We start from the raw sequence: 144,179 nt of genomic DNA, 5'->3' as shown, positions 1-144,179 counted from the left end.
AGACAGGCCAGTACATCAGGAGACGTGGAGGAGGCCGTAGGAGGGCAACAACCCAGCAGCAGGACCGCTACCTCCGCCTTTGTGCAAGGAGGAGCACTGCCAGAGCCCTGCAAAATGACCTCCAGCAGGCCACAAATCTGCATGTGTCTGCTCAAACGGTCAGAAACAGACTCCATGAGGGTGGTATGAGGGCCCGACGTCCACAGGTGGGGGTTGTGCTTACAGCCCAACACCGTGCAGGACGTTTGGCATTTGCCAGAGAACACCAAGATTGGCAAATTCGCCACTGGCGCCCTGTGCTCTTCACAGATGAAAGCAGGTTCACACTGAGCACGTGACAGATGTGACAGAGTCTGGAGACGCCGTGGAAAACGTTCTGCTGCCTGCAACATCCTCCAGCATGACCGATTTGGCGGTGGGTCAGTCATGGTGTGGGGTGGCATTTCTTTGGGGGCCGCACAGCCGCACAGCCGCACACCTCCATGTGCTCGCCAGAGGTAGCCTGACTGCCATTAGGTACCGAGATGAGATCCTCAGACCCCTTGTGAGACCATATGCTGGTGCGGTTGGCCCTGGGTTCCTCCTAATGCAAGACAATGCTAGACCTCATGTGGCTGGAGTGTGTCAGCAGTTCCTGCAAGAGGAAGGCATTGATGCTATGGACTGGCCCGCCCGTTCCCCAGACCTGAATCCAATTGAGCACATCTGGGACATCATGTCTCGCTCCATCCACCAACGCCACGTTGCACCACAGACTGTCCAGGAGTTGGCGGATGCTTTAGTCCAGGTCTGGGAGGAGATCCCTCAGGAGACCATCCGCCACCTCATCAGGAGCATGCCCAGGCGTTGTAGGGAGGTTATACAGGCATGTGGAGTCCACACACACTACTGAGCCTCATTTTGACTTGTTTTAAGGACATTACATCGAAGTTGGATCAGCCTGTAGTGTGGTTTTCCACTTTAATTTTGAGTGTGACTCCAAATCCAGACCTCCATGTGTTGATAAATTTGATTTCCATTGATAATTTTTGTGTGATTTTGTTGTCAGCACATTCAACTATGTAAAGAAAAAAGTATTTAATAAGAATATTTAATTCATTCAGATCTAGGATGTGTTATTTTAGTGTTCCCTTTATTTTTTTGAGCAGTGTAATTTGTATCTAATGGCAGGTTGTGAGCATGTTGAGAAATACAGTGCGTTCGGAAAGTATTCAGACCCCTCCCCTTTGTCCACTTTTTGTTACGTTACAGCCATATTCTAAAATGGTTTCAATAAAATTTGAATTTAAATGATCACCAAACTACACACAATACCCCATAATGACAAAGTGAAAACAGGTTTTTAGAAATGTTTTCTAAATGTATTAAAATAAAAGACAGAAATACCTTATTTACATAAATATTCAGACCCTTTGCTATGAGACTCGAAATTGATCCATTGATCATCCTTGAGATGTTTCTACAACTTTATTGGAGTCCACCTGTGGTAAATTAAATTGATCCGAATGCACTGTATGTCAGTCTTACAGTTTCATTATCCTTTTACAGTACATATGTAGGAGAAATCATCAGAAATAGGTGTATTGTAAAACAGTTGGCAACTGTAAAAATGTGGCACAGTGTTGTTTCCATTTCTGCCCATCCAACATCGTACAAGATCACCTTTTCAGCTTACAGTCTATCACTGAAATTCAGATAATGAGTGGAATATATTGTTATTTATAAACTGGGTGGTTCGAGTCCTGAATGCTGATTGGCTGACAGCTGTGGTATATCAGACCGTATATCACGTGTATGACAAAACTTGTATTTTTACTGCTCTAATTACGTCAGTATAGTCAGTTTATAATAGCATAAGGCACCTCAGGGGTTTGTGGTACATGGCCAATATACCACGGCTAAGGGCTATATCTAGGAACCCCTCGTTGCGACGTGCGTAAGAAGAGTCCCTAGGGCCTTATTGCTTAAATGTCCTATTATGATTTTACGTCAAAGTAAGTTTTGAAAAACCTGATATTGACAAGATCAGAGATGTACTGTATGTAACAAATGCATCCCTAATATAGAGTAAACATGTATCCAAAATGAATTTGCTGCGGTCTTTTTGATGGGGGGTTTCACACTACTTTACTAAAATGTTATTTGTCAGCACTGTAACGATTGTCGTCTGGAGAAAGAGAAGAGGACCAAAGTGCAGCGTGGTACGTATCCATAATACTTTTAATCAAGATGAATACACGAACAAAAACAACAAAACGACCAAACGAATAGTTCTGACAGCTGCAACACTAACCAGAAAATAACCACCCACAAACAAAAGTGGGAAAACAGGCTACCTAAGTATGGCTTACCAGGCCAAACCATACCAGGCCAAACACATAGAAATAGAAAACCTAGACCTACAACATAGAATACCCACCCACATCACACCCTGACCAAACTAAAAATAGAAACATACAAAGCAATCTACGGTCAGGGCGTGACAGTACCCCCCCCCCCCCCCCCCCCCCCCCCCCCCCAAAGGTGCGAACTCCGGCCGCAAAACCTGAATCAATAGGGGAGGGTCTGGGTGGGCATTTCACCGCGGTGGCGGCTCTGGTGCGGGACGTGGACCCCACTCCACCTTAGTCTTGGCCCACTTAGGTGGCGCCTCTTGCCCCCCCCCAAAAACCCAGTCAGTTGTTTTCCCAAACACACACACTTTCTCTCTCTCTCTCTCTCTCTCTCTCTCTCTCTCTCTCTCTCTCTCTCTCTCTCTCTCTCTCACTCTCTCTCTCTTTCTCTCTGTATGTTACCCTGTGAGTATGTATTGTTGTGGTGTATGACTGTTTGTTTGTTGGTGGTAAAAGGGGGTACAAAGCCAAGTCGCCCATGGGCATACATTACCCGTAGGAAAACATTGTCTAAGTACCCTAGTTAGAACTGGGCGGACCGCCCACTGTATTTTATTGGTTAGTTAGCTAGCTGTTCGTGAAGCAGGCTAGACTAGCTTAGGGGGTTTTGGATATTTATTATTTCTTTCCTTGGGTCCAGCTCAGACCCTTTTTCCCACACCCCATTACGGTGTGTTTAAAATAAACCCGAAGTGTTTAACGATAGGTTTAAGTTGTGGATTTCTTTTAGTTCTCACTGTTCCTTTTCACTGTTATGATTTGCATGAGATATGTTACGGGTCTCGTTTCCATCACCCCTAGACTGCAGGGCCAAAGGAGTTCGTAACATAAGTGGGGGCTCATCCGGGATCTGTCTTTACTGACACCCGTGCAAATTACTGTGGTGGTCTAGTTCAGTGTTGAGCGTCACAGCTGGGAATAGCTGATGTAGCATTGGTGTTTGCTATTTGTTGGCTCTTGTGTTTTAGTGGTAGTTCAAAATGGCTACTTTTGATTTGAAATCCTTTTTGGATAACCCTACGTAAGAGGGTTTTGACAAATGTCGTAGAGTTGATTTACTGACCTTGGCTGACCATTATTCTGTATCTATTCCGCAGAGTTTAGTTAAAGCAGAGGTTAAACAACTGGTGTTAAATGTTTTGTTGGAAGAGCAAGTGCTTGTGTTACCGCTGCCTGAGCCTACTACCCATGTAGGGGATGTTGCTGCTCCTGTAAGGCCGTTGGTGTCTGAGAACGAGGGCGAGGCTAAAGCTCCAGCTACATGGCCCCGTTTTGATCCACTAAGCGTTACAACGCCCGGTTAAAATCCTTAGCGATACTGCGGCGCAGTCGTTTATATTGTTTGATGTGTTGCCCTTCTCCGACAATACCTACTGTGGTTCCAGTGTGTTAGTACAGGGTATTGAAATGGGTTTTGTCCCAGTGCCATTGCACTTTGTGAATGTGCACTCTGAGTTAATCAGTGGAATATTCAGAGTGGGGGTACGTCCTATGTTGCCAGTAAAGGGTGTGACCTTTATAATGGGTAACGATATTGCCTTAGGAAAGGTGGTACCCGTATTGGAAGTATTGAATAAAAGTGACCACTCTCTCTCCAATGAGCTGGCACAGAGTTATCCACATGTGTTCCCTGCTTGTGCTGTCACTCGTGCTCAGGCACGACAAGAGAGTGACGTGATAGATTTGTCGAACACTGTTCTGTTCAAAGAGTTTGATCCAGAGGATGGGTTGTGTGCTACCTCTAGGAAGCTGATCCCCCCTCTGACAAAAAGCCCAGAGAAGAATTGAAGGATATTGAACTTATTGCTGATGCAATACAGTTACCAGTCACTCGTGAGCAGCTGATTGCTAACCAAAAGGTTGACAACCGGCTTGCTAAATGTTTTTCTAGGGTTGTCTCATTGGAAGAGGTAAAGAAGAAGAACGTGGCTTACTTCATTGATGGTGATCTCCTCATGTGTAAATGGACATCCCATGTTGAAGTGGGCGGAGATTGGAATGCTGTTTACCAAATAGTGATTCTTACAGCCTTTCGACAAAATGTGTTATCCCTTGCTCATGATCACCAGTGGTCCGGTCATTTAGGAATCACCAAGACTTATGATCGGGTCCTCGACATTTCTTTTGGCCAGGTTTAAAACAAGATGTGGCTCAGTTCTGTCGGACATGCCACACGTCAGATAACAGGAAAACCAAATCAGGTTATTCCTCCCGCTCTTCTTTGTCCAATACCTGTCATAGGTGAACCATTCGAACATGTGGTGGTTGATTGTGTTGGACCATTACCGAAGACAAAATCGGGTAACCAGTTTCGGTTAACGGTTATGTGTATGGCAACAAGATACCCCGAGGCCATTCCTCTGCGAAGGATTACAGCTCCGGTAGTGAGTAAAGCCTTAATTAAATTCTTCACGACATTCGGGTTACCTAAGGTGGTACACACTGATTAGGGTACCAATTTCCTATCAAAGCTCTTCAAGCAGGTGTTACAATCCTTGCCAATTACGCACCATGTGGCAAGCGCATATCACCCAGAGTCTCACGGGGCGCTTGAACGTTGGCATCAGACACTGAAGTCTATGCAACGTAAATATTGTTTGGAATCTGAGAAAGATTGGGATGAGGGAGTTCCTCTGGCTTTGTTTGCTGCTTGTGAAACTGTACAGGAGTCCCTAGGGTTCAGCCCGGCTGAATTAGTGATTGGTCACACAGTGAGAGGACCAATGAAAGTCCTTAAAGAACAGTTTTTGTCCCAAGAGTTGTGTGTGGGAGATGAGAATGTGTTGGACTACGTTAGTCGCTTTCGTGAGCGCCTACACCAATCCTGTGCTCTCGCAAAGGAAGCTCTGTCTTCCTCGCAGAGGAGTATGAAAAGACACTATGATAAACAGGCTGTTTCTCGTCCACTACAGCCGGGTTACCAAGTGCTGGTGTTATTGCCTGTTCCAGGATCTTCACTGTCAGCTCGTTTCTCTGGTCTTTATTTAATTGAAAAGAAATTAAGTGAAACTGATTATGTGCTTCAAACTCCTGATAGAAAACGCCAATCTAGTGTGTGCCACATTAACATGTTGAAAGCATACCACACCCGACCCATCACCCAGTTAGATAGTTCAAAAACAGCGGCAGGTACTACTGTCTCCTCTGCTTCTGCTGCTATGATAGTGGGCTGTCATATTAATGATGTTGATGGAGATGGATTAGAGTTGCGCAATACTCAGCAGCAGTGCGTTAGATTGCCCAACTCAGAAATGCTGCTTTCGCTCCAGTCAGGTCTGGTTCATTTAACGGACGGACAGGCCGACGATATTGTGAGGCTACTACACAGTTTTCCATGTCTCTTTAATGACGTTCCTACTCGCACAAACATGTTGGAACATGACATTAATGTTGGAAATGCTGCCCCTATCAAGCAACACCCATATCGTGTCAACACTTCTAAGAGGAAGATAATGAGGGATGAGGTAAGATATTTGTTGGAGAATGACCTGGCTACGCCAAGTTCAAGCCCTTGGAGTTCTCCTTGCATTCTGGTTCCTAAACCTGATGGTACGTCCAGGTTATGTACGGATTATCGAAAGGTAAATTCTGTCACAATGCCAGATTCGTTCCCGTTACCCAGACTGGACGACACTATCGACACTGTTGGTGCTGCTAAGTATGTAACTAAGTTAGATCTTTTAAAAGTTTACTGGCAGGTTCCGTTAACCTCACGTGCTTCTGAGATTTCTGCCTTTGTGACCCCAGACAACTTCCTACAATACTCTGTCATGGCTTTTGGGATGCAGAATGCACCAGCCACTTAACAAACGACTGGTTAACTCCGTATTAGCTGGCGTTCCCAATTGTAGTGCCTATCTTGATGATCTAGTGATTTATTTGTCTGAGTGGTCAGATCATGTTAACTCTCTAAGGGTAGTATGTGAACATTTGGCAGCTGCTTCTCTAACCCTGAACTTGGCAAAGTACGAGTTTGGGAAGGCCACTGTTACCTATCTCGGCAAAGAGGTCGGCCATGGACAGGTGCGCCCTGTTGATGCCAAGGTCTTGACGCTTTTTAGGGATGGTTGGCTACTACCGTAGTTTCTGTAAAAATTTCTCTGCGGTAGTTGCTCCATTGACCGATTTGTTCAGTCCGGCTAGATCGTTTGAGTGGTCCCCTGATTGTCAGGTAGCTTTTGATACTACTAAAGCACGCTTATGTAATACCCCGAAGTGGGGTTTCCCTGAGATCCCAAGTTTGAGGGATCCCTCGTGCACGATTTGCCCAGATCGTCGGGGGCGGTCACCGAGTGAAGATTCACGTCCCATCCCTGTCGCCAAATGTGGTGGCATTTTTCTGCTTTACCAAATGAGGAGAGTTACAAACTTCACACACCAGTCAGAGTTATACTTAAACTACATATTTAATAAGAGCTTTGCAATAGCCTTTTTGACTTTCAATGATGCGCTATCTCTAATGAACCATTGAAAAGTACCAACAGAGAAGTACAAAGATCTTTTATAGCCAAGATACACCCCTCTCAACTTACATGACGAATCACATATCTTAGGAACAGTTCACAAAGGTTAAGATTTGTATGAAAGATATCTATAAAACATAGCAGACAGTTACTGCTGTGTCAACAGTTCTCATTGTAAAGACCAGTGTCTGGCCCCCTCACTCCAAAAGGGAACCGTCTCTCCCTGATATGGCATAGAACAGAACCATTAGCTCATGTAATCTGGAATGCTCTTTAGGCTTTATTACCCAAAGACATCGTAAATCTCCTCTGTCAGTGTTATCTCATAGAGGCCCATCCTCAGTGGAACACACACACACAATACTCTATTCTGTCGAATGTAACAACTATTATAATGTAATACAAACATAACCTTACAATTTTCCATGACATCTCCCCCATTTTGAGAATATTCTCAATTTAAAAGAAAATTACAAGATTTAAGAGAACATAATTTACATAGAAAATACATATATTCTACATAAACCAAAAATCACAAAACAATAACTCATTGCATGGGATTCCTGCACATTACCAGCTTCATTCCAAGAAACTCAGCACTGTCTTTTATTTCAATCCCCAACACATTTTCTAAGTACTCTAGCATGTTATCTGGGAAGGTTATGATACACAGTCACCTGCACGAACACACGAAGAAAAACAAAAAAATGCATACAGTTTATGAGATACAAAGCTATATTTTCCATAGACAGTGAAAAGCACATGTTTAATGCATAATGCAGTGCATGCAACAATGTGTAACGGAATTCGTCCTCCTCATCTGACAAGGAGTAAGAAATGTCAGACCAATGCGCAGCATGGTAAGTGTCCATATTATTTAATAATCTTGAACACGACAACAATACAAAAATGAATGAATAGAATAGAAAACCGAAACAGTCCCGTAACGTGAACAAACAGACATGTAAGACAACCACCCACAAAACACAACAGAAAACAGGCTACCTAAATATGGTTCCCAATCAGAGACAATGACTAACACCTGCCTCTGATTGAGAACCATATCAGGCCAAACGAAAAACCGAACATAGAAACACAAAACATAGATAACCCACCCAACTCACGCCCTGACCATACTTAAACAAAGAAAATACAAAAGAACTAAGGTCAGAATGTGACACAATGGCGTTTAATAAAATAATCTTTAGTTATCTATCACACTCCAACGGATCAGCATAGTATGTTGGAAATGACTATTTCCATTCCAGAAACTAAAATTAGCATATCTTGTTGTACAAATCCAGGTAATGACTCCTAGTTAAAATAAAATGTATCTCTTTGGTGCCTAATGAACATGACCCATGACAAGCATCATGATTCCACTATTTATAAGGCAATGCCTATAGATCAAATAGATTAGGATCATTTTCACTCTCCAGATCAGAGTTCACCCATCTCCATTCACCATGGCATGCTTATAAAAGTTTCAACATCTTTAGTTCATAACAACAATCATTCAATTTCCAAATAAAATCATAATTAGAACCCAGTTAATTATCCAACCAAAATTTAGAATGACATTGCTCAGTGATTCAAATTGGTCCTATCACTCAAAGTAAAAAACTCAATTTAACACACATCAACATTGGCAGAATGTACATTTATATTAACATCCAGTATAAATATCCCATAATTCTACTATTAACTTTTTTATCACGATTATAATACAGATCAGTATCTCAATGCATTCTTAATCTAAATTACTATAATTTTACGTGGTGTAGACCTCTAAAATCAACCTGATACCACAAAAGTCTAAAACAATTTTTGGGCAGAGTTGACCAACCCCCTCCTTCAGGCACTGATTCTTCTGGCATCCTTTTCGTTCTTCTTCAGATAGCTTTACAGTTCAAAGTGGATGTCCCATGATAATGTCCCAATTTCAATGTCTCACCTTGTCACGTTCTTGACCTTATTTCCTTTGTTTAGTATGTGTTTAGTTGGTCAGGACGTGAGCTGGTTGGGCATTCTATGTTATGTGTTTCTATGTTGGGTTGTCAACTAGCCTGATATGGTTCTCAATCAGGGGCAGGTGTTTTACGTTTCCTCTGATTGAGAACCATATTAAGGGTAGGCTGTTCTCACTGTTTGTTTGTGGGTGATTGTTGCTGTGTCTGTGTTTGTTCGCCACACGGTACCGGTTCGTTTCCTTCCTTCCTGTTCGTGCGTTCATTTTTATATGTTCTCAAGTTCAGGTCTGTTCACGTCGTTTATTGTTTTGTAGTTTGTTTAAGTGTTTTTCTGTCTTCGTTTACATAATAAATAAGTATGTATTCAAACCACACTGCATATTGGTCCGATCCTTGCTCCTCCTCAGATGAGGAGGAAGACGAGCGTTACACACCTTTACCACCCATTATGTCTTGTCCATTCGTCAACCAGTATACCAGCAACATAAGAGAAGTTTAGAACAGATTTCTCTCCATGCTCACTCCACGTGGACTCCTCTCACACTGCTGAGAGAAACATGAAAGAAAAGCAGTTGATTGCTTAGATCGGATACTGTACACCGATTTCTGGCTCGGCTCCTTTCTCTCGGTAGAAGTGGTTCGGACAGGGCCTTATTCAACGCCTTTGTCACTCTTCTTCAGCCAGTTAGAGGGGGTTTTGAGGTACACACACTGTTCGGTCCAATTATCTCTTCCATGCATTAAGATACCGTCTGATGTCACTTTTCATGATAACCTCGAAAGAACAGATCAGAACAACAGTTTATTTCAGTTCATTAACTACATGATAAATTATTACTTTTACCAATTATTCTTAATACAAATGTCTAAACATGTTTCAAAGAGAATAACAACACATTCTATTGAAACTATTCTTTCAAATTGGCTTATAGTCTGCATCACACTGTCAACTCCATCGTAGAGCCAAAGGATCAGGAAGTTAGACCTATAACCCATCGGGAATAGAACAGAACAAACAACACAACAATACACTCCTTCACATATCACTCAAGGTGTGTAAACTTCAATCCAAAACCTCAAAGAACTGAATCCTCTCCCATTTTTAACACATAACTCTTCATGAGAGTAATGTATAAAACAACACTACTACTGGTCAAAAGATAAAAACAACATTTCAAATAACCTAATCAAATTAAAATCACTACTCTGAAAAACTCCACAAAGAAAAATGATTTTACCCATATGGTCATAGGAAAATAGACTTAAAGCAGCCTACCCTTAGTTAAAGGCAATGCCCTCTCCTTCTTCACATTGGTCCAAATTACAAATATGGCTAAGAACTATAAACTCCATCATATTTATCAATTACACAAATTACCTTGAAACCAGTATTTACAAATGACCTTAAATTCATTATCCAAATGGCTTTCCCATGAGGGTGATGAAGCCACAACGGAAAGTCATGATATAGGTCATAAAAACACTTCAAATAAGGGTTTCTTACTATATTAGACAAATTAAAAATAAAAATAAATTGTCAAACATTTCCTACATGTTGTATCCCAGGTTCCCAGAACATTCCTTTATCAAAAGAATTCACATGTTTAATTAAAACTTCCATATTCCATGTGCGTGTGTGCCCCTTTAAGATACCTTGGCACTAAAACAAATGGAAAACTCACCAAACCCAAAGGAAATTTAAAAAAACAAATCAAACATAGTATTTTAAAAACACCAACAAATAGTCATAACAAATGTGTTGTGTGTATGTATTTGCAAACCTTAAGGTAAAAACACACAAAAACTTCCAGGCCCTTTTCAATTTGGTAGTTTACGGCCTCAATCTCACTCACTCTCCCCAAGATTATAGTCCCAGGAAACATTTCAAAGAGAGACAATGACACCCCCATTTTCCCAGAAAAAAACACAAAACACTTCGTTAGCATTCATTATACTACACTGATTCAGAAACTCAAAAGTTAACTATAGACAAAACCTAATAATAATGATAATTCCACTGTACCTCAAATCATTAATCATAAATTTTTATCTACATCAATGTATATGTATGCTCAATTGAACATGCGCTACCCTTAGATACAATTATCCTGGTATCATTACTATCTAAATGTAATAATTTTTTCCTCTGTCGCAAATGTAGTACATTTCTCAGCGTAAGGAATCAGTGATATTTAATCCCAGGCATTTAATAAAATGTTGTTTGAGACGTGTTCTCCCATGGCTCTTTTAACATACATACTTTAGGTAACTTCCATCCGTCCCGGGAAGAAAGAATCCTACTCAAACACATCAGATGTTTAATTAAGTAACATCAACACCTAAAATAAACAATAAACAGTAAACAAATAAACAAACCCATAACCCCTTTCCACCAATCTAATCATTTCAACTTGTTGCATAAATTTAACACAATTTAATTAAGTAACACATCAATGTTTAATTAAGTAAAATCAACACCTAAAATAAACAATAAACAGTAAACAAATAAACAAACCCATAACCCCTTTCCACCAATCTAATCATTTCAACTTGTTGCATAAATTTAGTAAAAACTATCCTGATTTTTAACAAATCTAAAATCTTTCAAAAGTTGGCGCTGTCTCATCAGCATAAAAATCAAAACTAACTTTTTTCCACTCATATCTACAATGTTTGCATTCCCCAAAGGTCAATACTGTTCAGCTCGTACATTAATGATCTTCCTTCTGTCTGTACAGGGTCTGAAGTTCCAATGTATGTAGATGATACAGTGATAAATGCATGCAAATAACAAACAACAAGCTACACAAGAACTCACTACTGTAATGGTTCAGATGACAAAGTTGCTCAGAGACTCATGTTTGCATCTCAAAAAAATAAAAATAAACAGTCTGCATGTCTCTCACAAAGAAAACAACTGATGCCCCTGAGACAGATGTCTATGTATCAGGGGAAAAGCTCCAGGTGGTATCTGATGCCCTGAGACAGATGTCTATGTATCAGGGGAAAAGCTCCAGGTGGTATCTGATGCCCTGAGACAGATGTCTATGTGTCAGGGGAAAAGCTCCAGGTGGTATCTGATGCCCCTGAGACAGAGGTCTATGTATCAGGGGAAAAGCTCCAGGTGGTATCTGATGCCCTGAGACAGATGTCTATGTGTCAGGGGAAAAGCTCCAGGTGGTATCTGATGCCCCTGAGACAGAGGTCTATGTATCAGGGGAAAAGCTCCAGGTGGTATCTGATGCCCTGAGACAGATGTCTATGTATCAGGGGAAAAGCTCCCGGTGGTATCTGATGCCCTGAGACAGAGGTCTATGTATCAGGGGAAAAGCTCCAGGTTGTATCTGATTTTAAGTACCACGGCATCATACTTGATTCCAACCTCTCTTTTAAAAAGCAAATAAAAAAGGTAACTCAAATAACCAAATTCAACCTAGCTAATTTCCAAAACATATGAAATTGTTTTGACTACAGAGGTAACAAAACTATACTTAAAATCTATGATACTCCCCCACTTAACATACTACCTGACTAGTTTGGCCCAAGCTTGCTTTACAACATTAAAACCCATTCAGTCTGTCTGCAAACAGGCTCTCAAAGTACTTGATAGGAAACCCAATAGCTATAGAAAGCATAAGCTCCTGAGTTGGAAAAAATCTTATGCAATACACTGACGCCTATCTTGTATTCAAGATTATAAATGTTCAGGCTCCCCCTCCACTCAGTACTTTTGTTAAGCAGAAAACCCAAACCTTATGGCAGCAGATCCACAAGATCCGCCATGAGAGATGACTGTATAGTTCCCTTAAGGAAAAGCACCTTTAGTCAATCTGCTTTCAGTGTGAGAGCTTCCCATGTCTGGAATACCCTGCCATTAGACACACACAACTATGATTAATATGCACTGTCCCTGTAAAAATAAAACTTAACTTAAACTGCAATCCACTTTAATGACCTGACATTGTTCCACGTAATGGCAACAGATTATAATGTCAGAATACATGAACTTCCTGCTCAAATTCACTGGTGTTACCTAAACAATCAAACCAAGAAACAATCATCATCAGAATACATTATCACAATGTTTCCTTATTCACACCTGAATCACTTTCAGCTCAACATATCCCAACGCACACAACTCCTATTTTTATTTTTTTTACCAGTGGGTAAAAATATAACCCCTACTCAAACAACGTTCTGCCTTACCTCTATCGTAAGATTAAAAACAAACTTTACAACTTTCTCTTCTCTTTCGGCTTCACACTTATGAAATGTCCAAGACTGTAAAAATAACATGTAAAGCGCCAAATTTATTCATTAGATTTAGGTAACTGTGTCTTCCTTGATTCAGTTATTTAAATACGACTCCTATTTTTAATATGTTATTTCAGCAGACCATTTAGGCAACAGACAACGTATCACATCAAACTCGCCTCGTTATTTAAGTTAAATGAATTCGTCTTTCAATTTGAACCAAACAAGCTATTAAAACGTTCAGTTTATATCTTAAAAAAACACTAGCGACCGTATCTTTCCAGGCTAAACATACCAATAGTTGAATTACAATCAGAAACTCAGATTTTAGTCAGTGCATTGGCTGGGAAATTAACTCGGGTTTAGCAGGCGAAAATTCTACCACTGCACCAGCAATGCTATTTGAATGACTAAGACTCCCCGCAAATAAACCCACTTTACAATTGTCTGTAGTCGTAAAATCAGGCACGTACTGCAGAGACAATTCCCAGAAAATAGCCCTAATTTAAAGGTCCAAGCGTTACTCCGGCGATGTTTCTCACATGGCAAATGAATAGATTAGCAGTCAAAGAGTAAAATCGACATTCATAGACTAGGAAACAGATTTTGCGCCTTTTAATAAAAGTAGATTATGTTTTCTCATGCAACGTATTTCAATTACTTTACTACATCACATTAATCACGCAATGATAATTAATTTTATGGATACCCTAGGCTTTGTACGACATTATAAATTACGTCGAGATTCCATCTTAATTCGCTCTAATTTTATGGAAAACGTTTTATTCAATAAATCCCGCAACTCCACTCATACTGGGAAGAAAAATAAAACAGTTTCAGACCTTAAGGGCAGTTTTATTTCAAATGTTGTACCCAGACGGAGATAATCCAATAAGCATTTATAGTTACATCATTAGTGTAAGATAACCAAAAGTGGACACACTCTAATCAGTTTCTAGAGCACAATTTCCCAGATTTTGTAGACAGTTTAATAGTGCTTAAAAGCTCATCTTTATCAAATTATCCATTAAAGATACCAACTCAAAACCTACGTAAGTCTACGAATGGGTGGTTTAAATTGTATCTAATTATATTCTCAGCATTACTTTCATCGTTATCACTTGTAATCGATTATACACACATACAATTTATCATGTTTTCATATTTTCACAGAATCCATATAAAACGTAAGAAATTCTTAGGTACTCACACAGAACTTTAAGGATCACCCACACAGGATTGGTCAGATGTTCACACAGAACTGGTCAGATGTCCACACAGAACATCAGAACATAATTAAAAGGTTACCCACACAGAGTCAACCTACCGCGCTCACACAGAACGCTCCTACAAAGATTACCCACACAGGATTTCACACCCTGTCTATATGTACAGGGAAACCCATAATGTAATCAAAATATTATCTAGTGGTCCCAAAACAAAATACTCACACAGAGTAACCCAGGGCACACCTGGCTAGCACATTTAAAATAATTGGAATTCACCACCTCTGAGGGTCACTTAGACAGTCACACAGACACTTTCAGAACGAGGTCCTTCTTCCAATAGGGCATATCAAGTACCGTGTTTCACACAGAACGCACAGTCACCCTGGCCCCTCACCCCCACAGACCGCACCAATCCCCACTGTGATCAATTCAGTGTCAGGACGGCTCTAGGTCGCCAGTAACCGACCAGTGATAGGTGTCTTTGAGTCGACTGACTCTCAGATCATCCTCCACTGACTCGGCCCTGCTTACGCCTCCATGGTGCCCCCCTCACAAAGGAATACACACTCAGAGCCTACGTAACAGAGGCTTTTCTAAAAACTCGACTTCAAGTGTGGTTCGCTCACCTCTTTCTTTAAAAAAAATAAGTTTGAGATGTGGTATCCACTCGGCTCGCTGCCTCTCAGATCAAAGGTGGGTCCATCTGCTTCGTTCCCGAAGTGTGGTTTCCCTGAGATCCCAAGTTTGAGGGATCCCTCGTGCACGATTTGCCCAGATCGTCGGGAGCGGTCACCGAGTGAAGATTCATGTCCCATCCCTGTCGCCAAATGTGGTGGCATTTTTCTGCTTTACCAAATGAGGTGAGTTACAAACTTCACACACCAGTCAGAGTTATACATAAACGACATATTTTTTAATAAGAGCTTTGCAATAGCCTTTTTGACTTTCAATGATGCGCTATCTCTAATGAACCATTGAAAAGTACCAACAGAAAAGTGCAAAGATCTTTTATAGCCAAGATACACCCCTCTCAATTTACATGACGAATGACAGATCTTAGGAACAGTTCACAAAGGTTAAGATTTGTATGAAAGATATCTATAAAACATAGCAGACAGTTACTGCTGTGTCAACAGTTCTCATTGTAAAGACCAGTGTCTGGCCCCCTCACTCCAAAAGGGAACCGTCTCTCCCTGATACGGCATAGAACAGAACCATTAGCTCATGTTATCTGGAATGCTCTTTAGGCTTTATTACCCAAAGACATCGTAAATCTCCTCTGTCAGTGTTATCTCATAGAGGCCCATCCTCAGTGGAACACACACACAATACTCTATTATGTCGAATGTAACAACTATTATAATGTAATACAAACATAACATAATCTTACAATTTTCCACGACACCGTTTAAACTTGAGGTAGATGCTACTGCCAGAGGTGCTGGTGCTGTTCTACTGCAGCAGGACAAGAGTGGAGTGGATCATCCTGTTTGTTATTTTTCTCGAAAGTTTAACAAATGTCAGGCTAACTATGCAACCATCGAACAAGAAGCTCTAGCTTTTTTGTTAGCTCTGCAATACTTTGAAGTATATATTGGTTCCAGTGCCCTACCAGTGATAGTATATACTGATCATAACCCCTTAGTGTTTCTCCACCGTATGTACAACCAGAACCAGCGCCTTATGCGTTGGGCACTTATTGTGCAAAATTATAATTTGGAGATCCGCCACAAAGAGGGTTCTGGAAATGTATTGGCAGATGCTATTTTGTATGTTTCGTAAGGTTGTCTTTGTTTGTTAATCTTGTTGGGATTCGTTGTAAATACTCTGTAAATACTTTGGTCGCAATCCTTATAGGGTTGCTCTTTTAAGGGGGGAGTGTTACAGATACAGGTATCCTGTGTTTATTTGTTTTCTCTCCTTCTGCCCTAGTCACAGGTGGCAGTCATCAGTCGCCAATCAGAAGACACACCTGCTCCTTTTCCCTTACCCAATCACATCCCCTTTCCCTTGGTTTAAAAACCCAGTCAGTTGTTTTCCCAAACTCTCTCTCTCTCTCTCTTGATACATCTCTCTCTCTGGATTGATACATCTCTCTCGTGTTTTTGGTGCCTACATCTCACTTTGTCCGTTATCCTGTGAGTATGTATTGTTGTGGTGTATGACTGTTTGTTTGTTGGTGGGAAAAGGGGGTACAAAGCCAAGTCGCCCATTGGCATACATTACCCATAGGAAAACTGTCTAAGTACCCTAGTTAGAACTGGGCGGACCACCCACTGTATTTTATTGGTTAGTTAGTTAGCTGTTCGTGAAGCAGGCTAGACTAGTTTAGTTTAAAAAAAATATTTATTATTTATTTCCTTGGGTCCAGCTCAGCCCCTTTTTCCCACACCCCATTACCGTGTGTCTAAAATAAACCCGAAGTGTTTGACGATAGGTTTAAGTTGTCTGTGGATTTCTTTTAGTTCTCACTGTTCCTTTTCACTGTTATGATTTGCATGAGATTTGTTACGGGTCTCGTTTCCATCCCCCCTAGACTGCAGGGCCAAAGGGGTTCGTAACAAGTTGTTTGGTGAAAGATGTCTCCAAACAAAATGAATGCACAATAAAAGGTTTTGAACGTAAGACTTGCTGTGTTACAAGTGGTACCAGTTTCGAATTTTGTACTAAATTCACCATAGCACCAAAGCGATTGAAAAATACTAACACTCAGTGGGGGTGGAAGGTAGCCTAGTGGTTAAAGCATTGGGCCAGCAACCAAAAGGTTGCTGGATTGTATCCCCGAGCTGACAAGGTGAAAATCTGTTCTTCCCCTGAACAAGGCAGATAATCTCCAGTAGACTGTCATTGTAAATAAGAATTTGTTCTTAATTGACTTAAAGATTTTTTTACAAGATCCCCAGTGTTGGTGTTATTAATATCCAGAGTTGAATGTGATTGTGTCATTTTTACTCTTGAGTAAAAACACTCAAAACCACATCCATAATTTCTCATTGCTCTAATTTGACTTATTAGACGACGCCAATAGCTAGTCTCCCGGGGTCCGACACATAATGAAAAATACTTTACTTTACAACTTTACAAATGACAAATTTAAATGTGTGTGTGCATCTATCAGTTTCACATACATGTCAATACATACACACAAAAAGTAGGTCACATGGGGAAGACGCCATGAGGTGTTGCTTTATTTCTTTTTGGAATCAGATTTGCTGAATGAGATGAAAGGTAGTTCCATGCAATCATGTCCCTGTATAGTATTGTACATTTCCTTTAATTTGTTCTCGAACCTGGGAACTGTGAAAAGACCCCTGGTGGAATGTCTGTTGGAGTAAGTGTGTGTGTCACTGATGTAAGTTGACTATGCAAACAATTTGAAATTTCAAACACAATGTTTCTTATAAAAACAAGAAGCGGCCTCCCGGGTGGCGCAGTGGTCTAGGGCACTGCATCGCAGTGCTAGCTGCGCCACCAGAGTCTCTGGGTTCGCGCCCAGGCTCTGTCGCAGCCGGCCGCGACCGGGGGGTCCGTGGGGCGACGCACAATTGGCCTAGCGTCACCTGGGTTAGGGAGGGTTTGGCCGGTAGGGATATCCTTGTCTCATCGCGCTCCAGCGACTCCTGTGGCGGGCCGGGCGCAGTGCGTGCAAACCAAGGGGGCCAGGTGCACGGTGTTTCCTCCGACACATTGGTGCGGCTGGCTTCCGGGTTGGAGGCGCGCTGTGTTAAGAAGCAGTGCGGCTTGGTTGGGTTGTGCTTCGGAGGACGCACGGCTTTCGACCTTCGTCTCTCCCGAGCCCGTACGGGAGTTGTAGCGATGAGACAAGATTGTAATTACTAGCGATTGGATACCACGAAAATTGGGGAGAAAAGAGGATAAAATATAAAAATAAAACAAGAAGCGAGGCAGTCTCTTAGCCAAGAGACTGGGATGCATAGTACTGATGTTAGCACTCTGATTACGATGAAGAGCAAAATGTGCCACTGTTTGGGCCAGCTGCAGCTTAACTAGGTCCTTTGCAGCACTTGACCATATAACTGGACAATAATCAAGATGGGTAGGTATGCTTTCACTTTTCCAAATTAGGCGTGCGTGTGGGCACGGGATGAATATTGTAAATAAAGAATTAAAAAAATGGATATCTGCCCAAATGGGATTAGAAGTCACAACCATTGAACTATGACTTATTGGTGGCAGACACGCCACCAATAAATCAGTGGTAGGGAAAAAAATATAACAAGTTGACAGGACCACCATTGTCATCTATTTCTTGTTACGATGCATATATAAACATATGATCCTCATAGCCTTCATGTTTTATTTTTTCTCGTAAAAGCACATGTGTATGAAATGATAAGCAAAAACGTTGAATTTGGTCATAGCCGGAAATGTGCCTCACTGGCTTTTGAATTTTGTGTAACGTCAGTAGTCTAGTCAAGGAAGCATTATGCAAAATACACTACATGAACAAAAGTATGCGGACACCTGCTCTTCGAACATCTCATTCCAGAATCATGGGCATTATTATGGAGTTGGTCCCCCATTTGCTGCTATAACAGCCTGCACTCTTCTGGGAAAGCTTTTCATTAGATGTTGGAACATTGCTGAAGGGATTTGGTTCCATGCAGCCACAAGAGCATTAGTGAGGTCAGGCACTGATGTTGGGCGATTAGGCCTGGCTCGCAGTCGGCGTTCCAATTCATCCCAATGGTGTTTGATGGGGTTGAGGTCAGGGCTCTGTGCAGGCCAGTCAAGTTCTTCCACACCGACTTCAACAAGCCATTTCTGTATGGACCTCACTTTGTGCACAGGGGCATTGTCATGCTGAAACAGGAAAGAGCGTTCCCCAAACTGTTGGCAGAAAGTTTGAAGCACAAAATTGTCTAGAATGTCATTGTATGCTGTAAAGATTTCTCATCCACCAAATGTTACAGTTGACACTATGCATTCGGGCAGGTAGCATTGTCCTGGCCTCCGCCAAACCCAAATTAGTCCGTTGGACTGCCAGATGGCGAAGTGTGATTCATCACTCCAGAGAACGCGTGTCCACTGCTCCAGAGTCTAATGGCGGCGAGCTTTGCATTGCTCTACCGGACGCTTGGCATTGTGCATGGTGCTCTTAGGCTTGTGTGTGGCTGCTCAGCCATGAGAACCCATTTCATGAAGCTCCCTGCGAACAGCTCTTGTACTGAAGTAGCTTCCAGAGGCAGTTTGGAACTCCGTAGTGAGTGTTTCAACCGAAGACAGACGTTTTTTTTTACGCACTACGCGCTTCAGCACTCTGTGGTCCCATTCTGTGAGCTTGTGTGGCCTACCACAGTTGTTGCTCCTAGACATTTCCACTTCACAATAACAGCACTTGACTGGGGCAGCTCTAGCAGGGTAGAAATGTGATGAACTGACTTGTTGGAAAGGTGGCATCCTATGACGGTGCAACGTTCAAAGTCACTGAGCTCTTCAGTAAGGCCATTCTACTGCCAATGTTTGTCTATGGAGATTGCATGGCTGTGTGCTTGATTTTATACACCGGTAGCAACGGGTGTGGCTGAAATAGCTGAATCCACTCATTTGAAGGGGTGTCCACATACTTTTGCATATTTTTTTTTTCTTACCCGTGACGTGCTAGTATCAGTTTTAAATTCTCTTTGCTAGTATTGTCATTCCGCGTCATCACTGGTTACGCGCCCAAAAACAACTAAGGAAATGGCAAAAGGTAGCTAGGCGTGGCCAAGTTTTGGCAAACGTAAGGTATCATATCATGCCACGTTCACGTTCTAGTCAGAACTAGTTAGGAAACTCTGACATTTCTGACTTACTGACTGGTTGTAGTTATACACGTGCCGCATTCTACCAGTTAGCAAGTTGGACATTTCTGAGTTTCCTAGTTCTGACTAGCATTTGAACGCAGCATCATACCAAAGATTTGTATAACTAACACAAGAGCCTGTAGTTTACAACAGAGCAAATGAATTGTGGTGGGCAGAACAAGCAAGGAGGTAGGCAGAGCCAAGCGCGAGCTAGTGTGATCAGTGTTGCCAACTAATTTTCAGGGTAAATTGCTAGAGGCAGGTTGATTTGTTGCTAAAAGTTGCTAAATGACGTTGTGATGTCATTGCGTGATAACGTAAAACTGCGTCATTACGTAGAATACACAATAACGTTACTCAAATTGACTGGCCATCTCGGCAAAAAATATGATTTGACATTTGTTCAGGTATAGACTCCCACTCTTTTCTGTACTTCTGATTGAGACATGTTGATTGATGTAGTAAGTTCGGTTCAAGATCAAACATTCATGACCAACTATATTCATTGGGTTTGGCTCGTCGAAACAGTTCTAGTGCTGCTGCAGTCAGCCAACAATGATTTGCAATTTGCTGAAATTTCTGCTGGCCTACTGCTGCCTGCTGCTGACGTCACTCACAATGCACTTTGCACAGGCACGTGTGTTGTGACTGAGTGTGTGACAGAGAAAATCGTTTTTGTGTCATTTAGAGGGAAAATGCGTGCATTTTAGCGTTTGAATCACTTTTCAAATGTTGCTAAAAGTTCCAAATACATTTTTAAAAGTAGCTACATTTGTTGCTAGGTGCTGTTTGAAAAAAAAGTTGCTAAATCTAGCAACAAAATTGCTAAATTGGCATCACTGAGTGAAATGCTTTTGGCGGTTCTAGCATTTATTTGCATTTTCCCGATAGGGAACGCCTACTTTGAAGTGCGCATGTGCAATAACTAAATTCGCCCTTGCTCTCCTTCTAAACAACGCAATTTTCTAAAACTTTATAGAGATCAAATGTTTCATCGATTAGAAAATGTGCTAAATCGAACTCGCTTAATCTTCTCCAACTGGGCTTCCTCTCATCACCATATTTGGTAATGAGTGGAAACGCCAACTGGATGCTTCACATTTATACATCCAGTGAAATATCTGATCTATGATCATACTAAATTTGGGTTGCACAATTTACGTACAGAATAATAAGTTTAATGATAGGCAGGTTTTAGTGTCAGGCCGCCCTTACAAAAACAGATTGCAGTTTTGAAACTGCAGTAATTGCATTCGACTGTTATTTTGGACGCAGTAATTGTGGTAATTGCAGTAACTGTGGTTACACTGCAAAGTTACTGCAGTAAAAAAAACGGTGTTCTTTTGGACGCAGAATTTGCAACATACTGCAGTTATACAGAGATGTTTATATAATTGATGAGATGTTCATGTCTCCGCCCTAACAATGGGAGTCGTCCCAAATGCGGGAAAGCAGGCGACAAGTTTAGGTTTAGAATAATCTAATTGAAACGCATTGGGCTTATTTTGGACAGATTTCGGCCACAGTGAAACCTGACCATTACCCTAACTAATCACAATAATGATTTTTGCGACAATTCTGACTTCGTGGCTGTGCTAACTAGTGGAAACCATTTGGATCTTGTCATAAAGGAAGTGAGCGTAGAATGAATACGGAAGCCGATAGTAATCATTACATAGAAAAAAGAAAAGAAAATGGCAGCCGCTGAAAGCACTAGCTTGTCACCAAGTCAGGCAGAAGAACCGCCTAAACTATCTGATTTATTAGATCGGGGATGGAAACTATATGAGGAGGTGGACACCACAAATGATCCCATCGCAGCTACCCATATCCAGGTTAAAATCAAGCGTGGGATAATGCAACTGGAAGAGGCAACGCGGATGGTTGCCCAGCTTGACTTGTTCAGGTAGCTAACGTTAGCTAGCACCTAGCTAGCTAACTATAGATCGCTATCTACTCAAGATTTGATGACTAGCCAGATACCCAGGTAGCTAGTTACTATCATGTATTGGGCATGATTATATATCAAAGAGTATAGCCAACTAGGTAACGAACAGATTCCACCTTAGAGTTGCTTGACAGTTTTGCCAGCTAGATACTTTTGATGGGCTAGGATAAGTCGTAAACAATCTAGTTAGCTAGCTAACGTTCGCTAAGGCAATGAAAGTGATGCTGCATGTTCATTCTTCATGTTTGTTTTTTAGCCGAAATGAAGAATTGGAGGAGGTAGCAACCACAGATCTGAAGTATCTGATGTTGCCTGTCCTCTTGGGGGCTCTTACTATGAAGCAAGTGAACCTGGCAAAACGACTAGAGCAAGTTCAGATGGCAAGATGTTACTTTTTGGACTTCTTGAAAAGATGTAAGGAGTATAACATATCAAAGTTTGAACTACCCAAAACCAATGAAAACTCTGCTGGCACACTGGAAGAAGAATCTGCAAATGGGCCCCCCAAACCTCCGGACTTGATTGCAATGGCGACAGTAAGAGCGGCAAAGATAGAAAGGTATCAGAAACATCTGCTTTTCAATTACAATGATTTTGACAATCGAAACACACATTGTTTTGATTCAGCACTGCACAAGTAATATTTAGGCCTATGCTTTAAGGTCTAGTACCTGTCACGAGCCTCTTAAAATATGTTATGTCCCTCAGCTATTTAACAACTTAAACATCTCTTGTTTATTTTATAATGGCAATTCATCTGCACCCACATTGGTCTGATGACTCTTATTTATTGTGCTATACTCTGCAGATACACCCAGAGGAAGAACACTGAGGCCAAGCTATCAGAGATCAAGGCAGCAGTGGACAGTGGGCAGGCAGATGACGAGATAGTTAGAGACTTCTACCTCCTCAACTTGAGGAAATGGATTGCTGTATCCCTGGAGGAGATAGAGAGCATTGATCAGGAAATTGAGATTTTGACCAGGATGGATGTTCTAAAACAGGTACATGGATTTGAAGATGTAACTAATCTCATTCACCAATGACTAATTGAAAGGGTGACTTTCTGATGCTCTTTATATTTTCCATGTGCAGAGTTCAGCAGAGCCATCACAGTCTAAAAGGCCTCCCATGAAACCCTTCATTCTCACCAAAGATGCTGTTCAGGCCAGGTAGACACCTGCTCAAACTTATCATTTATTTTCTTATTCTGCACATTTTTATTTAAAATGTTTTTCTGTTTTCCTACTCACAAAATAAGTACTCTGTCCAACCTCCCTTATGAAAATTACATAGCTACTTGCTTATTATATGACATGAAGTAAATAGTTGACTAATGTATAATAAATGTGTAATTTTCATTTCAGAGTGTTTGGGGCTGGCTATCCCAGCCTGCCTACTATGTCCGTGGATGACTGGTATGAGCAGCACAGGAAGAAAAATGCCCTGCCGGACCAGGGGATCCCTCGCAGCACTGGTAGGGTTAAAAGAGATGTTCATAATTATTTTCTATTTACAGTTAACGGTATGTACATAAATTGTTTTGGGGAAAAGTCAGTCATGGTCCATGTTTTTTTTTTTACACCTTTTCTCATTCACCAAATACAATTTGTCCCCCATTCAGAGGACGTCGATGCAGAAGAGCGAGAGCAAGAAGAGAAAGAGAAGCGGGTTGAAAATGATGACGAGGAGGCCTTGCAGAAAGCTAGAGACTGGGACAACTGGAAGGATACACATCAGAGAGGCTATGGGAACCGTAAAAACATGGGCTGACAACCATCAAACACAGCAATAGTCCCAACCTGGTCTGCAGTATTCATCTGCTCTTATTCCCTCTTAAATACATTTTAACAGATTGCCAGTGTATATGGAAAGATGGCCTTGAAGAAAAGGGAGGTTTATACAATCCCAGACAGAAACTGTTCATAAGTGTCTGTTTATGGTCTCTTTTTCTTCTGATGCTGCAAATCACAGTTTTCATTGTGGCCATATCAGAGGAACATTATTTAGTGGCAGCCATTAATATGATCTGCAGGCTCTATGCAGATACACAACTAAGCGTTGACACCAAGGCCCAGTCTCTGTCGAGACAGCGCAGTGCTGTGCTCAAGAAGATTAGTAAGTGAATTTGATGATATTGTCTAACAGCTGCTCCCAAATAGAGTAATATTTCCTTAGAGTATCCAGCTAAACTGTTGACTTGTGAAATGCCCTAAAAGGTGGTGGTACCACTCTACAGGTACAACAAATTGATTGAATTTTGTCATCCATACTTCATCTGATTGGTTATGTTAGCTCATGTGCTTATACCTAGAAGATGTGCATCGCAAGAAACCCCAATATTGAAAGATGCTTCCTCTGATCGATGTCCATTGTGAAACTGAATAATGGTTTGCTATGCAGGTATGATGTTATGTAGCTACTCCCTTTTCGTCTTGTTTTGCTTTTTGTTAAAGAACTGTTTGTGAAAGCCAATTTGCTCTTCTCAAAAGTATGGCTGACTTATTTATTTTCCACCTCTTACAAATGTACAGTTTGAACAGGCACTGGTTCTGACAGACTTGGTGGATTCTTTTGTCAGAGTTGATAACTCTTGGTCTATTTTTTCCACAATAGCAGGAATTCTGTATGGTTCCCACTGTAACAAGAAATTATTTGAGTGTTTTGTACTTACTTTTCCCCCGTTGTTTCTTAAAGAAGTTGCTAGTGCATTGAAAATATGGATACGGTCCAGAATAAATATGATACAGAAGGCTGCTATGGTCAAGCAAATTGTTATTGGCACATCGATATACACAATGTGCATTAATCAAAATCATATATTGGACACGATTACTATTGCTCCCATCTAACTTGATGTTGTTTGGTGAAAGCATACATTGTGATCTCAAAATGTATTTGTTTCCCAGCCAATTAAATGTATTGCACATCCTCATTGAATGTTTATTTTATTTTATACCCATTGGACAACTGTGAAAAGGATGCCCAGTAGACCACCTCAATTGTGGGTCACCTAGTTCTCGCTTCATGATGTGTCTTTGTGATACTTGGCCTCAGTCAGTGGGCCTAGCTCCCTCTAGAGATGAGATGTTGATCTGTCTGAGGCTTGTTTAAAATTATTTAAAATGATCTCTCCAAAGTATCCCTCAGAACTTTACTAGAATTGTCAGTTACATTTTTGACAGCAGGTGGGTATACAAGGAAAGGTTAGAATGTCTTTGAAAATACCACACACTGAGGCACACACACACCAAATAAATTATGAATAAACAAGCATTTATTTCTCTACTGTTATCTATAAGACTTACTCCCTCTGCATGTGGTTAGACTTTCTTTGTTTGGGTTTTGTAATTTTTACTCCATATTGTGTCAAAACCAGCCTTCACTTCCCTTGCAGTACAGTGCACAATAGATAGGGCAGGCTTCTTTGTGTCCACACAGATTCTTTCCTTTGCTGAGGGTAGGCGGAAACTGAGGCGCTTGATCTGAATTCTAAAGGGGCTTGTTGTATCTAATAAAAGCAGCTATTGTATGTAAATTATTCACACGAGCATATGACTCCGACTGTGCAGGGCAGTGGCTAGTGTGAGAGAAATCATTAGCAATGCAAACTCATGGTGTTCTGGTTCACAGATTCACTAATGGGAAGAAATCCATCTATACTGATGGTAACTCAATTGTTTCTGGGTGTGTTTGTGCACTACTTCTACTGAAGGTAATTTCATGAATTTAATAATTTGTTACAGCTATGAAATCTAAATTAGGTATAGACATTATTTTTTTGTCATGATTTACATGTTTGTGATTAAGTTTCATGTTAAAGGGGATGAGATCTCTCCCTGGTCATCTTTCTGCCTAGTCAAACAAACATTTGTACTGATGATCTGGAAATGTTTATTTAGGATTAATACTAATAAACTTAAAGTATCCTTATAAAAGTGTAATTGATGTATTAATATTTAAAAGCACCAGTTGTGTTGTATTTCATTCTTCACTCATTCCTCTACATAGATAGCCTATTGTATGTGGCTTAGATAACCATAGATGTGCTTTCCAGTGACAGCCATAATAGGTTGCTTGTGAAATATCTAAGAAAATCAGGGGTGCACACTGTAAGAATAAAGAAAACATGCTAATCTTAAATAATAACTATACTTAAAGGATTTATTGTGGAAATCTTAATTTAGCCATTCAATTTGCGATCTCATGTTCAAGAATCCTATTCCTTTAATCTTCTCTTACCATATCACCTCTAATTTCTCGTTTTATCAGGAAAAATCTGTCATTAATGTTTTTTAAATCCTGAAATATGTTTTTTCATTTATATCTTGATTTGACTGAGTTAAAGTGAAATAGACCTGAACCATGTTGTCTGTAGACTCTTTTGGTATTGGCTTATCATAGTCTTTGTTGTGACTTTACATATTATAGAACATTTCATAAAGGGAGGGGCATAGATATACCATGCAGGCTGGTGCCAGTGTCAACATGGCACACTGGTCACATTGGGGCAGATACTCCCTTGCCAGTGACTTCGGGAAAATGGTCACCTGATGTGTAGTGCCAAACCAAAAGCTTGCGCTCTTAAGCCGCCCACCAACGTCAGTGCATGTAGATAGGTTTGGTTCTCTACTGGCCGCACATCAATGTCCACGCTACACCAGCGGGTCAACGTTGTCCTCCACCCTGGGTGCTGCCTATGCCTCTTACACCTCCTGATGAGCTTGGTAACTTCCACCTCTCCAAGTCTCTTCTACTGCCATGGCAGGAATGACTCAAACAATGGAATTCAATAGATCTGAATTATAACAAGATGGAGAGAGCTCAGTTGCCGTTGGCTTTGACAGATATGGAATTAGTCTTGGGGGATTCTGCTTTTTGAGAATTGATGGCTTTATGGAGATTTCCCAATATCTCAGTCGCTGACCAGTGCTGGTCAGACAGTGGTGTTGACTGGTGAAGCAGGTTATGTGAAATCTGTGTTTTTAGTAACAAGCCGTGCAATTAGTGTTTGTATACAGAAATCTTGTGGAAATATCTTACATATATAGGGCTATTTTTCTATGCAAAATGATCAACAATTTATCAACATTATTGACCTCAAAGCTTTCTACAATTAAATCATTTTAATGGCGTCCTTGTTTTTCAGACCTGGAATCGAAAATGAACTGGGCGTCCTTTTATGCCGTCATCAGCGGTGTAAACAGACACTCCACGGGCATTGGTCGCATCTGGCTCTCTGTCCTTTTCATCTTCCGTATCCTGGTCCTGGTGGTTGCAGCAGAGAGTGTGTGGGGTGACGAGAAGTCCGGCTTCACCTGTAATACCCAGCAGCCCGGCTGCAACAGCGTCTGTTATGACCACTTCTTCCCCATCTCACATATCCGTTTGTGGGCCCTGCAGCTCATTCTGGTGTCCACCCCAGCCCTGCTGGTGGCCATGCATGTGGCCCACCGCCGACACATCGACAAAAAACTCTACAAGCTGTCTGGCCGGGCCAACCCCAAGGAACTGGAGCAAATCAAGACCCAGAAGATGAAGATCGCAGGTGCCCTTTGGTGGACATACATCATCAGCCTCTTCTTCCGCATCATCTTTGAGGTGACCTTCATGTATCTCTTCTACATGATCTACCCTGGCTATAAGATGATCCGGCTGGTCAAGTGTGACTCGTACCCCTGCCCCAACACAGTGGACTGCTTTGTGTCCAGGCCCACAGAGAAGACCGTCTTCACTGTGTTCATGCTGGCTGTGTCAGGGATCTGCATCCTGCTCAACATCGCAGAGGTGGTCTTCCTAGTGGGAAAGGCCTGTAGTAGGCACTTAAGCAATGCTGGAGACTCAACCATGGGAGCATGGATCACCCAAAAGCTCTGCTCCTACTAGAACAAGCTAAATGGACCAACACTGTGTAACTGTAATTGGGCACATATGTTCAAAGCTCAAAGTAATGGCCATAACAACATTAATTAATGAGGTGTTCACACTTTTTCTATACTTGTTGAAATGACGCTTCAGATAGATATGACTCAAAGGACAATTTCAGTTTGGATATAGAACAAGCTCCAGAAAAGGAGACTGAAGAAAAGTATGGTAACTGATTTATTAACAGTCCCTTACCTTGTAACGTCTCAAATTTAGCTGAATTCAATATGCAGTCACCTTCGATATGCTCTGCAAGATACAAGCAACTAAACCGACTCATCATCCATTCTGTATTATGATTCATAAATAGTTTTCAATTCCTGATAGACATTTTAATCACTGATAATGTGGTATCATTAGGACAAAGCATTGGTACCCCTTGTTTATTATAAATAGTAACCCAAGAAAACTGTCCAAGTGATGAATTTAACCAACATTTGGTGGTTGTGGTGGAGTATTACTAATAACTATGAGGCTATTCCAAAGCACTACTAATAACTACCTCACTTTCATAGTGAAATATCAAGTGCTTCAAAACATCCACATAGTGTTTTGAATGCTATGAATGAGACTGATTATGCAAGTGTATAGAGTAAAATAGAATAGTGAATGAGAAAATGTGCTTAGTTGAAGTTACAATGAAAGAACCAAATGATTAATCTTCATGTCTATCTCATTATTCTTCTTACTAGATACTGCATTGCTGCTTTAAAACTATTGTGTGTGTGAGAGAAATAATAATATATGTTTAGAATTTGTGGTACTGTAAAGTTTTTACTTCACATGTAAGGGATTACAAAAACGGTAACTGTAATCCGTTACATTACCAGCAAAAATATTGTAATCAGATTACAGATACTTTTGAAAAACTAGATGATTCAATTAAATTAAATTCAGAAAGGAGATTTGAGAAGAAAAAAAATCTTTGACACTTCTCTGTTTTCTCAATGACATTCAAATCAACATTGATAAAAGGCGCAAATGTAAGTTTGTTCCACATGAGCGAGTCTGACCAGAAGTCAGATACCACTATGATGACAAACCAAATGGGTTTGATGGATCGCTGGAAAAGAGCAGGAATAGGCTTTTGTAGGCTACAGTCCCAGCTATGTCTTCCAATGGTGCAACTGCTGTCGGCATCCAAAGATTATCTAACTTGAATAAACGCTTGGAGGTAAGGATGACAGCAGTGGTGTAGTCTACTGCGATACGGATATCACAAATTATTGTTATCTGCATAGCGCATTGATGTGAATCACACTGCTGCTCTCTTATTTAGCTATTTGCGTTTTACGGATTGTGGTTGTTGTGGATGGCTGTTCGCAAATCTAAATGTGTATTTGAACCCAATAATGGTTGAATTCAAGAAGTTTAAGCTGCCTATCAATCATTGTTTTTGAAAACAGTGGACAGCCAGTGAAAAATGCGCTCTTGCAATAGCTGCAGTGCGGATCCCAGCCTATGGAATAAAAACTGGGCTTTATATTTTAACCTTCAATTAACTAGGCAAGTTCAAAGACTGTCCAGGAACAGTGGGTTAACTAACTGCCTTGTTCAGGGGCAGAAGGACACATTTTTAACTTCTCATCTCGGGGATTCGATCTTGCAATCTTTCGGTTACTAGTCCAACGCTCTAACCACTAGGCTACGTTGCTCAGAGAAATTTATGCTGATAAAAAAAATAATCCATAGACCTAATGGACACGTTCAAACTCGCAAACTTTTGATTGATTTAAAGGGGCAATCTGTACTTGGATTTATAAATTATATATATCCATTGATTCTTGAAGAATATAATATATAAATGCCTCATGAGTTTAGTTCAACGGTCACACTCCATGTGAACCCAAAATATAACCTTGTTTTTCTCCAATGTTTGTAAACATTGTAAATGTAAACAAATACTTTATAGCCTCATAACATGGTTAAAACAATAATTTTATATCATGGATGGTCAGTCCTTGCATCCATAGCTCTGTCTATTAATCTGAGCATGGTTACATTTCTCCAGGCCCATCCCTCATCTTTTTACCAAAACTGAGGCGGGATGTCCATTTGGTTATTGTTTCATCTGTGGATTTGCACTTTGAACAGCTGCATATTATCAAGATATCAAAGTGTCACCAACAAAAAATTAAACAACAGAGTAGGGCTGGCTAATAAATCCTTAGTTTTAGGGTTATGCTCAGGTAAAACTATTTGGCTAAACTATACTTCCATATTTCCAAGTCCTATTCTTGAAGATCAAGGGGTATAACATTTATTGGAATGACTGGAATTCTGATAGACTTTCGTTTTTAATGTAAAGATATAATTTAATTGTATTATTATATGTAGTAGAAAGTGATGGGTTAGAAGAAGCCTACATAACCAACCCATAAAGTAAAATGTAACATCCACATATGGACAGCTATGTAAACTTTAACATAGATTTATCCTGCAATAGATGTGGTTCAATTGGTAACATACATTTTTGTCTTCTTCTAATGCCTCTTAAGGGGAAACTAATCTAAAAGTAACTGAATGTAATCAGATTACATTACTGAGTTTGGGTAATCCAAAAGTTACGTTACTGTTTACAATTTTGGACAGGGAACTAGTAACTGTAACAGATTACATTTAGAAAGTAACCTACCCAACCCTGATAGTATTTGAGTTCCTGTTTTGTTGTATACCATGCCTTGTTATGTTGAATGTCTTGCACATATTTGTATTACTGTAGCTAATATAATTAGACATTCCTAATAAAACACTTGAGTTATATTATGTGCAATAGCCACATGGAAATATTAACGAGCTAGTAGTACACGCAGCTATTATGAGTGTATTCTGAATGCTTTATGTGTGTTGTCTTGAGTTACAAGGTGACGTCGCTACAAAGTCTTTATGTGATACTTCAGAAAGCCACTGGAGAGCAGCACAAACATATAAAACTAACCAAAACAACAGGTACTAAAGGCGTTTAGATTATCTGCTGTTATGATCATTTGACAGTGCCATTGAGTAACAATTGGAAAGAGCAAAATCCAATCCATAGATTTTATTGATTGAAACACAATCAAAGAATGAAGTCTCGTGAAGCCTTTTAAAGTCAGAGGTACTGTATGCTGCAGTTCTTGTGAGCTGTCAGACCACCTGTGAGGAAATGTCTGAGGAAGCTTCAGCAATTAAAACCTTAGACTGGCCGGGTAGAGGGCATGGTCCCAGGTTATCAATAGCGTAGCCTTGTGAGGGGTCAGTCTCTGAGGCTAAGAAATATTCACCCTGGGGACAGCTGGACCTAGCAGGGGCAAGTGTGAGGGCATTTCTCTTTTTCAGGAGCACATCAATAGAGACCATATATAGAGAGTCTATCAGATGTGAGGTCTGACTGAGAAGAGAGACATCTAATCACAATGATTTTCACTGCCCAATCTGAATGTAGATGTTATCTGGCATTATTTTTACCTGACACTTTGCTGTTAACAAGCTGTTAATGGATAAATACAGCAATTTTTTTTCACGGAAGTCATATGGTAAGCATTCATACTGTGCCTTTCAAAGTGCAGATTTGCAATGTACCATATGTTCTATGTTTTCTCTGTTGATTTATCTTACCATGCAATTTGATGCTTAAGGGGTTATGATTTCATCCATAAAATGAACAGAGGTCAGTTTAACCAAACAAAGTTTTTTCTGTTTTAGGTAAAGTAAATATAACTGCTTCTGTTTGGAAGGATGTCCTCTGTTGAATTTACAACCACCACAGACTATGAGATTCCTGTCAGCAATGACACTGGAGTATGTGCCAGTCAATTACAACCATAACAATGAAGGGAGGGCCCACCTTTATCGTTTTGTGATGCGCTCCTGCTCCACATAGCCACAGGCCTTGGAACACTACCTTTCAACTCCAATTCACCAACCCCCCCAAACCCCCTGAGTGTGATAGCAAAGCCACTCCCTTCACAGTGAATTATATTTAGAGCCATGCCACGCAAGACTTAAACCAACCCCCCCATTGGACTACTTAGATGCCACTCAGTCATAAAGAAACATCACTTTAACAGTGGGCCTTATAATTCTCAACAGAGAGTGAGTGTTCTCATCCTAGCTAACTGACACAGTGAAAGAGGGTGCTTACAGAGGTCCTATTGGTTACTTTTACAGGACACATTTATTGGGCGTTAGTAAGGAGATTCAACAAGAGCTGAAAACTCGTTGAAACCATTTGGAGACAAGAGCGCTTAACATTAGCAGTGTAGTGTCATCACTATCAAAGGACATGGCCTTGTCGAGGACAGGAGTACCACAGTGTAGACTGTGATAGCAACCTAAGTGGAGACGCCACTACTGGATCTACAATTTCACTGGAGATGAGCATTATGGGAAGGTGGGTCTTTACGCACTGTGTCTATAGAAGTTTAAACTGAAGAAACATACATTAGAAATCATTAATATGGTCAGTAATACGGTCAATACCCAGCTAGCACATAATGTTCTGAAAGCCATATGTTTCTTAGAAATTGGTGACAGTGTGGGTGTTCTATGGTTATTTTGCATAACCGGTACTTCAGCATAACATTTCCTACCATACATGTTTCCTCATAAACATGAAACATATACATGTATATATTTTTTTGTTATTGCATACAACCTTCCCAAAACTTCTGGGAATGATGCAGGATAGTTGCTTGGCTTTTGAACATTCTCAGCACATTTAAGGAACTTACCAAGAAAATAATGTTTTTTTGTCATTTCATTACTTTAACAGAACGTTTCGTAAAAGTTCAAAGATAGATTGCTTTTCAATTTTGGTAATGTTCTAGGAATGTTCTCCAACTGGTTTGACATTGGGAATGTTCTCAAATTAGTTCAGAGAATCAATATTCTTCTGTGGGAATTACAGTACTTCAGCATAACGTTTGTTACAGGTTTCCTCATGGTTCTATTAAAGTCATGTTCTCACTTTGTTCTGAGAACGTTAAGAAACAACGTTTTTCTGTGTGAATTTCAGTACTTCAGCATAACGTTTCCTACTGTACAGGTTTCCTCTTGGTTGTATTTAAAGTAATGTTTTCAAATTGTTCCGAGGAACATTAAGAAAACTTTGCATAAAAACCACAAGAAAACTTGAATAAAGTTGATAGAACGTTCTATGAATGTTATTTAAAAACATATACATTCAGTTCTTCTCAGTATAAAAAAAATAATCTTCTTCTTCAAGTTTTATTGGCAAATCACAACCAACTGACAGGTGCATACACCGCCACCTACTGTACTGGAGTGTAAGGCCAGTCACAACCTATCTATACCACTATATTCTCTTAACTAACCCTGAATTTCTAGTAAAATAAAATAATAACCTCACTAGCCCCATCACCCCCACCCAAAATACGACCCACTCATTCCCTTCCAACCTCTCTGACCCTGTCAAACAACCTCTCCCTTTCTACATCATACATTTCACAAAATAATAATACATTCAACCATTTCCTCTATATTTAACTAGGCAAGTTAGTTAAGAACAATTTCTTATTTACAAAGACTGCCTACCCCGGCCAAACACGGATGACGCTGGGCCAATTGTGGCGCCGCCCTATGGGACTCCCAATCACAGCCAGATGTGAAACAGCCTGGATTCTAACCAGGGTCTGTAGTGACACCTCTTGCACTGAGATGCAGTGCCTTAGACCACTGTGCCACTCAGGAGCCTGTACACCCATTACACATTCCAGTAATGCCTAAGATTAATGCCTAAGCAAAAGTGTTCTATCTATGCTTGGAGTTACAAACAGTTAAACTAAGCTATTTGTTTTATTAAAAGTCTTATTGAAACATGTTCTCAGGACGTTAATAAAACCTCCCAGGAAAAATTTCAGGGAACCATAGTTCTCAGAACCAAAGAATGTACGTTCCCAGAATAGGTAAAAATGTCACTTCCGTTCAAAAAACGTATGGCTTCATTTCCAGAACCAATGCGAAACCAGAAATGTACTTTCCCACAACTTCCAAGGAACCAAATGTGCTAGCTGGGATATTAGTCTCTGAATTTCTGAAATGGTTCAACTTCAAACTGTAATGAGGGAAGTCAACCATTACATTGAGTGTAGTTGCAGTGCAATGATTAAACCATGGACTATGAGGAATGTAGAGAAATCCTAGATTGATACAAGTTCTTGGCCATCCACATGTACAGTACACTGTCATGGAAGGCCCTTAGGTAACAGCATCATAGTTTTTAATAACTTTAAAATCCCTGTATGGAAAGTGAAACTCATCTGGGAACCTGACTGCCACTTCCATAGGCAAGTCTAAATGGCATCAATCAAAATGTTTACTAAAGTGACAACTCAACCCCTGGAAACCTATATCTAGGGAGAAGAGAGCTACACCCTGTCGAGGCCATGTGTGTCAGTGTGTTTGTCTTGGAGCTCCTGCCTGGCAGTAGGATACAGTTGCCAGGCCACTACCTGCTCCAATGCATACTATGGGTACAGTCAGTACTTAGTATGCATTCAATTAGTACATAGTCGCGCTAGTGAAAGTCTACACACCCCTTGCACATTCTTCACATTTTTATGCTTTAAAAGGAAATCTAAAAAGGTAATATTTTCAAATATTGTGGTGGCAGCATCTTGTATGCTTGTCACCAGCATGGACTGGGGACTTTATCAGAACAAAAATAAATATGAAAGGAGCAAAGCACAGATAAAAAGTTAGAGGAAACCCTGCCTCAGTCTTCTGAATTCTGAACCCTGGGATAGGGTTTTATTTTTCAATGGGAAATTACACAAATGTTAATGCCAAAGACACACCAGAATGGCTTTCCAATAGATGTTGAGTGTTCCTGATGGTCCAGTTTCAGTCCTACTTAAATCTGCTTGAAAATCAGAGACAAGGTTGAAATATTGCTGTCCATCAATGACTTCCAACCAAATTTACTAAGAGTTGTGCAAAGTTAGTAGAATCTTATTCAAAGTAGGTTGTATACTTCAGTAGGATTTTTGTCAAATGTAATTTTAAAGCAGCAAAATGTTAAGACTGTTGTGTAGACCAAGGTTATTATAGTTTTGTGTTTTTATATTCAGGTTTTTTTCGATTTTTATTTTGAATTCAGTTTAGTTTGTTAGTTTTCAAACCTGATTTGCTAGTTTTTATTTAGTTTGAGTTGTATAAAATATTTCTATTTCGTTTTTATATTATTTAGTTTCAGTTTTAGGGTTAGGGACCGAAAGCATACATGGGAGGCTAGGAGCCATTTGGGTTGTATCGTTTTTTATGTTTTTGGGGATGCCACTTCTTGCAACTGGGGGCCATTAATACATAAGGTGATGGGTCAGGTCATACAGTAGGTTAGGTAAGCCCTTCGCATTGGAGTCATTCCACATCCCTTTTGATTAGCTGAGGAGATTTAGCCAAGTGTGAAAAGCTCTATCTAGAAACAATTGATTCCTGTTTATGATAAGGTTTGGAAAACCTTGAACACTCAACTTAATTAACATTCAAAAACAACTTTACATATACGAAAGATAAATTTACTGTTAGCTGTTTTACCACAGATTTACACAGAGGTTTTTTGTGTAATACCGCTTCGAGCCTACATTCTTTCCCCATTAGCTCAGGAAGTGCAATGCAAAACACCTCTGTGGGAATCTGTGTTAAAACGGCACACAGTAAATGTATCTTTTGTCTTTGTACAATCATTTTGAGTTGATATGAAAGTAGAATTTCTGAGGTTTCCAAAATCGTATTGCACACAGTGATTATTAACGGTTAGACAGAGCGTCGGGACAGTTGTAAACGTTTGCCCTGCTCTGATCAATTGTTCAAATGAGACCCCTATGGCTGTATGGTCTTGGGTTCTCAAGAGCTATGGTTAGGTTAGGTTTAAATTATAAAAGAAGGCCATCTCGTTGCCGCATTTACCAGCCAGATTCAGTAGCTTGAAAATCCCCCCAAAAGCTTGAATGCCCAAAATTGAGAATTTTAATTTTAATTTATTGTATTTAGTTTTGGAGTCAAACATAACAGTTTCAGTATAGTTTTTGTTTTTCAAACAGGTTTGTTAATTTAATTTGACAAAATAATTTTTTCAAGATTAGTTTTAGTTTACTATAATAACCTTGGTGTAGACTTTCACTAGGCACTGTACCTATAATTATAAGATGACAGGCAGGGTCTTCTGGGACTACTAACAGGTTCAGTATGAGATACATACAGTATACTGTAGAACCTTTCAAATGGGTGTCAGTCTATTGGTATGATCTATTCCGGATATATTGCATACTGAATACACAAACAACATTTCAATTAGCCTAAAACTAACTACAATGACAGTGATTAATATTCATCATCCATTCTACAATGTGCTCACATCTCACTTACAACGAATAACATGATAGTGGTCTACTTAGGGTTGCAAAATTCCGGGAACTTTCAAGAAATTCCCTGGTTTTCCCGACATCTCGGTTGAAAGATTCCTGGAATTAGGAGGGAATAAGCAGGAAACCCGGACCCTCCAACCAGGATTTCTAGAAAACCAGGGAATTTATTGAAAGTTAGTTCCTGGTATTTGCAACCCTAGGTCTACTTGATGGGCGGTTTCTCCTCAGGGAAACAGGTGTTATATCCTTCTGTAGTGTGTCCATTAAAGGAAGGATCCGCAGCCACTCTGTTAAATGAAACATGCTAATAAAAACAGAGGAACTTTGAGGAAATTATTTCTTTCAGAATAATTAAGGTAAAACCAAAAAAGATGCATACTGCACCCTGAGCTTTTCTACAAGACGTTTCACAAGCATATGGCAACACTCTAGGTACATGACCAACATTATACTCTTCTTCATGTTCTTCAGAACCTCTCACATTTTTGGGATTAGGACTCCAGTTTATGAAAAATAAACTGTGTGGAAAGGACAAGGCCATAGATTGCCAACTTGTTAAAGCATGGGCGTTAATTTCTCTGTAGAGAAATTATGGCAAATTATTGCCAGGAAGCACCAATCTCACTTAGTTGGCCTCTGCAGGGAACAGATTAATGTATTGAACAAATGTTTTCATGCTAAAAGAAACAGAACCACAGAAACTTGGAGCAAAACCTAATATATAAAAGTGACTCTGGTTAATTTACAGAAACACTCAAAAACAAATAAAAAAACTAAACTACAAACACATTATTGAGCTGTAGAGGTCTGTTTAGCCACAGTAAAAATACTTGGCTCTTATCTTTAAATGCAAGCTTTTACAACCAAATAGATCATAAATGAAAATGCATCAGCATAGGTTAACTTATTATGCCACCCTGGGTGTAATAATATAGTACGGGTGAGGCATTTTCCTTAAGCTATCCAAGTTATTATGCAACGGTTTTCAATCCAATTGTGATGTTTGTCTGATGCAGTACATTCATTTATATTGTTTTTATTCTGATTGCAGGTTCCTGTTTCAGATCTCTCTGTAAGACTGAGCCTATGAGTGAGCCACTATGGCGGACTGGAACTTGTTGGGCAAGCTTCTGGAGAGTGCCCAGGAGCACTCCACTGTAGTGGGCAAGGTCTGGTTGACCGTGCTCTTCATCTTCAGGATCCTGGTGCTCGGAGCTGCAGCTGAGAAAGTGTGGGGTGATGAGCAGTCTGGCTTCACCTGTGACACCAAGCAGCCTGGTTGTCAGAATGTCTGCTATGACAAGACTTTCCCCATCTCTCATATCCGCTTCTGGGTGCTGCAGATCATCTTCGTGTCCACGCCCACTCTCATCTACCTGGGCCACATCCTGCACCTGGTGCGGATGGAGGAGAAACAGAAGCAGAAGGAGAAAGACTTGGCTGAGCAACTGGCCATTCACAATGATAAGCAGCAGCTGCTGCCTGACGCCAAACCCAAGAAGCCCCCCGTCCGGGACGACCTGGGCCGCATCCGCCTGCAGGGGGTCCTGCTGCGCACATACGTCTTCAACATCATCTTCAAAACCCTGTTCGAGGTGGGATTTATCATAGCTCAGTACCTGCTCTATGGGTTTGAGCTGAAACCTCTGTACACCTGTAACCGCTCACCCTGTCCCAATGTGGTGAACTGCTACATCTCCAGGCCCACAGAGAAGACGATCTTCATCCTCTTCATGTTGGCAGTGGCATGCATATCACTGGTGCTGAACATAGTGGAGATGTATCACCTGGGGTTCACCAAGTGCCGCCGGTACAGACACGTCCAGTCCACATGTGAGACAGGGTCCAAGGCCCCCAGCAAGGCAGTGGTGCCTCCTGTCCCAAACTATAACTACTTCCCTAGGCACCACCCAGCCCCTGAGCCCTACCATGCAGACCAGTACATCATGAATGAGCCTGACTCTGCCTACCACCCCTACAACAGCAAAGTGGCTTACAAGCAGAACAGAGACAACCTGGTCGTAGAGATGAACAGTAAACCAGAAGGGGGTGACACCACAGAAAGGAAAGGCTCCAGTTCTGCTCCAGAGTCGCCTTCAGAGAAACAACGGCGACCCAGTCGATCCAGCAAGCACAGCAATAGTAAGACCAGACTAGATGATCTGAAGATCTGAGGGACAGTTATGGCGCATTTCCACCACCGGGTTTTATACAGGTGCTTGGCCTAAAGATTCAAACTTTTGTGTTTCCACCTTTGAGGTGGGGGGGGGGAAAGTATTGGGCCATGGACCTACTGACTTGTGTCCATAGTGGGACTTCTGGAGAAGCATTAACATAATGGTTAACAGTTAACGTAATAATTGAGCCGTTTGCTTCTCAAAAGCAAATTAGTTTTCAGAGGTTGTTGATTCTGCTCTTCACAAGTCCTCATTGTAGCTTTGGAAACAATTTCCGTAGTATAATACCAGGGTGTATACACAAGCGTAACACCTGGTCAGTCAAAAAGTGTCACAGTCAAATTTGTACAATATACATTTCACCCTGTACCAGAGTAGACAATGTGCCTTTGACGGAAAGCATTCTATCAGGAGAGCAAGGTTAGGGAAGGAACAATATGGAAGATAACATTATTTCCTCTTATGACATTCTTGATCAGAATGGACAATGTCTGTCTTATCTTAAACAATATATACCAGATTTTACTTGAATAAGAAACTTTCTAAAGTGGGAATTTGAGGGGTGAAAACAGACTTAAAAAGCAGGATAGATCACCTCATTTGTCAGGGGCCAGTAACAAAAACCTTCTGTAGAGGCTTATGATCGGTTTGTTTAATTGTTCAAGTTAGTTAATTCTCATGAAACATTTCACTCCTCATAATGTAACTTCTCCAACTGAAAAGGATGTCAGATGCTATGTGTAGTGCTAGAAATAGAGGTGGGCTCCTGTTCTTCAGTTATGTTACTGTACAGAACAATCACTTGGTCAACCGACGAGACCCAAGTCTGACTTGCACAACTCCCAGAGGTAAAGGACGAGTGCCATATTGCGAACTGGAGGGTTGCCAGTCTGTATGCAAAGAGAGAGGCCAATCGAATTCCAAATCTTCATAAATGAGTTAGTTTGGGTATGCAAACAGTAATTGTTGGAGGTTCTCTCTCATCAGCCAAACATTTGCCATGCACAGTATAATATTTCAAAGTGTTCCAAAACAAGTTGTTCCCTTATGAACCCATAATATGCTGATTATTCTGACGGGAAATAATGCCAAAGCAATTGCTCGTCTGTGTAATGCTTTTGGCACAGACTACCCACTAGAAAGTTTACTTTTGTCTGTTAAGATACAGCATGCATTTGATTTTACAACCATGAATAGTGAACTGTTGTTTATGAAGAATTTGTACAAGACATTCATTCTTGATTCCTTCAATTAGAAAAAGACAGAAAATAAACTTTATAGTACATAATCAACTTTTCTCAAGACATTCAGGACATAAAATGCATTAAACCGTAAGTTTGTAAATGAAAGACAATCTAAGCAGGATCAAAAAGTTTAAAATAAAAGATTTCTATCATGAAGTTAGGCTTCTTTTGTGTGGTTTAATGACCGGTTGGTTATATGATTGTAACAATAAGAAATTATGAGGGGAAATATATATACACATTAGCTATGAAGTAAAAGGTCTGCCATGACTATGAGTTTCTTGATACTGTACATGTGAACATCTACGGCAGCAATAAATGGTTTCCACCTCACTGGCCACAGGGTTAAACACAGATTTAAAGTGTTTAAATTGAACATTACTGTTTATGTTATCAGTGTATGAACATTAAGCTTTTGTATGAAACAAAATTCAGTGAGGCTGGCATAGGGAGTTAAATGCAGTGTCAATTAAATAGTTTTATGAACTAAAGTAAAGTACTTTTATACAGCTGTTCTGCACACTTCATAACAAACAAATATATGGGTTTCCAATACAAACCAGACCTTTCAACTAGTTGTCTTTGACAGTGCCCAAAGTACCTAAGCGTTCCAAATACATTATCTGAACTGAGGGTGGTATACGGCAGTGCTAATATAGTTTCTATACAGATCTAGCTACAATGGTAATTCTATGGGGGCAATGCTGACTGAACTATTTGTGTAGGGGTGATATAACAACCATGGAACAACTAAAGGCATTGTAGTTAGTACAATGCCAGGGTTGTGGGTCCTGTGTGGCTCAGTTGGTAGAGCATGGTGCATACAACGCCAGGGTTGTGGGTTCGATTCCCACGGGGGACCAGTACGAAAAGGTATGCACTCACTACTGTATGTCGCTCTGGATAAGAGCGTCTAAATTACTAAATTAAAAAAATGGAAAAAGTAACTTGTGCTAGCGGCTTCCACATCAGCAATGTACACTATATAAACTTGTTGCGTGGCTGTCAGTCCATGTCTCCCTGTCCCGGGTGCTCATCATAGACATCCTTGACAGCCAGGATCCTGTTGAGCATAATTCCCAGCCTGCCCTTGTCCATGGGGATGTCAGAATACCAGCGAGGACTCTCGGCCATACATGTGCTCTCTGGCTGCAGGTAGAACGCACTGCAGCTGCTCCGCACACCATCGGAGCTGTAGGAACACAAAGACAGACACCATATGTGAATCTAACAAAGGAAACTATACAGTTTCATTTATTCATTCCAATGTATCAAACCAATTCAGAATCTATGACACCCAGGGATAGTCCACTGCCTTCAACTGGTGTTTCAAACGCTGCTGTGCGTACCTGGCCAGTCTACATTGCTTACCATTTGGAGAGGTAGAACTCAAAGAATTTGACGGGGCATCTGAGAGGGTTCAACCGGTTCTCTTGTTGCTCCAGCTCAGAAGGCTCATCCCGTTTCCTCTTTCCCAAGCCGCCCTCTGTGTGTAAACAGAACAGAGTACAGGCTCACTTCACTGTTTGACCCCTTGGTGTTTATTTTAACACTTGGCTACAGTTAGGGCCAAGCTAAACTGATTAAGCTGACCGCCAGACAGTTATGGGGAACAGTTTAGTTTTTCATGTCACTGTCTGTCATACTATAAAAAGGTTATTAAAATTAATATTATTTTGCAAAGGACAGGGTCTTTCCTACATAAAAAGGTACTTTTTGATGTCATGAAGGTCACAAGCCCACATGTTTTATCCAACGTTGATTTACATCTAAAACACTTTGACATTCAGTCAGATTCTCTACTAGTATATCATGTTGCACAACTCAAGAGTGGCTCCTTTTAGCTTCCTGGTTTTCCCAAACAGTGGCAGGCCAGGGGTTGGCGTTTGTAGTGTGTATGGCCAGGGCTAGTTCTAAGACACATACCATGGTACACCTCCAATACTTAGCAGCTCTTCAAAGAACTCCACTTTGCGGTATAAATAGCTGTCCGACACACTGCGAATAGCAGTATGGACCAACCGGGGGGGGCAACAACTTCCTTCTCCTACATCAACAGCTCTCTCACTGTTATTTGTAATATTTAAGACAAGCACTCATAGAACACCAACTGTCAACAGGTGACAATGTCACACTAAAATCCTCTTTTTAATTTTATACGTCAGCATAAAACCACCAAAGGAGTACCAAACTGATCCATTTCAAACTGACCTACAAAGCCAGAGGAATCTAGCTAGTGACACTGATATCCAGAGAATGGTCAGGCCGAGTTGAAAATAGACCTACGTTAAAACACGTGATTAAGTTTCAGTCAGAACATGCCAGTAATCAGAAAAAGTAGGATGGAGATGTGGGTCTAGGCTAGCCTATTTGTTTTAAATAAACAACTGGCACAAGGACATTTTCACAGGAGTTGGACTCCAAGCAGTACAACTCATTAGCACCATGTTATTTGATCGCTGGAAGACAGTTGAACTGTTTTTAATAATTTATCTTCAATGGAAGCTCTTTGGGGTCAGCAGGACCATGTTTAGGAGTGGTGGTCCTGCCTAAGAGAATTACCCATCACCATCTAATTGCATTTTAAAAAACTGTAGTGATAAGGGGAGTTAATAATAAGAAAAAGCCAGTCTTATAACCTGGGTTTAAGAAATGTCAACCATCATTCCTCAGCAGATAAAGGCAAAGATCCTACAATGCTTTGGTCAAGTATACATCCAAATTATATAAATTACTGAAGTTGAAAATATGTTTTGTTGGAAATAGTGTATTATATCTACAAGCACAGTATTTTTAGGATGTTTTGGAAAATACATTCTTACCACTAAACTGGACCTCATAACACTATACTAGACTTTCAAACATTCTAAATATGAACTCAAAGATTTAATTTCACCTAGTTGTAGATATTCATGTAAAATGACTCCATACCCTAGCCCTGGTCAGCCCCCGTCATTCAGCTGAAATGTGGTACAACTCAAGATAGGCGACCTGCTTCCCCCACCCCAAGCTGGGGTCATGACCCTTGACCCAAAGCAACACAATCTCTCATTGGTTACCGGGAATGACAACTAGCCAATCATCCATTGGGCTAAGGAGCATATTAACACTTCTCATTCACTGGGCTTTCTTATACTAAATCAAATCTCAGACATGAAAAATACATAAACGCTAATGTTGTGTCTGGTACCATAAAAAATACAAAAATTCACAACAGCTGTGATGGAGACATGTAGTTTCGGTACAATTTTATAAATGCTGACAGATAATTTGTCCGTTCGACATGGTGGGATCTTTTTAATGTCGGTATAATTAATTATGCGAGAAATGGCCGTGGAAACGCATTCATGCATGAATATTGACATAATAACCATCATATCGAAGTAAACTTAAGAGTCACGCAATGATATGGTGTGTGGTCCTTTCACTACAACTTGGGAAAGCATGCAGTTTATTAGGCTACAGATGAAATAAGTTATGATGAACTTCACAGGGTGGTTAAAGTGCACGGTGATCTTAATGCCCCTTTCTAATAAATATCAAGGGTCTTATTCTCGTGACATGATGATCAATGCTTTACTGCCGTTTGACAAATATTCTCACTCTTATCCATAGTAATCTCATCAGATTTTAGATTTTTATTCGGTACATGAAAACTGAAGTGAAAAAGTATGTTGTGTCCACTACGCCATCACACACACTGACTAATCTGCAACAAGTCTGTTTGGTGGAAACACCACTGGTGGGGAAAAGCACATTTTCTTGATGCAGATTTTATAATATTCGTATGAAAATCTGTCGTCAATTAGATAGAAACCTCACCTTTACTTGTTCTCTTGTGTTGTGATTTGGGGTGGTAGCAGACACTAGACGACTTGACCATGCCATGTGGTGTAGACCTCCTCTTGGCCTGGCGCGTGACTGTAGAGAAGGAGAGCTGGAGGTGCTGCTCCACGGTGGTCAGACCAAAGTATTTGGTGTTGAAGAACATGAGAGTGTTGAGCAGGACAAAGGGAGAGTACACACCCAGCTGTTTACACTCCCACAGGTGCTCCTCCAGGACACGAGAACCGAGACCACCTGCACCCAAACACATTACTTACACCCCAAATACGACACATAGACAAAATGTGTGAAAATAAAATAGAAATATGAACTCACCATTAGGTGACATGGAAGGCAGCCATTGGCTGACAATCTTATTCAGCTCCTCAGCGAAGGTGACATATAACTGGTCTGTGAATATATTCACCATCCGGTTGTTTTCAAGGAGATACTGGAAAATATACAAGACAAGACCACTGTGCTCAAATGTTTTAGTTGAACACTGTATAAAAAAAAAAAGGACCTTTCCTAAAAATAAAATCATGTAAGATTTGAATAAGCCACTCTTCCACAAATTGCAAATATTAACTACAAGACCTGTTGAATCCCCAGACAGAGGTAAAATACACTGTCAGGCTTGTAGCACGGCCCTCTAGGATGAACAATGTCTTGGACAAACTGCGACAGGCCATGGTTCAGTTCCTCAGGACTACACAAGAGAAGGTCTAATGGTTTCTCTATAAGGGAGAAAATTACAGGCACTTTATTATCAGGATTACATTGAAACATTACAGCCCATTTTACTCACAGGAGATCTATCAAACTCAAAGCAGAGCTATCAAAGACGGGTACATTTAAAGTTCCAGTCAAGAGATATCCTACGTTTTCTGTAGTCAGTGTCCGAGTGCTTGCTTTGGGCCCATGACCTCCAGGCTTTAACCCCAAGGGAGCTGTTCAAACCGGCACCGAGAGGCTGACTGTCCAGGGGATCGTGTAGGGTCATCTCTGACATGGCCTGACGCTTGGGTCCCTGTGACACAAAGCCTATATTAGACATCACACTGCTATGACCTGTTAAGGGGTAGCTACTGTAGTTGGTTAGTTAGTTACTCATATTCTCTTCCGAGTTCACCCATTACATAAATTCTACACGTGCATTGATCATTAAGAATTTGTCTGGTCCAAGAGACCACCAAAGCGCAAAAGTAAACATTTCAGTATATATGTCAAATACTCTCTGGTTTTAAGGACACTGTTCATTGGTAAGCAGTCCATCTTGTAGGTTTTGTGACTGTTGCCTTATGTTACATGAGCCGCATGTTGGGGACCATGCCTGCCTTCCGCCAGGGATATATTTGATATTCAGCCATTTCACCTTTGGGACCCTGTTGCAGCTGTCTATAAGTATGCAGAACATGAGCACTGGTCTCCGGTAAGTCTGACACCAAGACATCTCATGTTGGTGCCAGCTTTTTCCTGATGTCCAGCATCCTATGTGATTCCACTGCGTCTCTCATATAAGTTGAACGTTTATGACACTATTTCATTCAACACAAAATTAAAGTCATAGTAAGGTCTAGAAAAAAACAGACAGAATACACTTGTATTATAGGCTGTGTTTATTTATACCTTCTGAACAGTGATGTCGGCGCTCTGCTCTGCTGAAGTAGCATGAGGCGGCATCCCACAGTCAAAGAGGAAATCAACATTGGGGTTCAGGTCCAGGGAAGCTAAAGAACACAAATGAGAATGGACACAAAATATATATATCATAGACTGTTGACAGAGTGTGTGCAATTATAGTGTACCTTTACACATCTCAGGCAGCAAAGCAAACTAATCAGACCAGGGGTCTCCAACCTTTTACCGCATTAGAACAACTTTTTAAAAAACGAAACCTGTCGCGAGCTACTACTTTTTTTCTCTTTTTTTTTTTTTATAGCTTTCAAATAGGCACATGGTTCTTCTCTTCTCCCCTGCAACTCTTCCCCGGGTCCTGTAAGTCGTTGGGGGCATTTCTACTAAGCTAACATATGGAATATGGATCATTTAGCTATTTGATTTGGAATTTTGAGACCCCTTTAGGGATGAAAAAACATTGATAAAATATAGAATTTGGCCTTTACTACTATAGCCCACAGAAATGCACTGAATAACACATTCAAAAATAGCAACAACAAAAAAAAGTCTAAAAATAAATCATAATGATGAAGGTTTTGAAGTGTCTGTCCTATATCTAGGAGATAAGAAACCTCAGGAAATATGTGGTTTTTGGACACATAACTAACCCCTTATTTTTGTTGGCACAAAACTACCCCCAAACTTCCTTTAAATTTGTATGGGTTACCTTCAGCCACCATTGTGTTCATGAGTCTCCCCTTTCCACAGAAGGATCATATTAGTTTTTAGACAAAATGGTTGACGCTACAGACAGAAGTTGGCACATCAGCATTACCGACTTCAAGCAAAATGGAGAAGACCATCGTGTTTGTGAGTCTCATCTTTCCATAGAGTGGTCATATTAGTTTTCTAGGCCAAACCGTTTGGACATTACAGACGTTTTCGTGAGAAGACCGATTTTCAGGATGTCTCATGGTTTGACAAACACCGCTGTAGCTTGGCCACCTTCCACCGCAGATGCGGAAAGGCCGACATAGGCGACTGCAGTGGATTAAGATGCAACCCATGTAAAAAAAAAAAAACATATCTAGCTTAATCTGACGGATTTTTATGTTTTTGTTGTTGTTGTGTTACTTAGATTGACGCACGGGTGCGCCAATAGACTTAAGGATTTAATAAACCACTAAGTGGGGCCCTATCAAATCTGTGACCCCCACCCCAAATTCTGTTTTATATTTTCCCAAATTATTTTCTCGGTTGGATTTTTCCTGGTTTTATATATTTTTTATTCTCAAAATTACAATTGGTCATAGAAAACAATGACATTGGATGTTCGGAGTCCATGTCAATGCTTATATCAAACCAGAAGAAAATGTTTAGGTCTGGAAGAAAAGTAATACATTGGATTGAGTGCAATGGCCCTTTAATTGAGCATCTGGGCCTTTAATTGCGAGTGAGGAATGTGCCGTCTAGGATGGTTCTGTACCGCTACTGCTCATTTCATGGCAAAGTTGGCAAATAACAAATGGTGTACTTACTCATGAAATACTTCTGCCAGGTAAGCCTGCTTTGCAGTTAACATTTAATTGAGAAGGTTTTGGGGAAAGTATTTATTTCAAACCAGAAGACGGTATCACATCAACTGGCAACACAGAGTGATAGACAAGCTCGCGCACCACACAGACAGGGGCAATATTACTGGAAATTAATTGGCAGATATTGTGTTAAGTTTGTCTTTTTAAGCCAATAGTTACTAACAAGGGGTGGGATAATGTCAATGTTGCATTGATTAGATAGTAGCAAGGAGCTTGCAGCGTCTGATACTTGGGAGATTTGTTTATGACAGTTCGCGGTGGAACGTGCATGTAAAAATGCATGTACTTTCAAAATTGTTTGGCGAGCTACTCATAGGTGGGCTGGTAGCTCGCGATCAACCTGTTGGAGACCCCTGCATTAGACATTACATATTATAAAGCTTGAACCTGCCTTTGGTGAGCTCATCTACTGGGTCTTGACCTGGCTCAGTCAGTACATCAGCCATATTGACAGCCATGGAGAGGATGTCATCTTGGGATGAAGAATCAAATAAGGTGCAGTCCCTCAGCAACGGGCCTGCTTTCTGATCACTGTCCAGATCTAAATAAACACATATAACCACCATATAGTTACAATAATTATATCTAGAATATCAAATGGCAAGTTGACTAAGTAGAGAGAGATCCGTAGGAGCCCTTGCCTTTATTTTCCTCTGCTATCATGTCTGCCATGGCCAGAATGTCAGCCTCCAGTGGATCAGACGGGATCTGGAGTTTCAGGTCATTTATGTATTCCACAAGTTTATCGATATGATCCAGTGTGACGGGTAGGAACATGGGGACAGGGATCTAACAGAGAATAAAGAGAAAAACAATAAGCAGACAAATAGGACACAGTCACTCTAGAGAACCACAGATTGCAGCAGTGTGTAGGCACCCATAAGGAACACGTTTGGCTGGAAACAAAGAGTTACTCTAGACTCTAAATTAATGACGATAAGCCTAGAGTAATATTTGCACAATACTCAAAAGGACCTAGACAAAACCAACTCACCGGCAGAGGCAGGGCCATAGGTATGGGAGTGTACTGAGAGTACATATTCAAAGGTACAGGAACAAACACAGGCACAGGGACTGGCAACACCACAGCTGGGGACTGCAAGAAATCATCTGAAACCAACAGACAACATTTATTAAAACCATGAAGGCGCTTTTTTTGCAATTGCTAATATAATATATAATTGTTGGCCTGATTTAACATAAAGCTCTTAGCATATGAATAGGGATGTTTTGTTTAAAGCTAGAATCCTTAGCTGCGACATCCATTTTGGACTTATAAATTAATGATATATACACCTATTGATTCTTAAAGAATTCATCTTAAATATTAAATAAATATTAAATACAGTGTTAGTGAGTCCCATAGATGGGTTGGTTGTTGTGTGAGCAACTAAGGGGCAAAACAGATGGGGTTGGCTTAGAATGTTGACTATGTAAACTATATTTAGTCTCCAAATGTTTATAGAAAACATACATTAATTGAAAACATACAATGAGCAGTCTCAACTACATTGTTACAGTTGTTGGTTAGCTAGCTAGAATTTTTTTGCCATATTAAATTAGATACGACAGTCAAAACAAGACATGGTATCAATAAGATACACGATATATACACAAAAGTATGTGGACACCCCTTTAAATTAGTGGATTTGGCTATTTCAGCCACACCTGTTGCTGACAAGTGTATAAAATCGAGCACCCAGCCATGCAAACTCCATAGACAAACATTGGAAGTAGAATAGCCTCACTGAAGAGCTCAGTGACTTTCACCATGGCACCATCATAGGATGCCACCTTTCTAATAAGTCAGTTTGTCAAATTTCTGCCCTGCTAGAGCTTCCCCGGTCAACTATAAAAGTGCTGTTATTGTGAAGTGGAAACGTCTAGGAGAAAAAATGGCTCAGCCGCCAAGTGGTAGGCCACACAAGCTCACAGAACGAGACTGCCGAGTGCTGAAGCACGTAAAAATCGTCTGCAACCGACCCCCATTTCCTGTTTCAGCATGACAACGCCCCCATGTACAAAGCGAGGTCCATACAGAAATGGTGTCGAGATCAGTGTGGAAGAACTTGACTGGCCTGCACAGAGCCCTGACCTCAATCCCATCGAACACCTTTGGGATGAATTGAAATGCCGACTGCGAACCAGGCCTAATCGCTCAACATCACTGCCCGGCCTCACCAATGCTCTTGTGGCTGAATGGAAGCAACTCCCCGCAGCAATGTTCCAACATCTAGTGAAAAGCTTTCCCAGAAGAGTGGAGGCTGTTATAGCAGCAAATAGGGGACCAACTCCATATTAATTCACATCATTTTGGAATGACATGTTCGACGAGGAAGTGTCCACATACTTTTGGTCATATAGTCTACAATGGGCTGAAACGAACCACCTATGATTCCCCACTTAGCTAGCAACAATGACAAGAAGCTGCCATCTGACCATTCAGAATCATAACGCACGCCTTCCGGCCACATTGATGCACACGCATCATTTTCGTTATGTTGTCAGCCAACCAGTCTACAGAAAGGGACATGGGATTACATTCGGGATTACCTGTCTGGCAACTCTGGGACTTCATCTCAGGTTTACATGCAACACCAGTAGTGGCCATCATGGGTTTACACATGGAGGATTTGTTCCTTTGGGAGAGAGGTAGAGTGAAGGGAGGAGCAGGCTTGGCTACAGTCTTCTTCAGGCCTCTTCCTGTGGCCTGAAATAATAGAAACATTGACATAAATAAATGTTTGGATGTTCACTCAGCAGAAATTTTAGAGAGAAAAGTAGCTCTTCACTTTATTTCAAAATCCAATCACGTTTTTTTTTCAAGCAGAGAATACATTTGTATGCGTGGTAAAAGCCAAGCTCAAATGCATTTTTGTGTCCTTTCGGTGGCATCCCCCCCAACTTTTGGAGCACCAAGTCAAAAAGCAGACTTACTTCACTTGTCTTTATAGCTGCAGGGGGAGGTGTAGACTCTGGGGAATGACCTGTAAGTCCAGTAAACATATACAAGTTTAACAGTGAATTACTGAGATGAACATGTGTTTACATTTGACAGATTTGAGGGAAATCACAAAAACAATAGCAGTAACTTTGTAACATTTTGTCAAACAGTGAAAACCAAACAAACAATTATATTACAACACAGCGTACTTAGAAAAAACAATTCCCATGTATGGATTGGGTTTATGATAAATACAGTGTGGGTGTTGTGTTTGCATGTGTTGGCGTATGTTAAGCTAACGCACTGCTGAGCAGGCTCGCAGGGCCCTGCTTGGTGTCTAGGTTGGGCTGGTTCTGTTGGCTGTAGAAGCGCAGGAGGCACGGCTGGTCACAGTAGTGTTTGATCTCTCCCCTCCAGTGGATGGTCTCCAGGAGCTCCCCCTGACGCTTGCAGGCATGGCACTGTGCTTCCTAGGAGAACACACACAGCTCAAAACACACATAGCAACCATACATACAGTACATACATTGTAGCCTGGTAATAGAGGACACTGCTAATACAATTTGATCGCAAATCATGCACATCCTGGATTCATTCTGTCATGATGACAATATTGTGCCAGTTTAGCCCATACATTCTGAAGCTACCATTCCTCAAACAAAAAGAGTCTATATTACCACATACAACAGACTATGCAGTGAAAAGATGGTGAACTGAATGAAGCCTGTGTACCGGCAGCCACCTAAAACTTCAGGGTCAGTCATATGGTCATGGTGTAAATATGGCATTGTTATTGTTCGGACATACTTTCAGGTACCACAGGAGGTATTTGCTTTTACAATCTTCACTGCAGAAGTCCCATGTGTTGCCATCCTGTTCCTCTGTGACCGCCCGTGAGCAGGTCTGAGAACAGTATGTACAGGTTATACAGCACAGGCCCAGTTGTTGAGCAAAGTCTTGCTTGTACAGTAGAATGCAACCTTGGTAAAAAAGAGACAAAAAAAAAAAACATAAGTCTCTGCCTAGAGACACAGTAAAGTGTTTTCATGTAAATCGACAATATATTGCATATAAAAATGTGCACAGAAATGCATGCATCATGCTAACCGTCACTGCAGAAGGTTTTCTCCACCCCAGAGAACTTTATCTTCTTATGCAGCAGTTTCTCTTGGTTGCAGTGCTCACACACGGAAACCACACCATTCAGACGCTTGTAGTCCTCACAGCACTCCTTACAGCAGAACTGATATATTGAGTCCTGAAAGCAAACAAAAGAATAATATATTCAAGCCTGGTGTAACAAGCGCCATTATCTACCAACTGAACCATACAGGACCACACAGAATCGTGGATGTACTTCTTGAGGTAGTCTTGAAAAAAATAACAGTTTTCACTAAACCACTTTTTTGGCACAATGTATGTAAAATGCACATTTTGATTACCTGCCAGTCTAGGATTTCTGGTACCCCACTGAACATGTTATGACAAGAGAGACAGTTGAAGTAGAGGTCTCCATTGGGACTGTTGCTCTGTGAAGAAAAGTATATTTCTTAATTGGAGATTTAACAAGAAGAGAATGAGCAGCAAACATTAAGCCAAGGCAAAAAAAACAACAAGCAACCTCACAGAAATAGTATCAAAGAGGGACTCAAGAATGTCTCAGCCCATTCTCAGACATTTTTTTGCAAGGGTTTTGCAGAAACAGACCAAGCCCTAATTCATAGGTTCTTCGGTAGAATAAAGGCAAAAGCTTTCAAAGGGTGACCCTCTCCACACTAAAAAGCTTTATGATGAGTTATTATTTTAACGGGCTCCAGAAGTGAGGCTGAGCTCCCCACTGCAGCTGCTTGGTCTGCATTTTAACTAGCATTTTCTGCTTAACGGGCACCTACGGCCAAGCCTGTACATCACACTGCAAATATTAACGGTTCTTTTTTTTCACTTTCAGAATCCATCACCAATTGTTTTTGTTGAACAACTGAGGTACTCAAAATTTACATTTAAAACAAATGCACATAAAATAAAGTGTTGTATAAACATCTGGCAGACCATGTTGTGACTAAATACTGGACAATGCATCTGTAGGTTGTAGTGTTGTCCAAACTCTATTAAGGGTATGGATTTATCCAACCTGAAATTTGCTCCAACAGCTAGGGCTACAGAAGACGTACACGGCCTCATTTGTTTTACAGTAGTAAGGTTCAGAGGGGCTTCTTTTGCAGGAACTGCAGGCTTCACTGGGTACTGGAAAAGAAGCAGATGTAATAGTGAAGAGCCATTCACAGTCAGACATCACGTCAATACATTCAGATTAAGCAAAGGTGAATTAATACAGTAGTAAACAAGCCAAGGAGAGTAGAATGTACCTGTGTCCCCAGAAGTTTTAACTTTATGTGAGGCGATACAGCACAAAGAACAGAAGTGTCTTGTCTTGCCATACTGATCCACTTTAGACAGCATGTCAAAATTCTTACACAGAGTCCTACACCACTGGCACGAGAGCACCTTAGTGTTTTTCTGAAATCAAAGACAACACTTTGATTAAACACTAAGCAGACAAGTCACTCTCATATCACTCAATACTACAAGACTGTACATTCAAGAAGAGAGAAGCACCCACCATCTTATACAGCCTGAGACAGGAGGAGTTGCAGAACCTCCTCTGTTGGCCCTCATGCAGTAGGTACTCAGCCCGGGAGGTGAATGTGTTGATGTAGGTGCCACACGCGTCACAGCAGCTGGTCTTCAGGCCCTTGGTGGCGCGGAAACGGTTGAAGCAGGCATCGCTGCACATCAGGTGAATCATGTTGCCCATGGTTACCTCATGGTTGATCTGAGGCAGAAGAGGGAAGGAAGGTAAAAAAAACTCAGGTCTGAATTCTATCAATCCTAACTTCAAATAATGCCATCCTTTTTCATTTCCCATTAGTCGGCCAAAATCTTGTAGTTGGTTATAATTTATTCTGCTGCCTGCTCATAGCATACAAACAGACTCAATAGCAGCATAAACTTGTCGATATTGATTTCAAAGTTTGACAGAATTCCTGCCTCATGCAGACTCCATAATCACAGCATAGATCCAGTTACACACATAAAATCTTTTCAATTATGAAATATCAACATGAGGTGACAGTGAAATGTGTGTCACCAGGGTTTAGGCATTCTTTGTCACTACTTCTGGGAAAAGTCCATGACGTGACAAACACTTCACATACACTACATTGACTGAGCTCAAATTGAAGCGTGCTGATCAGATCTCTAACCAACATTTCCAACACAAAGGCAACATTAAAGAAGGTATACCATAATCACATTATTGTGTGGTTTTGCAGTGCTTGGCATTAAAAAGTGCCTACTTATTTTTAATAGATTTTATTGTACAAATTGACAAATGACTAACAGATGGTGGGGGAAACTCAAATCAGAACAAGTAAGGCTTGTGCCAGCTTTTCGAGGTAAGCATAAAATGTTGACTTGTTGCTGGAGTAGACGCGGCAGTCTTTAAAATAGCTTCAATATAATGTATGACTAACAAAAATGCCTACAGCATTTTAAACCATAAGCAAAGCATTGTGGAAGTGTAGTCATACTGTGTTAAAGGTCCAATGCCGCCATTTCTATCTCAATATCAAATCATTTCCATGTAACAATTAAGTACCTTACTGATTGTTTGCAATTAAAATAGTCAAGCAAAAATGATGATAGGACTGTCTGGGAGTGGTCTGAGTGGGACGGGAAAACTAGCTGGTTTCGGCAGAGAGGTTTGGAACTCTTGTTGGTCTATTTAAGTGGAACTGACAGCGTTTTAGCAACATCAAATCATATTAAAATCTGTTCATACACACACCCAGACAGAATACGAAGCTAATATAATATATACAGTGGGGAGAACAAGTACTTGATGCACTGCCGATGTTGCAGGTTTTCCTACCTACAAAGCATGTAGAGGTCTGTAATTTTTATCATAGTACACTTCAACTTACTGGTTGGTAGGTGATCAAATACTTATGTCATGCAATAAAATGCAAATTAATTACTTAAAAATCATACAATGTGATTTTATGGATTTTTGTTTTAGATTCCGTCTCTCACAGTTGAAGTGTACCTATGATAAAAATTACAGACCTCTACATGCTTTGTAAGTAGGAAAACCTGCAAAATCGGCAGTGTATCAAATACTTGTTCTCCCCACTGTATATACACACACATACACCTTCCGCATGGCAAGCGGTACCGGAGAGCCAAGTCTAGGACAAAAAGGCTTCAACAGTTTTTACCCACAAGCCATAAGACTCCTGAACAGGTAATCAAATGGCTACCACATCTATTTGCATTGTGCGCCCCACACCAACCCCTCTTTTACACTGCTGCTACTCTCTATCATATATGCATAGTCACTTTAATTATACATTCATATACATACTACCTCAATTGGCCCGACCAACCAGTGCCCCCGCACATCGGCTGACCGAGCTATCTGCATTGTGTCCCGCCAACCCCTCTTTTACGCTACTGTTACTCTCTGTTCATCACATATGCAGTCACTTTAACCATATGTACATACTACCTCAATCAACCCAACTAATCGGTGCCTGTACGTAGCCTCGCTACTGTATGTAACCTCGCTACTGTTATTTTTACTGTTGTTTTTATTTCTTTACTTACCTATTGTTCACGTAATACCTTTTTTTGCACTGTTGGTTAGAGCCTGTAAGTAAGCATTTCACTGTAAGGTCAACACCTGGTGTATTCTGCGCACGTGACAAATAAACTTTGGTTTGACTACTTAGATATGGTCATTTTCACATTTTAAAACATTGTGTTTGGTAATGACGGAGAGTAAGGCATTTGTGAATATTCTATAGTAATATGGGCTCCCGAGTGGCGCAGCGGTCTAAGGCACTGCATCTCAGTGCAAGAGGCGTCACTACAGTCCCTGGTTCGAATCCTATCCGGACGTGATTGGGAGTTCCATAGGGTGGCGCACAATTGGCCCAGCATCGTCAAGGATTGGCCATTGTTGTAAATAAGATTTTGTCCTTAAGTAACTTGCCTCGTAAATAAAAGGTTAAATAAATAAAAAATTACATAAAAAAGCAGCCGTGCGTTTGGACAATTAATAGACATTGCAGTAAATAAAACCTAATAGAAATATATATATATGTATTGTCCAGGACTGAACTCTACACAGACTGGTGCACCATAGCCAATGAGAGCTACAGTAGGATTATATGCAAATAAGCCATTTGCCACACAGGCCTGCCATCATTCACTTTGAACTGGACTGTGTGTTTACAGGCAGTAGCAACAGTGCGACTTTAGATTAGAAAGCTTTCGTCAAAAGCCACCTGAATGGATTTCTGCAAATATGTAAACACGACGGGAGTCCTCTTACATTTGGGAACTTTACAACTCTATTGATCAAACAACCATGAAATGGTAGGCCCTCCTCAGGTGCCTATGTACATCAAAAACAACAAGATCAACAACTAATGTTAGCCAGAGCGAGATTAGCTAAAATCTAATGAGGGAACAGTAGATAAACCCTCAAACTTTTTCAGCTTGTAGTTTGCCGTCAAAATTGCACTGATAAACGATGGGGGAAAATAACCTGCTCACCCTTCTGCAGCTTGCCTGCCAATGCATGCTTGTCCCAACCCACATTTTGACAACTGAATGGGAACTTACCTGCCCGCCCATTTGACTGACGCCAAATACATTTGATCGACAACTAAGAGATATGCTATGGCTGGGAGCACATCATCTAAAATGTTATGGCCAAAGCTTTGGTACCTCACGCATGTGGTTGCACACACTGCATCTTTGGGCAGGGGCACTTGGTTTGGGGGGCTGTGTCGGGCCCTTCTCCAGCCGGGCCTCATACAGGGAAAGACAAGTGCTGTTGCAGAATTCTTGGAAGGACTGTGATTGGCCAACCTGTGCAAGCATGGTGTCCTTTCTATTCCCCATGTCCCTAAAATCAAAGAGACAAACCTTGAGGTAAATTTCACAAATATTGTTGAGATCAAAACGATGCACAACGTTAACACTTACTTTACTATGAAATAGCATGAGGAATTTGTTATAAAATCCACTGTCCTTACTGAAAGGAATAGCAGAAACTAAGAACACATTCATTGAATATCTATTGAGAGGATTACCTTTTACAGAAAGCACAGGGCTTTTTCTTGGGGGCTTTCTTGCCAAAGGAGTTAAGGCAGGTGGAGCTGCAGAAGAGCTGAGGTTGACCCCTGCGCTGGTAGGCTGTCTGCCCGCTCTGCAGAATCCCACTGCAGTTGGCACAGAGGACCCTGGTAGGCTGGCGAGGGGGTGGCGGCCGGGGTGGAGGGGGTCCTCCAGACCTCTGAGTGTACGCAGGGGTAGAGGCAGGACCAGACAACTTCGGGGAAGTGAGGCGGGGGGGCGGAGTGCTCTGGCTCCTTTGGGAGACCCTGGTGGAGCGTCGGAGGCCAAACCGTGCAGGGTCAAAGTCTGTGTCCCTCGGATCATCAACTGCATCGTCAGAACCGCTGTCTGTTAGCTGGTCTGCAGCAGAAGACAACGCATTTAGAGTAGCGTGATAATCATATAATTGGAAAAATAGTCCTACATAATGATAGTTGAGACCGAGGTAAAATTAATTAGCTAAACACAAGCAGATTTACGAAAGATGTTTTACCTCCATCAGACATGTTTTGCGTATTTTTCCTCACTTCTCCACGATTAGAACGACCTCTCTTTCTCCCCTACAATAAATGAGAAGAGTAACTAACAGTAATTAACTTACTTTTAAAGAAAATGTCTAGAATTCATGGAAAGTTTTTTTTTTTACCGTAGTCTTTTGACCATTTGGATCTTCGCCGGCGACGTCAGTTTCAGGTTGTTCCTCAGCTGAAACACAATCGATCATCAGTAACTAAAGGCTAATCATGACATAGTAGATGCAGACTATATGTAAACTGACATGGCTATTTGAAGACGTGATTGCTAATCGTTTCTCAAAGATGTATAATTAAGCCTAAATCAAGTTTTGCATTTCCCTTAATTCTTCTCAAACTATTTATGTGGCACTGAGACTTCTATATGTGACATAAGTTAATAAACTTATGAACCTAAAAACCAAGTTCCTTACTACACACCTTCACCTGGTGTCAATGGCTGGGCCCAGGATGATAGTGGGGACATACTGCCCCCCACAGGCTGTTCTTTCTCACTCTTTTTCTCTGCTGTGCCCTCTACCTTTGGCACCAATCCATAGAATGATAAGGCTTCCTCTTTGCCTGGACCATCCTCAGAGTGTGAGCTCTCTACGCTGACTATAGAAGGCATACTTGGATCAACTTCATCTTGAGCAGATGCAGTGGGATCTTCATGCACTATGTCCATTTGCTCCTCTCCTGTCTCTGGCATCTGTGTCCCAGTTACAGTCGGAGTTCCCTCGGTGACCTCCAGCCTGTCCGTCCCAGGCTCAGTTCCCATTTCTGACCAGGCTTCTGTGTGACCCTGCCTGCCCCACTCATCCTGACTGAGGCCTGTGGCTGAACCGGAGGGCTCTTGGAAGTCTGAGTGTTCTGGCAGGCCTGACGGCTCTGAAAAGCCTGAGGGTTTTGAAAGGTATGAGGGTTCTGGATAGACTGAGGACTCTGAGAAACCTGAAGGTTCTTGAAGGTATGAGGATTCTGGAAGGACGGAGGGTTCTGGAAGGACAGAGGGCATTGGAAAGACTGAGGGTTCCTGAAAGTCTGATGGTTCTGGAAGGACTGTGCGGCTGTAAAAGTCCTCCACCTGGACTTTGGACAGTTCCAATGAGTCTGGGTCCCCCAGGATGCTCAGACTGTCCTGGGTTTTCAGCCTCTCTCTTTCAGATTGGGTGAGAAAGGTTGTCAACTCGTCAAGGGCCTGCTGCTCCCCACTGTGTCTCTCTGTTCCCAGTGAGCCAGAGTAGGCCACCTCCATATCAGTCTGTGCAGGCTGCAGGTCCATATCATTCTGTGCAGACAGTAGGTCTACATCAGTCTGAGCAGGCATCAGGTCCATATCACTCGGTGCAGACAGTAGGCCTTCATCAGTCTGAGCAGGCAGAAGGCCCATATCAGTGTGCCCAGAAAACAGGTCCATATCAGTCTGTGTGGATAGCAGGTCTAGATGTACATTCTCATTGGCCATTTGAAAAGTGGCAGAGGTTTCTGGATGCTCTGAGGGTTCCATACTGCACCTAACGTCACAATTTAAGAAAAACGAAACAAAAACAATGGTTTACTTCAGTCTCACATGTACTCATGTCAAATCAAATGTGGTGGTAGGTTTGAGAAATTACAGCCACAAGTTGCTAGTTTATTGTGGATCCGCTTTTCTAGACCATGAGCTCACACAAGTGAAGGCATATATCTAGTTAGCTAGCTAGGTCAATTTATCTAAAGTTTGGTACTCGTTAGCTAGCAGTTGTCAGTAGTTACCACAGTCACAATGTCATAATTACAATTATGGCTAAACCCCGCCTATTTATACAATTTCTCGTAAAATCTGATTTTAAACCTAATCATAACCACACTGCTAACCTTATGCCAAACCTTAATTTAGGCCCCAAAAGCTAATTTTTGTTTATATTATTTTTTACGATATAGCCATTTTGACTCTGTGGCTGTGGTAACTAGTAATAACCACTAGCTAGTTTGGCTATGACAACGTTGCTGCCTTTTGGCGCGCCTCACCTGGCGTCTCCATTTTTGCAAGTTAGAATGCTAGCTAGCTAACGCTAGCTATTTAGCTAACTACCTGGAAAGCTAGATAGGTACATGTTAGCCCATTATTATATATAGAATCTCAATACTATCTAAACAATAGACATAACTCGCTACTTGCATGGTAAGCGTATAATGTTTTATGACTCTGCAAAGAGACCACTAAAAACGTTACTGGCTAACGTTAGCTAATAGCTAGCTAGCTTCCAATAGGCTATCTGCTAGCTAACGTTACGAAGCTAACGTTGCCTTATGCAAACTAGCAGTCAAACTAAATCACTAGCTAACTAATTATAATATAGTAACTTTATTAAAATATAATATTAATGATTCAAACATAAATTATGATAGACTTCTACAAAGTATGGTGCATTTACCTGCAAATATGAAATGTTGCTGGAGCTAGCTAAAATGTTGCATGCAACCACCAGCAAACTGCGGTGTGTGGCTAGTTTCAAGCTACAACTTCTTCTTCTTCTATGGCGGTCTGCAAACAGACGTTAGAAGTGCATACCGCCACCTACTGTACTGGAGTGTATTGTCAAAAACAATGGTCAATGATCAAAACAAACAAAAACACGAAACCCTCCTACCTAATCATGTACTACTAAGAATATGAAAAAAAGAGCCCTTGTAACAAACCCCCGTCCCCGTCCCGCCTTTTGAATCTTGTTCCACTGACCTTTCTTTGTGGGGCATATAAATGCCGACCGTAGTGCTCGGGAGTCCCACCTCTTCTACACGTCTATAAAAATGATCTTAGCCTCTACCCAATATAGCACAAGTATCAATTATATCTAGTTTAAAGCCCATTTGGCTACTTGGTCTACAAGTCCGTTCCCTCCCACACCTGAATGGGCTGGGACCCAGCAGAAACACACTACTACAACCACTCTCTCAAGTCTCCTTAATAGAGTCAATGCCTCCAATAGTAGATCACTCATATTAAAGTTACCAGAGGATAAACACAGTACAGACAAAGAATCTGCGCATAATACAATTCTAATAGGTTGAGCGTCCTCCACCCACTGGAGAGCAACTACCATTGCCAACTGTTCAGCATACAGACAGAGTATACAGACAGTCCACCTGTTAGTCTTCTACATATCTGCACATCAAATTCAGGAATGTAAACTCCCGCTCCCGTGTATCCACTATCAGGATCCTTGGAACCATCTGTAAACACCTTTTAAATAAGCATGAAAGCTACTACTAATGTTATTTTCAACCAATCTTTTCTCTTTTCCACCAATGTTAAATCAACAACAGGTGTCGAAAGTGACCATGGAGGGAAATCCACAAGCTACAGCTTTCTCGTGAGCTCTCTACGCCACAACAAATGAGCCAATCACGATTAGCAAAGGCCCTATTTGACTATGGTCATTTGGTCCTGCACCTAGGGTCATCTTTATGTCAGTGAGATTTTAGAAGAGTTTTGTAGACCTATTAGCTTTTCTCACGCACTTTCAATATTCTATGACTTATGGAGGCTAAGTAGGCATATGTCATGGGTGTTGGTAGCGGAGGCTGACAACCACCCTGTCAATTTTTTTTGCAGCAGTCTCGACATGGGAATAGGGGATAATACGGGTATCTAGAATCAAATCAAAAAAATATATAATTGGTCACATACACATGGTTTGCAGATGTTAACGCGAGTGTAGCAAAATGCTTGTGCTTCTAGTTCCGACAGTGCAGTAATATCTAACAAGTAATCTAACAATTCCCCAACTACCTAATACACACAAATCTGAAGGGATGGAATAAGAATACGTACATATTGATATATGGATGAGCGTCATAGGCAAGACGCAATAAAGAGGGAAACACGGTAGGTGTATCTCTCTACGTAAGCATAGCAAATTATGACCTGAAGAAGTGGTTCAAACCCATCCTGGCTGTTCCATTCATTAACTTGGCCTATTTGTAAAACAACTCTTTCATTCAAATAAACACATTTGATGTCTAAGATTATTTTATTACATTGTAACATTTTATTTAATTTCAAGATGTTTGACATTCACATAAAGTGCCACTTGTGGTAGGCACAGGCAGATAAAAAACTACATAACATTCCAAAGGATACATTTTCCTCCAGAACCCCCCCCAACAAAAACAGTCAGTACAGCCTTAAATTATAATATTTACGTTAGCTGTGATTATTGTAATTAAGACCATTAATTGGCAACCAAGCAATTACATTTACAATAAGTAGGCCCAAATACATTTGTGCTATGAGAGTCATCTTAAAGCGTAAATAGCTTAAAGGTGAAATAAAAGGTAACAAAATATAGTTTCACTGGTAATACGCAATTATCCTATGTATTGCATCAAGTTGATAAAGATCTGACTACAGATCTAGAGCCTAACTAATAAAGCCTATACACAATCTCTTTATTTCTAAATGTGAGTGTAGTCCACAACAATATATCATGACAAATTGAGAATTGTGGCATTTCAAATGGCAATTGCCCTGCAAATATTTTAATAGACTTTCATTTAGTTAACTTGTTCACAGGTGAATTTAACTTCCCACTCAAGTCACCACTAATGCAATGTAAAGAGTAAACTGCTAATTTCCAACACTTACACTTGTTCTCCAATGAATATGGGCTCTTATAACTTTACTATATTGATTTAAAAAAAAAAATGCAGAGTAGCTACCTATCTATATTTTACAATATTGTGCTGTCAAGTAAAGGCTTTAAAGTGACAAATACGTATATTCATCTTAGCAGCTATTGTAACAAGGAACAGCATTTTATAAATATTTACTAAGCCAAGTGATTATTGGTCTGGGATAAGGGGTCTATTTATGAGACTATAATATAACAGCAAGGTTTGATTTTGCACGCAGATGGCACTGAGGAAGAACGCTCAAATACAGAAAATACAAACCATGTAAAAGTTGCTCAGCTGTCCTTTTCCTGACAGACTAATTTTGAAAATAATAAACATTTATAACTGCTTATGTAAAATATAAATATCCATAATACAGAGGACATTGAAGCAGGTTTTTTCAATAAACAATTTGACTAAAATTCTGCATTTTACAGTCCACCACATCAAACCAAGAAATAAAGTAAGTCATTCAGAACCAACTGTGTTGCATTTGGAATGATTAGTTATCATCATAAGGTATCCATGCCCATGCACAATTTCATGCTTTAAAGGACTTCAAAAAAGGAAAACAATATACAAAGGAATGTGAAACAGGCCACACTACCAGTTACACCTATCAAATCATTTTATCTTCAGTCTCAAATATAATCAAACAAGAATTTCCTTTTACAAGACATGATTAAAAAAATATGAATATAACATTTACTCTGAAAAATATTTAGTAATCCCTTTGGAAATCAATTAAACTATACAACATCAATCAAAGGAAAACAATCATAAGACATGTTTATTGTCCACTCCTCTGTATATCAAATGATATATACATTACTTAATTTCCCTTAAAGACTCAGACAGTAGTTAAATAAAAAATTATTGCACAACATCCTCATTTGACAACAGTGGTTGCCTCAACTGCAACTATTCAATTTGTTTTTAGTTTGTGTCCTGAAAATGATTTGAAATGGCAATGACAACATGCTCTTCTTCCCTCACTCATGATACTTCAACAAAACAAATGGAATTTGAAGTCAAAAGCATAATATAGGTTGTAAAAAAAACTGAAATGTAGAATTCCGAATATCAGCCTTGGGCCTTTAGCAAGTATTGGTCCCATCGTTTTCAAAAGCCCCTCTCCACAAAATGACCAGAAATAAATTGGCCATATCCCGTCATTACAAAGTAAACCCAGAAATACAATAACATAGTGGTGTCTCTCATCTCTCCATTCTAGGTTTCATTCATTGCATAATTATGGATGAGCAACAGTAAAGATCTCATATACAATTATCTATCCCATCTACATGTGCTGGTTTCATGCAATGATTGACTTCCATTGTTGACTTCAAGTGATTACCCTGGAGTGTGTTGCTGCTCCCTACATATTCCACACAGGTCAACTGATCACGCTCACCCCAATTTGAAAGCCTGGTGTTTCTAAAAATTAGCTAAGCGATTTAAGGCTGCATGAGAAAAAACTTTGGCACATAGAAGCAAGATGCTTGAGCAGGTTTTCTGGTGTGCAGATGACAGGAATAAAACAATGAATCTACAAGATACAACTGGAATCTATAGGCGTTAAAAGGTGTGAATGTATTCTCTACGAGTGTATTCCTTGCGTTTGGTTACAGTGAACAGGGTTGGCTTAGAATCCACTCCTGTTACCTACCCAGGCCGAGAAAGAACAGTAGAGAATAGTGAACATAGAGACTTATTGGCTTTGAGAAGTTCAGAACCACAGTGTATCCTTCAGTTCACTTGTTTGTCTTTGCTTTCAACTGAGCACCCTTGGCATGGTCCAGTCGGGCCTGAATGTCCAAAGGCCTCTCAAAGAAGCACACAAGGACAGGCTCGTTGAGCAGCGATGCCAAGATCTGCTCAAAGGCGAATGACCACTCCACCTCCTGTGGGATGGAGCCTGCCTCCAGGGTGATGGTAGCGCTAGGGGTGTCTGAGCTTCTCTCAGGGGTGCTGCAGGCTTCCCTGTCGAGTAGAGCCCCCTCTGGGGCAGCCTGGGTGGGGCTAGTGGGCTCCTGGAGCCTGCGCCCTACTTCTTCCATCCTCAGCAGAAGACTGGTGACTCGAGCCACAGCACGGTACAGAGACTCCTCTTCTGGGTCACCATGGAACAGATTATAGAGCGTTTTGGAGAACTGGATGAACTGAGCCTGACAACATAAAAAAAGGGATGAATACAATTTAAGATTTTGTCATTGTGTTTCTTTTTGCATAAAGTAATGACATAACATGTGGATTAAATTGTTCAAAGTTGATCTGTTGGAAAGACATCTGCATTGCATATTCACGTGATTGACTAAATGTTAACCTAGATATGGGTGTATTTACCTGATTAATTCTGGGTAAATCCTTGATGCTCTCCTCTTTCTTTAGTATCTCATCTTGCCATTGTTTCAGGTAGGCCTGCAGATCCACTTTCCCTTTGCCTGTGGAAAGTGCAGTTTTCAGACACAAATGGGTCATGTGTACAACGATCATCTGTTTAAATGAGCAATATTGTGAAGAGCTTGGTAAAAGAGAAAAAGAGACAGGCCAAATAAATTACCTCTTTCAGGGCTTTTCCTGATCACGCCATCTTCTGGGAGATCAGATACTACATAGTGTAAAGTACATTCATATAAGTCATACAGTAACTGTAAAGTACATTCTGCTATTCTAAACCATAACCAGTTAGAACTTATATCATATATAAACCTTGTCTACAAGAACACATATCTAGATCGTAGTAAAACAAATTGTACATGACAAAAGAGACCAACTTAAGAAATTGTTAAAGACAAATAGACAGATGAGCATTTACCAAAGAGAAAAGCACAGAGAAGCCAATAGTGAAATGGTTATAGCAGAGAAAGAAAAGAGCAAAGCAAGCTGACCAGTCAATTGACTCAAGTGGGATAGGTCGTCAGTCATTGGAATAAAGTGAGGAAGTCTTTGGCCCTTTGAGTGGAAAGGACTCCCTGTGAAAGCTAGAAGAAGACATTGTCTGTGAGAGCATGCAACATTACTGTCGGGACAGATGTAAGGAACAGTTAACAAAGAAATTAGTTGGTGAGTAGAAGAGTAGCACGAAATATACAGTACAGTTGAAATTAGAAGGGCATAGTCTACAGCAAAACTGTACTAGGAGTAGGGTTGCACATTTTGGGGAATATTCAGAGGTGGAAACTCTCCGTGGGAATTAACGGAAATATATGGGAATTAACGGAAATATATGCAAATGAATATTAATACCATTTTTTTTTTTAAATCATTTTTGCATTGGATATATTTACCATATCATATGGAGACAAACATAAAAACTTTCAACCTTATCATAAGTAGACATAATTGCAAATTATTAAATCCTTACAATAGGGAAGAAAAAAAAAATGTTATGAATTGAACTTTAATTAAATTTGTTGACTCTTCACATGGGATGATTTCACTGAACAGCAGAAGGGAATATTGAATGATCCCCAATAATCCCTTGCATCTCCCAATTTTTTTTTAAACATACATCTGTAAAATGATAGTCTAGAAACTAAAGCTTTGATTGTCTTCCTCTCAGGCTTCCATTTCTTCTGCCCTGGACCTCCTCAATATCCACCTCTTGAACACCAGACTGAAGCCTTATCTTCACTGTCACTTTCCAACCTTGATGAGGATGGCTCGTTGTCAGGCTCAAATAGCCCCATAGGCCTTGTTGATCTCTGCACCAGACAGGATGCTCTTGCCAGCATACTTAGGGTCCAACATGTACGCTGCGGCGTGTATGGGCTTCAGGCAGAAGTCTTCACGCTTTTTGATGTATTTCAGAACTACAGTTTCCTCTGCTTGGAGCAACAGTGAAGTGGGCAGGGCAGTAAAGATTTATTCTCTGCAAGCAGAGTCTGAACATCAGACAGGATGGCATTGTCTCCCTCAATCCGTGCAATGGCTACTGCTATAGGTTTCGGGAGTTTCAGGCTGCTTACCACTCTTTCCCGAAATACATCATCCAGGTGGACCCTCTTGATGGGGCTGTCCATATCAGCAGACTGTGATATGGCCATTTATTGGAGAGACTCCTTCCCCTCCAGGAGACTGTCAAACATGATGACAACACCACCCCAACGGGTGTTGCTGGGCAGCTTCAATGTGGTGCTCTTATTCTTCTCACTTTGCTTGGTGAGGTAGATTGCGGCTATAACTTGATGACCCTTCACATACCTAACCATTTCCTTGGCCCTCTTGTAGAGTGTATCCATTGTTTTCAGTGCCATGATGTCCTTGAGGAGCAGATTCAATGCATGAGCAGCACAGCCAATGGGTGTGATGTGAGGGTAGGACTCCTCCACATTAGACCAAGCAGCCTTCATGTTCGCAGCATTGTCTGTCACCAGTGCAAATACCTTCTGGGGTCCAAGGTCATTGATGACTGCCGTCAGCTCATCTGCAACGTAGAGACCGGTGTGTCTGTTGTCCCTTGTGTCTGTGCTCTTGTAGAATACTGGTTGAGGGGTGGAGATGATGTAGTTAATTATTCCTTGCCCACGAAAATTCGACCACCCATCAGAGATGATTGCAATACAGTCTGCTTTCTCTATGATTTGCTTGACCTTCACTTGAACTCTGTTGAACTCTGCATCCAGCAAATGAGTAGATAAAGCATGTCTGGTTGGAGGGATGTATGCTGGGCAAAGAACATTCAGAAATCTCTTCCAAAACACATCATCCGTGAGCATCAGAGGTGAACCAGTTGCATACACAGCTCGAGAAAGACATACACCAGCATTTCTCTGACTACGTTCATCCATTGAGTCAAAAAAACTTCTGATTCAAGGAGAACCATGAGCTATTGCTATCGATAAGGTGTCTGATTCATCATTTTCACCTCGAATAGAAGTAGAGGGACTTTTGTCAGAGGTTGCTTGTTGTGAGCGCTGAGGGAACTTTATGCGCTTGGCCAGTTGATTCTGCATCTTTGTTGCAATCTTCACATATGATTTGGCACAGTATTTGCAAATGTACACAGCTTTTCCTTCTACATTCGCTGCAGTGAAATGTCTCCACACATCAGATAGTGCCGTGGCATTTTCCTGTAAAGATTAGAAAACAATTGTCAAAAAACCCCAAATACAATTCCATGTACAGATAAATAGTTAAGTAGTTAGATTAAACAACTCCTTTGTAAGATAAATGTTTTAAAATGAAACATGTATGGAAACAGGTAAATTAACACTCCTCAGTTAGCAGGCTCAAGCAAGCTAAAACCCACATGGTAGCAAAAACTAACTAGCAGAAATTGTTAACAAGTTAGAAATGATTTAAACACACTTTGCTGTAGGCTACTATTTACTAGTTAACAAAAAAATCATGTATGTCATATAAAATCTATTCACCCCACCCAGTATTGTAATCAAAAACTTACCAGAAAGCATGTAGTCCGTGGCTGACAGTGTAGTAGTTTGGGCTCAATAGCATCTCACTAGTGTGCAAGATCTTGAGAATCAGCTATACATGTGATGGAAGAGTGCACTGTGCATGCAGAGGGTTGCAATTCCATTGAATTGGGGATAGTTTAACCAAAATATGCCACAAGACCTAGAATTGCCTTATGTGTATCCCACAAAAAAGGTTCACTGTTTTAAGGTAACTTTTTTGATGAATTTAAGTAAAATTCCAGGACTTAACTTCCCATGGAAAAATTCCGGAAATTTACCGGAAAGTTTCCGACCCTTTGCAACCCTTTATTTTTTAGTTCATCTTTATTTAACCAGGTAGGCTAGTTGAGAACAAGTTCTCATTTACAACTGCGACGTGGCGAATTGGGAGATTCGTTTTTTATTCTAAATTATGTATCAAGCAGAAGGAATACAGATCAAAAGTATCATGGACGTAGAATGACAAGTGAGAGAGCAGGTGCTTATGCAGTTTCTGGTGATCTTACTTACCTGGTGGCTGATGAAGCTTGAACAGGAATTTCAGTTTGTTGGTGAAAGTGCCACTGTACAAAATGTCTGCAGAAAGAACAACATTTGCATGAAAGGTTGCAAGATGTTGATGCAGGATTAGATGTGACATACCGTTCCCACAGATAATGGTGAAAATGGAGGGTGGGCACAGCGATCATAGACCTGTAGCAATGCATCAGAGCACTGGTCTAGCCTTACCCAGGGCACAGCAGAACTCTTTGAAGTTGACAAGGCCATCCTGGTTCTCATCCAGCAGGCGGAAGGCCCAGAGGAAGAGGGCATTGTTGCCGCTGCAGAGGGACCAGGGCTCCAGGAGGGAGAAGAGCAGCCTGAACTGATGGAAGCCCAGCTGGTACTGCTCCAGATAGGCCAGGCTGGGGTCGTGGTGCAGCAGCACTGGGCTGTTCATCGTCCAGTAGCAGCTGAGGAAATGTTGCCTCTGGAAACACATTGAAGTACTCAATTTCCAGCGGTTAAATCTGTCTATTTTCAACACATTTCCATTTTTCATGCCAGTCGTGTCAACTCTGTGTCTATGAGAAGGAATATTAATGCATGTAGTCTACAGTATGCAGTAGTATATTATTATTTGAAAAGAGTGATTGTCATACCTTGAACAATGCATAAAGGTTATCAAGCTGGGAAGCACTGAACTTTACTTCTTGTGACACTACCCGTAGCTGAGGAAAAAGTAAATCTCAATTAATCCTACATCATATTGTCGTAAACAATGCCAAAAGGTTGCAATATAAGTTTGGGGATGTGCCACTCACCACATTTTGTTTAGTCGTATCCTCTAATGTTTGGATTACATACAGTTTGTTTCTTTTCCGCATGCGCTCTACTTCCTCTGATTTCATGTCTCCATATTTCTATAAGCAAATTAAAAAGGCCAAATGACAAGCCTGACATTGAGACATGGGGTCAGTCCTAGCAACTCTGACCGTTACAGTACCTCATAGGCTTCTTTGATGAGATCACTGATGTCCACCTTGGAGAGGGATGATGCTTTGTCATTGTTCCCCACTGAGTTTTGCTGCACTGTTTGTGGTAGAGGACTGTCCTTATTGGTCACATTATCGAAAAACCTGCCAGGGAAAACAGAGCAGCAGTAATGTAACATGAACAAGATGGGCATTCCTGTAGAATTAACTCACTGTTTTGGAGATTGTTACTTCACAATCCATCATAAACCTAATACAGTACTTTGAAATAACCAATTCAGTTGACCTTCAGATCTCGCCCTCTCTGTGTTGACACTCACTTGCTGAGGATGGTGACTGCCTCAGCGTCGTCACTGGAGCTGATCAGGCCCTCCATGTTGTAGTCGAGCACAGCCAGGCCCAGCTGCAGGATGGCTTTGATGCCGTCGTAGAAGAAGCAGTCGACCACGTTGACAGCACTCTCTATGGGCAGAACGCTGATAAACAGGGTGAGGAACCAGGACAGGGACACAGAGGAGAAGAAGGTCAGGTCTGTCATGTGCTCCGTCAGCTGGGTGAGGTGCATTCGGATCAGCTCCTCAAACACCGCCTGGTCCACCAGGGCACCTGAGGAAATACAAGATATTTGTAAACAGGATTTATAGCAGTTATGGGAGAAAGTGTAAGCCAGGTATTCAGTATCAAACACACATACCGTGCATATATTTAATGTGATGCAACACTGAAAATGATATTGTTATTCAGCTGCGTCTCTCACCAATGATCCTGCGGTTAAAGTAGTCAGGCAGCATCCTCTCACAGACGGCCACTAGCAGCCAGAAAGCCTCCTCCTCTTTAGCATAGAGCAACAGGACCGACGTCAGGATGTTCATGGCCTTCACAAGAGAAAAGGAGGATAGATGTAAAGATGCCTATGAGCTTTATGAAAGAAAGAACGCAGGGAAGTGTTGTAGGGGTTTCTAGCTTAGCACCTGGCAATAGCCGATTTTGGGGTTCCTGTAGGCATATGCAGTGAGGACTCTGCGCAGGGCAGAGATGCCTGTGTCGCTCTGGAAGGCAGGGTGCTCTGGTAGGGAGCGGTGCAGGTCTCTCTCTATCTCATCAGTGGCAAGGGTGCTGGTCCCCAGAGACTGATCCACTATCTCACTGTAATACCCAGGGTTAACGGCCATGTCATTGACTGCACCTATGGTACCAAGGCAAAACACCACACCATATTTAAATAAAACACATATTGCAAAACATTAAAGACACCACACTTTTACACATCAGTGAAGGAGACATATGAGCCAAATAACAGTGAAAGAGCCATATCAAACAGAACCTGAGAAGAGCATCCAGAGCTCTCCTCTTAAGGCCTCAGGGACGCCACGCACAATCAGGTCTCGTGTCTTCTTGGTACAGAACATACTGGTGCCACGGCCATACTCTAAGAAGTGGATGTTCCATGACTGCTCCTTCATCTTCTCCTTTAGCTGTCAGGCACAGAGATTAAACAGCGGAATAAGAAATGAGCTGTCAAGGCTGAGACACCTAGACAGTACAAGGAGAGCACATTCTCACACTTGGTGGAAAAAACAACATTCCTAGAGAAACCTTCATATTAGGAGAGAAGGTCATATTTTAGAGTAAAATCCCACCATTTTGGGATCCAGGTTTTCAGCATCCTGGGGGTGGAACAGAGTCATGAGTGCCTCATTGCTAACGGCCTTGCTGCTCTCCTTCTGTCCCACCATCATAGCCACCTCCTCTGGGTTGTCCTCAAAGTGATTGATGAGGTTTTGGCACTCCCCTCTGATGCCCTGCAAGGCACAGTGAACACACAGTTTGTTTTCAATGGCAGCAATTATAGCCTGGCAGATATTTTTCATTTGGTCCAGTTGGTTACACACTGCCAAATGTCAAACGAACTAACATGTTCATGCAAGTATTTTGTTTATTGGGCAAAAATGCTCATGTTAAATCCATCTATGATCATCATGGAACATCACTTGTGTGTCCCAGCCAGTCGTTATAATACTTTAGCTTTGGTCTTCCAACAACATTTGGGAGGAAAATAGTGCAATAGTTGCCCTAACTACGACGTGCAGTGAATATATTCAGTAGCCTATATCCCCTGTATAGCCCCGGTCTAACCTAATCTGCATAGGATGTGCTCATAAATGTGCTGCTACTCACAAAAAGTTTCAGAGAAACCAAGTTCTGATAATGCGTGCATTTTATCAAATGCTCATTGTCAAACAACCAATAATACTGCGCATCTCTGCTTCTTTTCCTGTGCTTGGTCCAAATTGCGTTCACACCTGCAGTGAAACACACCACGGAGGAATGGAAATGGACCGAGATCACCCTTTTTGAGAGAAGCACGGTGCATTGTTTGGTGCGCTCCCGAGTGCAGTTAGAGTGTTCACACCAGTTCAAATGAACCGAACCAAGGGGGTAAATGCGCCAGAGTGAGGAAAAAACGCTTTAACCAATTTGATGTGAAAGCCCCCTTAGACACATTTGGAGGGTTGCAGACGGACTGGAATTGTGCCCTTGGGGCAGAGACCTAGCAGTAAGAAGGTTCAAAACAGGAATTTAGTCACCTCAGTTGATGCAGAGTGTTGAGGACTGGCAGTCATCCCACACCTCCTGCGGATTGCATTGCCGAGACGCTCAAAGTCCCGAACTTCAGAGAACCTCAGAGCCCTCTTACCCCGCACACACACAGTCAAAGCCCTGCTGCTACGGTCCGGCTTCTCCACACCAATCACCTGCAATGATAGGTGTTTGGGTCAACAACATTGGGCAAAACCACTGAACCACAGAGGTTATTAAATTAGTTTAGTGTCAAGGTAGTGCGCTGTGTCTTGCCTCTCTCATGGGGATGATGACATGGCACTGGCTGCCATCCTGGCTAGCGAAACACAGGTAGCTCTCAGACAGACATATCTTCCCAAGCGTGTTGAAGTGGCTGAATGGAACCCATAGGAAGCTCTCATAAACCTCCAGCAGGTTCTCCTCCTTAGGCAGCCTGAAGAAGGCCCGGAATTGCTCATTCCTAGCATTAGTTTCCAAGCCTCTGAAGGAGAGCAAAAAAGAAAAGTAGTGAAAAAAGGAGGACAGGTTGAGAGCATGGAGGTAGTAAACAAAATAATCAATATCATCTCCATTCACTATGGTGTCCTGAAATAACTTGTCCAATATGAGTAAAAAAAGAACAGTGACAGGCAGTATACCTCTTGGTGATCTGTAGTGGGTCTGAGAGGGAGGGCTCTTCCTGGAAGGTCTCCTTATCAAATAGGCGTTTGATGGAGTAGTCAGCAAGCTGCTCCATGATCAGGAAGGTCTCACTGAGGTGCAGGAACATCGAGAAGTAGTGGTCCTCCCCATTGGCCAACACAAGAATGCTCTCTGTCAGAATGACATTGGACGTTTTCTCCAGCCTCCAGATCTCATTCCACGGGACTACCAGCTTCACTGAAGAGGAAACAGATTATCTTTAATGAGTAACTCGCTGCCATTCTGTCATGACATGGAATGATAATACTGTATCCAAATACAAGTAAATGGATGAAGCCTGACAGTTCCTGCATTTAAGTGACTGTTAGTCAACAGTGAGGGCTTGTTCAGGTTTCTGTCTCGTCTCACCCTCGGAGCCCAGCAGATATGAGTAGAAGGACAGGAAGTTGGTGCTGAGGTAGAGCCAGCCCTGGCAGGGCACGCGGCCCCTCCAGTAGCTACAGGAGTAGTAGGTGACCAGCTTCTCCTTCTGAGGGAGGTCAAACCATTTCTCAAACCTCAACAGTGCTTCACGGAACTTCTCAGGGTCGTCCTCCTGCACGCCTGACACCTTTCCTTCCTCAGCAATCAGCCCCTTTATAGAGTGAAGAGGAGGACAACATCTCTCTCATGGTCACTGAAGGAAACAAATATAATTAGCAGTCTAAACACGTCAGCATGCCATCTCCATTCTGTAACATTTATGTCAAGGCATATAAATTAGCATCATATCGTTTCTTAAATTCACATTTTTATTACAAACCTACTATCCTTTTCTTAGCTTTCAATAAACAGTCAAAGGTTTTCATATCAGAAACAGTAATCAGTGAAAGACCATAATCACCACCAACTATTTTCAAAGAGTAAGTATTTGCTGCATCAGTAGGCTTCACTATATTAATAAATCATTAAGTCTGTAGGAGGCCTCCATCTCCCTGTGAGAGTGGCAGAGATCAACAATAGTAGTGTCTGTGTAAACTGTGTGTTTAATTATCTGTAGCGATTACTTACTCTGATCTTGCCCTGCACAAAGCTGGTGATGTCATCGCTGGAGTCAAACACAGACAAGATTCTCATGATGTTCTTCTCCAGCCACTCCCAGTGTTGGTTGATCTCCTCCTTGGTGCCACCTAATCACAGGGAAAACTCAGTCAAAATGGAAAGGAAACTGTTTACACTACGTATGCATGACTAAGCCATCTATTGTCACAAAATGTGAAATGAGTGTTGACTAAAATACAATCCTAAAAGGTTATTACATGATTGTAGTTATTACATGACTGCAGCCTTTAATGTTTACTTGTGGCTATTCTGACAATGGGGATAGTTGAGAAAATGTAGAGCAAAAACTCTCACCACATGCTATTGACCAGTAGATCTGAGAGTCCGGTGTCTGGTGTAGAATGCGAAATGGAGCGACCTTAGACGTGGAATCCAGCATCATATCAAGAGTTCCAACCAGAAGACCTGTCAAAAAAAGTAAGTAGCAATCATACTTCCCATTAACAGTCAGACATTAGACATGCATGATAAGACATTTTAAAATCATGAGGCAATTTCATGCCTAATGGTTGTACAGCATCTAGCAAACAAAACAGCCCTCCCACCTGGGTTATCAATCATGTAACATAGAATAGTGGAAAACTCAACGAATATTGTGCTGATTATTATCACATTCAAGTGTTCAAACCAACAGTGTTGTGTTACCTATCTAGAACCGTAGTTAGGCCTTTACTGCTATCCCGGCCCGACTGCATCAGCAGCATCTATCGTTGCTGGGCTGGTGGATCATGACACAGCTGTACAGTGGCCTTAACCTCTCCCCCAGGTTAATTGCTACCAAGAGCCGGGTGGTGGACTAGACCACATCTATGAACTGATGACACAGAGTTAATTTCCCCTGTAAATCATCCATTATAAAAGTTTGGCCGAATTTCTACGTAACAAACCTGTGCATCTGCAAGGGCCCAATTAAGCGAGCAGGTATCCCTAAATAATAGCCTGTCCTCTGCCCTGTGGCCATTTGAGATTTACATCTGGATACTTCAGGATAAAAAGGTCCTTGCGTTGGAGGGGGCTTCAGGGGAGACGTTGAACAGGAGGAGAGCAGACACTGGGGGGCCTCCACCATCATTATCCCAGTCAGAAGAGAAAGCTATTGTGTTCTACTTCATCAAACCCATTAATTACCTGTAATTATAGCTCTGATGTTCTGAGGGACAGAGCTAGATGTTCTCAGTGTCCCTCTTTTTTACGGAGACATCTACCATTACTATCGGTAGACTACAGTCACTGGCACCATCAGCTTCAATAGACTAGAAGGCCACCAGATTGCCATTTTTTGTTTTAGAGATGTGGCAAATGGGAAAGTTAGCTATGCTGTTTCAGTCAAGTGGATTACTGTGATCAACAGCTGATAATTGGCTTGTCAGAGGTTGTGTGTGACCATGTGCAAGAAAACCTACTATTATTGGGAAACGGACAGCTGACATTCACTGATTGCATTAGAGCAAACAAGTTAGCCTGCCTACTCACTCTTGGTGTAATTGATTTTTTTTTACCACGTTTACATGCACACCAATATCCCACTATTATTCGGGATACTCAAGTATTCTGTTTTGAGTTGACGGGTATAAACATCATATCCTGTTTACAATAACCCGAAAAGGCTTGAATCCCGGTTCTGAGAAACCTGGATAACATGCCTGGGATATACTGATCTTAGACGGGATACTGTGGCATGTAAACATCTTATCCTGTTTGATGTTGTTTTTCGTTTCGCAGTTTACGCAGGCTCAGTTTCACATATCAAGGGTGTTGTGTGATGTTTTTATCTGATTGTTAAACAAATCACTTCAAAAAGTAGGCTACCTGTGCAGTTCAAACCATTAATTACATAATTTATTTTGCTGGTAGGCTCCTCCGTACTGAACCGTTTCTGCTTAGAATTTCCGACATTTGGTAGGCCATATTAATATTATCAACTATAGTTAGATACATGTAGCTTCTCTTCTGTCATAACATTTTGCCTTAAAAGAGGAAATAAAGCAGTGCTCACCAGAATAATGTCTTCCATCGATAGAATGAATGCATTAGTTATCTAACACCAGTAAAGTTGTCTGTTTTGTTTAGGGTCCAGGGAGAAAACGCATTAACTCCGAAATAGTGGAAAGATTGGTCCTGTGCAAAATATTGGTTTTAACCGGTTAAGGAAATGAAAAGACTTCAGTTCATCTTGGGCACATATTTCATGTGGTTGAAATACTGTCTGCTTGCATAACAGTGTCAAAGATAACACATTACATGCGCATTCGCATTTTCTCAAGAGATGTTGAAAGAAAAATATATATATTTCTCACCTCCTGTTCCCAATAAAAAAATCTACATTTGTTGTAGAATTTTACTGTAAGAAATGAAATATTATTTTATGCTACATGTGAGAGGTTATAGGCCTACAATCGGTGTCCATATTTCAGTTACTATTCCATTTAACCCATATGAAGTAAAATGAGGAATATTCTGTTTATTCATGGATACAGGGATAGTCGTGAGCGGGATATCAAAGGTGCATGTAAACCGCTTATCCCGAATAAGATAAAACTAAGCGGGATATGAGCTACTATCCGGAACACTGTGCACATGTAAACGTGTTCACGGACTGCTGACTTGCATGTTTAAGGAGGATCAATGTGTTATAAAATAGGGCAGCATTGATCTCAAAGATCAACAAACACTATTTTCATGATGTAGAATAGGATCATCCCATTTCAAAAGCTAGGAATCAGTAGACCAGACAGGGACTGTGGAATGGATGAGCACTGACCTGGCTCTTCTGCCTCTCTAGGGCATCATGCTTGGGTACATTATCATACAGAAGTGCTGTGTGCCCAGTATAACATATTGCTCCACCTATAAAGCTAAAGCAAATGTCAGTAACTCAATATGACACTACTGTGTCATTTTGTGTGTGTGTGTGTGTGTGTGTGTGTGTGTACCAAAACAACAGACATCTCTGACAGCATCATCGAGTGTTGTGACAGTGGTTTGCAGCCTAAACAGAGGCAATTTTGTTGATGGCTTAGTCAGTGGTAACAAAGTAAATAGTAAACAGGGGTCTACAACCTTTTCTTGCCTAGGGACATCCTCCCAGGAAAACCAGCGACCCCCATCATACGTTAGCAGGTGAATGATAATGGCAAGGAGAAGTAATCAACATATTAAAATGAATAGATTTGGTGGATAGTTTGGAATAGGACGTGTAAACTCTAACATTGCCTATTAGCTAGAAAGGCAACTCTAAACACATTTTCGCTAAGAGCAGCTGTTTAAGAAAGCTTACCAGCAGCACTTTGCGGCACTTGTAGCCTATTCGCACTGGTAGCCTATGTCAGATACTCCAGTGAGTGTAAATGGCACCAATTAGTGTCATTTGGTCAATATTAGGAGTGGAAAAATAAAGAAAGAAGATCTACAGTAGGTATGTCATTCAAAATGTGTTTATTCTGTTGTTGCTAGCAATATTTACAAAAACATTGGGGGGGGGGGGGGGAATTCCACACAAAAAAATCTAACATTTTGGCTAACCCCTGCAGTACCTACGCAGACCCATTGGGCGCTGCGGACCCCCGGTTTAATATCCCAGCTGTAAACTGTTAAATTGCAATTCCTATTGCAATCTAAACTAACGTTTGGGGTCCAGCCTGTCCATTTGACACGAGGATCTGGAGAACTGTCTGCCTCCAACCCCTATGATTACATGACAGAATCTGAAGGGGGACGTTAGAAAATAGACCGGAAATATGAACTATTGTCCGATGGCATGCACACTTTGCTAGAATGGCACTGGGTTTTACCAGCCCAGCAAAGAACAGAACACATACCTGTCAAACCGCCTCCTCCTTCTCCATATCCTCGCCTCCTTTGTAATACGAAATATTCGTTGCCTTTCTCTGTCACCCATAACTTGAATGCATTTTTCAGCAATATCTCTTCAGGTTTAAGCCACATATTTTAATTCAAATATATATGTTGAATCAAATGTGCATGTCAAGCTGTTCATTTCGATTGCAACCTATACCCATGGACATTTGTTTGTGTGAGCGCTGAGCAGACCCTTTCCCACGTCCACAGAAACCTTGCCAAAGTCAACGATACAAGGTCTTCTGGGGATTGTAGTTTGTTGGCATTGGTGCGTGTATGCACCAGAATGAGCTCGCTTGTTACTATTGACTTGATTTCCCATAGTCCTTCTCGGTCGAAAAGTATCAAATGTTATATTTTCAAAGTCCAAAATACTGCAACATAATAACTAGAGCGTCAAGCACAATGATGTATATATACAGTATAAACAAACACCAGTGTTGTAATACTCGAGACCGGTCTCGCATAAAACTGGTCTCGGAGAGTGAGGACTGATAATTCCTTCCAGAGACCAGCCGAGAACAGCGGAGTAAAAAACCGAATAATTATCCGCTTCCATTCAGTCCAGTATTGCCAACTTCTCAGTAAGGAAAGTAGCTATTGGCTGTCCTAAAAGTCGCTAAATGACGTCATCACCTAATTTGCATAATTGGCCATGTGCATGTAATTTTGATGGACGCTGTAGGAGAGAGGAATAACGTCGTGGGAGAGACAAAAAGTGAGTAAAAAACACCCTAAATATGTTTAGAACTACAAATTAACTTTCTTCTGTCGATTCTTGTTTTTTTTTATGTCACAATTCCAACCCTCCTCCTTTATCCAGGCTTGGGACCGGCAAAAGTGACCCAAAAGAAACACTGGCGGAGTTACTTAGTTTATTAATACATGTTTTATTTAATAAAAAAAAATGTTTTTTAGTTTTCTTAATTTGGTTTGGTTTTTTACCTTATGGTCCACTTAGGAGCCTACAACAAGTCACAGTAAAACATGAACATTTTTAACCATAACATTTTTTACATTTTTTTTGTATACAATCTACATTAACAATCTAAATGGACCAAAAAGTGACAATAGAAAAAACTGTCAATAGCAATGTGAGAAAATTATGGTAACTAGTCTGGCCCTAATTCAGGTTAATTGTTTTTTTCTTCCAGACCCCCCTCCACAGGCTGTGCTGGCTCACAGAAAGAGTGGGTCATCGTCATTTTGGTCAAGGCTCTCTATAGCAGGTTCAGCAACTGAGGGAGCTGACTTAAATGAGTAAGCAGCTGATGTGCCAAAAAGCAGCAAAACATTATCAGGCAGCTGGTGCTCATAGCAAGCCTCACTGTACAGGATGGAGTTAAGGGTCTGCAAGGACATCCGATTTCTAAGTTTGCTTTTTACCACAGTCATCTGGCTGAATACTCTCTCGACTTCGGCTTTCTATTCCGCAACAAAGCCTCCTTCACTCACGCTGCCAAACTTACCCTAGTAAAACTGACTATCCTACCGATCCTCGACTTCGGCGACGTCATCCACAAAATAGCTTCCAATACTCTACTCAGACTACATCCAATTTGCTATCACAGTGCCATCCGTTTTGTTACCAAAGCGCCTTATACCACCCACCACTGCGACCTGTATGCTCTAGTCGGCTGGCCCTCGCTGCATATTCGTCGCCAGACCCACTGGCTCCAGGTCATCTATAAGTCTATGCTAGGTAAAGCTCCACCTTATCTCTGCTCACTGGTCACGATAACAACACCCACCCGTAGCACGCGCTCCAGCAGGTATATCTCACTGGTCATCCCCAAAGCCAACACCTCCTTTGGCCGCCTTTCCTTTCAGTTCTCTGCTGCCAGTGACTGGAATGAATTGCAAAAATCGCTGAAGCTGGAGACTTACATTTCCCTCACTAACTTTAAACATCAGCTATCTGAGCAGCTAACCGATCGCTGCAGCTGTACATAGCCCATCTGTAAATAGCCCACCCAATCTACCTACCTCATCCCCATATTGTTTTATTTACTTTTCTGTTCTTTTGCACACCAGTATCACTACTTACACACCATCATCTGCTCATCTATCACTCCAGTGTTAATTTGCTAAATTGTAATTACTTCGCTACTATGGCCTATTTATTGCCTTACCTCCTCACGCCATTTGCACACACTGTATATAGACTTTCTTTTTTGTCTATTGTGTTATTGACTGTACGCTTATTTATTCTATGTGTAACTCTGTGTTGTTGTTTGTGTCGCACTGCTTTGCTTTATCTTGGCCAGGTCGCAGTTGTAAATGAGAACTTGTTCTCAACTAGCTTACCTGGTTAAATAAAGGTGAATATTTTTTTTTTTTTTTTTTTTTTTTAACTTCAGCATTCAAGTGTGGCAAGGACAACACAGACACAGCAGCCATGGCAAGTTCTTAAAATGGGTTGATATCAGCTGCATCCCTGAACTTCCAAATCTCAATCCAGAAGCCCAGTGTGTTTTTTGTCTCATTCCATTTACTAAGATGGGTGGCACGCCATTGCTGGACAATCTTGTCTATCTCTGCAGGGGAGTAGCCAAGGAGCTTGGCTATTTTTTAAATATTTCTCCAGGGCTCTTATTGTGCTTTAGAGTTTCCACATTGAAAACTGACATGTACTGCAATGCTTTTATGTTGTCCGGCAGTCTCACCCACAACTCATTAGTGAGGGAGATGGTGAAGGCTATACTGTTTTCGGACATTGTTTTCATCCTCAGGCGCAAGGTGGAGATCAGCTGCCTTTGACTCAAAAAGGTAACCAAGGTACGGTTTGGGACTTATGTATCCATCGATTGGCCCTTTGAGTACATCAACATTTGCCAGTGGATTCAGCACCCTGCTGCTCACAGACTTGATCAGGTTGACCAAGCTGTCAAGTTGCTTAAGAGGATCTACTTGCTCTCCCTCAAAAACCTTGATGGCCAACTGTACCTCACCCAGCACTGACTTCAAAAAAGTCAGATACAGTATGTTTTGAGGATCACTTTACATGGAGTATAAAACCTCAGCCATGTAGCAGTGTTCACTGGACTTGGTGACTGCGAAATGCAGCCTAAGCTCCTCCCACTGGTCCAAAATGCGTGAAACCGCGGGTTCAATGGAGAGCCAACGTGTGGCACACACCTTGGTTATCTGTAAAGGTTTCTCCCCACAGTTGATGGTCTCATATATGGCCTTGTAGGCCTCCCTGCGCTTTGGAGACACTGAAAACCAGTTATAAGTCTCTCGTACCAAGTACTCCACACTACGGGGGATGGTGTCATTGGAAGAATGACTTACAGCAAGCTGCAGAGAGTGGCACACACAGTGAATAAGAACCAGATATTTGAGGCCATACTCCTCCTTCAGCACTTTATGGACCCCATTGTTAATCCCCATTCTTACAGTATTCTCTCTGTACACCAAGTCAGAACCGTAGGATAAATAAAGCGGGCATATAAGCAGACAATGAAAGCTCTTACAATATTCAATGATGACATTTCTCTAAAACAGGCTATAGGCTACATGTGCACCACCAATGGTTGTGAGGGGGAGAGGGACCACATTTTTAGGGTGAGGCACATGGGCTACTAACAGCTTATTACACAACATACACTTAGTATTACTTTCTTATCTCCCTGGCATATTACATAATTTTTGCAGCAGAATACAATACATTTTTAGACTCATCTTGTTGTGCTGGGCTCACTTGAACAGGAAGGTGGTGTGGCGGTCTTTCGTGAGCAAATTTTGTCGTCAAACTTTGTCCTCAAAGTCTTGCATTCTCCGGATTTATGGTGCTTTCACGACAACTGGGAACTCGGAAAAAAACAAGGTGGAATCATGACGTTAGTGATCTTCAGGTCGGAGCTCTAGAAAGAGGCCCAAGTTCCCGACTTGGAATTCCGAGTTGGATGACCGTTCATATCGTATTTACCTAGTTGGAGCGCGTTTTTTCTCAAGTTCTCAGTCGTCTTGAACTCATTGAAGTCCGAGATTTCCGAGTTTCCAGTTGTTTTGTAAGCGGCAGAAGTCATGCTGGATTGACAGCATGGCCAATGTTGAATGTTTATCCTTTAAAGCTTGGAAAAGAGACCCTGAAACCCAGACTTGGACCACACATCCACTCCACTGAATAGCAGGCTAGTGATTGCTTTGCAATGCTTGCAGTTAGCCACTGATTCCTTCCAAACCACTCATTGTTGAATTTGAGATTTCCAACTTGTTTTGTAATGTTTATCTCCAATAGCCGATGAGCAACCTATACGTTTTATCTATAATTTCTCTTCGTCATTTCTCTTCATATGACAAGGACTGAAAAGGATTTGCCAGTAGATTGTCGACATGATTCATGATTATGACTGCTAGCTTGCTAGCTAAGATTTTGAAAGTATGATGTTGACATGATCAGTCCAATCAAAGCTACTGTAGATATAACGTGATTTGACTTCATTTTATCTGTTGCCAATGACCTTGAGCCTTCTTGGATGGGCACTTCCAATGCAACCCTATGGCAGCACCCAAGTGGCTTGAATTTTCTAGCTCTCCCCGTAGATTTTGTGGTGACGTAGTGTCCCCATGAGTGACAGAACACTGAGCCAATCATGGCGCAACTAGAGAACATTACCAACCCCTACGCTCTGTATTTTCCGCTGTCTGCCCCACCACAGAAAGCGCTGAGCTAGGCTGAAACACCTACATTTTGGAGCTGCCTTTCTCAAGAAAGCAAAAAAGAGACTATGTTTGTATGCAGCTTTATTAACTCAATGAAATATATATATTTTTTACATTGTTTTCAAACTGATATGTGACACATATTAATGCCAAAATAACATTCAAAACAGGCCTGAATGACGAGTCGCCACTGTGTCAGTTCCACGTTAAATGCAGCGTTTCACACAAGTTAATTTCAAAGATAGCTAATAGCAAGCGCGCTGCAATAAAAAACACAGTTCCACTCACCAGATGATCATCATTTGAAACTTAACTTCTTGATGAAATGTATTCTTGAAAAGGGAGAAGCTAACAAATTAGCAACAAAAGCTAGCTAGCTAAACCGTGGGAAAACTACTGCTCGCTATTGCGCAGTGACCTGTTGGCCTTCAAGGCAGAAGTTTCCATACATTTTTGTAAAAACGGTCCCACCCATTAAGTCAAAATATGATTGGTTGATTCCAATGTCACTCTAAAATTTTGTACTAATAAAGTTGAATGGCAGATGCCTTTATCTAGCTTCTGATGGCCTAGCCAATGGCTGACTTAGCTAGCTAGATTTATCTCCCCAGAGACCAGCAAAGAAAAATCCTGATTGGATATTTTCTCTTCAGTGTTAACCCTTTCTAACAAAAACAGAAGAGATTAAATCAGATCATTGAAAATAATTTTTTAATAAACCCTTAGCCCTTCTGAGGTAGCAGAAGGCCCATTGTTCCTCACTGTTTGGGTTAGTAAGAATTTGTAGAGTGGCTCTGTTGTCCCTCAGCAAGCATTGTTTTCCTATTATGAATGTCCAAAGAATCCATGTTCTGAAATATGAACACAAATACTGGACATTTTGAATTATTGTGGCGATTTGACAAATAATTCCAATCATGGTCTTGAAATGGACTCGTATTTTTCTGGTCTCGGTCTTGACTCGATTGGCTCCAGTCTTTGTCTTGAATCCATCTCGCTTTAGGTGGTCTCAAACACAACACTGACAAATATGTAGTCTGTCTACGGTGAAGTGCAGCTGATATAATTGACTGACACTATGAATATTAATAATGTCCCTCATTTTTGCATTATAATTAGAAAAATTAAATAACAGCCTACAGGGCAGCCTTACAGCAAATACCACAAAAATTCCATTACCCTTCCCTGTCCATTTGCCCAATTAACTTTTTTTCACAGAATTCCAGAGGTCTCACTGAGGTGAGCATGGCCTTTTCTAACAATTAATTGCATCACTAGTGAATGAAGATCAGATTATTTTTTATCCCCTTTACAAACAAAATGAACAAATTAGCACCAAGCAATATTTTGATCAAACAAATGTATTTACAATAAGTATTTTATTAATATATACCAGTTTAGTACATTTCCCACATAACTGAGTAAAATAAAATTAACCTTTGTCCCTTATTTAAGCAAAAATACTTAGACATTTACTCTGGAAAGGCTGAACAAGGTTAAGACCAGTTTTTTTGTTGTTGTTTAAAACCTGAGACATGTATTGACATTAAATGAACTAATTAATGTGAAGTGCATGCACAATCTAGTTGAAAATACACAGTGAACTCTATGCATTTTTCTATTAAAAGTAGGATGGCATGGAATATATCTTTCACTGCTGAATCATTTTAAGGCACACACCCAAAAAGCACAGGTAGTTACTGAAACATATGTACAAATATTTGCATGAAGCCAGGGGGTTTAAATAGATGCTCTTACTCCCATACCCAGACTCAGTATTTCCAAGTTAAAATACCACTCCTAACATGCATCAAACCCATAAGACAAAAAAATTAAATAAAAGACATGTAGCTACAGGTACAGATCAGGAAGTGCTGGGCAGCGGTGTGTGCCAGGGCACCTAAGTAATTGTAATGTCACAAGCATACAGAAGGAGGAAGCAGTCCCTCATTTTGGGATTTACCTCAAACAAGTGGCAAACCAAATTCACATGTACATTCAATTAGCAACAATGAGACAAATCTATATTTCGAAAGTGGAATGTTCCTCACATCTTATGCTCTCCTCTGCTAGACAAGGCAAACCAAGGTATGTTCGAGAGACACTAACATCCTATGCTTATGATTGAAATAAAATCAATGCTTAGACACATACATACCAGAGGTAAAACTAAGCTTTGTATAGCAGTGTGCTTGCTGTCAAAGTAATTTGCCATGCAGAAAATAGCAGAATTTTCAAAGCTGTAAATCTTATCAGAAAATGCCTTACACTAACTACTGCATTATTGTACGTTTCTAAATGTAAGGGTCTTTGAAACTGAATTTGCATATCACCTCAAACTTTCATTGTCATGAGAACTGTCACCTATAATACCCCATTAACAGACACATGGAGAGTAGTCTAATCCCAGTAAACTGTGGGTGTGAAATTAGCTATAAAAAAAAAACATGTAAAAATATGTAACTAACTGATCCATTGACTGAAGGAATTAAACCTCAAGAAACGTAATCAAATAAATCATTAAAAAGTACAATTAAATTCAAATCGGCATTAAACTGGACTTGAACAAGAGTGAAAATTACAATTTCCTAACTTAGTGGTAAGTGCATCGAAGAATTGCCTCATCAATTTAATGTTAAAATGAAATGCATAGGTAGGTTGAGGCCTCTTTTCCTATGAATAATCTCAGGCCCACATTCCTGGTTTCACTTGCTTCATGACCACAGGAAACATATTTGAATGTAATTGATTGTGGTGCTAGTCCCATTAGCCATGCTCCAGTGCTTGGAGTGAGCATGCTGTTCATGTCCGGGGTTCCAGTTGGTTTTGTGAGTCGCCCTCGAAGGCCAGGTTGTCATAATGGGGCTGGATGGCCACCTGGACTGACCCAGGGTCAGGATAGTGCCCCAACGCTGCAACACAAACATGATTACAGTCAGTCAAGCCTCATAAGTGCTGCTAGCAAACCATACAAGAACCAACCTGCTGGTCAATATTTATTTTGGCACAATGGCTCATACAGAGGTCAATGGATAAGCAAGCTAAAGAGGAGGGAAACTGAGAGGCACTTCAGCACCAGACAGTAACAATACTGGTTGTTTGATCAGGAATAGATTTTGTAGTGGACTCGTTGATATCTACTTGCAGCAATCAAACTAACTAGACAAAAAAAGTATCTGAAATTCATTAACGGGAATATCTAACCACTAGAATTTAAAAAAACATGGGTGGCAAAATTCACACTGTCTTGAGCAGGGTTGCATAGGGTTGTGGCTTCAACACATCACAGTAATGTGAAAGCCTGCATCTTCTAAAGAACATGCCCAAAGTAGTACCACTTCCAACTGAACTACAGTAGTCCCCCTTATGTCTATAGACAATGCTTATGTGAAAAAGCTCTCAAAGCTATTTGTGATGTTATAAGACTTCATCACTTCATCAAAATAATTTGCCTCCGAATGTGAATGCTGTGTCTTACTCTCAAATGTGTGGGTCTCGTCTGCTGGGCTGCTGTGCTTCTCTGTGCCCTGTACGGAGGCATAGCCTGAGGAGGCTGTCTCACTGCGGGTGTCATCTGGGACGGGGACGCTAGGGTAGGACCTCATGTCTGGAGGCATGGTTACTTGATGACTGGGATGCTCCTCCTCCGGCTGCTGCTCAGGGGGATACAGGTGGACTGACTAGCATCACTTTCATAAAAACATAGCCATTTCTGGTCCCACTACAGGCGTTTCAACTTGCAATCTAGCATGTTTGCCTATTCTCCTTAAACAATGGCACTAGCAGTGTAAATATTGTTTAATCTACAACAGTATTTCAATCAAGAACTTCAGTGAATGACAAGCAAAGGTTATTTCAAAGTACAGGGTAATGCAGAGGACATGATGCAAGATACAGTTGCCTACCTCTACTCCCAAGGCCTTGAGGATGTCACATTTACACATGGGGCATGTCCTGTGCTCTAATAGCCAGGGCTCAATGCAGGTCTTGTGGAAGAAATGACTGGAAAGAAAAAACAAACAAGAATTAAGGGAATTGTAATAGCAGGCAGGGGTAGGCCTACTGTACTCCATGTGACAATATTAAACTAGCAACAAACCCCTGCAGTTAGGCACTTACTTGCAGGTGAGGATGGTCAGCACGTCGCCAGACTTGTAAGCATCAATACACACTGCACAGGTGTCAGCATCAGGCCCAGTCTCCTGAAAAACATGTTCAAAAATATATTGTAGTGACTAGGGCTGTGGCGGTCATGACATTTTGTCAGCTGGTTATTGTCATGCAAAAGACTGCCGGTCTCACGGTTAAATGACCATTAATTAAACAAAGAAGTTTAGCATCTCCAGGCCTTCACGCATACAAGCTGCATTCAAGCCACTGATGTGCACCTTTGGAACAACTACATTTAAAACGTCTAATAAATCAATTTAATATACACGTTCACAATAAATCGATTACTTATTTTAGCCAGGTCTAAAGAAACATTAAGATATGAATAAAATGTATTTTAGAAGAACAGAATATAAGTTGATCTACTGCATGTTGGTATCTGTCTATGCTCCATGCCATAGGCTGTAGGCTTGTTCATTTAGCTGACAAGATATGCTTGTAAGTCCCATGCCATTATTTTATGATTTTATAGTAAGTATATAATTGAATTTAGCTGAATTAAATAGAAAGGATATTCTGGCGCAAGTGCGCATATGAAGTGGCTGTTGAGCATAAAAGTATTCATTTGAAACAGGTCCTATATACTGCATTTAGAGTTACTTGGCAACTTTAGTTGTGAATCATACAAACCTTAGAAATCAAAACATGTATGGGCTGAATGATGCGACTATCGGCTATTGATGATTTGAGAAAGTCAGAAAAAAAGCTTTCGCTCAGTTCCTTACCTCAGGATGCACAGTTGTTCTCATCAAGTGATACTATTTTCAGCCATCAAACTATTCTCAGTTTAATCTCGCCTTTACTAATGTTAAATTCGTTTTGGTTTACAATTGCCCATTATCAAATGGGCAGGGGAAAAAGACATGTCATCCATATGCACTGGAATAGTGAATGGTGGCTGCGCTTGGTTTTATGTGCTTAATAGGAGCAGCAGAGAACTAAAACAAGAACACTTATTTCACTCCACACGTTAAACAATATTCGAGGAGCTATTACTGGGCTATTCAAAATCATATACAAATTCACTAGAATTGTAAGACGCCTTGCAAAATCAATGAACCAACAGCCTCGCCTAGGGCTATACTTTCTCTCCCAGACTCATGGATAGAAAGTTTGGAGCATAGCATAAGGTAACCAGTCCATCCAGTATCGATAATAATACAGTCCACACTCATAGGTAATTTCTAACATTTGGTCTAGCCTATACTCCCAAAATTAAACAATGTGCCAAAGACATCTTAAATCAGTTTTATTTTGTGTTTTTCCTGCCATTTGTAATGGGCTATGTATTGTGTAACAGCACAATTTGGGCTCATAAGCCTATGCATAAGCTCCAATATGCATATGGGTGTTTTGAATGAACCACCACCTTAGAAAGTGTTGTCCATTTTGTCAACAGCACTGCACCCCCCACAGCAACTCACCCAAGCCTTCCCCATCTCTCCTTCTCCAAAATCCAGTCAGCTGATGTTCTGAAAGAGCTGCAAAATCTGGACCCCTACAAATCAGCCGGGCTAGACAGACAATCTGGACCCTTTCTAAAATGATCTGCCGAAATTGTTGCAACCCCTATTACTAGCCTGTTCAACCTCTTTCGTGTCGTCAGATTCCCAAAGATTGGAAAGCAGCTGCGGTCATCCCCCTCTTCAAAGGGGGAGACACTCTAGACCCAAACTGCTACAGACCTATATCTATCCTACCCTGCCTTTCTAAGGTCTTCGAAAGCCAAGTCAACAAACAGATTACAGACCATTTCGAATCCCACCATACCTTCTCCGCTATGCAATCTGGTTTCAGAGCTGGTCATGGGTGCACCTCAGCCACGCTCAAGGTCCTAAACGATATCCTAACCGCCATCGATAAGAAACAATACTGTGCAGCCGTATTCATTGACCTGGCCAAGGCTTTCGACTCTGTCAATCACCACATTCTTATTGGCAGACTCGACAGCCTTGGTTTCTCAAATGACTGCCTCGCCTGGTTCACCAACTACTTCTCTGATAGAGTTCAGTGTGTCAAATCGGAGGGCCTGTTGTCCGGGTCTCTGGCAGTCTCTATGGGGGTGTCACAGGGTTCAATTCTTGGACCGACTCTCTTCTCTGTATACATCAATGATGTCGCTCTTGCTGCTGGTGAGTCTCTGATCCACCTCTACGCAGATGACACCATTCTGTATACTTCTGGCCCTTCTTTGGACACTGTGTTAACAACCCTCCAGACGAGCTTCAATGCCATACAACTCTCCTTCCGTGGCCTCCAATTGCTCTTAAATACAAGTAAAACTAAATGCATGCTCTTCAACCGATCGCTGCCTGCACCTGCCCGCCCGTCCAACATCACTACTCTGGACGGTTCTGACTTGGTATTTGTAGTTGTCCACATATTCTTAGGTGTCTGGTTAGACTGTAAACTCTCCTTCCAGACTCACATCAAACATCTCCAGTCCAAAGTTAAATCTAGAATTGGCTTCCTATTTCGCAACAAAGCATCCTTCACTCATGCTGCCAAACATACCCTTGTAAAACTGACCATCCGACCGATCCTCGATGGTGTAATTGAAAAAATAGCCTCCAATACCCTACTCAATAAATTGGATGCAGTCTATCACAGTGCCATCCGTTTTGTCACCAAAGCCCCATATACTATCCACCACTGTGACCTGTACGCTCTCGTTGGCTGGCCCTCGCTTCATACTCGTCGCCAAACCCACTGGCTCCAGGTCATCTACAAGACCCTGCTAGGTAAAGTCCCCCCTTATCTCAGCTCGCTGGTCACCATAGCAGCACCCACCTGTAGCACGCGCACCAGCAGGTATATCTCTCTGGTCACCCCCAAAACCAATTCTTCCTTTGGCCGCCTCTCCTTCCAGTTCTCTGCTGCCAATGACTGGAACGAACTACAAAAATCTCTGAAACACTTATCTCCCTCACTAGCTTTAAGCACCAGCTGTCAGAGCAGCTCACAGATTACTGCACCTGTACATAGCCCATCTATAATTTAGCCCAAACTACCTCTCCCCCTACTGTATTTATTTATTTATTTTGCTCCTTTGCACCCCATTATTTCTATCTCTACTTTGCACATTCTTCCACTGCAAATCTACCATTCCAGTGTTTTACTTGCTATATTGTATTTACTTCGCCACCATGGCCTTTTTTTGCCTTTACCTCCCTTATCTCACCTCACTTGCTCACATTGTATATAGACTTATTTTTCTACTGTATTATTGACTGTATGTTTGTTTTACTCCATGTGTAACTCTGTTGTATGTGTCGAACTGCTTTGCTTTATCTTGGCCAGGTCGCAATTGTAAATGAGAACTTGTTCTCAACTTGCCTACCTGGTTAAATAAAGGTGAAAAAAAATGAAAAAAGTGTGATGTGATTTTTGATCGATTTTGCATTGATGTCAGAGTGGTTAGAGGGACAATAGAGCCCTGAGTACCAGGCCATTGGGACATGATGGTCATTAGGGTACTACCAATGCATGTCCTGAGTGCATAAGAGGAGATTACCGTGACTCAATGGTCACGTGGTAATTTACTGCAGTCAAGACTGCCGGTTTGACGGTAATACATCACCCCAACAGCCCTAGTGGTGACACTGAGCATACATGTATGTAGTCTTCATAAGAGCCTGTGGTCCGAGGCAACCATTGAATTTTTCAAGAACTGAACATTGCATTTGATACTGATCACCATGGTTTTGGGGGGGGAACAAACAGACAGTCACTTCCCCATATGTAGACCAACAAAGCAAAATTGTTTAAATGTGCAGTAGTCTGAGTAATGGGTTAAAACAGAAGCTTACAATACTCTGCATGTCCTCAGAACAAGAACCATACAACACACATCATTCAAAATTGCATATGCCATATGTTACCAGTTTGCAACAACCATATTTTTCAAATGATCCTCAAAGTGATGCATAATAACCATCAACACATCCGTATTGTACTTGAACATGTTTACCTCATCTCCCCGTTTCACAGTCCGGACTTGCAGCTGACCAATGGCTTTCTTGGCCTCTGCCTTGAGACGTTTCTGTTGGAGAGAAGAAGGTGTTCAGTATTAGAACGTGAGCATGCTACTGTTTAAATTACATTCATCTGCTTCCTCTGACAATTAATTTACTTCAAACACGTTCAGCAACCCACTAAGTGGGTGGACAACTGAAAAACAAAAACATCACTATGTAATAACTAGAATGCAACAACAAAGCAAACATTTTGCACCAACAATGAATTATTTAATTTCCTATACTGTGACCAGAAATGACTGAAATAAGAAGGAGCAGGAGAACCGTATGCGACGAGGTCATGTTAGAGAACATGGGTGATCTGGGAGAAGCAGAGCGTTCATTAGAGGAGCCCCTGCCTGTGTCATTAAGCCGTTCCTCTGAGAACATGTATTGGAAACGTTACATCAGCTTGCATATAGGATGGCAAAACAGCAGATTTACGTAGATCGGGGACTTTTCGTATTAGGCATAAATAATCCTGAGGGACAGTCTGGCAGATTCAATTCTAAAACTAATTTGGAAAATACAATAAAATCATGCTTTGAACATATTGTACATACACAATTAAAGACTACTCTGTGCTCATGCAGCCTCCCCATGGCAACAAGACAAAATGTGCACAATGGCACACAGGAAGAATCAACGTTATGTAAGGGGATTTAGGAGACACAGGATGAGTCAGGGACAATATTGGCTTTGAGGATTCTCTGGAAAATGTCATCATTATGTAGATGTTTTCTGTGATATACACTGAACAAAAATATACTGAGTTCCAGTTCCTAAGTAAATCAGTCAATTCATTAGGCCCATAATCTATAGATTTCACGACTGGGACTACAGATATGCATCTGTTGGTTACAGATACAAAAAAATATATAAAGTAGGGACGTGGACCCGAAAATCAGTCAGTTTCTGGTGTGAGCAACATTTGCCTCATGATCAACTCTCCTTCGCAGAGAGTTGATCAGGATGTTGATTGTGGCCTGTGGAATGTTGTCCCACTCCTCTTCAATGGCTGTAATAAGTTGCTGGATATTTGCGGGAACTGGAACACGAGGTAGTACACGTCGATCCAGAGCATCCCAAACATGCTCAATGGGTGATACAGCTTATGCCTGCCCATACCATAACCCACCACCACAGGGCACTCTGTTCACAATGTTGACATCAGCAAACCGCTCACCCACACAACACCATAAAACGCTGTCTGCCATCTGCCTGGCACAGTTAAAACCATCCATGAAGAGCACACTTCGATGGCCACTGGCACGCTGGAGGTGAGCATTTGCCCACTTAAGTTAGTTATGATGCCAAACTGCAGTCAGGTCAAGACCCTGGTGAGGACGACAAGCACGCAGATGAGCTTCCCTGAGACAGTTTCGGCAAAAAAAATTCAGTTGTGCAAACCCACAGTTTTATCAGCTGTCCAGGTGGCTGGTCTCAGACGATCCCCCAGGTGTAGAAGCCGGATGTGGAGGTCCTAGGCTGGCGTGGTTACACGTTGTCTGCTGTTGTGAGGCCGGTTGGCCATACTGCTACATTCTCTAAAACGATGTTGGTGGCAGTTTATGGTATAGAAATGAACATTCAATTCTCTGGCAACAGCTTCGGTGAACATTCCTGCAGTCAGCATGCCAATTGCACACTCCCTCAAAACTTGAGACATCTTTGGCATTGTGTTGTGTGACAACTTTTATTGTCCCTAGCACAAGGTGTACCTGTGTAATGATCATGCTGTTTAATCAGCTTATTGATATGCCACAGCTGTCAGGTGGGTGGATTATCTTGGCAAATAAGAAATGCTCACTAACAGGGATGTAAACAAATTTGTGCACAAAATGAGTAATAAGCTTTTTGTGAGTATGGAACATTTCTGAGATCTTTTATTTCAGCTGATGAAACACTGGGCCAACATTCGCAACATGAAGTGTTTTTGTTCAGCATAGAAAGAGTTTGGTTTTGGATATCAAAGACTAACATGTCACAGACGGTTTTGATGCTTGACAACATTCTTCATAATCCTTAAAGGGGCAGATATTAAAGTGAATACGGTTGCATGTTCACTTGACCGATATGTAGATTTGAGGGAGGCATGTTGCGGTCAATCTAGTTCACAGGGCGAGCACGAAGCTGGAGTTTTGCATATGATTACAGCCTGAACAATGGTGCCCTGTGCCCTCTGAGCATAAGGTCCTAGCTCGGTGGGCAAAGTCAGCTCTGCTCTAACTGCTCAGCTACCCACTCAAAAATACACTTCTCTGTATCAGTCTATCTACCCAGTCTCCCTGCAAAATGCATTGGATAATCAGCCACATGTGAACAGACGCCCCTTAGACCACCGGGTGCTTCAGACAACACACAGCTTCACTGCTTCTGGGAGTGATCATGAAGCAAGGACAATATGTGGTACACTGCTAATAAGTTAAGAGCCTGCAAGCAAGCACTTGAGACCAGTCAGTCTTCAAAGTCAAGGTTACCCCCTATATGCAGGAGTAAACAGTGCTGAAAAAAGTACTGTAACTTTGAAAATCATGGGCCTGTTCACGTGAGTGGTTTCACCTTGCATAACAGCCCAGATCCAATCAGATGAAGTGGAAATACTTGTTGCGCAGCAGCAGGTTCAAAGGTTTTTTGTAAACGCTACCATTGAGCATTCTTCCCATAGTAAACTTTTCTCCACCATATAAGCCTGACAGTTCAGTTACACTCAGTGAATACAATCTGACAAAACCTTTGGACAAAGAAACTTTTCCTTTTTCCTGCAGGGTTCTTGTGTTAAAAGAATATAAAGAGACAATTAAACAAACTGTTTGGGACAGACACCTGCAGACAAAGAACGTGTGCAAAGCTGTAAGGGCAAAGAACTGTAAAAGACAAAACAAGGTGTGATCTGTCACCATCTGAAAGAAAACCAGTACAAGTCAGGACTCCTACCATTCCTTTCAGAAGGGAAACTCACTGCCGCTCTATCCCAACAACACAGATTTCAGAAAGAAGCTCAAGCACAAAACCCTAAAGGCAGAAAACAGGAAAACAACATCAAATATTATAATATACATTGCTGACCAGGGGTTCTCTGGTTGGCTGGATCTGTGTCATGCAACAATCAAGTGATTAACAGTATAGATGAATCACCTCTACATAGATGAGCAGTCAGACACTGACTCAACAGGAAATGTTCTCTTTATTTTAGTTTCACCTGACTCCCTCTGTGTGGGTGAGGAATGCTGACACACCCCAAACTGTGTAGCCCAACTAAGTGTTCCATAATGTTTACAGTTCGTTGAAACACACACATAAGAGAAGGTATGTTTGACGCAGGAAAGGAAAACAACTGTTTCCAGTAGAATTTCCCCAGTCATATTGTTCTACAGATCAAAAGGCGATAGTGCTGCAGTATTCCGTTTCATCACAAACCACTGAATTGTTTTATTTTACCTTTATTTAAACAGGGAGTAACCATTGAGACCAGAGTCTCTTTCATAAGGGAACCCTGCATATATAATTCAGGGTAAATAATTGTCATCATTGTTGGAGAGACTGGAGACTGACCTGTTTGCGGTTTTGTAGACGAACGCTGTTGAGGCGGCGAGCTGAGTAGAAGATGAAGTAGCCCACAGTGGCTGCTGTTACCACGAAGAAGGAGATGGAGACAAAGAAGACCGAGTAGTGGCTCATCCAGGGACCATGCTGCTTGCCCACTTCAATAGTCATCGAGACCGGAATCCCTTGCCTGATTAGCTCAACAATCTCCATGCCCCGTCGGTGACCAATCATGATAGCAACCATACCTTCTGTTCCTGTAACCAGGGGGAAAACAAAGTATGAGGAAACATCACACTATCCTCAGACACATATACAGGCTGGGCCTTAAATATGCCCCCAAGTGCCCTCAACCAAATTTCACTATAGGCCTAATGTGTCTATCAAAAATATTTAACGAGCAATGTAAGAATATGGTGTAATTTAATGTGAAAACATATCTATTGTCTAACATCTTGGCCATGTTCTGTTATAATCTCCACCCGGCACAGCCAGAAGAGGACTGGCCACCCCTCATAGCCTGGTTCCTCTCTAGGTTTCTTCCTAGGTTTTGGCCTTTCTAGGGAGTTTTTCCCAGCCACCGTGCTTCTACACCTGCATTGCTTGCTGTTTGGGGTTTTAGGCTGGGTTTCTGTACAGCACTTCAAGATATTAGCTGATGTACGAAGGGCTATATAAAATAAACTTGATTTGAAAAAGAAAAAAAAAGCTTGATATTGCAAAGTATCCGTGTTTCCCATAGTATTTTTTCCCCCAGCAGTGGTGGCAAGGGTGGGGGGTACATTGCTTCTAGCGCAATGACATGCTAGCTGTTCCCATTGACTTCCAGTCATTGAGCAAATGACTATCCATTTAAACCCCTCTAAGTCTAAGCCCATAGCTCACAATATCTACTAAGCTAACATGGCAAATTGATACATTTTATGACCATTAGATTTTGAATTTTAGGACCCCTGTAGGTACAAAAAAAAAAATAACATTATATATATATACACAGTTGAAGTCAGAAGTTTACATACACCTTAGACAAATACATTTAATCCTAGTAGAAATTCCCTGTCTTAGGTCAGTTAGTCACCACTTTATTTTAAGAATGTGAAATGTCAGAATAATAGTAGAGAATGATTTCTTCCAGCTTTTATTTCTTTCATCACATTCCCAGTGGGTCAGAAGTTTAAATACACATTGCCTTTAAATTGTTTAACTTGGGTCAAACGTTTTGGGTAGCCTTCCACAAGCTTCCCATAATAAGTTGGGTGAATTTTGGCCCATTCCTCCTGACAGAGCTGGTGTAACTGAGTCAGGTTTGTAGGCCTCCTTGCTCGCACACGCTTTTTCAGTTCTGCCCACAAATGTTCTATAGGATTGAGGTCAGGGCTTTGTGATGGCCACTCCAATACCTTGACTTTGTTGTCCTTAAGCCATTTTGCCACAACTTTGGAAGTATGCTTGGGGTCATTGTCCATTTAGAAGGCCCATTTACAACCAAGCTTTAACTTCCCCCACAACATGATGCTGCCACCCCCGTGCTTCACGGTTGAGATGGTGTTCTTCGGCTTGCAAGCATCCCCCTTTTTCCTCCAAACATAACAATGTTCATTATGGCCAAACAGTTCTATATTTGTTTCATCAGACCAGAGGACAATTCTCCAAAAAGTATGATCTTTGTCCCCATGTGCAGTTGCAAACTGTAGTCTGGCTTTTTTATGGTGGTTTTGCAGCAGTGTCTTCTTCCTTGCTGAGCGGCCTTTCAGGTTATGTCGATATAGGACTTGTTTTACTGTGGATATAGATACTTTTGTACCTGTTTCCTCCAGCATCTTCACAAGGTCCTTTGCTGTTGTTCTGGGATTGATAACACAGTTTTCGCACCAAAGTACATTCATCTCTAGGAGACAGAACACGTCTCCTTCCTGAGCGGTATGACGGCTGCGTGGTGCCATGGTGTTTATATTTGCGTACTATTGTTTGTATAGATGAACGTGGTACCTTCAGGCGTTTGGAAATTGCTCCCAAGGATGAACCAGACTTGTGGAGGTCTACAATTTTTTTCTGTGGTCTTGGCTGATTTCTATTGATTTTCCCATGATGCCAAGCAAAGAGGCACTGAATTTGAAGGTAGGCCTTGAAATACATCCACAGGTACACCTACTATTGACTCAAATGATGTCAATTAGCCCATCAGAAACTTCTAAAGCCATGACATCATTTTCTGGAATTTTCCAAGCTGTTTAAAGGCACAGTCAACCTAGTGTATGTAAACCTCTGACCCACTGGAATTGTGATACAGTGAATTAATCCGTCTGTAAACAATTGTTGGAAAAATTACTTGTGTCATGCACAAAGTAGAAGTCCTAACCGACTTGCCAAAACTATAGTTTGTTAACAATAAGTTTGTGGAGTGGTTGAAAAACGAGTTTTAATGACTTCAACCTAAGTGTGTAAACTTCCGACTTCAACTGTGTGTGTATGTATATATATAAAATGTATTTGATGAAACATTGAATTTGGCCTTCCTGTATAATTTTTTTAAATTAATCATAAGTTAAATAAAAAATATATATAAAATAAGGATAAGGTTTTGAAGTGTCTGTCCTATATCCATGAGATAAGAAAACTCAGGGGGAAAAAAATACATATTTTAGAACCATGTTTGGTCATGGTATTTGTGGCACATTTTACCCCAAATGAACTTCCTGCCATTTTTACAGCCTGGTACTGGGTTACTTTCGTGTGCATCATAGAGCAGAACAGACACCTTCGTGTTTGTGAGTCTTCCCTTTTGATATTGGTGACATGAGTTTGTAGCTCCAACGGTTTGGTCTAGAGGGTCAGTTTTGTGAGAAGACCTCTTCGAAATGAGGACATCCGTGACAGAGTTCAGACGACTGCCTAAAGCTTGTGGATGGCATAGAGCAATGTTCGTGAGTCTCCCATCTTTAGATGGTGGTACTTATGAGTTAGTAGGTCACACGGTTAGAGTTTTACAGACGATTTCGTGATGATTCTCTTGTCTGGATCCTCATGTGTAGACAAACTCCACTTATGGAATATTACAGAGTCAATGTGTATTGTTCTCTGTGAAAGCACACATCTTCACAGTTTTAAACAATAGAATGATCCATTAAACAGGATGTCATCCAGCCTGTCTCAGTAAGTGTTAGGACTTAATGTTAATTTCTAGTTGGATTCAACACAATGAAAATGATCTAATTGGAAATGACAACTGGTGCATAAAGCTTACACCAGTCAAGCACAGATGAGCGACGTTGAACAATACCGTTGCTCAATTGTTTTAGCCAACAATGTCAACTTGGAATATTTCGGACTTTTTTAGGTTAACAAGTACTTCAGTAGAATTTAATTATAATTCTGAGTACAGTACTATTTAGATGTTTACACACAGTTGGCTTCAAACCTTACTTATCACACTAGAACAGAGGCCCCTCGTTTCTGACAACCATGTGACTCATCCAAACAGAAACAACATTTCATAAATGTTGTCCGTATTCCCTAAATTAGCAGAGTCACTGTACAGTTCATAGGGACGAAATATTACAAGGTTAATTGCGGTTTCAGTCCAAATCTAAAATCATAACATCCCCCCACATGGATTAATGTACAACCTGTGTGAATTACTATTGTTTTTCAACAAGTCAATACCACTTAATTAAAGATGCACTGTGCAGAAATAGCCATTTTCTGGTCACTGAAATTCTAGTAGTTAGCTTAATTTCAGTTTGTAACCAAACAAGCAAGTATAGTGTAGAGAATCATTGTACCATCTAAACCACAAATATATTTTTCATAACCTAAAATATTGTATTTTCAGCTGTTTGAAGCTGGTGTACAAAACCAAAAGTAAAAGATGAAAGAACTAAATTTAAAAATGGGATGCATAGAAATAGTGCACATAGAAGACGTACAACTTCTTAGACTTGCTTTCAATGAGAATGACAGATATAACACATTTCTATGTGAAAGGTATTCAGTGAACATTAACATTTAACTATAAACGATGGTTTCAACCAACTTGTCTTGACCAAGTATGAGATCGTTTCATTAAAATCGAATAAAGAATTGGGTGAATGAAGTGGAACACATGTAGAGTTGTTCTCCAGAACCCAAGGCATTAACAAAGCATTCTGCAATATTTAACTTTTTGGGTGAATGGACCACATTCACATAGAAGAGTGAGTTATATAATGTTTCATTCTAATTGAAAGCAAGTTAAAGAAGCTGTAGATATGTTCTATATTCGATTTTTATATGCTTCCCGTTCTTTAGTTTCGTTTTTTCGTCTTGTACTTTCGGTTTTGTACACCAGCTTCAAACAGCTGAAATTACAATATTTTTGCTATAAAAAATATATTTCACAGCGGTTTAGATGGTACAATAATTCTCTACACTACACTTGCATATTTTGTAAATCAGTTTGTGACAATTATAATTTTAGCAACCAGGATATTGTGGAGCGATTTTTGCATAGTGCATATTTAAGAGTTGTCAGTTATAAACACCGATTACCAGTGGGACCATGCTAACTACAATCCCGACGTTGTGTCTTAACGTTTAGAAACGTTAATAACAATCGCTTGTGATGTCACAAGAAATATAGGCGAGAAATAATAAGTAAAAAGGTACACTGTAACATGTTTGCACAGATCCATACACAAAGCTGACGAACTACACTTCCTCCCCAGTTACCCTTACACACGTGTTCGATCATGCTAGGTAATTAGCACAGGTGGGCTCTGTTTTCTGCCTGTTTTACGTAAACAAGCGCTGTAAACTGAGATATGACCGGGTGGAACAATAACCCTATAAAAAGGTGTGTAGTCATTTAACCGTTTGTTTGTATTATTATTTCTCACTTATATGAAATATACATTCCATATGTTTCCAAAACCGTACCGCAAGCGATGCATGTTAACTTCCAGAACGAGTGTCGGGCTCTTAATAACAAAACTACTACGGCCAGAAAGATACCTTCGTGAAGACGCTAAAGGTAGTTAATAACGTCTATGGTCTAACATAACTAGAAATATTACGAGTTGCCAATCTTGATGTAGGCTACATACCTGGGTGCGACATTTGGATGACTCGATTGTCTGTACCAAGATCATTAAAAATTACAGCAGCAATAGCTCCTTTACTGGCCGCAACATTGATCTTCTCTGAAAAAGAACATAGTTGGCCGCGTTGAATTAAGGCGATCCAGCCCTTCGACCCACTGGGTACATCATAAAAAGTATTACTTTCGCAACTGTAAATCGGATCAGGTAAATACACGTCGCCCATCACTGTGACTTTGGGAGATTGTTGTCCATATAGTCCGCTTTCCTCTTGTCGCCATACGGTTTCGTTGTTTACAGAATCAATAAACGACACATTCAGGTAGGCTGTACATATGTAAGTCGCCTCCGCAAAATGCAAACTCGTCACCTGAAGACTTGAAGCCACAAACAGCCATGACAATAGATACCGTTTCGCTAAAGGTTCCATAATCCTGTTTACGACGTGGGTTTATATAGTGCCTCTCCGCGTTCAACAGTCGATAAAGGTTTGAGACTTTAAAAAACCAAAAAGTTGCAGTGTAACTACAAATATTACGTCAGACGCCGCTGACAGGTGAACTAGTTTGAAGTCGAACAGTCCTCTTCGTCGAGGTCAAATTGAGTAGTATACGCCCACCTTCATGCTTAAAGGAGAAGTACACATTTAAACCAAACCTCGATGTTATTTACGGCGAAATAACACGGAGCCATAATAACAATGTTAACGATAAAATGCTTGCAAATTTGTTGATGTTAGGCTAGGCCGTAGCCTATGTTGCTGAAAGGACAGTATTTGATTGAACAGTGCAATAATAGGTAGGTTTCCATTGACCCACGTTTATTCGACAAAAGCAACAACAAAAAAACATGGTGACATTTGTAATGAAACGACAGAAAGGAGATATGTTAAGATCGACAACATTTTTATTCGTTCGACAGGAGTGCATGTTTATTTTGTCGAACTTTCTTAATTGCGACAAATTGATGGAAACTGTGTTTTCGAATAAATGATGATTGCCAAATAATTGATGTCATCACATAACTATAAAGCTTCACTCAACATTTAATTATAAATACCAACTGCTTGAAAAATACATTTTTGTTTGTAATGACTTTCAATAATGCCTGAATTGCTTCGTCTTGCTTTTCTGGTTGGCTGGCAAGTTTAACTATCCAATTCTTTCAGATCTACAGGAGTACAAGATTCAACATGGCACGGGCCGTTGGCACATGATAATTATTAGAATATGGCAAATATTAGTCCATTATTGTATTCTGTCCATGCTGACTTTCGCGGGCTAGGCCTACCTGAGACAGATAGGTGGGAGGGGCAAACAGGTAGGGATGTTATGTTTTATTTTTATTTTTTATTAACAAATATCAACAAACAAGAGGAATAGTCACATGCAAACAAGCATACATACAAAACAATTACATTGCCAGGAATCCTAAACAAACAAATCATATTCATTAATTATACAACAAGTTTTAATTGCCTTTTTGTTTTTCATTTTAGTTAAAGTAGTGTCATATTAGGGATGTTATGTTTGACACCAAAGGCGCTCCGAGGCATGCGTCTAATGCTATAGTGCAGAGGGTGTCATATGCTGAGGCAGTGAAGAAAGTAGAAGATGGGTCAAGGGGGAGGGATCCTAAGAGGATTCGTGTGAGTAGTAGATCCAGTAGCAATTTTAGCATGTACATCTTGGTTGGGTAAACTCCCCAAAATGTTTTTTTTAATGCATACCAGCAAAGCCAGTACACAACACTAAACAATACATTAATTGCACTATAACGGGGACCACAAACTGTTAGGGCCTACATAAAGCTGTCCCAACAGCAGAGATTTATTTTCAGCACCATGGAGTGAATCCTTATCACCGCTACACCTGGCTATCAGCAGAGCCTTGTTTGGCAGCGAAACAGTTCATTCAGACTCATTTACTGCCTTTAAAAAAAACTAAGCTGATATGGTTGACTTGCTTAAAAACTTCTTGACGCACGGATCCCTTTAGCGGGATCATTTTCGTAAACAACCGCTGAATTACAGAGCGCCAAATTTAAAAAAAAAATACTAAAAATATTTATAATCATGAAATCACAAGTGAAATATACCAAAACACAGCTTAGCTTGTTGTTAATCCACCTATCGTGTCAGATTTTGAAAATATGCTTTACAGCGAAAGCAATCTAAGCGTTTGTGAGTTTATCAATCACTAGACAAAACATTAAGAACAGCTAGCCGCAAATTAGCTTGGTCACGAAAGTCAGAAAAGCAATAAAATTAATCGCTTACCTTTGATGATCTTCGGATGTTTGCACTCACGAGACTCCCAGTTACACAATAAATGTTATTTTTGTTCGATAAAGATTATTTTTATACCCAAAAACCTCCATTTGGTTTGCGCGTTATGTTCAGAAAACCACAGGCTCGTGCCGGTCCTGAAGGGCAGACGAAAATTCCAAAAAGTATCCGTAATGTTCGTAGAAACATGTCAAACGTTTTCTATAATCAAACCTCAGGTTGTTTTTAACATACATAATCGATAATATTTCAACCGGATGGTAAACTATTCAATACTACAGAGAAAGAAAATGTCGAGCTACAACTCTCGGGCGCATGAACTAATCAAAGGACACCTGACGTGTTTTGATAAATCTCGCTAATTTAAAAAAAGAAAAGCTTGAAACTATGTCTAAAGCCTGATCACAGCCTGAGGAAGCAATTGGAAAAGGAATCTGGTTTGATACCCCTTTAAATGGAGGATGGGCAAGCAATGGAACAGGGATTTTTCCAAATAAAAAACACTTCCGGGTTGGATTTCCTCAGGTTTTCGCCTGCAAAATCAGTTCTGTTATACTCACAGACAATATTTTGACAGTTTTGGAAACTTTAGAGTGTTTTCTATCCAAATCTGTCAATTATATGCATATTCTAGCATCTGGGCCTGAAAAATAGTCTGTTTACCTTGGGAACGTTATTTTTCCAAACATATAAATAGTGACCCCTAGCTGAAAGAGGTTTTAAACAAATTTGGTTTCTACTGACAATTGAGATGTACAAACTATGGCATAAGGGGACGACAAGCGGATAAGAGGCAATCCATAATTTCGATTAAGATAGCGAGCTAGGACTGACGTAGTCGTAGTATTTGTTCAGCACTTTTGAAAATGTACAGAGACAGAATTCAGAACATGGGCCGTTCTTACAGTATTCTCCCTGTACACCAAGTCAGAACCGTAGGATAAATAAAGGGGGCATATAAGCAGACAATGAAAGCTCTTACAATATTCGATGATGACATTTCTCTAAAACAGGCTATAGGCTACATGTGCACCACCAAGTCAGAGCAGTAAGCAAAATTAAGATGGGAAAATAGTCCAAATTATTAGGGTGGGCTACTAACAGCTTACTACACAACATACACTTAATATGACTTTCTTATCTACAGTATACATATCTCCCTGGCAAATTACTGTCACGCCCTGGCCATAGAGAGGCTTTTATTCTCTATTTTGGTTAGGCCAGGGTGTGACTAGGGTGGGCATTCTAGTTTCTTTACTTCTATGTTTTCTGTTTCTATGTTTTAGCCGGGTATGGTTCTCAATCAGGGACAGCTGTCTATCGTTGTCTCTGATTGGGAATCATACTTAGGCAGCCTGTTTTTCCACCTTAGTTGTGGGTAGTTGACTTATTTAGTGGCCTGTATAGCCCTAGTAAGCTTCACGTTTGTTTTTGTTGTTTTTTGTTGGCGACATTCATAATAAAAGGAAATGTACGCTCACCACGCTGCACCTTGGTCCGGTCATTTCCCTGACGACGTTCGTGACAATTACATAATTTATGCAGCAGCATATAAGACATTTTTGGACTCACCTTGTTGTGCTGTGCTCACTTGAACAGGAAGGTGCTGCGGCGGTCTTTCTTGAGGGCAAATTTTGTCATCAAAGTCTGGCATTCTCTGGATTTATGGTGCTTTCAAGACAACCGGGAACTCGGGAAAAAACAAGGTTGAATCATGACATCAGTGATCTTCCGGTCGGAGCTCTAGAAAGAGGCCCGAGTTCCTGACTTGGAATTCCGAGTTGGATGACCGTTCAAAATTATTTTCCCAGTCAGCCTCGTTTTTTTTCAGAGTTTTTCCGAACTCACTGAATTCTGAGATTTTAGTTTCCAGTTGTTTTGAAAGCGGCAGAAGTCATGCTGGATTGGTCCGTGCGAATGTTTATCCTTTTAAGCTTGGAAAAAAGGCAATTTCTGACAAATGTTTTAAATCCTTAAACCCAGACTTGGACCACACCCCCTATCCACTGAATAGCAGGCAGGGGAAGCAAAATAGTGATTGCTTTGCAACGTTTTCCATTAGCCACTGATTCCTACCAAACCACTCGTTGGGCTCCCGAGTGGCGCAGTGGTCTAACATACTACATCTCTGTACAAGAGGTGTCACTGCAGTACCTGGTTAGATCCAGGCTGCATCACATCCGGCCCGTGATTGGGAGTCCCATATGGCGGCGCACAATTGGCCCAGCGTCGTCTGGGTTTGGCCCGGGGTAGGCCGTCATTGTAAATAAGAATTTGTTATTAACTGACTTGCCTAGTTAAATTAAGGTTAAATAAAAAAATATATAAATAAATGTAATAAAAAAGAAATAATTTAATTTCCGACTTGTGAAATGTTTACGTCCAATGGCCGCTGAGCACCGATACGTTTTATCTATGATTTCTCTTCATATGACAAGGATTGAAAAGGATTGAAAAGGATTTGCCAGCAGATTGTCAACGTGATTCATGATGATGATTGCTTGTCGAGCTAAGATTCTGAAAGTATGACTTTGACTTAATCAGTCCAATCAAAGCTAAGGTAGATATAACAGGAGGTACCAGTGACTCGCTCAGTAAGGAAGTGGTCAGATGACGCAGATGCTAAACTACAGGACTGTTTTGCTAGCACAGACTGGAATATCAGCTGTGCTAGCATTGTCTGTAACCAGTGCAAATACTCTATACCAGGCGGTGTCAAAGGCCCTAAAAATTGTCAAAGACTCCAGCCACCCTAGTCATAGACTGTTCTCTCTGTTACCGCACGGCAAGAGGTACCGGACCGAAGACTCCTGAACAGCTAATCAAATGGCTACCCGGACTATTTGCATCCCCCCCACTCCCATTTTGTCACTGCTGCTACTCTGTTTATTATCCATGCATAGTCACTTTACCTCTACCTACATGTACATATTACGTCAATTCCCTTGACTAACCTGTGCCCCCGCTCATTGACTCTGTACCAGTACCCCCTGTATATAGCCTCGCCACTTATTTTATTGTTGCTCCTTAATGATGTTATTTTTCTTTATTTTAATTTAGTATTTAATTTAATAACTTTTTACTTATGTTAATTTGAGGAAATACTTGAACACTTATTTTTATTAACTGCATTGTTGGTTAAGGGCTTGTAAGTAAGCATGTCACTGTAAGGTCTACTCCTGTTGTATTCGGCGCATGTGACAAATAAAATATGATTTTATTGTTTTATTTTATTTGATCTCATTTTAGCTGTGGCCAATGACCTTGAGCCTTCTTGGATGGGCACTTCTCATGTAAATCTACAACAGCACCCAATGGGGCTTGGATTGCCTAGCTCTCCCTGTAGATTCTGCGGTGACGTAGTGTCCCCAATCAGTTACAGAACACCAGAGCCAATCACAGCACAACTAGAGAAGATTACCAACGCCTACACTCTGTATTTTCCGCTGGCTGCCCCTTCACCACAAAAAGCGCTGCGCTAGACTGAAACACCTGAATTTTGAAGCTGCCTTACTCAAGAAAGCAAGAAAGAGACCATGTTTGTATGTGTCTTTATTCATTCAATACATTTGTCTTTACAGTGTTTGCAAACTGATATGTGACATGAATTAATGCCAAAATAACATGCAATAACATTTCTTTTTAGCTAAACAGGTGGGGCTCAAAACGGGTTGCCACTGGTCAGTAGTGGAAAGACATAGGAAGAAGACAGACCATGATAGAGAAAGCAGTGGACCGTCTAATAAAGTAAGCATAAAAAGGGCCAAGGTAGGAAGCAAGAGTAATGATGTGTCGGAGTGAAAAGTGGTGATAGTGTTTGATGAAACCACAGGGGCTCATTTACACCCTATCCGACTATCTAATGCCGTAGCGTAGAGAAAGAGGTAACCCCCGGTCAACATTTTTAGAATACCTACTCATTCAAGCGTGTCTTTATTTTTACTATTACTATTTTACTATTTCAGTGCACTACTTTTGTTTTTAAAAAAGTATTTAAAAAACAAATATATATACACTGCTCAAAAAAATAAAGGGAACACTTAAACAACACAATGTAACTCCAAGTCAATCACACTTCTGTGAAAACAAACTGTCCACTTAGGAAGCAACACTGATTGACAATAAATTTCACATGCTTTTGTGCAAATGGAATAGACAAAAGGTGGAAATTATAGGCAATTAGCAAGACACCCCCAATAAAGGAGTGGTTCTGCAGGTGGTGACCACAGACCACTTCTCAGTTCCTATGCTTCCTGGCTGATGTTTTGGTCACTTTTGAATGCTGGCGGTGCTTTCACTCTAGTGGTAGCATGAGACGGAGTCTACAACCCACACAAGTGGCTCAGGTAGTGCAGCTCATCCAGGATGGCACATCAATGCGAGCTGTGGCAAGAAGGTTTGCTGTGTCTGTCAGCCTAGTGTCCAGAGCATGGAGGCGCTACCAGGAGACAGGCCAGTACATCAGGAGACGTGGAGGAGGCCGTAGGAGGGCAACAACCCAGCAGCAGGACCGCTACCTCCGCCTTTGTGCAAGGAGGAGCAGGTGGAGCACTGCCAGAGCCCTGCAAAATGACCTCCAGCAGGCCACAAATGTGCATGTGTCTGCTCAAATGGTCAGAAACAGACTCCATGAGCGTGGTATGAGGGCCCGACGTCCACAGGTGGGGGTTGTGCTTACAGCCCAACACCGTGCAGGACGTTTGGCATTTGCCAGAGAACACCAAGATTGGCAAATTCGCCACTGGCGCCCTGTGCTCTTCACAGATGAAAGCAGGTTCACACTGAGCACATGAGCACATGTGACAGACGTGACAGAGTCTGGAGACGCCGTGGAGAACATTCTGCTGCCTGCAACATCCTCCAGCATGACCGGTTTGGCGGTGGGTCAGTCATGGTGTGGGGTGGCATTTCTTTGGGGGGCCGCACAGCCCTCCATGTGCTCGCCAGAGGTAGCCTGACTGCCATTAGGTACCGAGATGAGATCCTCAGACCCCTTGTGAGACCATATGCTGGTGCGGTTGGCCCTGGGTTCCTCCTAATGCAAGACAATGCTAGACCTCATGTGGCTGGAGTGTGTCAGCAGTTCCTGCAAGAGGAAGGCATTGATGCTATGGACTGGCTCGCCCCAGACCTGAATCTAATTGAGCACATCTGGGACATCATGTCTCGCTCCATCCACCAACGCCACGTTGCACCACAGACTGTCCAGGAGTTGGCGGATGCTTTAGTCCAGGTCTGTGAGGAGATCCCTCAGGAGACCATCCGCCACCTCAGCAGGAGCATGCCCAGGCGTTGTAGGGAGGTCATACAGGCACGTGGAGGCCACACACACTACTGAGCCTCATTTTGACTTGTTTTAAGGACATTACATCAAAGTTGGATCAGCCTGTAGTGTGGTTTTCCACTTTAATTTTGAGTGTGACTCCAAATCCAGACCTCCATGGGTTGATAAATTTGATTTACATTGATAATTTTTGTGTGATTTTGTTGTCAGCACATTCAACTATGTAAAGAAAAAAGTATTTAATAAGAATATTTCATTCATTCAGATCTAGGATGTGTTATTTTAGTGTTCCCTTTATTTTTTTGAGCAGTGTATATACAGTACCAGTCAAAAGTTTGGACACATCTACTCATTCAAGGGTTTTTCTTTATTTTTAATATTTTCTCCATTGTAGAATAATAGTGAAGACATCAAAACTATGAAATAACACATTTGGATTCATGTAGTTACCAAAAGTGTTTAAAAAAATCTAAATACATTTTATATTTGAGATTCTTCTAATAGCCACCCTTTGCCTTGATAACACCTTTGCACACTCTTGGCATTCTCTCAACCAGCTTCACCTGGAATGCTTTTCCAACAGTTTTGACGGAGTTCCCACATATGTTGAGCACTTGTTGGCTGCTTTTCCTTCCCCCTGCGGTCCGACTCATCCCAAACCATCTCAATTTGGTTGAGGTCGGGGGATTGTGAAGGCCAGGTCAACTGATGCAGCACTCCATCACTCTCCTTCTTGGTAAAATAGCCCTTACACAGCCTGGAGGTGTGTTGGGTCATTGTCCTGTTGAAAAACAAACGATAGTCCCACTAAGCCCAAACCTGATGGGATGGAGTATCGCTGCAGAATGCTGTGGTAGCCATGCTGGTTAAGTGTGCATTGAATTCTAAATAAATCACAGACCGTATCACCAGCAAAGCACCTCCACACCATAACACCTTCTTCATGCTTTACGGTGGGAAATACACATGCTGAGATCATCCGTTCAACCACACCACGTCTCACAAAGACACGGCGGTTGGAACCAAAAATCTCAAATTTGGACTCCAGACCAAAGGACAAATTTTCACTGATCTAATGTCCATTGCTCGTGTATCTTGGCTTGAGCAAGTCTCTTCTTCTTATTGGTGTCCTTTAGTAGTGGTTTCTTTGCAGAAATTTGATTAGACTATTTGGCCTGATTCACAATGTCTCCTCTGAACAGTTGATGTTGAGATGGGTCTGTTACTTAAACTCTGAAGCATTTATTTGGGCTGCAATTTCTGAGGCTGGTAACTCTAATGAACTTATCCTCTGCAGCAGAGGTAACTCTGGGTCTTCTTTTCCTGTGGCGGTCCTCATGAGAGCCAGTTTCATCATAGAGCTTGATGGTTTTTGCGACTGCACTTGAAGAAACTTTAGTTTATTGAAAAAGTTCTTGAAATTTCCCGTATTGACTGACCTTCATGTCTTAAAGTAATGATGGACTGTCATTTCTTTTTGCCTATTTGAGCTGTTCTTGACATAATATGGACTTGTTCTTTTACCAAATAGGGCTATCTTCTGTATACCACCCCTACCTTGTCACAACACAACTGATTGGCTCAAACGCTTTAAGAAGGAAAGAAATTCCACAAATTAACTTTTAACAAGGCACACCTGTTAATTGAAATGCATTCATGGTGGCTATTTGAAGAAGCTCAAATATAAAATATAATTTGATATGTTTAACACTTTTTTGGGGGTTACTATATGATTCCATATGTGTTATTTCATAGTTATGTCTTCACTATTATTCTACAATGTAGAAAATAGTAAAAATAAAGAAAAACCCTTGAATAGGTGTGTCTGTCACGTTCTGACCATAGTTCTTGTGTGTTTTGCTTGTTTTAGTGTTGGTCAGGACGTGAGCTGGGTGGGCATTCTATGTTGTGTGTCTAGTTTGTCTGTTTCTATGTTTGGCCTAATATGGTTCTCAATCAGAGGCAGATGTTTTGTGTTGTCTCTGATTGGGAATCATATATAGGTGGCTTGTTTTGTGTTGGGGTTTGTGGGTGGTTGTTTCCTGTCTCTGTGTTTTCTCTGCACCAGCTAGGACTGTATCGGTTTGCCACACGTTTGTTATTTTGTTATTTGTAAGTGTTCACAGTTTCGTCTTGTTTATTAAAAACATGTTGAACACGAGCTACGCTGCGTCTTGGTCCGATCCCTGCTACACCTCCTCTTCAGACGAAGAGGAGGAAGACTGCCGTTACAGAACCACCCACCAATCTCGGACCAAACAGCGTAGCAACGGGCAGCAGCGGCAGCAGCAGCGGCCCATTACACAGGACTCCTGGACATGGGAGGAAATTCTGGAGGGTAAGGGACCCTGGGCTAAGGTTGGAGAATATCGCCGCTCTCGTGAAGAGCTGGAGGCAGCTAAAGCCGAGGAGCGGTGGTATGAGGAGGCAGCACCGAAGCGTGGCTGGAAGCCCGAGAAGAAACCCCAAAAATGTATTGGGGGGGGGGGGGGGGGGGGGGGGGCTAAAGGGGAGTGTGGCGAAGTCAGGTAGGAGACCTGCGCCAACTTCCCGGGCTTACCGTGGAAAGCGAGAGTACGGGCAGACACCGTGTTGTGCGGAAGAGCGCACGGTGTCTCCTGTACGTATGCATAGCCCGGTGCGGTACATCCCAGCTCCACGTATCGGCCGGGCTAGATTGAGCATTGAGCCAGGTGTCATGAAGCCGGCTCAACACATCTGGTCTCCAGTGTGTCTCCTCGGGCCGGTGTACATGGCACCAGCCTTACGCATGGTGTCCCCGGTTCGCCTGCACAGCCCAGTGCGGGTTATTCCACCTCCCCGCACTGGTCGGGCTACGGGGATCATTCAACCAGGTAAGGTTTGGCAGGCTCGGTGCTCAAGGGAGCCAGTACGCTTTCACGGTCCGGTATATCTGGCGCCACCTCCTCGCCCCAGCTCAGTAACACCAGTGCCTACACCACGCACCAGGCCTACTGTGTGCCTCAGCCGGCCAGAGTCTGCCGTCTGCCCAGCGCCGTCTGCGCTGTCCGTCCGCCCAGCGCCGTTTGAGCCGCCCGCCTGCCCAGCGTCATCTGAGCCGCCCGTCTGCCCAGCGCCATCTGAGCCGTCCGTCTGTCCCGAGCCGTCAGAGCCGTCCGTCTGTCCCGAGCCGTCAGAGCCGTCTGTCTGTCCCGAGCCGTCCGTCTGTCCCGAGCCGTCAGAGCCGTCCGTCAGACCCGTCCGTCAGTCAGGAGCCGCCAGAGCCGTCCGTCAGTCAGGAGCCGCCAGAGCCGCCCGCCAGACAGGAGCCGCCAGAGCCGCCCGCCAGACAGGAGCCGCCAGAGCCGCCCGCCAGACAGGAGCCGCCAGAGCCGCCCGCCAGACAGGAGCCGCCAGAGCCGCCCGCCAGACAGGAGCCGCCAGAGCCGCCCGCCAGACAGGGGCCGCCAGAGCCGCCCGCCAGTCAGGGGCCGCCAGAGCCGCCCGCCAGTCAGGGGCCGCCAGAGCCGCCCGCCAGTCAGGGGCCGCCAGAGCCGCCCGCCAGTCAGGGGCCGCCAGAGCCGCCCGCCAGTCAGGGGCCGCCAGAGCCGCCCGCCAGTCAGGGGCCGCCAGAGCCGCCCGCCATTCAGGGGCCGCCAGAGCCGCCCGCCAGTCAGGGGCCGCCAGAGCCGCCCGCCATTCAGGGGCCGCCAGAGCCGCCCGCCAGTCAGGGGCCGCCAGAGCCGCCCGCCAGTCAGGGGCCGCCAGAGCCGCCCGCCAGTCTGGGGCCGCCAGAGCCGCCCGCCAGTCAGGGGCCGCCAGAGCCGCCCGCCAGTCAGGAGCTGCCAGAGCCGCCCGCCAGTCAGGAGCTGCCAGAGCCGCCCGCCAGTCAGGAGCTGCCAGAGCCGCCCTCCAGTCAGGAGCCGCCCTCCAGTCAGGAGCCGCCCTCCAGTCAGGAGCCGCCCTCCAGTCAGGAGCCGCCCTCCAGTCAGGAGCCGCCCTCCAGTCATGAGCCGCCCTCCAGTCATGAGCCGCCCTCCAGTCATGAGCCGCCCTCCAGTCATGAGCCGCCATTCAGTCCGGAGCTGCCATTCGTCCGGAGCTATCGCTCTGTCCTGAGCTACCTCTCTGTCCTGAGCTACCTCTCTGTCCTGAGCTACCTCTCTGTCCTGAGCTACCTCTCTGTCCTAAGCTGTCTCCTCATTCTGATGGGGCCCTTTGTGAGGGTTCCTAGGCCAAGGTCGGCGGCGAGGGTCGCCACTCAAAGGACGCTAAGGAGGGGGACAAAGACAATGGTGGAGTGGTGTCCTCGTCCAGCGCCGGAACCACCGCGGACAGATGCCCACCCAGACCCTCCCCTAGAGTTTTAGGGGGTGCGTTCGGAGTCCGCACCTCAGGAGGGGGGTACTGTCACGTTCTGACCATAGTTCTTGTGTGTTTTGCTTGTTTTAGTGTTGGTCAGGACGTGAGCTTGGTGGGCATTCTATGTTGTGTTTCTAGTGTGTCTGTTTCTATGTTTGGCCTAATATGGTTCTCAATCAGAGGCAGATGTTTTGTGTTGTCTCTGATTGGGAATCATATATAGGTGGCTTGTTTTGTGTTGGGGTTTGTGGGTGGTTGTTTCCTGTCTGTTTTCTCTGCACCTGCTAGGACTGTATCGGTTTGCCACACGTTTGTTATTTTGTTATTTGTAAGTGTTCACAGTTTCGTCTTGTTTATTAAAAACATGTTGAACACGAGCTACGCTGCGTCTTGGTCCGATCCCTGCTACACTTTTGATTGGTACTGTACCTCTGCTGGTATGCAATCAAGCCCTGGGGTTTTTCCAGACTGAAAGGATTTAATTGCCTCAAAGTTCCTACTCTGTAAGTTGGCCTTCACACAGGTCTTTCTGTACAATTTGTTAATTTTACATTATTACTAGGGAAAAAATCCTTACTGTTATCATTCAGTGGAGATGAAGGAGACTGGAAATAAAACATCTGCTTAAAATATTTAGCTTCCTCATTCAAAATATAATTTGCTGAATCATGGATTACTCCATAATTTGTAATGAGTATCTGTAAATTATTTTTCATAGCATTTCTATGTTGAAGATTCAAGAAATTTTGCGCATTCACCATTTTCCATCCAGTTTGCTTTATTTTTGTATTAAATTAAACTTCACAATGCACTCATGGAAAGCAAAGCACAACCTAGATGTGTTTTCATATTTTATTATTATTCGCTGCCACCTGTAGCACCAAAACTGTAAAAGCTACCAACACCAAAACTACTTTTAAACGTCCAGACCGCCACTGGTCAGCATGCTTGGAAATATATTTTTTGATACTACTAATACTTTTTACACTACAACCATATTTGGGATTCGTTTCAGTAAATTGGTCGTATGTCGCACGTCACTACTTCCCAGGAGAGGCATTTGAATGTAAACATTTATTTTTGATCAAAATGATTTTTTCCAGAAGCATTCTGGAACATGTGAACTTTCATGTGCCTTAATAACAAACGTGTATGCCATCTGTAAATACAAATTTAATCGTTAAATTACGAGCCTAGTTGGTTTAGCCACGGAAAAAGACAGGAACATTCCCGCTAGCCATGATTGGCTGAGATAATGGATGGGCTAGACATGCTGAGAGATGAGTTTGGATTGGTCTGCCATGCTTCTGTTTATAACATGAGCTGCTCAGTATGTCTAGGTAATCCTTTCTAACGTGGCTTTTTTGAAAGATATCACGAAGAACTGCAAAAGTGTTGCTAATGCTCTCCACTTTCAACAACTTTAATCTGATGAGGCAATCCCTGATTTTAGGTAGAAACATTTTCATTGAACCAGACGTTGTGGAGTCTTCTAAAACGGCGATCATCAGTGTTGTTGTCACGGAAGAAGTTGACCGAGTTTTGAAATCATTGGAATGCCCGGGCGAAGCAAAGTATGATAGTTAAGGAGATGGAGAAAATAATGCTGTTTGATTGCAAATATGCGGAGGGAGTCGAAAAGAGAACACATAGAAGGCTGTGTTATAAAACACCTGTCTCCGGATTACATCTTCAAACTAAAGGCAGCCATGGCATCCGTGACAGAGAGAGAGAAGCGTTCAGCCATGTATATGGTTAAGAGTGTCTAGCTAGCTACATTTTCAGATATTATAAGTTTCTAATTTTGTCAAAGTCGTTTTCATTGCAATTTAAAGTGTACTGTTAGCTAGCTAGCTAACATTCGCTGGCTGGCTCGCTAGCTAACGTACGTGTATGATCTGTGTAGTAATATTATTTGTATCTCTGAAAGCAATTTGCATTGCTAGTTAGCTAGCTAGCTAACATTAGGCTCTAACATTGAACCTAGTTGGTTAGCGTTAGCTACCTGCAGATTCATGCATGGTTGTAAAGTTATGAGTTGGGATTATGGTTCATTGTTTAGCTAGCTAACTAGTTACATTTCTAAACAAAAGACTCCACTATGCAAGTAACTATTTCACTGTACCGTTTACACCTTCTGTATCCTGTGCATGTGGCAAATAAACAGATTTTATTTGATATAGTGTGTGTTTACCAGAGACGGTAATGTGAAGAACAACATGACCTGCACCAAAGTCAAATTAGGATATAGCGTTAGGTCAACGAGACAGTGTCCAAGTTAAAAAAATATCGGGTAGAATGCCCTGCTTTTGGGCCTCCCGGGTGGCGCAGTGGTCTAGGGCACTGCATCGCAGTGCTAACTGCGCCACCAGAGTCTCTGGGTTCGCGCCCAGGCTCTGTCGCAGCCGGCCGCGACCGGGAGGTCCGTGGGGCGACGCACAATTGGGCTAGCGTCGTCCGGGTTAGGGAGGGTTTGGCCGGTAGGGATATCCTTGTCTCATCGCGCTCCAGCGACTCCTGTGGCGGGCCGGGCGCAGTGCGCGCTAACCAAGGGGGCCAGGTGCACGGTGTTTCCTCCGACACATTGGTGCGGCTGGCTTCCGGGTTGGAGGCGCGCTGTGTTAAAGAAGCAGTGCGGCTTGGTTGGGTTGTGCTTCGGAGGACGCATGGCTTTCGACCTTCGTCTCTCCCGAGCCCGTACGGGAGTTGTAGCGATGAGACAAGATAGTAATTACTAGCGATTGGATACCACGAAAATTGGGGAGAAAAGGGGATAAAATTTATAAAAAATAAAATAAAATAAAAAAAAGAATGCCCTGCTTTTATTTTGTCACACTCACAATCGTTAGCTATATTTTGTAATTAGCTTGCCATTAACTTTTAAATAATACTATTGTTGTGAGTTCATTTTCCTGTAATAATCAATAAAAATATGCTGAAGTTAAGACTTTGTCAGCTATGATATGGTCATTATTTGAACTTCCTAGCCAGCTAACTTAACGTTTGCTAGCTAACAAGCCAAAAACGAACCAAAACATTGTTTAGAAAGTTACTTTTAGTTGCCTGGTTTGCTAGATTGACAAATACTAAATTCATTTTTAAACGGATGGGTTTATTGGTGTTAAAATACAACATTAAAGCTATTTTGGACCACCAGGCTGCTGATGATGTCATGCAGTCTGTCGTATTTGGGTTTATACTTTTTTATAACGATCACGACAAGTTTGATAACAGACAACAATAGATGTCACTGCGACTGTCTACAGACATGTGTATAATGTAGACGTATTATAAAACAGTCTTTAGTCTTGAAATCTTTGGTTGTTTATTACACTACCGTACTTAAAGAGATTGGTGGGGTTTAGGCTTAAGAGGGTGTGAACGATGCTGAATGGGCGTAGACCAGTGGTTCCTAAACTTTTATAGTCCCGTACCCATTCAAACGTTCAACCTCCAGCTGCATACCCCCTCCAGCACCAGGGTCAGCGCACTCTCAAATGTTGTTTTTTGCCATCCTTGTAAGCCTGCCATACACAAACTGTACGATACATTTATTAAACATAAGAATGAGTGTGAGTTTTTGTCACAACCTGGCTTGTGGGACGTAACAGCTCTTATAGGACCAGGGCACAAATAATAATATTATAATAATCAATCATTTTGCTCTTTATTTAGCAATCGTACATATAAAACCTTATTTGTTCATCAAAAATTGTGAATAACTCACCACAGCTAAATGAGAAGGGTGTGCTTGAAAGGATGCACATAACTCTGCAATGTTGGGTTGTATTGGAGAGAGTCTCAGTCTTAAATCATTTTCCACACACAGTCTGTGCCTGTATTTAGTTTTCATGCTAATGAGGGCCGAGAATCCACTCCCACATAGGTACGTGGTTGCAAAGGGCATCAGTGTCTTAACAGCGAGATTTGCCAAGGCAAGAAACTCTGAGCACAGCCCTATCCAGAAATCTGGCAGTGGCTTCTAATTCAATTCCATTTTCACAGAACTGTTTGTTGCAATTTCGATGAGGCTCTCTTGTTCAGATATCCGTAAGTGGAGGCAGGGCATGAAAGGGATAACGAATCCAGTTGTTTGTGTCGTCCGTTTCGGAAAAGTACCTGCGTAATTGCGCACCCAGCTCACTTAGGTGCTTTATTATATCACATTTGACATTGTCCGTAAGCTTGTTCATTTGCACACAAAAAATCATACAATGATGGAAAGACGTGTGTGTTGTCCTTGTTAATGCAAACAGAAAAGAGCTGCAACTTCTTAATCATAGCCTCAATTTTGTCCCGCACATTAAATATAGTTGCGGAGAGTCCCTGTAATCCTAGATTCAGATCATTCAGGAGAGAAAAAACATCACCCAGATAGGCCAGTCGTGTGAGAAACTCGTTGTCATGCAAGTGGCCAGACAAGTGAAAAAAAACTTTAAGCTCATCTCTCAATTTAAAAAAATTTGTCAATACTTTGCCCCTTGATAACCAGCACACTTCTGTATGTTGTAAAAGCGTTACATGGTCGCTGCCCATATCATTGCATAATGCAGAAAATACACGAGAGTTCAGGGGCCTTGCTTTAACAAAGTTAACCATTTTCACTGTCGTGTCCAAAACGTCTTTCAAGCTGTCAGGCATTCCCTTGGCAGCAAGAGCCTCTTGTGGATGCTGCAGTGTACCCAAGTGGCGTCGGGAGCAACTGCTTGCACGCGCGTTACCACTCCACTATGTCTCCCTGTCATGGCTTTCGCGTCATCAGTACAGATACCAACACATGTTGACCCCCAAAGTCAATTTGATGTCACAAAGCTGTCCAGTACTTTAAAATATCCTCTCATGTTGTCCTTGTTTCCAGTGGTTTGCAGAAGAGGATGTCTTCCTTAATTGACCCCCCATAAACGTAACGGACATATACCAGGAGCTGTGCCAGGCCCACCACGTCTGTTGACTCATTCTGCTGTAACGCATATAATTCATTGGCTTGTATGCGAAGAAGTAATTGTTTCAAAACATCTCCTGCCATGTCACTGATGCGTCATGAAACAGGCATTGTCTGTATAGTTTTTTGGGCTTTTTCCCCCATCATTGTCCCAGCCATATCCGCGGCAGCAGGAATAATTAAGTCCTCCACAATAGTTTGGGGCTTGCCTGTCCTAGCCACTCGGTAGCTTACCATATAAGACGCTTCTAGCCCCTTCTTATTAATGGTATCTGTTGCTTTTATACATGTTTAACTACTCAAAAGTCGTCTTTATTCTAGCTCAAAAAACTCCCGTGGCTTATTTTTCAAATTGTCATGTGTTGTTTCTAAATGTCTCCGCAAGAGTGAAGGTTTCCCGCGAAAGAGTAACGGTTAATGTGATTGGATGTTCATTATTTGACTAGACTACCTGTATTTGACATTGTGTTGTTATTTCGCTGAACACTAGATGGTTTAAATTTATTTTTGGCAGTGAACGAGGCTACTCAGGCGAGAAAAAAACCTCACCCAAATTTATATAAATTTATTTATACTATTGGAAAATATAAATGTACTGTTTGAAAATGTGAATCACATTTTTATCTGACGTATCCCCGACAGCATTGCGCATACCCCTGGGGGTACACTTACCCCAGTTTTGGAATACCTGTTGTTGACAAAAAAGAGCTCTCCAGTAGGTGTGCTGTAACAAAATATTCAAGGGACATTTTCTCAAAAGTGGGGTAACAAGTTTATCAACTATCAAAGCAGAATTACTTTACCATTGTTCCTCAACTGTAGTGTATTATATACCATTTTCTATCTGAGTCTCTACTTTTATCCAATGTAAAAAACACAATTCCAAATTTTGCTACGTACGACCGAATCGAGCCGGTCGGTAACATTTGCATAAATCCCAATCCCAATGTGTTTACGGACATATTCAATCTCTCCCTATCCCAGTCTGCTCTCCCCACATACTTCAAGATGGCCACCATTGTTCCTGTACCCAAGAAGGCAAAGGTAACTGAACTAAATGATTATCACCCTGTAGCACTCTCTTCTGTCATTATGAAGTGCTTTGAGAGACTAGTCAAGGATCATATCACCTCCACCTTACCTGTCACTCTAGACCCACTTCAATTTGCTTACCGCCCCAATAGGTGCAATCGCCATCACACTGCACACTGCCCTATACCATCTGGACAAGAGGAATACCTATGTAAGTTCATTGACTATAGCTCAGCATTCAACACCATAGTACCCTCCGAGCTCATCATTAAGCTTGAGGCCCTGGGTCTCAACCCCGCCCTGTGCAATTGGGTTCTGGACTTCCTGACAGGCCGCCCCCAGGTGGTGAAGGTAGGAAACAACACCTCCACTTCGCTGATCCTCAACATAGGGGCCCCACAAGGTTGCGTGCTCAGCTCCCTCCTGTATTCCTTGTTCACCCATGACTGCGTGGCCATGCACGCCTCCAACTCAATCATCAAGTTTGCAGACGACACAACAATAGTGGGCTTGATTACCAACAACGACGAGACGGCCTACAGGGAGGAGGTGAGGGCACTCGGAGTGTGGTGTCAGGAAAACAAGCTCTCACAAAACGTCAAAAAAATAAAGGAGATGATCGTGGACTTCAGGAAACAGCAGAGGGAGCACCCCCCTATCCATATCGACGGGACAGCAGTGGAGAAGGTGGAAAGTTTTAAGTTCCTCAGCATACACATCACGTACAAACTGAAATGGTAAGAAGGCCAAACAGCGCCTCTTCAACCTCAGGAAGCTGAAGAAATTTGGCTTGTCACCCAAAACCCTGACAAACTTTTACAGATGCACAATCGAGAGCATCCTGTCGGGCCATATCACCACCTGGTACGGCAACTGCACCGCCTACAACCGCAAGGCTCTCCAGAGGGTGGTGCGGTCTGCACAATGCATTACCGGGGCCAAACTACCTGCCCTTCCAGGACACCTGCAGCACCCAATGTCACAGGAAGGCCAAAAAGATCATCAAGGACAACAACCACCCAAGCCACTGCCTGTTCACCCCGCTACCATCCAGAAGGCGAGGTCAGTACAGGTGCATCAAAGCTGGGACCAAGAGACTGAAAAACAGCTTCTATCGCAAGGCCATCAGAGTGTTTTTTTTATTTTATTTTTTATTTCGCCTTTATTTAACCAGGTAGGCTAGTTGAGAACAAGTTCTCATTTGCAACTGCGACCTGGCCAAGATAAAGCATAGCAGTGTGAACAGACAACAACACAGAGTTACACATGGAGTAAACAATAAACAAGTCAATAACATGGTAGAAAAAAGAGAATCTATATACAATGTGTGCAAAAGGCATGAGGAGGTAGGCAATAAATCGAATAATTAGAATTTAGCAGATTAACACTGGAGTGATAAATCATCAGATGATCATGTGCAAGTAAAGATACTGGTGTGCAAAAGAGCAGAAAAGTAAATAAATAAAAGCAGTATGGGGGTGAGGTAGGTAAATTGGGTGGGCTATATACCGATGGACTATGTACAGCTGCAGCGATCGGTTAGCTGCTCAGATAGCAGATGTTTAAAGTTGTTGAGGGAGATAAAAGTCTCCAACTTCAGAGATTTTTGCAATTCGTTCCAGTCGCAGGCAGCAGAGAACTGGAAGGAAAGGCGGCCAAATGAGGTTTTAGCTTTAGGGATGATCAGTGAGATACACCTGCTGGAGCGCGTGCTACGGGTGGGTGTAGCCATCGTGACCAGTGAACTGAGATAAGGCGGCACTTTACCTAGCATCGCCTTGTAGATGACCTGGAGCCAGTGGGTCTGACGACGAACATGTAGCGAGGGCCAGCCGACTAGGGCATACAGGTTGCAGTGGTGGGTCGTATAAGGTGCTTTAGTAACAAAACGGATGGCACTGTGATAAACTGCATCCAGTTTGCTGAGTAGAGTATTGGAAGCTATTTTGTAGATGACATCGCCAAAGTCGAGGATCGGTAGGATAGTCAGTTTTACTAGGGTAAGTTTGGCGGCGTGAGTGAAGGAGGCTTTGTTGCGAAATAGAAAGCCGACTAGATTTGATTTTGGATTGGAGATGTTTGATATGAGTCTGGAAGGAGAGTTTGCAGTCTAGCCAGACACCTAGGTACTTATAGATGTCCACATATTCTAGGTCGGAACCGTCCAGGGTGGTGATGCTAGTCGGGCGTGCGGGTGCAGGCAGCGAACGGTTGAAAAGCATGCATTTGGTTTTACTAGCGTTTAAGAGCAGTTGGAGGCCACGGAAGGAGTGTTGTATGGCATTGAAGCTCGTTTGGAGGTTAAATAGCACAGTGTCCAAGGAAGGGCCAGAAGTATACAGAATGGTGTCGTCTGCGTAGAGGTGGATCAGGGAATCGTCCGCAGCAAGAGCAACATCATTGATATATACAGAGAAAAGAGTCGGCCCGAGAATTGAACCCTGTGGTACCCCCATAGAGACTGCCAGAGGACCGGACAACATGCCCTCCGATTTGACACACTGAACTCTGTCTGCAAAGTAGTTGGTGAACCAGGCAAGGCAGTCATTAGAAAAACCGAGGCTACTGAGTCTGCCGATAAGAATATGGTGATTGACAGAGTCGAAAGCCTTGGCCAGGTCGATGAAGACGCCTGCACAGTACTGTCTTTTATCGATGGCGGTTATGATATCGTTTAGTACCTTGAGCGTGGCTGAGGTGCACCCGTGACCGGCTCGGAAACTGGATTGCACAGCGGAGAAGGTACGGTGGGATTCAAGATGGTCAGTGATCTGTTTGTTGACTTGGCTTTCGAAGACCTTAGATAGGCAGGGCAGGATGGATAGAGGTCTGTAACAGTTTGGGTCCAGGGTGTCTCCCCCTTTGAAGAGGGGGATGACCGCGGCAGCTTTCCAATCCTTGGGGATCTCAGATGATACGAAGGAGAGGTTGAACAGGCTGGTAATAGGGGGTGCGACAATGGCGGCGGACAGTTTCAGAAATAGGGGGTCCAGATTGTCAAGCCCAGCTGATTTGTATGGGTCCAGGTTTTGCAGCTCTTTCAGAACATCTGCTATCTGGATTTGGGTAAAGGAGAAGCTGGGGAGGCTTGGGCGAGTAGCAGCGGGGGGGGGGGCGGAGCTGTTGGCCAAGGTTGGAGTCGCCAGGAGGAAGGCATGGCCAGCCGTTGAGAAATGCTTGTTGAAGTTTTCGATTATCACGGATTTATCGGTGGTGACCGTGTTACCTAGCCTCAGTGCAGTGGGCAGCTGGGAGGAGGTGCTCTTGTTCTCCATGGACTTTACAGTATCCCAGAACTTTTTGGAGTTAGAGCTACAGGATGCAAATTTCTGCTTGAAAAAGCTGGCCTTTGCTTTCCTGACTGACTGCGTGTATTGGTTCCTGACTTCCCTGAACAGTTGCATATCGCGGGGACTCTTCGATGCTATTGCAGTTCGCCACAGGATGTTTTTGTGCTGGTCGAGGGCAGTCAGGTCTGGAGTGAACCAAGGGCTATATCTGTTCTTAGTTCTGCATTTTTTGAACGGAGCATGCTTGTCTAATATGGTGAGGAAGTAACTTTTAAAGAATGACCAGGCATCCTCAACTGACGGGATGAGGTCAATATCCTTCCAGGGTACCCGGGCCAGGTCGATTAGAAAGGCCTGCTCGCAGAAGTGTTTTAGGGAGCGTTTGACAGTGATGAGGGGTGGTCGTTTGACCGCGGACCCGTAGCGGATACAGGCAATGAGGCAGTGATCGCTGAGATCTTGATTGAAGACAGCAGAGGGCAAGTTGGTCAGGATAATGTCTATTAGGGTGCCCATGTTTACGGATTTAGGGTTGTACCTGGTGGGTTCCTTGATGATTTGTGTGAGATTGAGGGCATCTAGCTTAGATTGTAGGACTGCCGGGGTGTTAAGCATATCCCAGTTTAGGTCACCTAACAGAACAAACTCTGAAGCTAGATGGGGGGCGATCAATTCACAGATGGTGTCCAGGGCACAGCTGGGAGCTGAGGGGGGTCGGTAGCAGGCGGCAACAGTGAGAGACTTATTTCTGGAGAGATTAATTTTTAAAATTAGAAGTTCGAACTGTTTGGGCATAGACCTGGAAAGTATGACAGAACTTTGCAGGCTATCTCTGCAGTAGATTGCAACTCCTCCCCCTTTGGCGGTTCTATCTTGACGGAAAGTGTTATAGTTGGGTATGGAAATCTCAGAATTTTTGGTGGCCTTCCTAAGCCAGGATTCAGACACGGCAAGGACATCAGGGTTGGCAGAGTGTGCTAAAGCGGTGAGTAAGACAAACTTAGGGAGGAGGCTTCTGATGTTGACATGCATGAGACCAAGGCTTTTTCGATCACAGAAGTCAACAAATGAGGGTGCCTGGGGACATGCAGGGCCTGGGTTTCCTCCACATCACCCGAGGAACAGAGGAGTAGTAGGATGAGGGTGCGGCTAAAGGCTACCAAAAGTGGTCGCCTAGAGCGTTGGGGACAAGGAATAAAAGGAGCAGATTTATGGGCGTGGTAGAATAGATTCTGGGCATAATGTGCAGACAGGGGTATGGTGGGGCACGGGTACAGCGGAGGCAAGCCCAGGCACTGGGTGATGATAAGAGAGGTTGTATCTCTGGACATGCTGGTCACAATGGGTGAGGTCACCGCATGTGTGGGAGGTGGGACAAAGGAGGTATCAGAGGTACGGGGAGTGGAACTACGGGCTCCATTGCAAACCAAAACAATGATAACTAGCCTGAACAACAGTATACAAGGCATATTGATATTTGAGAGAGACATACAGTAAGGCATAAAGTAATTGCAGGTCTTGATTGGGAGAGCTAGCTAAAACAACAGGTGAGGTAACAGCAGCTAGTCAGCTAACACAGCAACAGCAGGTAAAATGGCGATGACTAGGCAGAGAGGGTCGGATTAACTACACACAGAGCCTGAGTTAAAACACAGAGCCGACAGATAAAACACAAATAAACAGAATGGAGTACCGTGAATTAATGGACAGTCCAGCAGGCATCAGCTATGTAGCCAAGTGATCATATTGTCCAGGGGGCAGCCGTAGATGGAGCAGGGAAGCCGCCACTACGCTAGCACGCGGCGTTTAAAGTTAGTAGCCCGGGGGTGGACTGCTCAGACGGAGGGGGTCTGCTCAGACGGAGGCCGGTTGAGGGCACAGCGGATGGGGTATTTGTCGGCAGACCAGACGTGGTGGTGCGGCGGGGCGCCGTGTCGACAGAGAATCCAAGCCAGATGGCGAAAGAGGTATTGTAGAATTTTGTTTGCTAACTGGTGCTAGCTTCGTGGCAGTGGTGCTAGCTGCAAGCTAGCTGTGAGGATCAGAAGTAGTGGCTCAGGGATTACGGCAGGAATCCGGCGTTGTTGTGGAGAGACAGTCCGATGCTGGTAAATTGGTGAGTAATATCCAGGCTAATAACAGGGCTGGTGTCTGTGCAGAAGGTAAAAGCTGCTAGCAGTGGCTAAAAATGACTAAATAGCTTGTAGCTGATTAGCTACTGGGGGTTCTTGAATGTGTTCCAAATTTAAAAAATAATAGCGATTCCGTATCACATTGGGTGAGGTAGGTTACCGGAAGGTATAATCGAATTAAAAATCGAAAAGAGATAGATTTTTTTTTTTTTATATATACAAAAAATACAAAAGTATACGAGAGGACGAAACGAAACACGCCTACACTGCTACGCCATCTTGGATTCCTAAACAGCCATCACTAACACAGAGAGGCTGCTGCCTACATACAGACTTGAAATCATTGACCACTTTAATAAATGGATCACTAGTCACTTTAATAAATCTAATTTTATTTGTCACTTGCGCCGAATACAACAGGTGTAGACCTTACAGTGAAATGCTTAAACACAAGCCCTTAACCAACAATGCAGTTAAGAAAAATACCAACAAAAAAATAAATAAAGTAACAAATAATGAAAGAGCAGCAGTAAAATAACAATTGCGAGGCTATATACATGCCACTTTAATGTTTACATATCTTGCATCACTCATCTCATATGTATATACTGTATTTTATACCATGAATTGCATCTTGCCTATGCCGCTCTTTCATTGCTCATCCATATATTTATATATATTCTTATTCCATTCCTTTACTTTACTTAGATTTGTGTGTATTAGGTAGTAGTTGTGGAATTGTTAGATTACATGTTAGATATTGCTGCACTGTCGGAACTAGAAGCACAAGCATTTCGCTACACTCGCAATAACATCTGCTAGCCATGTGTATGTGACCAATAAAATTGGATTTGATTTCAATGGCCATAGACTTGAATGGGAAAAAGTATGGGTAAAACTAGTCAGTTTAAGCAGTTTAAGCTAGAAACACCATTTGAACTTTAAAAGGTGCAGACTGGTCTCAAAAAGGTTTCTTGTATACAGCTTTTTGATACTATTTATACTTGAACTATAACTGTTTAAATATGCATAAAATAGCTCTTGGCTTGAATGGGAAGTATTTGGATACGCCACTGGTCTTTAACCATTCAAGCTACCAAAACAACTTTAAAATGTGCAGACTGGCACTGTTGCTTGACAAACTTTTTGATACTACTTATATTTTTCACACTACCGCGGTATTTGCATAAATCCCAATGCATTTCAGGGACTTAAATGGTAAAAATTCTGGTCACTACTAGTCTTCCACCGTTTAACCTGAAAGTCTAAGCCTTTGTGAATTATTTTAAGATGGTCATACCATGGATCATTTAGCTATTTGATTTAGAATTTTAGGACCCCTGTAGGTATCGCCGAAAAAATTGTACCTTTACTACTATTGCCCATAGAAACACATTAAATAACACATTCATAAATGGCAAAAAGACAGTCAAATTGTCTGTCCTATATCTAGGATAAGAAAGCTCAGGAAATATTTCAGTTTCTTTGGACACATATTTAACCAATTTTTTTGTTGATAACAAAACTACCTCCATTTTTTTTTAAACTCACCACAGGTTAATGAGAAGGGTGTGCTTGAAAGGATGCACATAACTCTGCAATGTTGGGTTGTATTGGAGAGTCTCAGTCTTAAATAATTTTCCACACACAGTCTGTGCCTGCATTTAGTTTTCATGCTAGTGAGGACCGAGAATCCACTCTCACATAGGTACGTGGTTGCAAATGTGCATCATTGTCACCACATTTAATTCAGTTTACTTAAGTAAATGGCCTTTTCTAGTTTGTTATTAAGCTTGCAATTCTGTAAGGAATAGAAAAACAAAAAGGCTGAAGCACTACCAATTGGAAGGTAACCGAATCACTCACCATGGTGCACCATGGGGGTTACCTCGTCGCCTGAACCAGGAAGGTTGTAAATAACCACACCAGTGGCTCCACTTTCAGCAGCAGTCTTGATCTTCTCAGCGAAGGTGCAGTTCCCCCTCTGAATAAGGGCGATCCACAGCTCTGAGCTGTTAAAGCCTATCTGGAGACCACAGGCTAAGGGATCTGAATTAGGAAGAATCACCTCTCCGGAAACCGAGGTGACAGAAGAGTGGAGCCCATATAATCCACACTCACAGCTCTGTAACACCGTTTGGTTGTCACTTGTGTTAAAGTAACGCGTTTGAACGATAGCTTTCGTAAATACCATGTCCGCCCCAGCATGTTGAGCAGTTATCAGGCAGAGCAATGTGAAAAATCCCAAGCCGAATCCATGTGTGCCTTTCTTCTCCATTTTCCTCTCAAACATACTCGCAACTCCTGTAGTTCAGTCGAGCCCCGTCTTCCTGATCAACGGCTGCCCGGAGCGCTGTACTGTAGGGCAGTAAACTGATACCTCCCTTCTCTGTAACATAAACCAAGTCTACGTCAGTTGTGGTCTCTCTTATCTCAGTGGACCTTGCTCACTAGCTTTAAGTTCAGGTTTACCTGTGAGTGTTAGCCTGTTGATTTGACACATGCTTTTGTTTGCAATATTGCAGTGTTGTATTCCAAAACATGATCTGTCTTCATTAGTTTCGAGCCAGTGTGCTATTAAAAGTGTATAGGAGGAAATGTTCTAGCAGGATTTAAAATGAGCAGTGTCAACAAACGCATTAAATGTCAATACAATACTGCTGCCATAAAAGTGCACAAGATAATGTGATACCGTAGGCTTAAAACACAGATCTAGCAAAATAACTTTGGCAATTCCTTTGTACATATTTGCAGCAGCATCACAAATTGAAAAGTTAATCCCAATGTGAAACCAGTTTAGGTGGTTTACTCTAAACATTTGAGCCATAAACTATATCCTCTTTATCAGGATGTTTACTCAACTATTCTACCTTCTGTATAGTTCTATGTACTTTTTCCAGAGCCCATGTAGCTTGTCTTTATGCTGTGGCATAGGGACACATTAAGCATGTGCATATGGAAGACGAGTTGACATAAATATTGAAGTAAAAAACCCTGCAATTTAAAAAAAATCCTCTTTAAAATGTGATTATTTTATTTAATGGTTTAATTATACTTAAAGTAAAATTCCACCCTGAAACTATATTTTGGTATTCATTTCATTAGTCCATTGTTGATATTGTCCCAAAATGTGTTGCTTTTCAGCAATAAAATATTCAAGATATATAACTTTAAAAATACAGAAATACTGCCGGTATGATTCATGCCTACTGTATTTCTGTATTTTGGAAGTTATATATCTTACACTTGATTGCTGACATGCAGCTCAGAACAGCTGAATATGGATTTTTAAAGAACTGATTGGGTCTCTGCTTGACACCAACAAACGCCCCAAAACATCTGGCTATGTGCCCCCCCTAAATTGTGGCATTATACGTTTCAGGAGACTTTTAGCCCTCCATAATTGGCTATGAGACTATTCCAGCTCTGTGGGTGTAACATGTATTGACAGTTTTGATACCTTCTGGAAACAAAGCTTGTTTCATAAGGAGTATGGGATCCACCCAAATAATTTTGGTTCCTGGATCCTTTCACAGCCTTATAAGCCTGCGTTGAGACAATGACTTATCAATGACCCAAGCCCAGCTCAGTTAATCCCTACCATTGTGTCACTGAGTTGTCATAATGCTTCAGAAAATGTACATTTTCCCAGGGGCATTGGAAGACACAATGTAAGTAACTTAATTTATGTCCCTCTAACTGCCCTGAATGCCCCTGCTGGTCCTGCAGTAATCATTTGCCTATGAACCAGTTATACTGTTAGCACTGAGGCGGTGTGCCCTAGCAGGAAGTCCACTGTATGCAGCTCACCCTGCACTAACATAAATCACATGAGCATGTCTACTTCTGCTTCTCTTCCCAGTAAAGCAATGAAAACAATCAAGCATCCCAGAAAAGTTCTAAAAATAGCCCACGTTAACATACAGTTGATGTCGGAAGTTTACATACACTTAGGTTGAGAGTCATTAAAACTCGTTTTTCAACCACGCCACAAATTTCTTGTAAACAATTTACAGTTTTGGCAAGTTGGTTAGGACATCTACTTTGTGCATGACGCAAGTCATTTTTCCAACAATTGTTTACAGATTATTTCACTTATAATTCACTGTATCACAATTCCAGTGGGTTAGAAGTTTACAGACACTAAATTGACTGTGCCTTTAAACAGCTTGGAAAATTCCAGAAAATTATGTTATGGCTTTAGAAGCTTCTGATAGGCTAATTGACATAATTTGAGTCAATTGGAGTGCGGATGTATTTCAAGGCCTACATTCAAATTCAGTGCCTCTTTGCTTGACATCATGGGAAAATCAAAAGAAATCAGCCAAGACCTCAGAAAACAAATTGTAGACCTCCACAAGTCTGGTTCATCCTTGGGAGCAAGTTCCAAACGCCTGAAGGTACCACGTTCATCTGTACAAACAATAGTACGCAAGTATAAACACCATGGGACCACGCAGCCGTCATACCGCTCAGGAAGGAGACGCGTTCTGTCTCCTAGAGATGAACGTACTTTGGTGCGAAAAGTGCAAATGAATCCCAGAACAACAGCAAAGGACCTTGTGAAGATGCTAGAGGAAACAGGTACAAAAGTATCTATATCCACAGTAAAACGAGTCCTATATCGACACAACCTGAAAGGCCGCTCAGTAAGGAAGAAGCCACTGCTCTAAAACCGCCATAAAAAAGCCAGACTACGGTTTTCAACTGCACATGGGGACAAAGATCGTACTTTTTGGAGAAATGTCCTCTGGTCTGATGAAACTAAAATAGAACTGTTTGGCCATAAAGACCACCGTTATGTTTGGAGGAAAAAGGGGAGGCTTGCAAGCCGAAGAACACCATTCCAACCATGAAGCACGGGGGTGGCAGCATCATGTTGTGGGGGTGCTTTGCTGCAGGAGGGACTGGTGCACTTCACAAAATAGATGGCATCATGAGGAAGTAAAATTATGTGGATATATTGAAGCAACATCTCAAGACATCAGTCTGGAAGTTAAATCTTGGTCGCAAATGGGTCTTCCAAATGGACAATGACCACAAGCATACTTCCAAAGTTGTGGCAAAATGGCTTAAGGACAACAAAGTCAAGGTATTGGAGTGGCCATCACAAAGCCCTGACCTCAATCCCATAGAACATTTGTGGGCAGAACTGAAAAAGTGTGTGCGAGCAAGGAGGCCTACAAACCTGACTCAGTTACACAAGCTCTGTCAGGAGGAATGCGCCAACATTCACCCAACTTATTGTGGAAGGCTACCCGAAACATTTGCCCCAAGTTAAACAATTTAAAGGCAATGCTACCAAATACTAATTGAGTGTATGTAAACTTCTGACCCACTGGGAATGTGATGAAAGAATTATAAGCTGAAATAAATAATTCTCTCTATTATTCTGACATTTCACATTCTTAAAATAAAGTGGTGGTCCCAACTGACCTAAGACAGGGAATTTTTACTTGGATTAAATGTCAGGAATTGTGAAAAAACTGAGTTTAAATGTATTTGGCTAAGGTGTATGTAGACTTCCGACTTCAACTGTATGTAGCATAAGAAACAAGGTTCATGAAATCAAAAATGTACTAGTAACAGATGACATTCATATTCTGACAATCTCTGAACCTCACTTAGATAATACCTTTGATGATAGTTGTAGCAATACGTTTATAACATGTACAGAAAAGACAGAAATGCCAAAGGTGGAGGTGTTTATATTCAGAACCACATTCCTGTAAAGCTTAGAGAGGACTTCATGTTAAATACTGTTGAAGTGATATGGTTATAGGTTAATCTGCCTCACCTAAAGCCTATTCTAGTGGGAAGCTGCTATACTAAGTGCTAACAGTCAGTATCTGGATAACATGTGTGAAATGCTTGATAAAGTATGTGATATCAACAGAGAGGTACATTTTCTGGGTGATTTAAATATTGACTGGCTTTCATCAGGCTGCCCACTCAAGAGAAAACTTCAAACTGTAACCAGTGCCTGCAACCTGGTTCAGGTTATCAGTCAACTTACCAGGGTGGTTACAAACAGCACAGGAATGAAATCATCAACATGTATTGATCACATCTTTACTAATGCTGCAGAAATTATCTTTAAAGCAGTATCCAAATCCAGCGCATGTAGTGATCACAATATAGTAGCCATATCTAGGAAAACCAAAGTTCCAAAGCCTGGGCCTAATATAGTGTATAAGAGGTCATAGAATACATTTTGTAGCGATTCCTATGTTGTTGCTGTAAAGAAAATGTGTTGGTCTGTGGTGTGTAATGAAGAGCAACTAAACGCTGCTCTTAACACATTTATGAAATTGCTTATTCAAGTTACTAATAAGCAGTGGTGTAAAGTACTTCAGTAAAAATACTTTAAAATACTACTTAAGTCTGTACTTTACTATTTATATTTTTGACAACTTATACTCCACTACATTCCTAAAGAAAATAATGTACTTTTTACTCCATACATTTTCCCTGACACCCAAAAGTACTCATTACATTTTGAATGCTTAACAGGACAGGAAAATGATCCAATTCACGCACTTATCAAGAGAACATCCCTGGTCATCCCTACTGCCTCTGATCTGGCAGACTCAGTGTGTTGGAGTGTGCCCCTGACTATCCATAAAATAAAATAAACAAGAAAATGGTGCCCTCTGGTTTGCCTAATATAAGGATTTTGAAATGATTTATAGTTTTACTTTTGATACTTATGTATATTTTTGAAATAACATTTACTTTTGATACTTAAGTATATTTAAAATCAAATACTTTTACTCAAGTAGTATTTTACTGGGTGACTTTCACTTTTACTTGAGTCATTCTCTTATCTTTACTTTTACTCAAGTTTGGCAATTGGGTACTTTTTCCACCACTGCTAATAAGCATGCACCCATTAAGAAAATGACTGTAAAAACTGTCAAATCCCTGTGGATTAATGAGGAATTGAAAATGTTTATGGTTGAGAGGGATGAGGCTAAAGGAATGGCAAATAAGTCTGGCTGCAGAACCGATTGGTAAACGTACTGCAAATTGAGAAATCATGTGACTAAACTGAATAAAAAGAAGAAACTATACTATGAAACAAAGACAAATGACAGAATGATAGTAGAAAGCTTTGGAGCACCTTAAATGAAATTTTGGGCAGAAAGGCAAACTCTGCTCCATCATTCATTGAATCAGATGGCTCATTCATCACAAAACCCAGTGATATTGCCAATTACTTTTATGATTTTTTCATTGGCAATATTATCAAACTTAGGCATGACATGTCAGCAACAAATGCTGACACTACACCAGTATAACTAATCAAATTATGAAAGACAAGCATTGTACATTTTGAATTCCCTACCGGGGTCTGACAACTTGGATGGAAAATTACTGAGGATAATAGCGGAAAATATTGCCACTCCTCTTTGCCATATCTTCAATCTAAGCCTACTAGAAAATGTGTGCCCTCTGGCCTGGAGGGAAGCAAAAGTAATACCGCTACCCAAGAATAGTAAAGCCCCCTTGACTGCCTCAAATAGCCTTTGGAAAAAATGATGTTTGACCAGATACAATGCTATTTCACTGTAAACAAATTGAAGAGACTTTCAGCACGCTTATAGGGGAGGACATTCAACAAGCACAGCACTTACACAAATGACTGATGATTGACTGAGAGAAATTGATGATAAAAAGATTGTGGGAGCTGTTTTGACATTATCTGCTGATGGAAAAACGTATGTGTTATGGCTTTACACCCCCTGCTATATTGTAGATAAAGAGTTACCTGTCAAACAGAACACAGAGGGTGTTCTTTAATGGAAGCCTCCAACATAATCCAGGTAGAATCAGGAATTCCCCTGGGCAGCTGTCTAGGCCCCTTGCTTTTTCAATCTTTACTACTGACATGCCACTGGCCTTGAGTAAAGCCAGTGTGGCTATGAATGTGGATGACTCAACACTATACACATCAGCTACTACAGTGAGTGAAATCACTGCAACACTTAACAAAGAGCTGCAGTTAGTGTTTCAGAACTGGTGGCAATGAATAAATTAGTCCCCCAAAAAATAAAAAAAATAAGAGCATTGTATTTGGGAACACACTAAATGTATTGGGTAAATGAAATGAAGTGTAATATTTTTAACTGTATATAAATCTCTTAATGTTGCTGGACCCCAGGAAGAGTAGCTGCTTCATTGGCAGCAGCTAATAAGGATCCATAATAAATACAAATACAAAACATTTTGGGACTATATCAGCAATGGACTAATGAAACAAAAACCAAAAGTTTTCCTTTTTCTCCAGATACTCAAACCCCCAGTTTAAAAAAACAGAAAATTGCCACAAACAATATCTACAAAAATATTTCCAGAATTTAACAATAAAACGTGATTGCCTAATCATGTTAACAAAGAACAAATTCATTTCATACATATTGTGGTCCAATATATTATCCAAAGCGATGTCTGTCATTCTATACACCTTGGTGATGAGAACCTCTTCTTTCTCTCCTCCCAGATGACAGAGGTCAGGGATACACACAAAATGAGTGTCTTTCAGCTCCGCAGCAGTTGACAAAATCTCTTCTGAAAGAACAAAAAAGAAAAACCAGCATACACAAATTAAAAAATATTTAAAGTAACTGTCCAGTTAAAATCTCACTTTTAAAAGTTGATAAACTGTTAACTCCATACCCAAATAATGTTGTTGACGCATCCTATACTCATATGTGGCCAAAGGGAGAAAAAAACACCTCAAAAACCCCACCTCAACCTTGTATCTCAAACAGACCGTTTCAAAAATGCTTGCCATTTCCTCAGAGGATGTCATCCTCCTGTGGAGGATGAGCTGGCCAATCAGTGGTCTACTCGCATTAGTATTTTTAATGACCGCTATACACCCACACCATTCTGTTGTTGGGGTATGCCAACACCATTCTAATACATAAAATCTGCTTTTTAACATCCTTTATTACACTTTTTTTGGAAGGAAAACTATTCTACTCTTATTGTAATTAATTATATGTCATATTTCATAGAAATCTGGAAACACTGGACAGTTACTTTAAGTTGTAGAAACATTATGCATACAGCCCTCCTGAATACAGTGTCTACATTTTACATAATTAATGAATCGATGCTTAATATTATGTGTAGACAGAATGTACCATGAAAATCATGTTTGATTCGACCCTACACTGTACCATGTAATCAATACTCAGTCTAACCTCAGGAATGGACAGCATATTTGCCATAACTGCTCTCTTAAGTGGACTCGAGTTTTAAAGTTGAAAGCCCCACTTGAAGGTCAACATTAGGAAATTTGATATTGTAAATATGCTTGTGAGCAGGTCATGAACCACGAATAGTTGTCGGCTTGAAAATAGCCAGGGTCTTCCGCCTCAGCTAAAAGCAGTGCCCCATGACTGGCTCCCAGGGGTGTGTCTTTATCCTCCCCTCCTGTCCCCCTCTTCCCGGTGTGTTACCGGGTTCAGGGAGAGCAGCTTCACTCAGGCTCAGGGGGTCTGCGAGAGGTCAGAGGAAGCCTGCAGACAGGCAAGACAGAAGTGTGTTGTCATGGGGGTCTTGAGACAGACCTAAGGACCTGCGGTCCCCAGATGGCATCACAGGAACAAAAGCAGCATTGATGGCCATCAACTGGTTTATAGTGAGAGAGAGAGAGAGAGAGAGAGAGAGAGAGAGAGAGAGAGAGACATGGTAGTGTGTGCAACTCCTGTACTCACAAACAATACAGTGAGTATAACATACAAAATTATACATTCATGCATGTCCTATTTCAACAAAGGGAGATGTATAATGAATCAAATCAAACTATTTTAAGTGCATTTAAAATAGTATACAATCAACACATTTTAGAGTAAAACAATGAAAGAAGTAAAAGCAAACAAGCAATAAAGTATTAATAAAACAAAAACACTAAGGATGTATAAAACAAAATCCCTGATTAACTCAAGTCAAATGAAAGAAATGCAAATAAATGATGAACAGGAGCCTCTACATTACCAAATATTGTGGTCTTATAGTATCCTTTGCAGGCTACTGGTGAGAAGGTGTCTGTGGTTTGCTCTAGCATCCACCTGGCAGCATGGAGGTTACTCTGCTGCAGCAGAAGGGTCTTGTCGACAAATCTGAATATCTGAGAAAGGCACTCTGGGTAAACACAACTAGAATGTAAATGTGTCAATGGCTTGATGTGCATATTTTGGTGTCCGAATGAAATATTTTCCCAAAATCAACAACCAATATATACACATTTTATGTTATGAAACTATGCTCTTTCTCTTTTACTTTGTCCTAAAAGAGTTAATGGTTAGATGTGATTTTTTTCTCCACTTTTTCATTCTGTGCACCTGTCCAAAAACGAAATACAATCTATATGTGTTAATAAAACATCTTAAATCATAACAAAACTGTCAAAAGATTATTCTGGCATGATTGTCTAATGGTCTACTGCACTACACTTGTATATGGGTAAGACAGTTTAGGCAGAAAGGTTTTAAATACTTGAAATACTTTTGTCCGGAAAATTAGCCTTCATGATTATCATTCGGTGCAACTGACATGAAGTCACCATTTTGGATCAAATCACATGATGATACTAGTGACAATATGTGACATCATTAAGATGCCTGTGAGGCAGCCTTTGGTTAAGAAGAAATGTTAGGAAGTTGCTCGTAAATGTTTAATAAGTTCACGTTTCCACTCCCTGTCAGGTTTTACCCCCCCAGAAAATGCTAAAAAACAATACAAATTTTGAATTATCTGAAAAGCTTGTATTTTATTTTGATACTCAAGATGCATACTTAAAGGTAAAAGTCAAGTTCTCACATGGGTGCACAAGCAGTTGCCTGTAAAACATGTTTACGTGAGAACAAGGCATTTAACCCACTATTCCTGGGTAGGCTGTCATTGCAAATAAGAATTTGTTCTTAACTGACTTGCCTGATTAAATAAAATAATAAAAATAACTGTTTGTATGCAATATTTGCTTTGTGGCCTTCACCACAGATATTGCTCTCCAGTTTTGTGATGAAACAAACGTATGTGTAGTTGAATTTATTCCGTGACTGTTGTCTTTTTGTTGTCACGGCCTTATTGTATATCACGGTGGCGAATGAACGAATGGGTTTGAGCAAACAACCTAATTATCACAACATAGGTTATAATATGACTTTTTTACTGGCTTGGCTTTCTCAGTGATTTTACTCACTTACCGCTACCGCCCCTTTGTAGGCCAGGTACTGAAGGTGATTAGGAAAGGAAGTGCTGATCACTTCTATGCAGCAGTATGGAGTGAGGAATGTTTTTGTCTGGTCATCTGTGCCAGACATTACCTTGTACTATGAAAGAGATGTGAAGGCAATGATCAGTGAGCCCAAGCCCTTGAGCTTAAGAGCATCTCGGCTGTCCGACACAGACTGGGCTGCTTTCTTGTCACATGAGTGCAACATCATCAAACAAACTGAGGAATGCAAGTTTGATAATTGTCAACTTGAGTTTCTGTTACAACTTTTGCTGCAATGAAATCATTTGTATTTAATGGTTGAACCTCATGAATTGCTTTCACATTTATAATTGTTTTAATCTTGCACTGTTCTGCACAAACTTAAACATATCTGTGGATGTTTTAATGTTACATTAATGTTTTTACAAGACATTGCACAGAGCAATTTCATTAGTTTTTAATCAAATGAGTAATTGATGTAATGTAGAACACTTTCTTAAACGTTTTGTATTTTAATGTTTGAATGTCATTACTGTACTTCAAGAACTTTACTATGTATGTATTACATTGATTCTTAACTGTTTTAACATTGTTTGAAAAATGTATCATAGTGCAGAATTTTTATCATTTTTAGAAGTTCATTGCCATGTTCATGATGAAATGTTTCTGCGTGATAAACATTTGAGTCACATTTCTTGTAATTTATTAAGCATTAAAGGCATCATTGTAGTTGAATAAGAAACCATACTGTTTATGTATGTGTGTGTTTCTGTAAGAGGGAAAGAGATCTGCCTAAAAAAAATTACACTGTAAAATAATAGTCATTCGGTGCAACCAGCAATGATCATTCGGTACTTAATGGTTAAAAACAATAACATTATTATATTGTCTAATAAAATGCAGAGAAGCTCAGTCTATAAGAGAAAAATGCATTTTTGTAAAATTGATTATGATTTTAATTTCTCTAACAGAAATTTTAGTTGACAGTCATTCAAAATGTGGGGTCGTCCAGTGAAAAGTTAAAAAATTATACCGTAATTTTTAACTGCTTTGATATTGAATAACTGAGACCATGTTTATATTCATATTTTACTCTTCTTTGTTAGAAATAATGGTCAGAAAACATTTTTTATATAAAAAAATGTATGGTCAGACAGGATGACTTTTTTTAGGAAGTAAATTTAACTTGCATAAAAAGCGACAAATCCTGAATGTGCAAACACATTGTAGGTAACACTCAAGGGAACATAAAAAGTGTTTCGAAATTAATATTTTTCCCTTTTAAAATGTTTTTGAAAACCTTATTCGTCATTGACCCAAATATTCTGACACTTCTCGTCTCTGCTTCAGCCACGAGCTGCTTTAAAAAAAATCCATCACAGTCCGTAACCACTCTCTCTTGGAGCGCCGTCACTCTGTGGAATATCTTAGAAACAAAATATAGTAGGCATATCAGTGTCACTAGCCTTGTTGCAACACCCCTCATTAATGGCAAGCAGTTTCCATGGTTCCAGACAGACAGCATAGTTAATTTCTCAGGCTAGCCATGCTTAGTTCATAAACAGAGTAATAGAAGCTAGGCCACAGATAAATGTTGAGATTGCTGTGCCACATGAACATACTCTCTTATACCTGATGAACTTTGTTGTCCACTGGCTCTGGTTTGGTCTGGGTTTCTATCTAGTGGACCAACTTCTTCCTCTGATTCAGAATCACTCTCTCTTCCAGCTCCACTAGCTCCTATTCTGTAAAGCCACGGCCAGCTTCTCTGTGAACAGACAAAGCTCTCATAACCTGAGCTACTGGGTGGGTCCCTGATGGGCATAGAGAACTGATTATGGCAGATAGAAGTTGATTCAGTACCTTTTCTCTTGCATCCTGGCCCGAGTGATGTAGCATTGCTTTATCACTCTAAAAGACAAAATACAATTATTCTAAAACACGCAAGTGACGTCATCATGACAATGTAAAATATACAAATACAATTTCAAATGCCGTAGTAAAGGGGAGTTACAAGTACAATTTTAAATGTTTAGTAATGTTTTATAGCCCACCTGTGTTTTGAAACTCACCTCACTTGGGTTGTTTTTCCCCCGTCTGCTGAGCTCTGCACACCAGAGGACGCTGTTTCCCTGTTTTTCTGTGTTTCAGTTACGTCTACAGTTTTCTGATCACTGTGTGGGTTAGGTACAGCCACAACAGTCTCACCCACAGACTGAATCGTATTCTAAACTTGACTTACCAACAGCAAATCATTCCTGTACAGGTAACAGTTATTTTTTTTGTCTTTCAATGTATCCTGTCCTGTTCTTGTAAAAAAAAAACAATGCACCGACTTTAGAAAAAGAGAATTAGTGTGTTAAAATAACATGAAATGTGTTATATACACTGAGTATAGCAAACATTAGGAACACCTTCCTAATATTGAGGTGCACAACTCTACAAGGCGTCAAAACCATTCCACAGGGATGCTGGCCCATGTTAACTCCAGTTGTGTTAAGTTGGCTTGAAGTCCATTAGGTAGTGGACCATTCTTGATAAACATGGGAAACTGTTGAGCGTGAAAAACCCAGCAGTGTTGCAGTTCTTGACACAAACCGGTGTGCCTGGCACCTACTTCCATACCCCGTTCAAAGGCACTTATATCTTTTGTCTTTCCCATTCACTCCCCTGAATGGCACACATGCACAGCACACCACCCTAATGGCTTGCCAGATGCTGCTGGAAGGAGGCACTCTTTCCTTTGGTCAAAAAAACAAACAACAAATATCCCAATGCCCCAGGGCAGTGATTAGGGACATTGCCCTGAGTAGGATGCCGTCTTTCAGGTGGGACGTTAAATGGGTGTCCTGACTCTCTGTGGTCACTAAAGATCCCATGGCACTTATTGGAAAGCTGCCGTGGTCATCCCCCTCTTCAAAGGGGGAGACACCCTGGACCCAAACTGTTACAGACCTATATCCATCCTGCCCTGCCTATCTAAGGTCTTCGAAAGCCAAGTTAATAAACAGATCACTGACCATCTCGAATCCCACCGTACCTTCTCCGCTGTGCAATCCGGTTTCCGAGCCGGTCACGGGTGCACCTCAGCCACGCTCAAGGTACTAAATGATATCATAATCGCCATCGATAAAAGACAGTACTGTGCAGCCGTCTTCATCGACCTGGCCAAGGCTTTCGACTCTGTCAATCACCATATTCTTATCGGCAGACTCAGTAGCCTCGGTTTTTCTGATGACTGCCTCGCCTGGTTCACCAACTACTTCTCTGATAGAGTTCAGTGTGTCAAATCGGAGGGCCTGTTGTCCGGGCCTCTGGCAGTCTCTATGGGGGTACCACAGGGTTCAATTCTTGGACCGACTCTTTTCTCTGTATATATCAATGATGTTGCTCTTGCTGCGGGCGATTCCCTGATCCACCTCTACGCAGACGACACCATTCTGTATACTTCTGGCCCTTCCTTGGACACTGTGCTATCTAACCTCCAAACGAGCTTCAATGCCATACAACACTCCTTCCGTGGCCTCCAACTGCTCTTAAACGCTAGTAAAACCAAATGCATGCTTTTCAACCGTTCGCTGCCTGCACCCGCACGCCCGACTAGCATCACCACCCTGGACGGTTCCGACCTAGAATATGTGGACATCTATAAATACCTAGGTGTCTGGCTAGACTGTAAACTCTCCTTCCAGACTCATATTAAACATCTCCAATCCAAAATCAAATCAAGAATCGGCTTTCTATTTCGCAACAAAGCCTCCTTCACTCACGCCGCCAAACTTACCCTTGTAAAACTGACTATCCTACTGATCCTCGACTTCGGCGATGTCATCTACAAAATAGCTTCCAATACTCTACTCAGCAAACCAGATGCAGTTTATCATAGCGCCATCCGTTTTGTTACTAAAACACCTTATACCACCCACCACTGCGACCTGTATGCTCTAGTCGGCTGGCCCTCGCTACATATTCGTCGCCAGACCCACTGGCTCCAGGTCATCTATAAGTCTATGCTAGGTAAAGCTCTGCCTTATCTCAGTTCACTGATCCCGATAACAACACCCACCCGTAGCACGCGCTCCAGCAGGTATATCTCACTGATCATCCCAAAAGCCAACACCTCATTTGGCCGCCTTTCCTTCCAGTTCTCTGCTGCCTGTGACTGGAACGAATTGCAAAAATCGCTGAAGTTGGAGACTTTTATTTCCCTCACCAACTTTAAACATATTGTAATGAAACCGGCAGGGAGCAGGTCTCGAACCCTCGACCTCCTAGCCCGAGGTCCGGCGCGCTATCGACTGTGCCGCAAAAGCATGCTCAAGCGGCAGAGTCGATTTCCGCGCTTATAAACCCAGGGTCGTTACACTACTCCCTCCTTTCAAAGAGCGCGTCCTCGCGCTAGCTTGCGACTTTACGTCTTACAGGAACGCGCTCACCGGCCAAGCACACGCACTGTCGTGGATGCGAGGTCCGATCACTTCTGACACCAATGTAATGAAACAGGCAGGGAGCAGGTCTCGAACCCTCGACCTCCTAGCCCGAGGTCCGGCGCGCTATCGACTGTGCCGCAAAAGCATGCTCAAGCGGCAGAGTCGATTTCCGCGCTTATAAACCCAGGGTCGTTACAATATGCTATCTGAGCAGCTAACCGATCGCTGCAGCTGTACATAGTCCATCTGTAAACAGCCCACCCAATTTACCTACCTCATCCCCTTACTGTTTTTATTTATTTACTTTTCTGCTCTTTTGCACACCAGTATCTCTACTTGCACATGATCATCTGATGATTTATCACTCCATCTGCTAAATTGTAATTATTCGCTCCTATGGCCTATTTATTGCCTACCTCCTCATGCCTTTTGCACACAATGTATATAGACTCATTTTTCCCCCCTACTGTGTTATTGACTTGTTTATTCCATGTGTAACTCTGTGTTGTTTCTGTCGCACTGCTTTGCTTTATCTTGGCCAGGTCGCAGTTGTAAATGAGAACTTGTTCTCAACTAGCCTACTTGGTTAAATAAAGGTGAAATAAAAAATTAAAATAAAAGTAAGAGTAGAGGCGTTAACCCTGGTGTCCTGGCTAAATTCCCAATCTGGCCTTCATACCATCATGGCCACCAAATCATCCCCAGCTTCTAATTGGCTCATTTATCTCCCCTGTAACTATTCTCCAGGTCGTTGCTGTAAATGAGAATGTGTTCTCAGTCAACTTACCTGGTAAAATAAGGGTTAAAAATAAAATGTCTCAAAGCTTAAAAATATTTTTTTAACCACCGCTTCCTATACATTGATTGAAGTGGATTTAAGAAATAAGGGATCATTGCATTCAATAAGGGATCATTGCATTCACCTGGTCAGTCTGTCATGGACAGAGCATGTGTTCTTAGTTTTTTGTGTACTCAGTGTATCTAGAGTTAGAAAAATGTATTGACGTGTCACTCCACAATGATACTATAATACATATATTTTTTTTTAAACACATTGTGGACCACTCAAACTGAGTTTTGAAACACTAAAAACAATCATCGGCAAACATGGTACAGGCGTAATATATAATGCCTTACATAACCTATACACATTTATGCATAAAGTACAGCGGCTAAAGGGACAATTAGGCTCTTATAAAAAATAAAGTATCCGTTGGAGGATAAGGTGGCAGGCTTTGGCACTTACATTATTGTTACCTGATAAAATGTCACATAATTGGTTATTTTCATCAAGACTGTTAAAATTTAGATTTTGGCAGGACAGCTGACCAAAAGATCCTCCTTAAATTCATTGTATAACCCACAGTAAAGCAATCAATAAAGCCTAACTGGTCTGACAGTGCCTCCTCTGGCCATGCCACATACTGCACAGCAATGATCTGACCTTGGATTGCCAGCTGCTTGTGCTAATGATAATGCAGACCCTCCATCTCCCTCTTTAGGTAATTTGCAGCAACCAAAAGAACTTAAGCTGGTGGATGGGAAATAAATATGAAAATGATTAAATGGTGATGTCTGCTGTGGTTAAAAAACAACAAACATACAAAAAACAGTGTTGCATATTACAGACATCTTTCCTTCTTGAAAAGGTTCACCTCACTCACCTGAGCCATCTGCCACTGACTGTGTGAATATCTGAGGGGTGTGAGGGAAGCAATAATGGCCACCAACAACAGTCTTCTTCAGCATAATGCTGTCCTTCAGTCTTGGTCCACTGGACGAAGCTTCACCCTGGGGTCTGACAGGTAGGGCTGGCCCTTGTGATACCCTGAGGGAAAACTACATCAATCAAGTTAATCAATACATACTAGATTATATTAACATAATGTTGCATTGTGTCCATATATTCTTTTTTAAGTAAAACAGTTGTACTGTTTATATTTTCTTTGTTTCTTCGCAAATGACAGCTGCACTTACTGGTACAAAATATATGTGTCTTGCAGCTGCTGGTGAGGTAAGGCAGTGAGTCTTGCTCTTAACACTTTCTCATCTGAGTGCACACCAGGTATGTTACTGCAATGTGATATGGGGAGGGTGCAGAGCAGGGAGAAAATAAGTACAATTAGAAGAGTTCTGTTGCCGTTTACCTATTGAATTGTTTGTATTATAGCTAATAACTGTTATAGCTAGTACTATAGTAAAAATATTTGCTTGGGTATATCCCATGGTATATTTCTGGTTGTGAAGAAGCAGAAAGCTCCAAAATAAAAGGACTATTGGATGTTCCACTGCATGGACCCAGCGGTAAGTCCAGTATTTTTCTGGGCCTGCAAAAGACGGGAAAAAAATCACGAGCATTTGTGTTACATTTTCAGAATAAATGACTAGTCCAAGTCTAACGAACACCTCTGACCCTTACTCTTGACTCTCTCCACCCGACCCACAAAAGTTACCAAGCCAATGACATCACATGCAGAATTGTTCTTCAATTCTTATCTAGAAGAAAAACACTTATAAGAAGCAAGGAATGAGTAGTTCATGCAGATGATAAAGACTGCTTAGTAATGTTGTAAATGTTACACAGGGAAAGGCCTTTTGTTTTTACATACAATCTCATCTAAACTGCTTAATGTGGTTGTGAACTTACCTGGTGGTGAACTGGTAGGAAACCTTAGGCAAGCCCCATTGAGACTGCACACTTGGCTGGAACCACAGTAAGGAGTGCAGTGGGATTCCAAGGATTCAGACAGATTTCTACAAGGCCATGCATAGTAAAAATGAAGAGTTTCACAGTATTCAGTATTCAGACAGAATATTATTTCAAAATTACCAATCAGGAGTGTCTGCCTGGCAATGTACTGTATGTTGATTTGCTAAGTTGTGAATCACTAAGTTAGGTTGAGTTCAGTACCTACTGAGTGAAAGCTCTTCATTCTGTGGTTGTCTATGTCAGGTCGAGACCTGTTGGGATTACTCTGCTTGAGGGTGTAGTTTTTGAAGTAAAGCACAGTTCCAACATTCAGTCTCTGGTACCACTCTGGCCACAGCTCATTCTACATGACAAGGGGCATGGTGACACTTTGGTCTGCGACCTCAAAATAAGTCTGGAGCATGGAGAAATACACAAAGAGCGCCAATCCTGATGAGACACTTCATACAGACAACATTCAAAGAAACGTTAATTATATTGTCAGGGTTGAGTAGAGAAGAGATGGTATATGTGTAACATGTTATTATGATATAGATACTACTCACCTGGTTCAGGTAATCACCATTGTAATTCTCACAATAGTTAGCAACTGAAATTATCATTTTACCATCTAGAACCTATACTCTGCCTTCAGGACCCTCATTATTCCAAAGAGACAGGTAATGTTTGTGACCCATCTGCAGGGGTGCATCACTTTGCAATGCCACAATGTTTCTAAATCCATCCTTGGTAACCATGGGGAGGGAATCCAAGTCCTTAATCTTGCGCAAAACATTAGACTTCTTTGAACCATGTTCAATCTTCTCAGTGTAAACACAACCCTGACCAAATAATTTCTCATTGTAAACAAATGAGCACTGGGTAATGTTATTATAAATTCCACTGCGAATAAGGTTTTTGTGGACCAGATCATTTAAACTACGGTCAGATTGCACGTGGCTTGCCAGACTCACTCCATCAGTCACTGTCGTGTCTTAGCTGTAAGGTTGTTGTTGTGTCAAATATCTCTGAAGGCAAATAACAGCATCAGTTTTGTCAATTTGAAGTGTAACGTTATGAGTTTTTGCTGTAAAGAACTGTCCCAAAGTAGAGTGTAAGAAATATGTCAAATTCGATGTTTTTTCAACTTCTTCAGGTATGGTTCATTAATGTGCATAACAGACCGTGCACTGGGCGAAATGGGTTTGTTTACAACAAGTTAGCTAACGTTAGCATAGCTGGCTAAAAAAAGTACCTAGGTAGCTATGTAAACACAGTTTTTAAACAGCCATTTGCTGACTACTGTACAGCAGCTGACCACGCAAACAAGGGTTACCGTTAACCATCAACCCAGTGTTAGCTGTATATGTATTGCCAAATCAAATCGTGCACAAAAACGCGACTGTAGTAACTAACTTTAGCTACGGAGCTAACTCAGCTGTTAGCCAGCCAGATAGCTGGCATGCTGATGTTACTGATATGATAATTGTTCTTCCGGTTTATGACTAGCTAGCTAGCTAACGTTGGCTACTTTTTGACTTACGAAAATCACGACAAGTTGGTTGGAAAATTGTAGCTACAGTATACTTTCTGATAGTAGGCCGAATTTTTCAGAGTTCAGCTTTTGCTTCGGCGCCAGTGGATTTGAATATAGGAAGCTGTCATTCCAAACATAAACGCTGCAGCACTGACTACGTAGCCTACTACACACATACACTAACGTTACAGGACCAAAAGTATGTGACACCTGCCCGTCGAACATCTCATTCCAAAATCATGGGCATTAATATGGAGTTGGTACCCCCTTTGCTGCTACAACAGCCTCCACTCTTCTGGGAAGGGTTTTCACTAGATGTTGGAACATTGCTGCAGGGACTTCCTTCCATTCAGCCACAAGAGCATTAGTGGGGTTGGGTGATTAGGTCTGGCTCACAGTCAATGTTCCAATTAATCCCAAAGGTATTCGATGGGGTTGAGGTCAGGGCTCTGTGCAGGCCAGTCAAGTTCTTACACACCAATCTCGACAAACCATTTCTGTATGGACCTCACTTTGTGCCATGGGGCATTGTCATGCTGAAAAAGGAAAGGGCTTTCCCCAAACTGTTGCCACAAAGTTGAAAGCACAGAATCGTCTAGAATGTCACTGTTTGCTGTAGTGTTAAGATTTCCCTTCACTGGAACTAAGGTGCCTAGCCCAAACCATGAAAACAGCCCCAGACCATTATTCCTCATTCACCAAACTTTACAGTTGGTACTATGTATTCGGGCAGGTAGAATTCTCCTGGCATCCGCCAAACCCAGATTCGTCTGTTGGACTGCCAGATGGTGAAGGGTGATTCATCACTCCAGAGAGTTTAATGGCGGGCGAGCAATACACCACTCCAGCCGACGCTTGGCATTGTGTATGGTGATCTTAGGCTTGTGTGTGGCTGCTTGGCCATGGAAACCCATTTCATGAAGCTCCTGACGAACAGTTCTTGTGCTGATGTTGCTTCCAGAGACAGTTTGGTGTTGCAACCGATGGCAGATCATTTTTACACGCTTCAGCGCATGGCGGTCCCTTCTTTGAGCTTGTGCGGCCTACCACTTCGTGACTGAGTCGTTGTTGCTCCTAGACGTTTCCACTTCACAATAACAGCACTTACAGTTCAGGAGGCAGCTCTAGCAGGGTAGAAATTTGACGAACTGACTTGTTGTAAAGGTGGCATCCTATGACAGTGCCACGTTGAAAGTCACTGAGTTATTTAATAAGGCCATTCTACTGACAATGTTTGTCTATGGAGATTGCATGGCTGTGTGCTCGATTTTATATACCTGTCAGTAACGGTTGTGGCTGAAATAACCAAATCCTTTAATTTGAAGGTGTGTCCACATACTTTTGTATATATAGTGTATTTTAACTCGACTGGACTCCTTTCAGAGTTACATCAGAGAGAATAAACTTCAGCTACACATGAATGAAAACACGCAGAATAAAGTGCACCAAATGCATGTTTTTTTTTTATATTTATTTTTAAAGATACCACATTATCAAGATTAATTGATTTATAAATAATTCAATATCACATAATTCATATCCAAGCTGTTTCAGAATGTAAACTTTTTATTAATTTATTTTAAAACAATATTAACAATATGTTAAAGCTTATTTTTGATGGTATATACAGACAGAAAAAAACAAGCCATACAATAGACTGTGAAACACCATAACACCAGCTTGCTGAACTGAAGAAAATAATAACCTCACATCCCCAAATAAGACACTTCAATAATCTGTTACAAAATACTTCTGTTTGTTTTACTTTAAAATCATGTAACATATATTCAATCTATTTGACATCTCATAAAATAAACAACTATATAATCCCAACATGTTTTGTACATTCTATAATACAATATTCTCAATTAGTTTTCTGCAATGCAATGGCTAATATGTACCAGGTTCTGTTTTTGTTTGTCTTACTTTTTCCTGGCAAATGTTTTGCAGTATGCATTGATTGACCTTCCACCCCATATACTGCAATGATGCACAGTTCACTCTAAAGGTCACAAATGCAAAAGTCAAAGTAACATGATGCCTCTAAAAAAAGAATGACACTTGATGAAGAATTCATGAACATAAAAATATAGTCTGAAACGGTGAAACAAAAAGTGCATAATCTACTGCTGGGGGAGACAGATTAAACAGAACCATAGAAAGAGTCAGTACCATTTGATCTAGCGCAGCAATCACAATGAAGAAACACATACCAATAAACATGAACATTTGTATAAACTGAAGCAATACACAGCAAACACACAATGGCTCTCAGCATAACCTTAAATGTAGGAAATCATCTGTGGCACTGGGTTAATGGAAATTAATAACTGTCTCTGGTTTCAAATGGGGGCAACTAATGCAAATTCTTTACATACGATGGTTAGCTAGAGAGTACACTGGACACTTGTGAGAACATGGTTTACTGTTATTCTATGAGCTTGATAATTAAACATACACTACATGTTCCTTCAACCAGCTTCAAAAGGCAGTTTACCTTATGATTGGACATTGAGCACACTGAACCAACAACAGGTTTTTTTATGATAAGGTTGAGTGGAGGCCAACCTAGGGAGTCATTTTGCTGACAATCAACAAACAGTATTTTAAAACGATGCAGCATTAACAGGACAGTTGTCTAAACAAATCTGCATGTAGGTCTTGAATAGAGTCAATGTTGTGTCTTTAGAGTAATAACAAACTGACACAGTAATGATGTTGAAACAATGTGTTGCTCATATCACTTAAAACAATGTTTACGTTGCGCTGACCCCAGCAAGAGGCCAACACAAGTTCTACTGAAAAATAGAATGGCTCCCTTTTCCCTCATGCCAGCATCATTCTCAGACCAGTTGACCTGAGTCTTTAGTGTGGATTAGTCATTCTAACAAAGTCTTTAGCAGATACAAGCTGAACCTCAGTAAAGATACTGCTTATATTTATGGTTGAAGGAATGTTAAAGATATTTTAATACAAAAATATTTCCATTTCATTCACATAGTACATTGGTTTATAGTATACAACTATATCTCTATTTTACATGAGTACATACCTGCCTAGAAACTTTTATTTTCAAAATTGACATTGCACATAGTAAAAGGGTAAAACAGCACATACTTTAAGCATTCTACAACTTTCTTTAAGCATCTCTTCAACCTAAATGAACAGCACCAGTCTTCATGAGAGTGACTGTGACAGATGAAGTGATAGTGACTCAATGTACACAGCAGAGATTGCTAGGATTGTCATAAACATTGTACAATTAAAGATTCTTATTACTCCACAATGCATTTCAACCTTCACTTCATGTCAAAGGGCACATTTAGTTT

General features: G+C 41.5%; 6 protein-coding genes, 2 long non-coding RNA genes and 1 other non-coding gene across 14 annotated transcripts; 4 read left to right on the top strand and 5 right to left on the bottom strand.

The window, feature by feature from the left end:
- The first annotated feature begins 21,745 nt into the window (after nucleotides 1-21,745).
- igbp1 (immunoglobulin (CD79A) binding protein 1) lies at nucleotides 21,746-25,004 on the top strand. Its single transcript, XM_038989955.1, has 6 exons — nucleotides 21,746-22,022; nucleotides 22,321-22,623; nucleotides 22,873-23,068; nucleotides 23,160-23,236; nucleotides 23,432-23,541; nucleotides 23,689-25,004. Exons 1-6 carry the CDS (start codon nucleotides 21,811-21,813, stop codon nucleotides 23,835-23,837), a joined length of 1,047 nt encoding a protein of 348 aa, XP_038845883.1. The 5' UTR covers nucleotides 21,746-21,810; the 3' UTR covers nucleotides 23,838-25,004.
- A 1,759-nt stretch (nucleotides 25,005-26,763) lies between these two features.
- On the top strand, nucleotides 26,764-27,950 carry LOC120044272 (gap junction beta-1 protein-like). Its single transcript, XM_038988878.1, has 2 exons — nucleotides 26,764-26,791; nucleotides 27,214-27,950. Exons 1-2 carry the CDS (start codon nucleotides 26,764-26,766, stop codon nucleotides 27,948-27,950), a joined length of 765 nt encoding a protein of 254 aa, XP_038844806.1.
- A 9,505-nt stretch (nucleotides 27,951-37,455) lies between these two features.
- Nucleotides 37,456-38,529, top strand: LOC120044271 (gap junction alpha-3 protein-like). Its single transcript, XM_038988877.1, has one exon. The coding sequence runs from the start codon at nucleotides 37,456-37,458 to the stop codon at nucleotides 38,527-38,529; it is 1,074 nt and encodes a 357-aa protein (XP_038844805.1).
- A 1,238-nt stretch (nucleotides 38,530-39,767) lies between these two features.
- On the bottom strand, nucleotides 39,768-58,943 carry LOC120045084 (zinc finger MYM-type protein 3-like). The gene is made up of 25 exons (XM_038989954.1): nucleotides 58,879-58,943; nucleotides 56,900-57,975; nucleotides 56,593-56,651; nucleotides 56,440-56,506; nucleotides 55,922-56,306; nucleotides 55,554-55,734; nucleotides 52,381-52,593; nucleotides 52,127-52,277; nucleotides 51,892-52,004; nucleotides 51,203-51,289; nucleotides 50,868-51,018; nucleotides 50,568-50,740; nucleotides 50,065-50,230; nucleotides 49,754-49,803; nucleotides 49,370-49,526; nucleotides 47,811-47,926; nucleotides 47,458-47,605; nucleotides 47,208-47,357; nucleotides 45,231-45,331; nucleotides 44,484-44,631; nucleotides 44,199-44,338; nucleotides 43,938-44,052; nucleotides 43,599-43,856; nucleotides 41,148-41,262; nucleotides 39,768-40,968 (listed from the first exon to the last, which is right to left on the bottom strand). The coding sequence occupies exons 2-25, from the start codon at nucleotides 57,966-57,968 to the stop codon at nucleotides 40,782-40,784; spliced, it is 4,500 nt and encodes a 1,499-aa protein (XP_038845882.1). The 5' UTR covers nucleotides 57,969-57,975; nucleotides 58,879-58,943; the 3' UTR covers nucleotides 39,768-40,781.
- On the top strand, nucleotides 40,564-40,639 carry trnav-uac. Its single transcript has one exon. It is a non-coding gene; the product is annotated as a tRNA-Val (tRNA).
- A 1,529-nt stretch (nucleotides 58,944-60,472) lies between the features above and the next one.
- LOC120045083 (TBC1 domain family member 8B-like) lies at nucleotides 60,473-76,379 on the bottom strand. Its single transcript, XM_038989953.1, has 20 exons — nucleotides 76,160-76,379; nucleotides 72,636-72,746; nucleotides 72,291-72,409; nucleotides 71,649-71,874; nucleotides 71,237-71,477; nucleotides 70,872-71,079; nucleotides 70,604-70,771; nucleotides 69,656-69,817; nucleotides 69,340-69,490; nucleotides 68,987-69,201; nucleotides 68,773-68,890; nucleotides 68,336-68,621; nucleotides 68,027-68,159; nucleotides 67,845-67,943; nucleotides 67,683-67,751; nucleotides 67,270-67,510; nucleotides 67,051-67,116; nucleotides 63,684-63,731; nucleotides 63,467-63,564; nucleotides 60,473-63,288 (listed from the first exon to the last, which is right to left on the bottom strand). Exons 1-20 carry the CDS (start codon nucleotides 76,284-76,286, stop codon nucleotides 62,875-62,877), a joined length of 3,300 nt encoding a protein of 1,099 aa, XP_038845881.1. The 5' UTR covers nucleotides 76,287-76,379; the 3' UTR covers nucleotides 60,473-62,874.
- A 5,848-nt stretch (nucleotides 76,380-82,227) lies between these two features.
- On the bottom strand, nucleotides 82,228-123,348 carry LOC120045082 (E3 ubiquitin-protein ligase RNF128-like). Of its 2 annotated transcripts, none has more exons than XM_038989950.1 (7): nucleotides 122,831-123,348; nucleotides 92,609-92,856; nucleotides 89,008-89,079; nucleotides 84,987-85,069; nucleotides 84,773-84,869; nucleotides 84,346-84,520; nucleotides 82,228-83,779 (listed from the first exon to the last, which is right to left on the bottom strand). In XM_038989950.1, the coding sequence occupies exons 1-7, from the start codon at nucleotides 123,255-123,257 to the stop codon at nucleotides 83,670-83,672; spliced, it is 1,212 nt and encodes a 403-aa protein (XP_038845878.1). In that variant the 5' UTR covers nucleotides 123,258-123,348; the 3' UTR covers nucleotides 82,228-83,669. The 2 variants fall into 2 exon arrangements, with proteins under 2 accessions (XP_038845878.1, XP_038845880.1); XM_038989952.1 differs by lacking the exon at nucleotides 122,831-123,348 and adding an exon at nucleotides 97,681-98,253.
- A 5,551-nt stretch (nucleotides 123,349-128,899) lies between these two features.
- LOC120045081 lies at nucleotides 128,900-134,745 on the bottom strand. 5 transcript variants are annotated; one of them, XR_005476620.1, is made up of 5 exons: nucleotides 134,058-134,745; nucleotides 133,827-133,962; nucleotides 130,973-133,620; nucleotides 130,177-130,606; nucleotides 128,900-129,535 (listed from the first exon to the last, which is right to left on the bottom strand). It is a non-coding gene; the product is annotated as an uncharacterized LOC120045081 (long non-coding RNA). The 5 variants fall into 5 exon arrangements; XR_005476623.1 differs by having other exon boundaries at nucleotides 130,435-130,494; XR_005476619.1 differs by having other exon boundaries at nucleotides 128,900-130,606.
- A 4,478-nt stretch (nucleotides 134,746-139,223) lies between these two features.
- Nucleotides 139,224-140,862, bottom strand: LOC120044270. The gene is made up of 3 exons (XR_005476539.1): nucleotides 139,880-140,862; nucleotides 139,536-139,728; nucleotides 139,224-139,378 (listed from the first exon to the last, which is right to left on the bottom strand). It is a non-coding gene; the product is annotated as an uncharacterized LOC120044270 (long non-coding RNA).
- Between the last annotated feature and the right edge of the window lie 3,317 nt (nucleotides 140,863-144,179).

This window comes from Salvelinus namaycush, chromosome 3, assembly GCF_016432855.1.
Source record: "Salvelinus namaycush isolate Seneca chromosome 3, SaNama_1.0, whole genome shotgun sequence".
Lineage (NCBI taxonomy): Eukaryota > Metazoa > Chordata > Actinopteri > Salmoniformes > Salmonidae > Salvelinus > Salvelinus namaycush.
Note: the sequence above shows the minus strand (reverse complement) of the source record. Positions and strands in the feature narration are given on the sequence as shown.

Coding starts and splice junctions, on each gene's coding strand:
- igbp1 (XM_038989955.1), top strand. CDS start 21,811: ATGGCAGCCGCTGAAAGCACTAGCTTGTCACCAAGTCAGGCAGAAGAA. Junction 23,237..23,431: donor AAAGATGCTGTTCAGGCCAG/GTAGACACCTGC, acceptor TTTTCATTTCAG/AGTGTTTGGGGCTGGCTATC. Junction 23,542..23,688: donor GGGGATCCCTCGCAGCACTG/GTAGGGTTAAAA, acceptor TCCCCCATTCAG/AGGACGTCGATGCAGAAGAG.
- LOC120044272 (XM_038988878.1), top strand. CDS start 26,764: ATGCCTCTTACACCTCCTGATGAGCTTG. Junction 26,792..27,213: donor TACACCTCCTGATGAGCTTG/GTAACTTCCACC, acceptor CTTGTTTTTCAG/ACCTGGAATCGAAAATGAAC.
- LOC120044271 (XM_038988877.1), top strand. CDS start 37,456: ATGGCGGACTGGAACTTGTTGGGCAAGCTTCTGGAGAGTGCCCAGGAG.
- LOC120045084 (XM_038989954.1), bottom strand. CDS start 57,968: ATGGAACCCTCAGAGCATCCAGAAACCTCTGCCACTTTTCAAATGGCC. Junction 55,735..55,921: donor CCCTGTGCTTTCTGTAAAAG/GTAATCCTCTCA, acceptor CTTTGATTTTAG/GGACATGGGGAATAGAAAGG. Junction 50,231..50,567: donor ACCTCCTGTGGTACCTGAAA/GTATGTCCGAAC, acceptor GTGTTCTCCTAG/GAAGCACAGTGCCATGCCTG.
- LOC120045083 (XM_038989953.1), bottom strand. CDS start 76,286: ATGTGGCTTAAACCTGAAGAGATATTGCTGAAAAATGCATTCAAGTTA. Junction 71,478..71,648: donor ATATCTGCTGGGCTCCGAGG/GTGAGACGAGAC, acceptor TTTCCTCTTCAG/TGAAGCTGGTAGTCCCGTGG. Junction 70,772..70,871: donor TCATCATCCCCATGAGAGAG/GCAAGACACAGC, acceptor CTATCATTGCAG/GTGATTGGTGTGGAGAAGCC.
- LOC120045082 (XM_038989950.1), bottom strand. CDS start 123,257: ATGTTTGAGAGGAAAATGGAGAAGAAAGGCACACATGGATTCGGCTTG. Junction 89,080..92,608: donor GTCTACAAAACCGCAAACAG/GTCAGTCTCCAG, acceptor TCTCTCCAACAG/AAACGTCTCAAGGCAGAGGC. Junction 85,070..89,007: donor CTGTGAAACGGGGAGATGAG/GTAAACATGTTC, acceptor CATGTTTTTCAG/GAGACTGGGCCTGATGCTGA.